Source organism: Photinus pyralis, unplaced genomic scaffold (genome assembly GCF_008802855.1).
Source record: "Photinus pyralis isolate 1611_PpyrPB1 unplaced genomic scaffold, Ppyr1.3 Ppyr1.4_LG6, whole genome shotgun sequence".
NCBI classification, from domain to species: Eukaryota; Metazoa; Arthropoda; class Insecta; order Coleoptera; family Lampyridae; genus Photinus; species Photinus pyralis.
Window position 1 is genome coordinate 44,513,800 of NW_022170663.1, and position 144,179 is coordinate 44,657,978.

General features: G+C 36.9%; 8 protein-coding genes and 2 long non-coding RNA genes across 11 annotated transcripts; 6 read left to right on the forward strand and 4 right to left on the reverse strand.

The window, feature by feature from the left end:
* Window positions 1-28,331: 28,331 nt before the first annotated feature.
* On the forward strand, window positions 28,332-30,221 carry LOC116174721. Its single transcript, XR_004146153.1, has 3 exons — window positions 28,332-28,399; window positions 28,820-28,921; window positions 29,235-30,221. It is a non-coding gene; the product is annotated as an uncharacterized LOC116174721 (long non-coding RNA).
* A 2,470-nt stretch (window positions 30,222-32,691) lies between these two features.
* On the forward strand, window positions 32,692-33,330 carry LOC116172975. The gene is made up of 2 exons (XM_031490257.1): window positions 32,692-32,836; window positions 32,890-33,330. Exons 1-2 carry the CDS (start codon window positions 32,780-32,782, stop codon window positions 33,247-33,249), a joined length of 417 nt encoding a protein of 138 aa, XP_031346117.1. The 5' UTR covers window positions 32,692-32,779; the 3' UTR covers window positions 33,250-33,330.
* Window positions 33,331-36,074: 2,744 nt separating this feature from the next.
* On the forward strand, window positions 36,075-36,728 carry LOC116173101. Its single transcript, XM_031490386.1, has 2 exons — window positions 36,075-36,249; window positions 36,299-36,728. The coding sequence occupies exons 1-2, from the start codon at window positions 36,190-36,192 to the stop codon at window positions 36,668-36,670; spliced, it is 432 nt and encodes a 143-aa protein (XP_031346246.1). The 5' UTR covers window positions 36,075-36,189; the 3' UTR covers window positions 36,671-36,728.
* A 2,642-nt stretch (window positions 36,729-39,370) lies between these two features.
* Window positions 39,371-41,933, reverse strand: LOC116174826. 2 transcript variants are annotated; one of them, XR_004146174.1, is made up of 4 exons: window positions 41,804-41,933; window positions 41,168-41,748; window positions 40,507-41,112; window positions 39,371-39,750 (listed from the first exon to the last, which is right to left on the reverse strand). It is a non-coding gene; the product is annotated as an uncharacterized LOC116174826 (long non-coding RNA). The 2 variants fall into 2 exon arrangements; XR_004146173.1 differs by having other exon boundaries at window positions 40,507-41,115.
* Window positions 41,934-45,753: 3,820 nt separating this feature from the next.
* Window positions 45,754-46,581, reverse strand: LOC116173163. The gene is made up of 2 exons (XM_031490469.1): window positions 46,356-46,581; window positions 45,754-46,305 (listed from the first exon to the last, which is right to left on the reverse strand). The coding sequence occupies exons 1-2, from the start codon at window positions 46,404-46,406 to the stop codon at window positions 45,898-45,900; spliced, it is 459 nt and encodes a 152-aa protein (XP_031346329.1). The 5' UTR covers window positions 46,407-46,581; the 3' UTR covers window positions 45,754-45,897.
* An 11,088-nt stretch (window positions 46,582-57,669) lies between these two features.
* LOC116174226 lies at window positions 57,670-58,552 on the forward strand. Its single transcript, XM_031492119.1, has 2 exons — window positions 57,670-57,837; window positions 57,898-58,552. Exons 1-2 carry the CDS (start codon window positions 57,781-57,783, stop codon window positions 58,267-58,269), a joined length of 429 nt encoding a protein of 142 aa, XP_031347979.1. The 5' UTR covers window positions 57,670-57,780; the 3' UTR covers window positions 58,270-58,552.
* A 4,655-nt stretch (window positions 58,553-63,207) lies between these two features.
* LOC116174667 (general odorant-binding protein 57c-like) lies at window positions 63,208-80,046 on the reverse strand. Its single transcript, XM_031492611.1, has 3 exons — window positions 79,967-80,046; window positions 63,625-63,809; window positions 63,208-63,573 (listed from the first exon to the last, which is right to left on the reverse strand). Exons 2-3 carry the CDS (start codon window positions 63,676-63,678, stop codon window positions 63,208-63,210), a joined length of 420 nt encoding a protein of 139 aa, XP_031348471.1. The 5' UTR covers window positions 63,679-63,809; window positions 79,967-80,046.
* A 22,308-nt stretch (window positions 80,047-102,354) lies between these two features.
* On the reverse strand, window positions 102,355-104,629 carry LOC116174668 (uncharacterized protein K02A2.6-like). The gene is made up of 2 exons (XM_031492612.1): window positions 104,468-104,629; window positions 102,355-103,746 (listed from the first exon to the last, which is right to left on the reverse strand). The coding sequence occupies exons 1-2, from the start codon at window positions 104,627-104,629 to the stop codon at window positions 102,355-102,357; spliced, it is 1,554 nt and encodes a 517-aa protein (XP_031348472.1).
* An 8,952-nt stretch (window positions 104,630-113,581) lies between these two features.
* LOC116174305 (chymotrypsin-1-like) lies at window positions 113,582-114,705 on the forward strand. Its single transcript, XM_031492202.1, has 3 exons — window positions 113,582-113,736; window positions 113,792-113,951; window positions 114,017-114,705. The coding sequence occupies exons 1-3, from the start codon at window positions 113,694-113,696 to the stop codon at window positions 114,570-114,572; spliced, it is 759 nt and encodes a 252-aa protein (XP_031348062.1). The 5' UTR covers window positions 113,582-113,693; the 3' UTR covers window positions 114,573-114,705.
* A 7,760-nt stretch (window positions 114,706-122,465) lies between these two features.
* Window positions 122,466-123,405, forward strand: LOC116174853 (chymotrypsin-1-like). The gene is made up of 3 exons (XM_031492870.1): window positions 122,466-122,508; window positions 122,562-122,721; window positions 122,787-123,405. Exons 1-3 carry the CDS (start codon window positions 122,466-122,468, stop codon window positions 123,340-123,342), a joined length of 759 nt encoding a protein of 252 aa, XP_031348730.1. The 3' UTR covers window positions 123,343-123,405.
* Window positions 123,406-144,179: the final 20,774 nt, after the last annotated feature.

Here is a 144,179-nt window from a genome sequence, read left to right on the forward strand (position 1 = left end):
TTGACTCTTGACGTTCCAGCATGAATTCGTTGTAACTTGCAACTACCCCCTGTCTACATTTCTACAACAATAGGCAGTTAAGATGGCGACATACTATGCGTGTCCCATATTGTTACAACAAAAATGATAAATTGGAAATAGATATGAATTTTATAAAGTACAATCCATCAAAATTTGTGTAAGTATTACGTTTTTTTTTTTGTTGCTGTTGACGTAGTAGATACAATAATGTGACACGAATAAAGTAAACCGAGAATTTTCCTTTGACATTTATGAATTTTCATTGTAAACCGCGAGAATTTAGAAACAAAATTTATGCGCATTATTAGAGCAAGCTTAAATCAGAAACTTTTGCGAATTTTCTTATTTGATAAAAGTATCAAAAAAGGAGCGTAGTAGGTCACGGCTAATATTTAGTAATGACTGCGTCTTGGAATTTTTCCAAAATTTTATTAAGTGGAAGATTGTATCATAAACAATTCATTTCGGTTTAACCAGCATGGTGGAAAATGGAGAAAAAAACTAGCGCGTCAACTTTAATAGCAAATGAATATTTCAATCGGTTTAAAGCTACAAATCATCGCTATACAGAATTACAATGTAATTTTGAATCAAACGGATACAATACATTCAATTAGGTTTTCATGCATTACTAAAATTTAATAAAACGCGCATAATACATTTTGATTTATCAGTACGTTGCGAATTTTGTTTGAAATTAATTGCTCTAGAATAAACATTATTGAATGAGTGCTACAGTAAAATTACAAAATGCAATATAACTAATTGCAGTCTCAAAACAATGCTCAGTTTTTAAGATTCACTTTTCACGCACTTATTAAGATGCTAGTGGGGTTGCAATCACTATTCGAATTTGGTGTGCACATTTCGCTGAACCACCAGTGTTATTGATGGTAGTGCCCAGAATTATTCAAATTACTCGAAGAAGTAAAGTCGAATTACAGGACGGTAGTACCATTCGAAGTACCAGTACTACTAGTGTAGCAGGTAAGTAACGGGAAATAATTTAATGTTTTTTATTTTCTTTAAAGGTTATCGATTTCGAAGTAATATTTCATCATCAGACCTTGCTGAAATATAAATAACTAGTTTTACATAGAAAATGGAATATAAAAGCTTATCGTCATTTAAAATATGGAATGAAAATATGGGTAGCTATCAGCACATACAAAAACAGAAGGAGGAAACAAGGGGGAACCGAAAAATATGTACCAATTACAGCATGGAAGAAGCTCCTGAAAGAGGAACAGGAAGCACAGGTCCAGCTAATGGAAGAGAACGATTACTGGTCACTGTCACAACAACCGGGAGGAAGATAACCATGAAGCACAAGATAAAATATCTGGAAACGTACATAAGTAGTAGGGACAGAGTGTTATCTACAGTACAATCGCTACTTTAACCAAAGGAATGTGGTATTTATGATCAGGTGGGCAACGATTCTAAGACTCTTTCTGGTTCGGTTTCTGTTTATATAGTGTTTGGAAGGAAGCGGGAATCTGTCACTAGGGATTCTGATGGAAAACAGCAACCTCACAATGAAGCAGATAAGAGAATTACTAGAAGGGAAGACGATCACCAGTAGACTGAAGATGAGGCAGCTGAAATATTAGGGGCATACAAAGAGGAGGAACAAAGATTATATACTCGTACTGCAGGTATACATGGAACACTACTATGGACCAAACTGTGGCGGCCTCGGGGATTCCCATGGAAAGATGGAAAGAGTGGAGTAGAGACAAACACAGAATGAAGAAAGAAAGCAGAAGAGTACTGGAGGTGGAGGGAGAGTCAGACATAATCACAAGCAGCCAGGAGAAGGACGAGGAGAAGGAGACATAAAGAGAGACAGAGAGAGTACAACAATAAGAAAGGGAGAGACAGGAAGGAAGGAAACGACACCAAAGAAGGGAGGCATCGGAAACTAATGGAACGCCCGGAGAACCGGACTTCCGTCTAATGCAGATATTCCAGCGGCGAAGCTGTGCCGCACCTTTTCGGGTCGGACAACACGCAGTTAGCCCCCCCCCTCACAACTTCCCAAATCTACCACACTGTTTGGCATACGTCGCGGCCCAGCGCAATGGCAACAAAAGTGTTTTGGTGGAGATGCCCCCCTGTTAGTTCCTACCAAGGACACATCCCCACGACAGTTGACTAACTTCTGGGAGAGGCGGCTACGACAGGCATATGCCCAAGTATCAAGTTCAATGATAGAGAGTTGGGCTATAAATCCGGAGGTCTCGTTGAGGTGAATTTTTCATCTGTGACAGAGGTAATTCCTTTAGGCCGAATTAGGTTTTCCTGTTTTCCTAATTGGTAAGGTAAATTACCAGAGTAGTATAGAACAACTTAAGACTTGCAGAGGCATTATGCGGGTCACTCTGTAATTCGGTGCAAGCCTGTTGAGGACGGGCCCAGAACAAGAGAGGGTAATAAATAAAAAATAATAAAAGAAAAAAAAGAAAATAAATGGAAATATTATGTAGTTGACTAGAAAAATAAATAGAATTGATTATAAGTATACCGTGAACTCTATTACTTTGTCCAAATGTATAATATGTGCCTATTTACGGTTAAAACAGCTTGGTGCGTATAGTAGGTATTAATAGATACAATGTTAAAAACCAAAGTGAGTTACCAGGGCTGTTAAAGTTTGGCCGCTGTTGGTTTCAACAGGATGGTGCACCCGCGCACAACGCCCTCTTCGTGCGAAAGACCTATCGCAGAAATCTTCTACGTTCCAGGAAGTTTTTCCGATCGGTATTTTCGCACGAAGAGGGCGTTGAAACCAACAGGTTCCAACTTGTGTGTTTTTTTTTTGTGTGCCGTATATCGTCTTCCTAATAAAAATGCTACTCAATACAGTGTACAATTTTCACGGGCTATATAAACAAATAATGATGATTTCTCCAAAAATGAACCGTTGTATTGAAAATCTCTCAACGGTGTCTTGTAGAGTTCAAAAAGTGGCAATGAAAAAGTGGTTGTACCTTTTCAAATAACATCAGAAAAAAATGAAAAGGAAATCGGCAATTTTCGGAAGTAATCGGAATTTTCTGCTTTTCTTTACAGCATGAGCGAATTACTCTTTAATTGCACAAGTTTATCCTAATTTGATCATCTTCGCATCTGCTATGGTTTCCGAGATCCCCATGATAGACGGACACAGTGTATATTACGTATTACCGGTACAGGACAATAACCCCCACTCCGGAACACAATTGCTGTGGCTAGCACAGATACCACTTCTTCTTTTTAGAGTCGTCTTCTGCTTCCGAAAACGGGTTCCCTTTCCCCCAAAATATCTTATCACTTACCTCATTCCGAAGGCGGTCCTCGTTTCCTGCAGGACATATGGACAGTCACTGCTGAGCTTCTTCCTTCCTTCCTTCTTGAAACACTCTTCGCAGTGTTTCTAAACCTTTCTTCATCTCCGTGATCATTCCTTCTGGTAATCTACTTTTGAAGAATACACTGCTCCATATTCACAAATTAATACACACTAGCGCAAACACTCCTGGTAATAGCACACGCTCACAAAAAACTGGAGGATTCGACACGAAACTCTGCGGGAACTGGTTAGCGAAAAGACAACGTCGATCGGCGATTTTACTCAATTTCGTAGGTGTTTTGGACGAATTATGATACCTTAGGTTACCTCTGCCAGCTGGATTACTAGTGCGAAGAGTTCAATACCAAACAATTTTTCGTCGTTAGATTTTATGAATTAATTTTTTATGGTGACAGCTATTTTTGAGGTAAAATTCCTGTACTATATGTGAAGCCTTTCCACTACCAGTTAAAGGGAGTTTTTTCATCCCCAAAGAACCAATTTTACATCAGTCATTACAACGAACCCAGTGTCGCCTAAATCGAGATCAATTGACGGACATTTTGGATGATTAACACTTAAAGGTAAGGTACGATTTGTTTATAAATCGATCGCTTGTAGCGTTGCATATTGTGTATTCTGACCCTGAGTGCCTATTTTTATTTCAGCCTTATGTGATAGATTTTGCGTAATAAATTTGTTGGTACATATGCGTCGGCGTGACAACCGTAAACACGGCTCCCCGCGTTGTTATAATTTTGAGCGATGTTAAAAGGGATTACAATCGAGTTAAAACCAAAAGTAGTGAAGTGAGAAAAAGTGCGGAAGTGTGACTTACAAAACCTTAAAATTAGTTAAATTTTAGTAAAATTTACAAGCACCTGCAGCTACGTTACAAAGTGTATAAACATCAACAACATAATAAAACCTTGACCAGTATCTACTGCATACAGCGCGCTAACGGTAAGTGGGTACTACAGCACACCTATCGTAATAACAGAACTATTTTTTCGCGAAAAATATTTATACTAGTTAGTAAATGAGTAAAAACGTAAAATCTGATGCAGCGAGAAAACTAAGTGTAGGCTCAATAGAAGAATTCTTATTCAAAAGGAAAAGAGAAGAAGAAGAAGGAAAAGGTCAGGTAGCAGAAAAATTTGACGCCTTCAAAAAGAGCAAGGTGATGCAAAGGACACCACCCACCGCAAGCAAAACAGAGAAACAAACAGATAATAAAGCAACAAGTATGGAAAGACTAGAGCAACTGATTACAGCGATGACCTTACAAATGCAAGAAGTTAAAGAAGAAATCAAAGAGGAGATCAAAAGCGCAAGAAGCGATATAAGAAGTACAAACGAACAAATGAAGAGATATGGTGAAGAAATAAGGATTTTAAATGAAGAGCTGAAGAAAAAAGAGGCAGAGTGGCAAAGCGAAAGGCAAGAATTACGACAAGAAATTAACCAACTCAAAAAGAGACTAGACACCCAAGACAAAAACACTAAGAAGAATAACATAGTAATTAAAGGATCAACATTGCAAGGAAATAATATGAAGGAGCAGGTCAAAGAGTTTATAGAAGAGCAAATTGGAATAAAGGTAGAGGTAGAATGTAGAAACAGCGTATAAGATAGGAAAACACGAGACTAAAGTAATAGTAGCAAAACTAAACAATTTTGAGCAAAAAGTTGAAGTGCTTAAGCATAAATACAAACTTAATGACCAAAATATATACATTGATAGCGATCTAACCCAGGAGGAGCAAAAAGTACAGGCCATGATAAGAAAAGTTTCTAAAGAAGAGAAGGCAAAGGGAAACAGCACTAAGGTAGGCTACAAAAAATTGGAGATAAACGGCGTGAAATATGTATGGGATGAAGAACATGGAAAACTTAAAGAGGCAAAAAACTAACGAAAATAAGACCAAACGGATATTTGACGACGAAAACGGCTACGAAAACGAAAATGAAGATGGAAAACAATATATTTTTGGCAACCTGGAACGTAAGAGGCACTTATGAGGAAGGGTTAATTAACGAGCTAACAAACCAACTAAAAAGATACAAAATAGATATAATAGCGTTGCAAGAAACTAAGCAGAAAGGAAACGAGGTTTATGATATTAATGGTTATACTTTCTTCAAGAGTGGTGGGAAAGACAGAAAATTAGGGACAGGTTTCATGGTAAGCAATAAACTAACGACAGCGGTGACACAGTTTACACCCATATCTGACAGAATATGCTGTTTACGACTTAAAGGAAAATATCAAAAAATAAGCCTCATCAACATTCATGCACCGACAGCAGAGAAGGAAATAGACGACAAAGAAAGATTTTACGAAGTATTGGACAATATATATGAAAAAATCCCCAGATACGATCTAAAAATAGTGTTAGGCGATTGCAATGCTAAAGTAGGAAACGAAAACATGTACAGGCCAACAATCGGAAAATTCAGTATGCATTTAGAGACAAACGAAAACGGAAGACTGCTGATAGATTTTGCGATGAGCAAAAATATGAAGATAAAGAGTACTTACTACCAACACAAAACGATCCACAAAGGCACTTGGAGAGCACCACATGGAAACACGATTAACCAGATCGACCATGTTTTAGTTGACATTAAAAATGAAAAACTTATTAAAGATGTAAGAAGCTACAGAAGGCCAAATCTAGACTCTGACCATTTTTTAGTTGGAATAAAGATGAAGCAAATGATACCAACTAATACAGCAATACATAATGCAAGGCAGAGGAAACAAGCAAGAATAGGTATACAGGAACACAATTCGCAAATAAAATTTGAAAAAGCAATGGAAGAAAAGTTAAAAAGGAAAGAACAACACAAAAGTATAGATGAAAGGGTGAAGTGGATAGAAGACAATCTAAACTCTGCAGCACGGACGTGCTTTACAAGGCCACACAGACCAAATAAGGAATGGTACGACGCTGAATGCCAACAAGAGGTACAGCAAAAAGAAAAAGCCAGGATGAAGATGTTGCAAGCAAATACAGAAGAAAACATACGCAACTACGATGAGCACCGGAAAAAGTGTAAAGCAATATGCAGAGCGAAGAAAAGAAAACACCAAGCTAAAATATTAGAAGATATAGAAGAAAAATATAAAAACAAGGAGATTAAAAACTTTTACCAGGGCACAAAAAAGGTCAAAAGAGGGTTCCAGCCGACAACAAAAATGTGTAAGGATAAAGATGGGAATTTAATAGGAAATCAAAAACAGATAATGGAAAGATGGGCGGAATATTTCGAGGATCTACTCAACAAAAGTCGAGAAAACGAGAAACCATTACAAACGAATCTATCAGCACAGGCAAGCAACGAGGCACATGTCGAAGCTCCGGAACTGGACGAAATAATAAACATAATACTCAAGTTAAAGAACAATCGAAGCCCAGGAGCAAACGGAATACAAACAGAAATGATGAAATATGGAGGAAGAAAGCTACATGTACAAATATTTGAACTGGTACAGGAAATATGGAAAAATGAAAAGATGCCAAAGTCTTGGAGCGAAGCATTAATCTGTCCACTTTACAAAAAAGGTGACAAACAAAACTGTGAAAACTATAGAGGAATAGCTCTGCTAGATACAATGTACAAAATCTTAGCCACTTGCATAAACAACAAATTAAAAACTTACTCAGAAGAAATACTAGGTGAATACCAATGCGGTTTTCGACAAGGACGATCAGTAGTAGACCAAATATTTGTACTAAAGGAAATACAGGCGAAAAGTTACCAGTACCAACTCCAAACGCACCTTCTGTTTATCGATTTTAAGCAAGCCTACGACAGCATTAAGAGAGAACAACTGTACATGGCGTTGAAGGACCTTGGAATACCGCATAAGCTGATCAGATTGATAAACATGACCTTACAAGACAGGACAAATATGGTGAGAGTGAACGGAGAATATTCAAGAAAGTTCGGAGTCAAGAACGGTTTGAGGCAAGGCGACCCACTGTCAACTACTTTATTTAACCTCGTGTTAGAAAAGATTTTGAGAGAAAGCAACGCCAATCGTCAAGGCACAATTTGTCACAACAGGCATCAAATCCTCGCATTCGCAGACGACTTAACAATCTTAACAAGGTCAAAAGACGAACTACAAAATACTGCAAAGAAGATTATAACAACTGCTAAAAAAATAGGATTAGAAATCAACGAAAACAAAAGCAAATATATGGTGTGGGACAATAAAAAATGTGACCAAGACAACCATTTAAAAATCACAATAGACCAAAACAGTGAGTACCGATTTTCAGAGGTAGGTGTGTTTGTGTATCTAGGGACAGTAATATCAAAAACACCCGGGAGTGCAGATGAAATTAGTGCTAGAGTAGCTGCAGGGACCAAGAGTGCTTTCGCGCTAAAATCAATAATAACGGGAAACGTGTTCTCTAGAGCAGTGAAACTCCGAGTGTACAAAACTATTATAAGGGCGGTAGTGACTTACGCATCTGAAGTGTGGACGATAAGAAAACAGGAACAGTTGTTACTCAGTATATGGGAAAGGAAAATTCTGAGAAAAATTTATGGAGGTAAAAGAGTGGGAGACACATGGGAACGGAGAACAAACAAAGAAATAAAGGAGCTGTATGACGATGCTGATATAGTAGGTGTAGTAAAGGCACAACGAATAAGGTGGATGGGGCATTTAATAAGGATGAACCAAGAAAGAGTTCCCAGTAAAATTTGGACAGCAGAAATGGGAGGTAGAAGACGAGTAGGAAGACCCAGAACCCAGTGGAAAAAGGAAGTCGAAGACGATCTAGCGCGACTACAGGTTCGGGAGTGGAGGGCAGCTGCTGAAAATAGGACAAAATGGGAATCAATTGTCCACCGAGCCAAGGGCCTACAAGGCCTATAGTGCTAATATATATATACATATGCTAGCTGTACAGCAGTTTGTTGGTGGTTTAGTGACCGTTTAGCAATAGATACTCTCCACGGCTACTAAAACTTCTTAGACGATCTATTATTACTATCTTATTTTCTTGAATTATCTACAACATCATAAAGATTTCGGAAAAAGAGAAGTTCACGGTATACAGTTGGTAAAATGAAGATCAAAATCAAATAACTGTCATCAGTAGTACTTATAGTGATTGAAAATTCAAGTGGCCTTCAGACCCTGATAACGATGACAGACTGATGGTACGTCGCCATAACAGTGTTGCGATTATCTGCAGTTTCCTGTTGTTTTCCCCAAAAGTGTTGTCGGTACCATAATTACTGCCAAGTATATGTCACCGTTGAATTTACTGTAGGTATATGCATCAGTAAGTTGAGTGCAAGTGGAAAAAAAAAGAAAAATCGGCAACTCGCCGAAAATCATAACTACCTAATGCTGTTTGGTTTACTGCAGGATCTTAGTATAAAGTTTTAGCGGCATAAACATTCACAAGCCCAAGATCGTTTCCTTTATCCGTACCACACCTTTCAGTAATGTGCCATTACATTAATTCTATTACGACACGCCAGGCGAAAACTACACTTGATTGCCGTATAAACGGGAATTCTCGACTATAAATGGCGCTCAATTGCCTCCTCTTACTTCACGTCGCTGAAAATCGAACCCACATATAATTTAACTTCCGCTTTAGAATCCAGTAAAAGGCGAAACAATTATTTCGTTACGTTAATGAGAGTTAAATTTTTATTGCCCTCCCCCCTCCCGCGCCCCATTTAACACGTCACAAGGTTCAAGCAGTGGATACTGTTAAAAGTTTGGTATTAGTAATCGCTCATTAAATTTTAATAAAGTGAAATTATTTCGAGGACGAAATTTTCCGCCAAGTGCACAATTAAAAAGTGAAGTAAATACAAAGAGAGTCGCAAGGCGTCGGGCAGTAAAATTCTTAAGACGTGAATGATGATGGGGGAATAATTTTTAAGTGCGACGCATGTAACATGTCAGCTTCATACTTTGTATTTTTATTATATTTCTGATAATCATTTATCACGGACGCTCAATAAAAATTGTATGTCGTCGTCTGTGGGTACCATTAAAAAGAATTCAGCCCTCGCTCGACATTTCCTCGACGTCATCTACCGCACGCTGTTCAAATCATTAATTTTATACAAAGAATGTCATCCGCACTTTCGCGAACGAACTGTGTCGTATTCATAATTAATGTGCCCAAAATTATGGTCCGTGCATTCTCGACGCCTCGAACAATATGAATTTCCAGCAAACTCGGGCGGAAACTCTTCAAGTATTTCCGATGTAACTGGAAAGCAGCCCGTCATGTTTTGTTGCCGCGAAACATGTTTCAAGAGGGGAAAGTACTTTATTTCCATTTATTACACTTTGCATTGTGTTTTTATTATGCACAAGTTTATTTCTTCTACCCAATTCTTAATACTACTAACAAAGGTAGGAACAAACTCCTCTCGCGTTGTAACGTTACAACTGCCACTATGTGATATGATTATAAAAGCACAATTCCCCCGATTCATCCGATAATAAACCCAGTTTCATGTAATTAAAATTTGAAATTCATTATAAGGTGCAACAAGTAGTACATGACTTGCTAAAATCTGACTGCGGGATATACGTGTACTCATTGGCCTAAATAAATATAATTTGAGTGCAACAATTGCTGGTAACTTAAATGCACATAAATTAATTTATTTAGTCTCTAATCTAATCTCCACACTAAACCCATACAAATGCTCACCACTTTGCAAAATTGCAAATAGGAAACTAATTCCCACTTATATCTCCTACTATCAGAAACATAACGATGGACGATGTTTTTTACATTTCAAAGATTTGGATCTACCCTAAGTACGTTCACTTTGAGCAAATGTAGCAAAACTGCTACACCGTATGCTCAGACAAAAGAGGTGGGCCGGGGTGAATAACGGGGTTCTCGTACACCGGTATGTAATCAAACAATACATTCAGTACTCGTCGAAAATAAAAATATTGCCTTTGAACTCTGGTCGTTACCTACGGCCGTCTGAATTCAGAAGGCCGCTTTCTGCCTTATCTAGAACAGATAAAAACACAAACAAAAAAGGGGGATAGTGAATAGAGCGGTATATAAATATTGCAATAGCAGTGTCTAACGTTTGACACTCGGGTACTCGTATCATACTACAAACTACAAATCGGTGGTACATATAACAGTGTAAACGTGACGGTAATCAAAATAACAAGAATAAATATTCGAAACTACACGTGTACAAGAACAGGTATTCTTCGTAATGACAAAGTAAATGCACTTTGGATTAAAAGAATCAAAGCAATTTACAAGAGCAATAATCTCCAAAAGGTTGCGTAATACTTGTAGTTAAACTGAAATACGAGGGTATTTCTTGCTTTGGAAAAATTGCAGAATTTTAGATTTATAATTTTGTACAACAAGAAAGTTAAAGTGGAAAATTCCACCGCTATTTTGTGAGAAATCACGTGATACACACATTACCCAAGATATACTTCAAAAAATTTGCATCTGGAGACGTATTTACGAGGGTTGTCCAGAAAGTAGCAGACGTTTTGAAATAAAAAAACTAAACTTGTAAAGAAAATGTATTATTGTATACATTTGGGGACTACACTCTTGGGTTATTTATCAACACACGCGCGATCCAAATTGAGGCACTTATGATAGCGTGGCACAAGTGTTTTGATTCCAACGTTTATAAATCCTTTCGTAAAGATTTCTCAAATCAACAAATGATTCTTTTACAATTGCTGGATATTCTAATATTTCGCGTATGTGATTATATACAATAAGTTTTTTTATTTTCAAACCTATCAACTAAACATTGCCAAGCAGTTCGGTAGTTACCCGCCGATACGTCAATTGATTTTATCGTCTCAACATCTTTTTCAACGGATGACCTTACATATAGCAATTTTTGTATACAGGGTGGCCATTTGAAAACGAAACAGAGCCTATTTTGGGAACCTCAAAACATTTACGAAAAAATCCTCGGACCCGTCAATTTTTGATTCAAGGGGGAACCATTTTTTTGCTAGTTTCGCCCCCCTAAAGGCAAAGCCCTAGCGGGGGTGACAAGTGCTCCCAAACTTTTAAATAATATGGGGGGTCGAGTGATACCTTATTTTGAAGGTATTTTTATGTGGATTATAACCCTTAAGTTTTAAATCGCTACTAATTTGCCTAGCCGATACAGGGGCTAATAAAAGTTAAAAACGTGTCAACATTTTCTTATGAAAAAAATGCTTGTAAATGAATTAGTTAAATAACAAAAATTAATACAACAGTAAATACAAAAAATGTTGTTCTCCTACATTCTGAACCGTACTTTTTGTTGTTGTTTTTTTTCTTTTTAATACCTGTAGGTGGCTATGCCAATTCTGCAACAGAAATCTTGGTTATTGTTGAGAGCGTTACTATAGCAACATTTTGAAGTTTAATAGTGCTTGTCAATTGTTGTTGTCAAATAATAGTAGTGACAAATACACACCTGTCGCTATTGGGCTGATTCAAATCCCAGAATATTTCGTGAGGTGCATACACAACGTCCCGAAAAATTGAATGTTTGGGCTGGCATTTTTGGTAACCATATCGTAGGCCCCTTCTTTTTACCTGGCAATCTAACAGGAGAGATGTACTTGAAGTTATTAGAAAATACGATTCATCCAGCATTAGTGGAGATACTAGAAAATAACGAGTACTTGGAAAATCGTATAGTATTTCAACAAGATGGTGCGCCACCCCATTATGCTGCAAGGGTTCGTCAATATTTGGACCAAACGTTTCCAGAACATTGGATTGGAAGAAGAGGAGCTATTGAATGGCCTCCTCGTTCCCCGTACTTAAGTCTGTTAGATTTTATGGGGACATTTAAAAACTAAAATTTATGCTAGTCAGCCAACGTCGCGTCGCTAGAGAACTTGCGACAAAGAATAATTGATGAATGTCGTCAAATCACCCCAGAAGTTTTGCAAAATGTACGGGAAAGGTTTGAACAAAACCTGTATTATTGTATGGAAGTCGAAGGCCAACATTTCCAACATTTACTTGATTGATTTTAGCTTTAAGCACTTAAAATAAAACTGATTTAAATCTTAAGAGTTATAATCTACATAAAAATACCTTCAAAATAAGGTATCACTCGGGTCCGTTAACTTGGCCCCCCACTGAGAGATTTGATAGTCGTATTATTTTGAAATGAATGCGCTCGTTATGCGCTCATATGCGCCACCGATAATAACTCTTGCGCCATTATCGTTTTTTAGAAATCCGAAAAAACATTTGGGGGGGGGGCCAAGTGAACGTAGCCCCCCCGTACGTATTTTGTCCCTTGTAACTAGGTCACCTGATACATTTGGTTATGCTCTCAATTGCGCTACTTGAATTAAAGCTAATGGCGCTAGCTTTAATTCAAGTGGCGCAATTGAGCGCATAACCAAATGTATCAGGTGACCTAGTTACAAGGGACAAAATACGTACTGGGGGGGGGGGCTACGTTCACTTGGCCCCCCCAAATGTTTTTTCGGATTTCTAAAAAACGATAATGGCGCAAGAGTTATTATCGGTGGCGCATATGAGCGCATAACGAGCGCATTCATTTCAAAATAATACGACTATCAAATCTCTCAGTGGGGGGGGCCAAGTTAACGGACCCGTATCACTCGACCCCCCATTCGATTTAAAATTTTAGGGGCACTTGTCACCCCCGCTATGGCTTTGCCCCCAGGGGGGCGAAACTAGCAACAAAATGGTTCCCCCTTGGATCAAAAATTGACGGGTCCGAGGATTTTTTCGTAAATGTTTTGAGGTCCCCAAAATAGGCTCTGTTTCGTTTTCAAATGACCACCCTGTATCAGTCAATTGTTCATTTTTATCTATTAGCACAATAAATGTGTCCTCAAATTCTAACCAATTAGGTACTATATTTACCGTCAAATGTTGGTAATCTGATATGAGGTAATCGTATTAAAGAATTAACACTACTACCATTATTATTACTAATTGAATTATCAGCAACCACAGAACCATTTTGTTGTGAGGATAAACTGTGTTTTTCTAACTTGCTAATTAAAGCTTTACCTTCGCTCATAATGTCAAAATAGTTATCCTCAAAACTATATCTTTCATCCTCATCAACTTCAGCACCCTCTGATAACTCTATCTCCGTTTGCAAATCATTAAATTTTTCCAAACAAGGATCTATATATTTTATCTAAGCGTAGTTTTAATTGAACCAATGTATTTTCGTCAAATCCTAAATCTTTAAGTGATTCAATATAATTTTTAAAACGAGTTAAATTAGCTTTGATCATTTTTTTGTTATTTTAGAAATTGAAACCACACAAAATTCTATAAAATGGTAAAGGTAAAATTCAGTGTCCCATGTAATTTTCTTAGCCCAAAGCTCTTGTAACCATAATTTTGGTTGTAAAGTTGTAGGACAAACGAATCCTATGAGATCAAACACTTTTTGTGCCATACTTAATAGTTTTCTCTTAGTCACAACCATATCTATTTCAGTTGTGCTCCTTGCTTACGTGATAAGAAAGAATCGGTATGTGGACACTTGCAGACTATCAGATTGACGCTCTTCGGACACCTGGATTGTTTTCTGATAGCTTCTTATCCGGCTCGAAGGACGAAAATGTTATATAATGAATAAAACACTTAACCTAAGTCGGTATAATTATATGTGGACTGTAACACTATCAAAATAATAATGTTAAAATTCTCAATCACTATCAACTAAACGCACTCACAACGAAAAGAGGGGATTTCGAGCGCCAAACAAAATAATTTAAAAAATTCTTGCAAACAGCATCCAATAAGTGTTTTCAACCTAACAGTGACATTTATGAACCGAAATTAAGTCAACGGCGACTGGTGGGATTTCTGTTGTAATCAAACTTGAAATGTTCAGAACCTAAATAGCCGCAAAATAATGTCGAATGTTACACCACCGTGTTCAAAATGATTTCGGGAATTTAATTACATCAATGTGTGAAAATGCCTATAACAGTACGAGCTAAAAAAATGCATAAAAATTAAAGGGAGTTAGTCATTCCACGAGCTGTTGATCAGTGATTTGCTAAAACCGTCGAACAAGAATTAACAATCAATTAAACTTGCGCCACGTTTAATCGGATTAAAAATGCATACTCAATGCTCTGGCAGCGTACGTAGAGCCTGACAAAAATATCGCCCTCCGCATTTTCCATTTACAAAAAAAATCTGCAAGCGAAAAGTAATTAAATTGATTAATGTGGGTTCAACAATCACGCTATTTATCGAGTAGTGGCGGGGTGTTAGAGATAACGAGGACTCATCTCGTGCGTAAGAATCAAAGTAGGCGCATTAAGGATCCGAGGCTTAGATTACACCCGTATATATCGAAATCTTCCAACTAGCTTCTTCTATCTCATCTTATTCCGTTGGTTTGCCAGAAATCGCAGCGCCTTCCGTTTATTTATTGCCAAGCTATAAAATTGACGACGTTTTTATGTAATTATAAAAGCTTTCAACGTTTTCAGCAAACAAGCCAAACCATTTTCGAACAATACGAATAAGAAACAAACAAAATTTCTCCTTTGAGTGCAAGATTGTATAATAACTGACATTTCTCTTTTACGTTTAAGTAGTTCAATTTCTTTTAATACTCACTTGAATTGTCTGTTATCGAGACCAAGAACCGAAGACAAAATGTCGAGACGTGTAAAATGGCGTCGTATTGCTCGTTCTGGACAATATCATAGCTGTTTATTTCAGGAAATGAAACTTGCGAGTGTGTTTGTTTTGTTATGTTTGTTGCTTCGATGAAGTTTCAGCGGTAGGTTCTTTATTTGAAAATGACGTATTCAGCGCGCTACGGCGAACGAGACTTTCATAATGCGAGAATTACAATGAAATAACGGAAATGGCGCGTTAAATGTTTGAGGATAAGAAATCCTTATCTACGTCGACATCATTTTTGGGCCACGTCCTTTTTAATCAAGTAACCACTGATGATCGCATCAGTCACTGTCGCGAGCGTACGATGGGTGCGAGACCTAATCCTTATCAGTCCTTCGCTTCATTGGACAGGTCAGCACGGCCACGTCTTCGTAGTAAATTACGACGGCATTCATAAATCAGCTGGTGTCCTCTTAATGCATTTGGGAGGCTCTAAAGTGCGTTCTCCTCCTCTCGAAATGTCATGAATATCAACCCTTATTCCATATGCAGGTGACTGACAACCACTTAACGGATACGAAAAATAACATTACACACTGAGTGCCGTCGACAACGCAAACGATACCCCATTATACGCTTCAATATTTACTGACCCCTCTTTCCACCCTTTATATAGATACGTATTTGCTTATCATTCATGCGTGCCAAAGATTCTATTATGGATTGATAAACAAATTTTCCCTCTTTGCGAGTGCAGCCGATCGCTTTTGTCGATACAAGTAGTACATTGATTAGATTTTGTATGGGCTCATAACAATCCCTGGTTCAGCACCAACCCAACCATCCAGTGATCGAAAACAATTTGTGTGAAATGGAAGCTTCGCCTTCTTTAACCTTCTTTTCTTCACAAATATCGATTTCTCTCTAAGCCATAAACATTATAAAACTGTGAAACCACGGTATTTGGAATATTTACCTTTGAAACGTATTAGTGACAACTGACTGGAGCGTCTGACTACCAGAATCGGTGCCTTTCTACTGCCCCTATTACAAAAGTTTGCGCGTATGCTTGTTCTTTGATGGTATACGTTTGTAAATATCCACAGTGAGGTGTATATTAAGAAGTAGACATAGGGATTTACGTGTATTGTTTTTGCCTTTCTTGTCCGTGGCAACGTTACATCTTACCATTCCTTGAATGAACATAGGAAAAACACGTAATATTGGTTTGTTTTGCACACAAATTAAAACTTCTAAATTTCACACGTACATAGCGTTGTGTAAACGACCTCAGCTGATCGTTTGATTTGGTCACCACCTATGGTATTGTGGGGTCACCCTGTATGTGTTTAATGTCATTTATCCTTAAACATGTAATATGGGCGTTGATTTAAGGTTGAACACAATTTTGAACATGGTATTTGAATTTGAAGTCAATGTGTTCAACTAATTGCGCATATTGATATTTTATTGTTATATCGATTAGGGACTTTTGAAAATAATGATTTGTTAAAGTTATCTCATTTAAATCCGGTCGCTGAGATAAGATATTTGTTATCGCTGCGTAAGATAAGCAGGTTTCAACGATAAGAAAACAAAGGTGTCTAATTTCGAAGACACAAATTCATATAGAGGAAACGCGGAAACTGAGAAAGTTAAGAATGTTTTAAACAGTAGAAGAAGACGTGAGTTGTGAGTTGTTTTGTGGTGAACGTTAAGCGTTTGCTTTTTTGGTGGTGAATGTTGAAACGTAGCAGCTTATTTTGTTCTGCTGATTAGCAGTTTTGTCCTATTTGAGCGTATTATTTCAGGACAGTCCGTCTTGCCAGTTGTAAAGTGTTACAGAATAATGCCAGTTGCGTGCTTTAAAACATTCAATACGCCGCCGTTCAAAGTGAACGTTGAAGTTGAGTTTAATTATGTCTATTGTGCTTTTATCACTTATTTGTAGCCTTTCCAGGTACCAGTTAAAGGGAATTTTGCTACCATCAAAGAACCAATTTTGTATTATAAGTACAACGAACCCAGTGTCGTCTAAATCGAAATTTAAGTGCAAGCATTGAATAAGTTCTCTAAAGGAGTATAACTCCCGTGTTAACTGATGAAATCAGAAGAGCTGCCCAGGATTCTGTCGTCCCTCTATTGTGGGGGAAAGTGAACCATAAATTTAAACTTATATACCGACTTTGTAGGCTTCTTTGTCTTTTTAACATTCTAGAGTTGCCAGATAATTCTATTTCAATGTTCAAAGCATAAAATATAATAAAGCTACTTTTCGATATAACAAAGAAAAGTCTCAACTTTGATAAATAAGAAAAACGAAGGGTCTGTAAGTAGAACAGGTTTCCTTGTTTAAAATAGTCATTACCAATCGCTCACGGCCAAATATCCTTGCATATTTGTGGTAATTAACCACTTTACAATGTATGCAACACACTTTACACCAATTTCAGGTTTTTCTATGTAGTTATACTTCTTTAAAGTGCTTATGAAATGTTGCAAGTAATGAAATGAAGTTCCAGAAGCAACATCAGTTGGGTTTTTGTGTTTGTGTTTGTGCTTCAGTTAAAAACAATTGCAATTGACCGGATTTTAGGGATTATTAACGCTTTAACTTAATTAAGATTTTTAAAAAATGTATTGTACCAATCGATCGCTTGTTGCGTAGTATTTGAACTTTGACCTTGAGTGCCTATTTTTCTTTCAGCTTCATTGATTGATTTTGTTGACTAATTTTTGTTTCATCTGTCAATGAGTTCAATCGAGCCCAAATTACGACCTAGATAAGAGTTCTCTCTATGTTGGCACTCAGGGTTTTGCGAGCTGTTTAAATAAAATAATATAATTGTTTGAAATTGTGGAGTTGACCAAAACTGCTGAATTCGTCAATCTCGAACAGATAAGGGCCATTTATTCCATTCTAGGAGATCGGACACCAGTGATTTTGTCCGAATATAGCGTGTAACGGGTTGCCACTTTGCAGTTTGAAAAATTGGTTTTTCGAATTTCAATTTCGTTCAACGTAAGGAAATTAACAGATGTACCGCTTCATAGTAACGTGAACGAAAGTATATCTGGAGATAAAAGCGATAACGGCGCGCGTTTCTAATAAAACACAGACTATGTTTAGCAGATAAAAGCTTGCTGGACTGTATTCCCAGTTCTTATTAATGTTACGACAGGGAGGCAGGGGAGATTCCGTGTGTATGAATGCCGTTTCGGGGTTTCAGGCGACAAGTGTGATAATGTGCGAATTTTTGGTTACTTTATTTTTTCCAAAAAGGGCGAGTATCTATACCGTTTCTAGTGTTCTGGAGAGACACCAGTTCCATAAATCGCGGGGCCAGATATGACTATTCGTGTGTTTTGTTTGGTGATTAAAATTTATGCGAGTAAACAATTCCGGATCGTCGCAACGCTTTATACACCAAAACGCGATTAAAACAATTAATACTAAAACTTTTCGTTATAAATAAAGAGCTTTTATCTAATCCCTGATTGTAACGGCTAGCTAAAGAAGCAAGTTTACCGACCTCGTTCTGAGGAGCACTGTGCCATAAATAAAGCTCGGTTAGCAGCAGTATGCGTTAAAAATAAAAGAATTAATTTGTGCAATTACTCGCAGTCAAACCACCTTTGGCGCCCCATTGACGAAAGATTGTTTCGTTTTACACGATAAAAAGAGGTCATATAATGTTTCATTTCTGACACTGCGAATTAAGTTTCCTGGGAAGGAGATGAGTAAATTTCTGTTGTATCAGTGTTTTTGTAGACAAGCTTGGAGTTGGCAAACCAATGAAAATTAACGAAAGATCTCCACCATTGCTTTCAACCATAAAATAGGGCATTTTAATAAGTCAGATTAGTATTCAGAGAGGGGATGATCTTTGCATGAAAACAAGAGAGTCTCGTTTTGGAATGCGAAGTGTCAATACGAGTGCTTAGCGTTTGGTAAAGTAAAGTAAAGCGGATTTTAGGGCCCAAATAATTCAATTTGGCGTTCGGAAAATCCGAGCTTCGAGGAAAAAGTTAATCCACATCAACGCGACAATCAGTGTCCATTTTATCCGGTAGTTTCTGGAATTTATCATTTTGCCCCAATGGAAAAAATTACGCGAAAAGGTGAAGTTCCCATTTTGGAATATAATAAAAAAAAGTGCATTTTAGTTTTCGCTACCCTTAGTGAAATTTAATTGGTTTACCACAAAAGTACCATCTCAGTAAGGATTAACGTGATATAGACATTACAGAAAGTTAAGTCAAGGAATATTTTTACATCACCGCGTAGAAGGTTAAATGTTCGTAAGCGTAAACCAGTGGTACATACTTATAATCAAAGTGCTCTACGCAGTGCCACACATTAGAAATAAAGATACTTTAATATCCCGTGTAAAAGTGAAATTGCGATAAAGAAAATTGTTGGTAAAGTCAGATAATATTTACTTTTTTTGTGCTGCTAAAGTTTAACAGAGGTTCGTTATAAAGCTGTATAGATTTTTATTGTAAGTTTAAATCAAGAGCTCCAAGATCCATTGAATAAAGAAAATCTTGAAGTATTACTATTACCGTTTAAATTCAGACGAAAGATCATAAAGCCGTTGAAAATTCATGTAAATTATTGTTGCGTTTATTTGTATTATTCTTGAAAAAACCCCTGAATTTGTGACCAGTCTTTTCAGACTATTTATTTTATGGAATCAGATTCGAATTCCATTTAAAGTTCATTATCAAAGGAACCAAGTTCAGCGGGATGTCCCAATTTATTTTGTTAATGTAAAACGAGCTAGGTTGCGGTTAAAGTGTAATTTGGTAACAACCCCAATTCAAATTATTGAACGAAGTACGATTAGTCAAAGAGATGGCCAACTCTACCTAAAATAGTGTAATTTATTCAGATCTATGCTAAATACATACATACATACCATAAAAAGTTATGTAATCTACGAAATATTTCACGTGCCGTATCATCGCAAGTAAAAGAAGTACACAAAGGAAACAGGGGAAGTGAAAAACCGTAGTGGCATTGTGGAAGTGAATTATTATTAACTTTGTAAGTACGGAAATTATCTTATACATTTTGTATAACATTCTGCATACACTGATTTGATGTATAAATTATTCTCGACCTTTCTAAGGGAATAGCTTATTAAGTCTACTGTCTACGTTTTAATATTAAAGAGTAAGTAGAAAGGACCATGGCAAGTGGAAAGTTTTTAATTTGTTTTTAACCTGACAAAGGCGATTGAATATTTTGAGAAATGAGAGATAATCAATACCGTAGTTGCCCACTAAATTATCCTGAACCATGGCATAAGGATGTTTTTGGTATTATGAAAGGTTAAAAATAAAGGAAAGGTTAATGTTTTATCGGTAGAGTGATTACATATGTATAACAAGTAGGTAATATAAAATTCCGTCTACGTACGGAAACAAACAAAAATCAAAGGAATAAATTCCGTTTGAATGGAGCCGGTTTCGGTGCAAACGTTTCAGGAGTTTCAACTAAAATAATAATCGCGACCGAGCGAAATGCAGTGTTCGCATAAAATCGCAAGACAGGAAGCCGAAGATTTTCCATGGTTTAAATGTAACCGGCCCGTTCCGTCCGCATAAATTATGGGAGGACTTCCTGGCAAAATAACGGAACTTAAATGTTGCATAAATAATTGTGTACGGCGAGATGCAGAACCAAATTAATGCAATATAAATACCACGTATAATTTCCCTAACCGCGCGCATACGAGAAGGGATGCGATAGTGGCGAAAAGAGTAAAGAAAATTCTGCGACTAAACCTTATCTTGTTTGTTCAACTACTTTCACAAAGCCCGATTAGTTGAAGCTTATATGATCGAGAGCTTGACATGTTTTTGCAATCGACAACCCCTTACCACCCTCGCCGTGATCCCTTTGATGGTGATATATCTGCGAATCACCCCTGCAGCTGACAGTTCCACCAGTGGAGCAAAGCAACAGAGTCTAACTCGGCCTAACTACCCTTCCTGCCACGTACATATCTCATAACTGAATTACTACTCAGTATTACAGCTTCCCCCGTCTGTCCCAGTCAACTTCGATGCAATAATTCATGGCACCTCCACTTCGGCCTCATGAAACATTTGTGTCTGCTAGGGACAGACCGAAACCTGTTTGCGTGCCTGCAAACCCCCCCCCCTTATTACTAGATCTATTAACTTCTTGTCACAATTTCATCCAAAAATTTCGAGCCTGAAAAAGCGATACGTCAAACTTTCGTCATGAGATCATTCCAACGAATTTATACGATTTCGAGATGAATAGTTTTCTAGTTTTTATTCCAGATATCAACTACAGATATTTCTCTCGCCTCGCGTTAAATCTTAATGATTTATTGTTGGCATTTATGTGGGTGTTCGTATATATCGACAGCCTTACATCCCTACAGACATGATGGGTTTCCGTTACTCATCTCTTCTATTCTTACAATAACATAAAAGTAATATTTTATATGAGATCGTGTCTTACTACATTCTACTTATGCGGATGTGCGATGCCGAAATTCATAATTCTCTGAATATTTCATGAGCGTACAGAAATTCGGTCGTTAGTATTTATACTTCAATGATTGTAATGTTAACCATACAATTCTGTTCAAACGATTCCTTTTGCTCTTGCTTTATCACATACGCCTCACCAACGCTTGCTTTCTGAGGCTTCGCTAAAATTTTCCAATTACTGTAGCATTTGACAATAAACTACTTTGGTACCGATATTAATAAGGGAAACTAGCAGAAGAAACAAAGAAAAATCTCCATAAATGAACCGCTTAAATATTTTTGTCTGCAAGTCGGTCCAATGACGTCAATTTGCTAGTCTTCAGGACGGGATACAGTGTTTTTTGTACTCAGACTTTCATGTATTAACATTGCAATATTCAATTTCAGACAATGCTAAATTTTAGTGCTAATTTTGTGCTATTTTTTATCGTATCATACAAATGTTGCATATATATAGTCATTATTTCTTAGTTATCGAAATTTCTAGAATGGGACTACGATTTCACCTACTACGATTTCACCTACCCTCGATTTGTAAATTCTTCTCAGATCTTAATTGTGTCCTATTTTTTACTGAAACACACATTTTGTACTTTTATAGTATTCCAGTTATTAAAATTTTTAGAATGGGACTCCAAATCACCCTTGCATTCGAAGAAATCAACACAAATTTTGTTGAACAAATGATTTATAAAAGCCTCACCACCTGGATCGCAAATGGATTCAAATAAACACGCAAATAATTGTTTGGTAATGACAAAGAATTTATCTTGGAGCTCAAACGCAATAAATATCCAAGAAAAAACATATAAAAAGGGACACAAGCCATTACATTCACTGTATACGCACGTGGCCAACACAAATAATTAAAGAAAATCTAAAAATTTCTTATACAAACAAGCAAAAAAACCAATTACTTCATAAAATTAGCGTACAAGGACGTACACGCTCTTTAACCCGTCGTGACTTGAGCAGCTCTATCCCTTCCTTATCCTCGCTACTTAAACAGAACACCATTTCCACTGCATCATCAGAATCCTCTCTCCATCAAATTAAATGTAACACGAATAAGGAGCGCTTGAAGTGCTCTCTTCCATAACATAATTGCGTGCAAAAGAAATTCATACCTGTAGCCTTCGTTATCAGCGCAAAACACGCTTGCGTCTCGAAAATCATTTCAATGAATGATAAAATTTAAACAAGAAATTAAGCAATTATTAGCAAAGCCAAACCAAAACATCAAATTTCGAGAGAATAAACCAATTCCAGGATTCCGTGCTTATTTTTTTTAAAATCCTCCAGATTTAAACTAAATTAAGAAACTTTTAAATTTGCACTTTTACGTTAGTTAAATTTATTAAGAGTTGGTAACACCGTTTAATGTAACTGTGCATATATATACATGGCGCTATTTCAAAACGTTCCACCCCCAATATATCTCGATATCCCCATATAAGTAAATCCGGAAACACGTGGACATTGGACAATTCTATAGAGGGGGACAACTTTTTATTAAAAAATTTGACCGAAAACTTTCCCCTAACCCTACTTTCAGGTTTAATGAATCCGGAAACAGGGTACATAGCACTGACAATTTCCTGCAGATGAATGCAACATTGCCAGTTTGGGGTTCCCCACTAAGGTCCGGCAAGGACGCTTTACGAATAGCTCTTACAGCAGAAACTTGCAAACATTTCGAAGAATCCGTAATCGAAGCAAGTGGTATTGTCGGCATTCACGGAGGACGCACGATAATCGTGTTCCAATCAGGTCGAATCGATCTAATTCGGGAACGGAAGAACGGTAAGCTAAACGGAAATAAATAACATGTCCCCCAGGATATAAATTAACGGTTCTGGAATACGGTTTTGGTCAATGACTAATCTGAGAAAGTCTCAGGAACAATGATAAATTACGAAATCCTGTTTTTATAGTGACGAGGAACGGTACAAAACAATTAGTGGGGAAATAAGAAGTGATTTAATTGCAAAGGATGGGGACGGCAACAGAGGAGTCATCTAACGGATACTTAGTCTTTAGTACATTTTAAAAGAGAGGAGATAGTACTTACCACAAGGGGGAAAGCAAGGCAGTCTACCTTGTTCTGCTCTTGATAAGCTAAAGACATAAAGTACTTGATGAGGGTAGAGCTTAAACAAGAACTGAGGTCAGAATCGAGGGTGATTTAACAAATGATTGCATCGATGTAAGTGAATGCGCATGCGCTCTCTCCATGCGATAGAAACAGACAGAATTATAATGAAATTAATTTTAATTAAGGGCACCCGATCTTATTCTTATAATGTATATAATTAGAAATGCGCTCGTTCCCTTACCCAATCAAATTTTTGTATCCATTAGACCTCATTGTGATCAATTGTTCTGCTCACACTTTGTGGTTTCAGAGATATTTCGAAAAATCTAATGGAAGATAAGTGGACGCTTAGCCCCCCCGCCCATAGACACATCCAAATTATGTGCTCTCTTCTGTAAGCACACGTTAAACTTACTAGTAGTAGTAGTAGTACTTACTACACTTTTAAAACGGCTAAAAAAGTAACGTTCACGAAAACATCAACAGTAAAAAATAACTATTTTCGCACCCTCAAGGGTCGCCTAAATGGCGATTCTGATGCAGGTATAATAAAAAAAATCATTATCCCAGTTTCTTGGGACCACTACAAAAAATCTTCTTCTGAATTGTTTCGCGAAGCAGTTCTCGCCCACTTCCTAAACGTTTCTCTCGCCATTCGTAACAAAAATTGTACGTGGCTTTCCGCTCGGTGGCTAAACGAAGCTTTACCTTGTAACTACCCGCTCAAAGAATATTTTCCCGAGCCAACAAAAAACTTTTGCTCGGTGGATAGTGCCCCTTGCCCATAGTTTCTCACCCCACTTCTCCCCATCTACTTTTATGCAAATCTATAGTTTTTTTCATGATGTATCTCTTTCTTTATCCTACACAAGAAGCATTCAGCTTCAATGTACTTTATTTATCTTGAACCCGAGCGAATCTGTGACAGATCAAGCTGGAACTTCCTTAACGGCTGTACAGGGTGAGCCAACGATTGCGTGGAATAACTTAATATCTTGATAAGATTTTTCGATAGAATACTTTTGTATTAGGTACGATATGGTTGAATATTCTCCATATTTTAAATATATTTGGAATTATACAGGGTGCGCTCACAAAGTAGGGCGCTAAAATGGTACATTTTTTTTAATGGAACCCCCTGTATTTGAAGGCATTTTTTAATTCTACGTGTAATTGTAGGTACGACTTTTTTTTATTATATGGTAAATATTCGAAAAACTAGTAGTTTTAAAGATACCTAATTCCATTTGTAAGAAAAATTTGGCATTTAGAAGCGACAGACTTTACATCATTAATATTTTGTTTGATATAAAATCTGAAAATATGCAAATCTGTATGACAAATACACTTTGTCAGTACTACGCTTTTGAGGAAGAATTTCTAATAAACGAAAATTGGTTACACTATCCAATTAGAATTATTTCTCCTTTTACCTCAAATAATAATTGCATAGGTAATCCTCATGTTGGTAGTAAATAGTACATGCAACCTTTTTTAACGATACCTCTGCGGTTTTATCATATTCCGCGTATCCACAGGCGGCGCGTTCTATATCTCGTTACAGGTAAGAAAAATAACAGAATCCCCAACTTTCTCGCAAAACAAAACCGAAGTGGTAAAATGTTATGGGATTTAAAATTTAATAGGGAAAAACTCGTAATACATAAGAAGATTTAGAGTAATATCCCCGGTGTCTATATATCTCAACAATAAAAATAAATTTCAAACAGGAATTTGCATCTATAGAGCCGCAAAAATCCTATAAACGAGTTTAAATTGAAAATTTATCGCAGCATTTCGTCATAAATACAAGGAATGCATGAGACCCTGATGTTCTATTTCCTGAAAACAATTTAGGAAACCAAGAAATTGCGCTACATGATAAATTAAGTTTTATTTTTCGATATATGCCCGGACATAGCTCTCCAAAACTAACGTTTCGCGTTATTGCCCGATGCAATTTCGAGATTACACATTCAAGCTGAGCGTCGAGCGAAAGTTTCAAAATTAGAGATTGGATTTGCGAAAACTGCCGTGTATCTTTTCCCTATTCGTGCAAATCTCGACAAAAAGTGATAGATGATCCCTCTGAAACACAAGAGATGTCCCTCATCTCCTTCTAGTCCTTTAAACGGAACGCATTTTTCTCTCCCGAAATTATTCCCGTCCTAAGCACACATTTCTTACAGAGTTTAGTATTCTGCGGCGCGAAGTTCGCACCGCTAAAGCCCGCATTTCTATTCTCGTTGCATTTCTACCAGCATTTGTTCGTGACGTGATTTGTGTGTCCCTCTGTTCCCAATGTCACTTGATATCATCTTCTTCGTTCTCACGACGCTTTAATGTGCGACAAGTACTTAAATAAATTGTGTCATCATGTTATGCCCGAGATTATTCCTGTATCCTGAATATACCATTGTTTCGTTTTTATTTCCTTTCTTACCAAGTATTTATTATTCTATTCGTTTATCCTAATGCTTGAGCTTTATTCTTGTTTACATCGGAGAATCCCTTTTTGTAAAGGAAAAGATATTTAATGTTAGCCCATATACATTGTCTTCAAATATATATCGTTATAAATATAAAGCTCCATTTGAGAAAGTTATCTTTATTTAACAACTTATCCACTGAGTTTTAGATACAAACCCTCTGCCCTAACCGACAAAACAAAACCCTCACCCTGAATTTCAGTTCTGAAACTTTTTCAGATATAGCCCAACACGGTAATCGAATAGAAAATAAATTAATTGAACGCAGCTGTAGGGGGCTTCAGAGGTTATTATTATGTTGCAGTAAGTAAGTATATGGTACAAGCTGCTCTTTTCTCACGAACATCACTAGAGTTTACATAAGTGATGTAATTATGATAGACTATCCAGGAAGCCTTACTCGAGTCATTAATTATAATTCCCTAATATTAGTAAAGACGATGAAAATCTAATAGGTATTAATGTTGGGGTTTTCGTTAACGTTTTCATTATTATTTGCCTGTTACACTATTAATCAGCGAGTTCTCTAGCGGGTGTAGTTGATTATTATAGCACATCATTTGGATAAACTGCATAGTGCACTTTGATCCGTAGGGAGCGAATAAAGCAACACGAGCGGACGAAAATTGATTGGATTGAATTGTTTGTTGTACTGGCAAATTCAATAGGAGATACAAACGATAGTACCTTCAATTTCTTATATACATGCGTATTGGCGTGTGGTATAAAAGTGGAGAACGCGCCCGGTGGTATGTTAAGGGTAGAACCAAAAACAATATTTGATTCAATTGAATAAAAACACTATTTTATTCAATGGTAAAACCATTACACAGCAAATTAACCCGAGGCCAAAATCCAAAAATTGACATAGATAGTACATCATTCTGTAAACTAAAGGAAAACACAGTTATCTGACACTGTGGACAAGTTGTAACATTACGGGTTTTTTTAATCTGTTCGACGATTTAATTAGAACCAAAAGTAATGACAAAATTAATGGAACTGAAGGTTGCCGAACTTCGTGTTAAACGTGTGGAAAGAACCCTTAATACGACAGGTGTTCTCCAAAACGACATAACGCTTCTCTTATTGAGGAAGGGATCAGTCCCTCGGAGTATTTCTTTCAATTGGAAAATCTCGGACAAATTTCTAGAAAAATGGAAGAGAATTATAGAAGAAAGGAAGAAGAAATTACCAGAAAATGGAAGAAAGTCTAAGAGGTGAATTTGTGGAAACTTTCAGACAGTTTTTGGAACCGATTAGTACTTAGAAATCGAAAATAATTTTTCCAGAAAATTCAAGAAATAGAAATTGGAGTAGAAAACATAGATCTAGAACCGACTAGTATCGATGGAATCAGTCACGGGAGCTCCCACGAGGTGTTACCACTTGAAGAAGTTACGATTGACCATTATAAATCAAAGCATATTACCAAACCGCCGCGCCGGTTTACGACGGAAAACTTCCTGAGAAAATTATTTTATCCAGTTTGAAGTGGCCCTGAATGCGAACGCATGGTGACAAAAAAACAGCGCCATTGTTGGAATTGCGAAGAAATTGGGCTTTTCTAGAATTAATGTCGAAAGCTCACCTGCCGAATGGAGTCAATAACAAAGCTGGAAAGCTAAACAAAGGTCGATGAAAAGGGGCACATCGACCTGCTACGTTAAGGCCCTAGAAGTAGTGATGTGGATTGTGAAATAATGATTTGTAAGTTACATAAAAACCGGTTATATTACGCGTAACTTACACGAGGTCGGTTTTTTTTTATGTAATGCATACCTACTATGCGATCAAAAATAAGTTACTTAACTTCTACTTGAACTTCTAAAGGCGACTCGACAGCAACTGATTTTTGATCGCCCATTAGCTTTTATGAAATTTACGTAACTTACGTTTTTTATTTAAAAAAAACCGTAATTTTTGTAAATTTACACGAATAAAATACCTATTTGATACATTTCGAAAGGTACCTACTATCAACGTAAACGATTCACCGTCCTCAACTTCCATGATTCACATTCCTTGTAAATTACGTAAAAAACATAAATCACTGGTAATTTTACTGTAATATTACGGTTTTTATTAAAAAATGTTAAGTTACATAAATTACATAAAATACCATAAAAAGCATAACAAATTGGTAATTTTACGCGTAATATTACGAATTTAAAAAAAACGTGTAATTTCACATCACTAAATGTAACGAAGCACCGGTTTTCGGAATGATCCCCATTGAGCTACCGAATTGGGAAATATTAATCCGGCCAATTAAGTGAGTACATATAATTAACCGTAGTTAATTAATTGTGTTGCGGCAAACTTTGTCTGATTACATTGGGCCTGGTGTCATTAGATGCGCTGATTTCAAGATAAGTGCCCGATTATTAGGACATCGGGGAGGGATCCTGGTAATTAAACAAAGAAGCCTATCAACCGTGTTCACTGGCCGTCCGAAATTTCCGACGTTCCCTTTCAGTATTTTGGGAAAAGGTAACGCTTAATTTGTGGGGAATCTTCCTTTCCGTATTGGTTGGTAAATTTTGCATTTGAACGTACCAATCAATCTGGATAGTATAAAAGTTCGTTCTCCTTGTTTCGTTTTTCCGTAGTGAGAATGTACCGTTAATTAATTTGTGCTTTCGTTCCGATTAGAGAAATTGCTACTGTTCCGTGTACCGTAATTTTGTTTTAGATTTTTGCCATGTTTGTGCGCGGACTATCGAAGCTTGTCCGAATAATGGTTACCGGAATCCATGTAAAAATATCGCAATGAAAGGATTCAAGCTCTTATAATGTGAGTTCTTTCACCTAGTTCTTTCTTTTGCCGTTAGAGGCCCTTCTTCTCTTACTTTGTCTTGTTGCTAAAGTGCACGCTTTGTGCCTTTCTACACTTAATGTTATCCCTTCTTTAATTCAGTATTCCGTGTAGTATTTTTCTTTGTTCCTTTCGCGCAGTAAAGATTTATAGTGTTTTGGCCTTACCATAATTACCTTTGCGATGGTTTTCTCTTTCTCTCTTTGATGTCTTGGTGGCTCCATTGAATCGTTTTACGGATTAGTATTTTCATTTAACCAATACGTGGTGTTGTATTATTACGGAGTTTTAGGGAACGAACGGACAAGCGTGCGGACTCGAGTTCCACCAAGGGTACGGACCTGCTTCTGGCCAAGGTCGATGGTAACAGCGGTTTGGCGGATCGGTCTCGGAAGCCTTGAGTAAACTCAAACGGAGTAAACGGCAATTTTAGGAATTCTAAAGGGCAAGCGTTGGATGGATACGGGTAAATGCTAAAAAAAAATTGAAAACGTACAGCAATTTACCTAAGCGGGAATAGTAAATCGGATTCGGTAATGGTATATACGGGAAAGCAAATGCAGGAAAGTAACAAAAAGCTTACCTTGCAATTAAACGGGGCAATAAAAGTTACTGTGCTAGAAAAAGCAATATAGACACGGTACAGTAATGAAAAAGCAACAATTAAACGGTATAAATGCAAAATAAATATACAGAAAGCTCAAAATTGCGGCACTTATGAAACGTAGCTTGCGAAAGTCAAACAGGCAGAAAAGATCCTCCTTAAACAACTGATTTGCCTTTTATAAAATTCGGATAAAATCATCCAAAAATTATTCCTTTTTGTAATGAATTGTTCGGCCTCCTGACGTCCTAAAAGTCTGTAATTGATCTCAAAATTTAAAGGAGAGTAAACCTGCATGACTTTTTTGTTTTTGTGCTCGTTTTAAATTAAGATAGGAAACCAAAATCATATAAATAATTACTTTAAGAAGCTGAAATTCGCCGTCGTCTTCTAAGTGGCAAGAGCTTTCGGATGCAACAAAGACGATTGAAATATCTTGACGGGAACGGGTGCAAACGGCGGATTATATACAGATTTTGATTCCTGTAGCGGAGGCTGTACCACAACTATAGAAATTAAATCAAACACCTTTACCTTCTATCTTCAATGCCTAGTACCAACACAAATTGATCACCATAACTGGTGACTTTCCGAAACAAGAGTAGAATTTCGAGAAATCCGACTCGAGCATGACTTGTTAAAGGTGATGAAGGGAACTCTATCGACACAAGTACTCAGGCTTGTGGGATGCCCCAGGGACTGACCACCCCTGCCCACTTAATAGGGTTGGACTGTGAGGGGCTGTAAAAGTGGGTGGATGGTAGGGAAAAGAAAATAATTTGTGCTCATTATTTTCCTTTGGGATTTTCATGGTTCAGCTGAATCAGCACTTGAAAGCTCGTCGCATCTATGAAAATACTACTACTACTGGTGACTTCCAGGCGGAAAACGAGTACTTCGTTACATTAGAAAATTTCGAGTTTAAAACTTTCGTAAAAAGGTATGCCAACGGCTAGCTCAATGTGACGAATCTTTAGTGAAATTACTTTAAAAAGGAATGCACCTTTTCTCTATATTTACCATGGTGAATTTTAAACTCGTCGTACTTCCGACCACTTGACAACAAGTATCAACACAATTAAATTTGCGAAATATTTACATATATCCATATCCATATTTAAATGAATCAAGTGGGCACTTTGCTGTTTAAAAAGCATTGAACTATATACTCTGTAACTGGAACGGCATCGCCCGTAATAAACCGTTGTCAGGGGCCGTGGCGAATTTTTGTGAGAGAGAGATGGGTAGAGGTAGGTATCCCTTACCTTGTTCCACTCATGTGGGCTTATGGGATGGTTTATACTACGTCTTACATTTTGCTTATTTTTGTCTAAAATAAGTTATTAAGAGATTTGCAAGAATGGTCATGAATTATGTTGCATATACGTGCAATCATTTTTATAATAAAAATTCAAATATTCAATTTCATGGGTACGTTTTGATAACATTTTTCAACCTCGACGCGCGCATTTAATATTTTTGCGCATGACGGCATTTGCACCGCTCAGATTTCTTTACTAATGTACCTCACACTCATTTATACTGTCCTTATGAATGATAATTATTCTTTCCCACTGTTTAATACTAATTCAATGATTCCACTCGCTAGAGAGCATCATATGAAGAAAAGCGTTAAAGCCACCAAAACCTATAAAGCCGTTTTGACTTACTAATTTGAATATGCTTTATTATTTAATTTTTTACTCAACATTATTATTGATACTGCTCACTAATGGGGCGAAAAATACCTTTAAGGATTGATTTTTTTATTTATTACCGATTCCTTCGGTCTACAATGAACGTACATTAAGAGGCGTCAAAGTGTAAAGATAAAATATAAAAGCATAGGTACACATATCACACAGGTAGGTATATCACAAAAGTTAGACTAGAAAATATCACGGTTTGCATTTTCTACATCCATATCCATCCACATATGCTTTAATGGTGTAGAAGCAGTTACATTTGAAAAACTTTTTTATTTCCCTACGAAATATTCCGAAGGATTTGCAGGTCTTGAGTTTTTTTGGAGCCAAGTTATAAAGGTGAGTTCCGGAAAATATGGGAGACCTTTTGTAGAAGGTGTAATTCTGACCTCATATAACTCGGCGTACATTTCATCTGGGAAGAAAACTGGGTTATATAAGTAGCGCAATTAACCCTCTGGTCCAATTACCACTACGAGTAAATTGAATTTTTGCTCTTAAAGTAACCAAGATTCTTTAATCTCATTTTATTCTGAAAAAAAGTGCTTTTTTAGATTTACTTTTACCTCGACGCCAATTGTAATATATTAGGTACCTCCTTGCTAATACTCGTATATTATGTAAAGTGTACGTTACAAACGAACACAACCAATGTTTATAACTTTATTTTACGTTAATAAGTAAATGGAATGCGTCGAGCCACCATGAATGACATTAATTGACATTACACTTGTAACTTCAAGAATCAAGTATGAGTGTGTGAGTGAGAAATGGCGCAGTTTACCACATTAGTAAGTATATATTTTAAGATATTCCATTAACAAATCGATATTGGCTCTTATAAAAGCATCGGCAAGCATTTATCTTTATCTTTCTAAGGCCCCAACCTCCCAGTTTATATACTTATCTGTATTTTTAACCAAATACGTGTGATCGGTCCTGCATATGCAATACAAAACAACGTGCCAGACAAGGATGAGAATACCTACGTTATGCTGGTTGCCTAAAATCATTGCGGCACGCGAGTTTGGCGCTCGATGCCGTTCCAGTTACAGAGTATATAGTTCAATGTTAAAAAGTAACCTTATCGCCCCCCTGATCAAACCTTTTACAAACACAATATAATTTAAAAATTATAATCGTAAAATTATAATGTCAAAAAGTTTTGAACTCAGCTGAAAGATTCTCGTTATTTAATATTTTATTCAAATGAAAAGAAAATTTTTCTTTCTTCTAGCCGGGCCTCGATAAAATAATTAATTTTTGTTCTAAAATAACCGGATGTTGTATAGGCAACGCGTTACGTCAATCGGCGACTAATTCGACACCTAAATCAATCATAATTTGATTTCCAACAATCCGTGCATGCCATGTAAGAGTAACCTGTTGATTAACCAACACGTACTAACTACCATAGATAGTGCATAATCTATAAGTATTTAATTTATGCATTGCTAATGAGGAACAGTTTTGATTGCTCACGTTCTTTCTATTGTAGAATTTGCATTTTTTAGAAACTGCTCAAAAATGAAAACAATTGGATTACTTTTGCTATATTTCGCTGTATATGCAACAGCTGTCAAGGTAGGCGCGATAATTTTGCCTTACACGTTATTTCTCACCTTTTTCTATTGTAGGTGGTGCCGAAATACATACGAGTTGCTTGGTACCGATCGGCGCTACCCTTCGCCGATGAGTGCATATGTCGAACGGGGGTCCTGGCGAGATACGCCACGAACGTGTTTTTGAACGCCGACTATCCGAGCGATTCATGTCTGAAGTGCTACGTAAGATGTATTTACATCCGTTTGCATTACATGAATTCTTCTAATGGCACTTGGAACGCTGACGAAATTTCACGAACGATGAAGGGAATGACGCCCAAAATTACGGAAAACTGTATAAAACGAACACGCAATATAGTCGACGACTGCGAGAAAGCGTTCCAGTTGTTCCTATGTGCTGTGTACGCCTTGCAGAAGGTAGTGAAGGGTTAGTGGTCCGTTTATTGCAGTAGGGTGGTTTCATATAGCAATGTCGCACCAAAACTATTAAGCAACCAATAAAAACTAAACAAATGGAAATTCTTGATTACTCTCCTAAATAAACTTGTCCCTCAATGGCGCGCGTCCTTTGAAGATCAAAATGTGTTCATCAATCGTTGTAGATTCCTTTTGAAGCACCACCCTCCGCTCTTTTAGTATTGAGTAACAAAAGGCATGTTTCAATGGATGCTTCGGAATGAGAAAACCCCCATAAAGCGCGATCGCTATCGGAAGCTAAAGGAGAAACCTAAGGAATGACTAGCTATTGGGTATTGTTGTGTAAAGGACAGCATGCCCTGTACGCTTTTCAATTATTTTTGACGTTACAATTTGAGATTGTTGTCCGAATTTGAAATAGGATTTTGTAATCGCTGATGTTTTGTTTATTTCACTGCAAAATTAAAAGTTTATTCTTTTTTAAATGTTATCTCCGGTCGTTGCGATAAGAAATTAGTTAACGTTGCGAAAGCTATTTAAATTTCAAGATCAGCACTAATTGTTATGGTTGGAAGTTTAACACCAGTCTTTATTTTACTCGATCACGCTCACAAATCAGGACCAATAAATGTTTTAAATAGCAGACGAAGCTGGTATTTGAGCGTATTGTAGCAAGACAGTCAGTCTTGTTGAATTGTAAAGTTGAAGAAAGTTGGAGTCTTTCAAGAATTTTCTTTACACCGTTTTTTGTGTTTTGTTGAAAATTTACGTCAATGTCGAGATTTTCATAATATCGGATGCGGTACGTTCACCGGAAAAATTATAATTACTTCGTAAAACGCTTTGTAAGTGCCTGAGATTAATTGAGCTAGCTGGTCAGGGGTTCATGTGGGTGGTTTAGTGCCATTTCACAACAAATTGTAAAAATCCAAGAAAAACTAAATATTTCTGCGTGCCATCCATGGTGGAATACGCTTTTGCTCACTATATTATGTAAATGGATTGTTCTGTTTTATCTGTAGTTTAGTGACTTTTGAGTAATGTCTTATACAAATATAATTTATGTGTGTGGTTTTGAAGTATTATCTGTGGAGTGTACTTTTAGTATGGTATGTGTTGGCTAATCCTTGATTCGTCATTTCAAGTACTTGATCGTGTCGATTTTTGCATTTTGTTTGTGCAAGTCGTGTACATGCTGATATTATGTGGGTTTTTTTCCATTTGCGTGTCTGGGAATTTAACAAAAATTTAATAATTAACAAGCAAAAATAAAAATTAATCCATGCCTATGTTCAAGATTTGGTCGCTAAATTCGAAGAACGAGATCTGTTACCAATAAAAAAAGAAAGCAACCAAAACTGCTTAATGAAGCAGCTCAGGTTGAAGTTCTTAGTTCTCTCCAGTTTGCCATAAATCCCTCAATGTCAACATTTAGTTTTTTTGTTAATTATTAAATTTTTGTTAAATTGTCTTAATAAATATTGACTTTATTGGTACCGCTGGAAAGCATTTTTCAGTAGCTTTCCAACGATGTGTCACAAGTATGGGTTTGCCATTTAGGATTTTTGAAGAGGGGGGGGGGGGGCTGTCACTCATAACGTCATTCTGGTTCCCGCTCGATACCCCCGAAACGGTTTTGCGCGATTTTCAATATATTCTTTAGTTTGGAAAATATGGCCGACTGCAAATACGGAAAGGGAACATCAATCTCCAGCCAGCCGTCGTACTCGGGTTATAATGTCCAAAACTAAAATTCCTTTAATTAATTACTCGATCTCCTATGCTAAAAATCTGGGGCAAACCTTAAAATTCAAGACAATTAGGCGCGCTTCATTTGACACCAGACGAGGTGTGCTGCAAAACAATCAATTAGCCACGGTTAATTATACTCAAGACACCGTACACACCGTACATTGATGGAAGTTACCCGCGTTAATGAACCCCCGGTACTTCGACGAACTGAAACGGGAGTTAAATTGTAGTTCCGGATCTATGAATTTCTTTTCTAGGAGTAAGAAATAGAAGGTAAAGGTAATGTTTCAATTTGTAGATCAGTTTTAACCACTGATAAGGAAAACAATAACAAGTCTCCCATATAACAATTTATTAACCCTTGGCCTAAGTCAATAGATAGATACAATTGGTACAAATGAATTTTTGGATTAAAATATTTTGGAACGTAGACAATATACGTATAGTAAATATTGTTCTTATGGAATTTCTGTGTCAGTGCCTCGGATGTGGCGAGTTACTCGGGACATTCAATTGTCGTCTATCCTGAGTTTAATTGTATTTCGTCTTTGGAGACGAGAGAAAGTGCCAAAACCATCATACGACGTATTGGAAATTGCGAACTTAGTAAAATTTGCATTTTCATTGTATCCATTTTTAGGCCTTGTTGGAGTCGTTCCTTATTTAGCCCACTCCACTAGCACTATATACCTACCAACGGTTTAGGAAAAATGAAAAAATTCAATACTAGGCTAGGGGAATTGCAGAGAGAAACATTTTTGTAAAGGGAAGCTATTAAGAAATAACGTGTATGAAATTTCCACAATTCTCATATATTATGCAAGGTGGTTCAAGAAACGTAGTATAGCTACGGGTTAGGATTCTGGTTGCCGAATCACTTGAGTAGTTGTACGTGATGCTGACACTGCACGTTTCGGTACATTTGGTATGCAGCGGAGTTGTCACGCTCATTGACAAGCGGTGGGCTATCAGTATTCTTAAGTGAAGGGTAATTAATTGAACAAACATTCACTGTGTGGTAATTTGAGAGGTTTTTTAAAATCTAATCTGCTCACTCTCGCCGTAATAGAGTAATTTGCTGCTGTGATAATAGTGTACAATGATACTCTTGCATAAAACCGACGATAACAACTAATACTGAAGCTACAGTCTTGTGTTTTATTAAGTGTAAGAGGCTTTGTTTCTAGCGCGTGACGTGCAATCATGAAGTTCTCGCTAATAGTAGGGCTAAGTCTTCTTACCTGTTCAGCGGCATTGCACATGGTATTAAAGGTACGTTTCGAACTGCCTCATCAATACCTTTTACCTACAGGTAGTGCCAATATACCTTCGAGAGGCATGGTACGCGATGATCTCTCCGTACATAAGCGAATGCGTTTGCGAAACGCGTGTCGATCCGAGCTTTGTCCGAAGAACTTTTTTGGAAACGGAGTTTCCCGACGATTCCTGTCTAAAATGTTTCATGAAGTGCGTTGGCTTTTTATTAAACGTAATGAATGCAGCTACCGGTGAATGGAATGAAAAAGAACTGGTACGACAGGTCGCAGGGGTAACCCCCGAAATTGCAAGCACTTGCAATAATCAAACTGCGGGCCTAGTGGACGTGTGCGAAAAAACGTTCAATTTCTACCAATGCTTGGTTTATAGCGTCATGGTCGAGGAATACTACGACCATAAGAACTAACCTGATCATATTCAAATATATCACAAATTTGATGTAGTCAATAAAGGATTTAAATTAAGAATTAGTCTCACTACTGTCCACCAAAAGCAACTATTTGGGGTAGGAATCTATAAGAAGTAGAGGTCAAAGATTTTTGTTCGAATATGGACTGTATTCAAATTAAATTAAGTAACTCATTTCTAAAAATTTATTAGTTAACGTAGGTATTTCATAGTCAAGGCAAATTAGACTTTTAACAAAAGAATATTGTGAATGGCGCTTTGTCAAGTGGATATGTTAAAATGGTCTATTATAACAAATACAAAAAAAATAAATACGTGAGCAGGGGAGTGGGACTAAGTTTTCGGGGAGGGTGTAAAGGGGGTGAAAATCGTATGACGGCAGTATTCAACGGAAAATTGGTAGATCGTGGAAACTCAACAACTTTCTTTTCAGTTACTTCCTCAAATTAACCGAAAAAATCGCGGAAAACCGTGTTTTTTGTTTTTTATTGTTCATTTGCGCAAAAATGAGGTTCTTTTATTTCCAAAATATTCGTTTTTTTTTTAAAAAAACTTTTCTTCGAATGAAAATTGCCCTTCAGAGATTTATCGTAGGGAATTCTATGTGGTGTCATTTTCTTCGTTTTTATCTATACTTTTTGAAGAAATAAAAAAAATATAGAGCCTTCGAGGGGTAGTTGACTTCGGGCGCCCACAAGTTACCTTTCGCTGCGAATTTTATCACGCGGTTTAAAGTTTCGTAATATTCGAATGGCGGTCTCTCTTTCTCGTGTCGCCAATATAGGAGCTCCAGCTATGAGAAGTGCTCCACAAATTTAATAGGTACTATCTTCTGGAGGGATTTTAACGAAATTCGCTAAGCTGGTGCATTTATGACTGGGGGCGTCAGAAGTGGGTACCGACAAAGGAATGTGGTAACCTCCGACAAGATCTTACTGATGGTGGAGTCAAAACTGTCAAATAGAATACTGATCTGCCACACAAACATTTGTTTACGAATTATTTTATTCACAATATTTACAAAATGGAATATCACTATAATCTTGCCTTTTGCGTCATTTGGAGAACTGAATCTTCATCATTCTCAAACTGTTCCTGTTTCTCAATCGGCTCTTCGTCATCACTGAATTCCTCAGGTAATTGATTTTCAACATCCCAAGAAAGACCAGGCTACTCCATTTCACAAGAAGTGTCTTCAGATTTATTTTTACCAAGGATACACCTGTATAATTTTAAATTTCCCACTCCTAATATTTAGTTTCACATCAATTGAGAGGTGGCGCTAAAAAGCTTCCCAATGACCCGTCTGCTCATCAAATATCTTAGCAATTTCTTCAGCAAACTTTTTCCCAGCCAATTCATTTTCCTCAGCAATTTTCGTAGTAATCTCGAGGTATTCATGAAAAACCAGAAAGTTTGTTTATTGTTTAAAGTTTAAAGCACGTTTTCTATTGAGCTGTTCCATCTTTATCAAAACTCACGAAAAATTCAATTCCAAATTATAGAACAAATTAGCACAAATTGCAACTCGTTTTCCGACGAACTCCTCATAAATCGCCTCAAACAACTAACTAACGATTTTGACTCGTCCTCTCTGCTCTCTCGTCCTTGGCTGCTTCTCCTATTTATTTTATGTGTGCAAGTTTCAATAAAATATCAAACATGTGCGACATCCACTTCTCAACCTCGTTATTAACTCTTAGGCACGAATGAAGTACTTGATTTTTAATTTCTTAAGTTATATACTTAAAATTTTCTTTCTAATAATTTTTCTATAAATTCTAATAATCTTTTTTTAATTTTTTTTATATATAATGCGCCTTACTTTTAGCTTTATTAGTAGATTGACCTGTAATTGGATGTAATTATATCGGTCGGTCAATAAACATTATTATTATTACTAGGAAATCTTGTGATTTTGTGCTCACCAATTTTTAATAGTTTTCTTAAAATTTTCCAGTCAATCCGACTCGATTCAGACCAAATGTTCGATTATGAACTGTATTAAAATTAAATCAAATGATGGGTATACAGGGTGGTGACTTGCGTAACGCATCATAGGGATTTCAATGTAAAATTCATAACATGCGATTATTGGTTCCCTAAATTATTTTAGAGCAAAAATGTATTAAGGTTTTTTGTAGAAAAAAATTTTTTACGTCAATCAACGGTGTTAGTTTTTGCATAATAAAGACGGGAAATTGGAAAAATAAAACCTCCATATTTCCAATAATCTGTGATGCCATGGAATTTTATAATACAAAAACTACCTACGCCAATATCCGTCATGCCATGGAATGTCCACTATAAAACAAATCAAATTCTATCAAAAAGTATTATATTTAGAACAGCGAATTCAACATAAAGAAAGACCAAATTACTAAAAACGGTTTCCTAATATAACAATTTACAATAATTGTTCGAATAAGTCACCATTAACTGCAAGACAGTAACCAAGTCGATCATAAAATCCATTTCGAACTGCTGCTAATTGATAACTGGATATCTTTTTGTTTTAGAAAATTCCATGGCATCGCAGATTGTTGAAAAAGATGGGGGTTGTATTTTTCCAATTTTCCGTCTTTATTCTGCAGAAAATTGAAAACTAATACGGTTGATTGGCGTAAAAAAATGTTGTCTACAAAAAACTTTAATACATTTTTGCTCTAAAATAATTTGGGGAGCCAATAATCGCATGTTATGAATTTTACATTGAAATCCCTATGGTGCGTTACGCAAATCACCACCCTGTATAGCGTTATACCAAAGAGTAGGTTGGTTATACGGACCCCGAGCTACGATCCACATCCACATCCGAGAGGGAAGGGCACCTCTCGTATCTTCCCTCGGCCGCCTTTTCTGTATCGAACGTTTTTTCCGTATCAACCGCCGATTAGGCTCGACCTCATTCCACATCCGAAGAGGAAGGACACTTCTCGCCACTTCTGTGGACCGCCTTTTTTGTATCGAACACTTTTTTCCTATGAACCGCCGATTAACCTCGACAGCCTTGCACATCCGAGAGGGGAAGGGGCATTCTTGCATCATCCATGGACTTTTTCGCACCGAGCTCTCGTTCTGTTGAGTTAATGAAACGATTTAAAATGTAGTTATGTCATGCGTTGAATTTATAAATATTTTAATTATGAAGCATGGATAAAATGCTGCTCTTCTGTAAATAATTTACACATGAATTATGTAAAACATGTAAATAACTGCTACTGTGATATAATTACACACACATGCATGGTATTCCATCAACATTGTCTAATATTTTAAACGAAATATCTGCAAAACATCGTCGAAAAATGTTAACATAACCTCTTAAGAGCTTGAAGTAAAGCACTCCCATAACATAAAAATAATCCTGATATGAAGTAACATAACTTCACATTTGACGAAATGAACTGAACTTCTTATTAAGATTGTAGAAAATTTCGGGCTTCTTCCGCAAATGTTGTTGTTGAAAACGCTCAATTAAGGTAAGTTCAAATTTCAAAATGTTTCAACCATATATTAAATTTCAATTACTATATGAACAAATTTTTATGCTTTAAAGTGCTTTTCCAAACAATTTTTCTTACCCTTTTTGAAGTGTTGAGCTGTACAAAAGGTTTTAGCAGTTTGACGCGAGCCATGCAACTATTTATTAACAAAAGGTCACAATGTAGCATAGTATTTTTTGGGCTTATCCTACAATTCAATTTTATTGCACACTATAACAGAAAAGACTAAACCATAAGCGTGTAGGAAATTAAGACCATTTCCCTAATGATGTGTCACTTGACCCAACGTTCAATTTAAAATTATTAAAGGGACCTCAACCCTGCTTACCACCAGGTGTGTAGATTTTTGAAGTAAAAGATGTTTTCCTTGCGAGTTATTGAGTCCGTTTCGTTTCTTGTGCCACCCCGTATAGAAGATTGTATTACTATCACTACCGAAAGTCCAAATGAGTGAATATTCTCACGAGGCTATCCTAAGAGCGTGATTTTATGTTAGTTTTTTGCTACCTTGATATCTCTGCGAAGGAAATTTTAAGGCAATTTCACAGTTTTAGAACCCTATGATATGATACGAGCAGAAAGTAAGTGTGATAATGAACGTCCCTCAGCGATTTTAATTCAACTTAAACCACATTTCGATATGAACATCTTGTTACAATGAGAGCAACCGCACTGGAAACATTTTTAGGTTGCATTACCTACACCTCCACCAGATTTCTACGAGTTGCAAACACGCTGATTATTCACTTCTTTTAGGCGGTATCGGAGAACATCCGCATCCGTATTAAAGTATTTTTCATTAAAGGATAGTTACGGCAAAATTCCTTTGGGCGATCCTTTTATATTGCTCGGAGCTCATGTAGATTCCGTTCGGCGATGGATCTAACTGAATGACGGAATAATGTTACTGCATGCTCAATCAAATAACCCCGTTCTTCTGGAACACAAACAGTGACGAATTGCGTATTTAGTTTGGTAATTTGTCTTACGGATTGTTAGAAAGAAGAAATTGCGATTGATACGTTTTAATTATTATAAGAAACTCTTTGTGGTGTAGTGTGCATTACTACTTAAGTAATTATAGTTGATGTTTGTAGATAGATCGTTACTATACTTGGGTACATTTGCAGTGAAAGCACGACTAAATATACTACTTGTATATATAACCAACTCCATCCAGATAAGGTGTACTGAGTCTATTGGCATATCAGTAATCTATTACTGGAACGGTAACACCGTAAACAATGCACATAAATATGTCAATAGATCTCTGACACCAATCTGATCCTCCTGCTGTCTGATTGATGCAATTACTTGCAAGCTTGTACGTGACACCTGCCATTTGTCGATTAATCTCCTTCGCGCTCCATTCGCCCGTGGCCATGTCGAGGAAATTCATACGACCCGCTGTACATCCCATGTAGCACTTCAAACGAGAGTTGTCGGGAAATTCGGTTTTCAAAATTATGCTTCGAGCAAATCTTAGGTCGACGCGCGTTTCACAAATGCAGGGGTTTTCGTGTGGTTCTACTATACCATACCATGCTACTCGAAGGTTCTCTGGAACTATCTGAACGGTTATTGGTTATAATCAGTCTGTTTGAAATATCATGGTGTATACATACATAATTTAATGCTATGCACGTGGTAATCAAACAGAGAAAAGTAGATAATACCTTTGCTGTTGCACCCATTGTGGCGTACTGAATGCAGGGAAAACACACAATCATCATAATGTGGTTTAGTGTATGGATGCGTTGGTTATCAAGTTTTTTCAGTAACACGTTCAATCGTTTTAAACGTTGCCAGATCAGGAGAATTGGTTCTAAATGGCGCGCACAATCTAGAAATAGCAAGGTGTGAGGAAAAGTTTTAACTTTCTCCCAACGGACGAAAGGTATAAAAATCAGAATTTCCGACACCCTGTTTTGGGGAGTAACTATTTACAATGCAATAGTCGTTCTACTCAAGACCATCTTGTGTTTTCAACGAGTCCCACTGAGCCCAATATGCTTTTATAGTGGGGCTAAACTTTGCCGCTTCTTTCCAGAAGGGTCTCTTGTCTGCAATTTTTCATTGCACTTTGTGTTGCAGATCGAGATCCCTGTCCTGAACGTGCCGAAATGCTTCGGGAACCCAATCGTCATCAATTGCCCCAATGTGCTCGGCTTCTTGTTGAGCACAATACCCGCAGTTGTTGGGACATGGTCTGTACTTTTCTTTCCATGGGTCGTGTGCCATTGCGTGTGACCTGAAGACCAAGAAACGGACTAATTGCTTTCCGAAACAACATTTGCTGGCGTTGATAATCTCTGTAGTGAACCAAGCGTTGGAACGGTTGCCTGAGGCGTGTTCGGCTTGTTCTGCGTCTTTCGAAGTCACTAGGATGTCATCGATGTACGCCTAACAAAAAAGTCGCGTAGCATGTTGTCCATGAAACATTGGAAGGTTTGTGCTGTGTTGCGTAATCTTAAACGTCATGATCGGAAACTCGAAGAGACCGAAGGGCGTGGGAATAGCTGTTTTCGGGATGTTCTTGTGAAAAGTCTTGCGAAACTGGGTATCGACCAGATACAGTTCTGGCGTTCTTTGTCCAGTAGTCTCTGCACGGTCTCCACTCGTTGGATTTCTTCGACACCAGGTGACGTGGCGATGCACAAGGTAGAGCTATTCCCAATTCTGGAACTCTTTTCTCACTTCCGTTAATTTCTCTGAACGCTTTCTGACAATCAATTATCTCTTTTTATCGTTCGTGTGAATATTTTGAGATAGCCCGGAGCTTGAACTGTATAAACTTAAACTTAAACGCGGAAATTCTTTCTAAAACACAAACAAGATCAACGGGAAAGCCCAGGCACGAGTTTGCACCAAAATCGAGGCCACTTAAGCTCTACGTCCCCTGGAAATACCCTTCACCAAAGCTTTCTCCACGGGAGAAATCCCAGAACACGACCTGCGTCACCACACAAGTTGACTCCTAAGTTACGTCAACCAGCCAACACACTTACGTTAAATAAACCGTTTTAAAGCGTTTTGAAAGGATAAATTCGGTATTGGTAGTATGGTATACGTTTTTTTGTAGACCAATGTTATTTCCCACGTTTAAAAAACGATTTTTGTTCCTATATGTAAGCCATAAAGTTCACGTTCTACGTTGATAATATGTATATAAATAAACGTTCTTTTAGCAATAATTGGATAAACGTATATAATACCACTTTGATTTACCATGCTGGAATATTGGCATATTTACTTCCTCCAAAATACGAATAAAAATTAGGCATATTCCACGTATCAAAATTGCGTATTATTTATGTCATAATCTAACGAAACTGGTATAAGAAACGTGGAAAATAGGTAGATAAATAAACGTTTTTTAGTGTTAATCTGACAAACGTATATAATACGTTTTTAATTTACCATATACCTACTGGAATATTGAGGTTGGTCTATATGGATACTGTGGACTGTTAACGGCGCTAATTACCGATGCAAAGGAAAGAAGAATGCCCAGGTTTACAAATAGGCAAAGAAGAAAATAGACCCTGAATGTTTGTGATGGACTTTGTAGGTAATTATTATGCGCTTTATTAATTCAGACCTTTGATTTGATTAAAAATATACAATCTACCAACCACATATATTGCATTTGTTATATACGTTTATTTTTTTAATCTAGGAATATTATATTTATGAATGCTGAATTAGCAGTACATTATCGACGAATGTAATACGATTAATGCGTACTCTGTATGCGAAATTTAAACGTATTCAGCAAACGCATATTATAAATCGTATATAAATGGGAATAATAAACGCAATAATATTCTACAAGATCTAGCAATATCCGCCGGACATTTATGCGTATTGTATATACGTAGGGTTTTAGTCTACAATAAACGCTTTTTATACGGAACTGTGTTGCTTGGGCACCGAGACCCTTTCACCAAGGCTCCGAACCTGGACCATGAAAATGTCTTCAATTTCCTGTTAGTATTCGGTTGTATACAGACGCGTTCACACGCCTTATTATCAGCTTAATCAACATCCATCATATCCTAGAGTTTATGCGATTATAGTGACATTCCGTGCGGTGAAGGCATCCATCGGACGCGTTCCCGAGTGACGGATAAAGAGACTCCCATACAGACACCTAAATAATCGTAAAGTGACTCGTGTTTCGGTGGGTAGTGACGATTGTAAGTGGCTCGCCGGGGTTAACACCCACACTGGTAGTGACGAATGTCGTTGCCATCAGAGTTGGACTGGGTCACTGGGTCAACTGGGTCACCTGGGTCACTGGGTCGCTGGGTCACGTCCTACTCTTTTCAGTTAGACCCAGTGACCCAGTTTGACCCAGTGACCCAGTTTGACCCAGTGACCCAACTTGACCCAGTTTGACCCAGTTTGACCCAGTGACCCAGTTTGACCCAGCGACCCAATTTCACCCGGGGATCCAATTCGACCCAGTCACCTATTTTGATCGAATAACGCAGTTAAGTCAGTGCCCTCGGTTCAAGTGTACAGATTATGCAATAAATGAAATGCTGGTTTGTTGAAAATAATACTCGATTGCTTGACAACTGCCATTTCTGTGATGTTTGCTTTAATACTGCCGTAAAAAACTTTCCATGTCCCGAATTGTATTAGAATAATGTTATTTCTTTGCTTCAGGGCTTACCAGTTTGCTTACAGGTGTTCATTCACATTTAATTTTTTTCTACTAGTTAGCTTAATCCAAATAAATCTTTTTCTAAATACTTTCATTGACTGCTTGACTACAAACTATAAACAAATGCATTTGATTTTTTTTAGGTATTAGTTCTCTTGAATGAAATTGGGCTACGTGCTTGTTGCCGAATATTATTGAGGAAGTTTTTTTTAAAATTAAAAGTTACTTGAAATTGTTTTGGATGATCTAACAATAATTTAATTACTGGGCCACCGGGTCAAAACGGGTCACTGAGTAAAGCTGGGTCAAGATGGGTCACTGGGTCAAGCTGGGTCACCGGGTCAAGCTGGGTCACCGGGTCAAACTGGGTCACCGGGTCAAGCTGGGTCACTGGGTCAAACTGGGTCACTGGGTCAAGCTGTCTCACCGGGTCAAGCTGGGTCACCGGGTCACTGGGTCACCGGGTCACTGGGTCAGTAAACTAACTGGGTCACCGGGTCACTGGGTCACTCTATGCTTGACCCAGTCCAACTCTGGTTGCCATCTTGATGTGGGCAACAGACTGATACCACAGACTACAATAAACCTATCCAGGTATACCAACATAATTTTGTTGGTGATATTGTATATAATAAATAAATAAGTTTCTTTATTCCCATTAATACAAAAAGATCTGGCCACGATAGGCATGCACGCCCACTAAATCACCTAATTTATTTAACCCCACACCTGACACCAATTGTAACGAACTAGTTAGAAACGATTATTTATTTAATAACTTATTTGTAATGAAAATTATAATTAACAATTAACAACATTAATTAAACCCTACCCCTTTCGAGGATATGACGGACTGTTCCTGTTAAAATAATATCCTTGTCGCATTGGCGACTGCAATTTCGGTACAATATAGTACTGTCGTAGTTTTCACTTTTGATTTAAATTAAATGGCTTATGCTTAGATATGATTTACAGATTACACCTCATGTAATTTTGAGAAAAGTGATTGTGTACAAATTTTGACAAAAGCTTCATACGCGGAACAATCTAAAGGCAGATCTTTCCCTCAAACTCCTTCCTGTCGCTTTGTCTTCTGTCCCACTTTTCGTCAACTGCCAACGTAACGGCAATACAAAGGAACATATTGTAGGCTTTTTGCGGCAAATCAACTTCCCCCTTCCCGTCCTCATTACACATCGCGATAATTTTGGCGGTGACTCCCCCGACCTGTCGAATAAACTCTTTTTCGTTCCAGGCACCTGTTGCCGCTTCCATCAAATTTAACTTCATTGAAATGCATTCAAGATATCTCTTTAGGCGACGATCATTCGGAAATTCGGTATACAAAAAAACGCGAGACGCGTAATCCTCTTTAACGTCGGATTTGCAAAGGCAATACGTGTAGTGCGGCGCTGCTAGCTTGACCCAAGATTTTCGCAAATTCATCGGGACGATCTACAAAGCTTATTAAACAGAATGGGATAGAGTGGGCCCATTGTACTTACCCTGACTGCAGTTACCAGAGTGATAAAGGATAACGTCACCAAAATTCTCATGGCTGAGGATGCAAAATATAGCGGAATAAAGCAGATTGTGTCTTATATGACATTGTTTAGATATTTACTGACAAGGGAGACTTATTGCACCGCTTCAAGTACATAATCTGTTTTGATCGTGCCACTCAATATAACTTTGTTTACTAATTCCAGCCACATTCACGTAGTAGCTGGATTCTCCTTGAACGTGATGTTTATTTATTCTTTTTTTCGTGGTGCAGATCGTGAGTGCTTGAAAACAATGTGAATTTTAAGAATTTTATTTCTTTATATTTATTCATTTAATTTCCATCATCACTACTTATCTCCCTTCTCTTTCCAATCCCCCTCCCAAAACTCATCATCTTCGACTTTTCTACGTTTAACTGCAACTTTCAAAATATCTCTCCATTCTTTCCTTCATTTCCTTCATTTGTTCTATTTCTGTTGCCATTATTATTGCCTCGTCCGCGTATACCAGTGATTATACCTTTCTTCTCCCCAATACCTTTCCATGTCTCTTATTCGGAGATTAGATAAGGTTGGGCATGTGCAAAACACTTCATTCTTCCATACTTACCGACAATCTGGTTTCGCTTAATATTTTGTCCTTTAACTTGTTGTTTATTCTCCCATTTTCCATCATATTCCATAATTCTTCCCTGGCCACTATATCTCCGCTTCCAGGTCCATGAAAAACACAAAATCTTTTCAGCCCTATTATCCAATTCCCTTTCCACCAATCTGTGTAATAGGTATAATCAGTCGATCGTTCCCCTCCATTTTCCGAAACCCATTTGATTCCAACCTCCTCTTTTCTGCCATTTCTCTTTCTAATCTTCCATTCCGTAGTCAATATGGTGATCCTCTTATAATTTTCTACGTAGTATTTGCAGCCTCTTTCGAAAATCGGCACTATTACCCCTTCCTGCCATTCTTTGGGTAAACCCCTACTTTCCATACCTTGTTTACTCAATTCCTCATCCTTTCCTTGATCCTATCTGTGGCGAAAATCCATGCCTCATTTCTTATCTCGTCTCTCTCTCTGTCGCTTTCCCTTCTTCAGCTTTTTTATTTGCTGCTCGATCTCTTCTCTTGTTATTTCATATCTTTCAACGTCCACCCTTCGTACCTCATCAATAGCCTCCTCCTCCCCCTCTTGATTTCCTTGTAGCATCTTGACTAAATGTTGTTTCTATTCCTCTAATTGCATTTCTCTCCCACATGATCTTTTTTCCTCTGTTTATCACCTTCGAAAAATCCTTCTCTGTTTTTATTTCCCTGGTTTGCTCTTCGTATTCTTTTTGCTTCTCTATCTTTTTCTTGTTACGTTTTCTTTTGTACTGTTTCTTTTATCTCGCCTCTGTTTCCTCTCTTCTTTCTCTCCCCATCATTTCTCTATATCTATTTATCTCTCCTTTACACCCTATGTACTCCCTCATACTTCTTCTCCCTGTTCCTCTGGTCTCCCTCTATACACCTTTACAGTATCCCTTGCCCATAACTGCATCTTCGTTCGTCTTTGCGTCTTTTCATTTTTTGGTTTCCTTATCTTCCCTTTTAAACTCAGTTCCATCGATTTATGATTCGATTCTACTCTTGTTCCTATTTTCATCTACTCCCTACAGCATTTTTCCATTTACTATTGTGCAGTCAATTACCGACCTCCCTCTTCCTCCCATGTATGTGAATTTCACGTCCCCATTTCCCTCCATATTCCCGTTGAAAATTCTCCAGCCTCTCTTTTCTGATGACTGTCGTAACATCGATCTGTCTATGTTGCACTGTTTATCTCTTGATTTTGTATCTCGTGTTCCCTCTTCCCGTCTCTACTCATTTTCCTTTGAGTCCTATTCTGGCATTAAAATCCCCTCCTCCCCTACTTTTATTTTTTTCGTTTCATCCCTCCATTCTCTTATTCCTTTTTTACCTTTGTTAATATTCTTCCTTTTGCTATTCCCTTTAAATTTCTTTTCAAAATTGATTCTTCCATATTATGTTCTTCATTTTCTCCCCATGATTCTACCATCCCCACGAACATCATATCCTTTTACAAACTCCCAGAATTGAGCTACCCCCTCTAAATTCCATAATATCATTTTCATGTTGCCCGTCTCCATGTTTATCTCGATTTTTTCTTTTCTTCCGTTGATTGTGTCTGTACCCCCTCCCCTCTCTCGCCATTTATCTCTTCTTTTACCGTTAGTTTCTCCCTCCAACCCCTGCCCTTCCCTCTCGCATTCTTTTCAAATCTGTTCTCACTCATCCTTTGTCTCCATTTGTATTATTCATCTTCTATAATAGTTACCCATATCTAATCACCATCTTACTCTCTTCCCCGTTCCTATTTCCCTTTGCGCAACCTGTCTAATTCCTCTTTGGACTCTTATTCTTTCTTCATATGTCATCTATGCATATCCCCTTTTCCTACCATAACCCTATTTCTCCTCTCTTAATTTCTTCTTCGAGTTTTTTATCCTTTCCTTTTTCCTTATACCATTACTCTTCCCATTTCTTTCCTTAATCCTCCTCTGGCATCTTCTCTTTCATTTCATATGTTTGCTTCTTTGTCTCATTAGCCGTTCTCATTTTCTCCTGTACTCCTTCCATCAATTTATCGATGAATAACGCAATGGTTTTCTTCTCCTTCCCTGAATTCGCGCTCTACCTCTTTTTCTTTCCGTCGCCGCTTTCCTTTGTTCCGGTGATTTTATAACCTTCTTCTTAAACACTTTGGACCACATACTTTTCGTCGTTTACTCCCTAGGCTCATCTCCGGCCGTGTTAGGCACATGTCCGTCTCAACAGCTAGGAGGCATTCGCCCCTTTCCGGTATTGGTATAAAGGGACGTCGATCGAAGAAATGCCGTTGGTTCCGTTTTTGGCTAAATATAAATAGGTAAGTGCTCCCTCTTGTAAACAACAGTTGCATTCTGCTCTTTATCTCTAGAGAATTCCCCCCCCCCCCCCCAGCAAGGTTTTTTATTTGAGTGATAAAATCGGAGAGCCGCTTTTCAAATACAAATCGAGATTAAATAAACTCAATGTGATAAACAATTGGTTCGGCTAATGGTAATGGCTAGTCAAAACAAGTTCCTTAAATCAGAGTGACGTCTTCGGACAGCACTTCCTGCAATAAATAAAATTTTATATACAACAGCATACGGCAGGGAATTTAAAGACAATTTTATTTTCGGCTTTACTTTTAAGTTAGTGGGGTTTCAGCCAAAGGCTGCTCTGCCAATCCAACCCACTATACATTTACAAAATCATGCCCGAACCCGGGGACTCTTTGTGCCGCAGTCGGGCTTCCTCGCCAGTGCGCCACACTGGCCAATCTGCGCGCAACAAATCTACTTTCGCGAAATTGAAGCTGACTTGCTTGAACTAGCGATACATACGAACTTTTTCTTCCGCAAAACGCTGCACTCATCACAAAAACAACATTACCAGGGTGCTGCAAAAAAATCAACTTTGCATAAGGAATTTTGTTTGAAGTAATTTTAATATTCCTAAAGAAATCGAACCGTGAGAATTATTTGCATGAAACAGATATTTACTAATACAAATCGAATTCAAACTGAATTTTTGGTTATTTTGTTTCATTGATTGAAAAATTGCATTTATTTTCAGTAATACCGTTCCCTTGGTTGAATATAATTTTTTTTGTAACATTCAGAGATGTATATATTTTTAACAGAAAAATGTCCAGTAATTCATTATGTGGTAAAGGTGAATTTTAGATAACCTGCACCACGACCTTTGGTGGTTTTGTCATTTTTGAACTTACAAGAACACTCTGTAAGAGTGCTTCCGTGCTGAGCTTTTAGTTAGTGGTGGAGAGAGGGGAGGCATGACTTTCCACTATTATGGTTGATTTTTGGAATCGGAAGTGGGATTTGTCTAAATCTTGGCATAAACGGAAATGTAATGCAGGGTGGGTCATCTAGAGATACTGAACTTTCATGGAACTTTCATGGAAAGCCAAAAGCTCAGAGATGGGGGAATTGCATCTGCGTCCGGTTCAGCAAGTGTTCGTGTAAGTGGCCATGCAAAATGTTTTCGTTTTTCCTCAAGATCATGAAATGACAGCAAAAGTGACTACAAACAAGCTATGGTATCTCGAGGTACTTGAAAATTGTGCTGTTCCTGTGAGGTGTGTTCTAAATTGGCTGAATTTATTAACATACTTTGTTTCATCCAGAGATTCCAAAACAAATTTGGTGTCCCTCAAAAAATATGGTCATGACCTTTTCCACAGCGGTAAACAAACCAATTTAAATTTTCAGTCACGTTCTCTAACAAAACATAACTCTCTTTGTGCTTCCAAGCGAATAGCTAATAAAATTTGTTCACGTCTTGTTATATTTACAGGACGTTGAAATAATAAATATCCCACGGTGAGTTATTATTTGTACAGTATGCGACTAATAACTCTAACATTATCACTGGTGACAATTTCAATTTCGGTAAAGGTGTGTGACTACCATTACCAAAACCATCACGATAACACCGATAATTTTAGGTAATTCCCGAAGGCATCAAAAATTCGTGGATCTTATCGACAGCACCGGTAATCAGTGAATGCATTTGTGCCACGGGCGTCGACGAAGGCGTCGGACGTAGGGTCTTCTCTTACACCGAGTATCCAGACGATTCTTGTCTCAAATGCTTCCTTAAGTGTGTGTTTGTTAAACTGGGGATGCTAGATCCTGGTAGCGGCGAGTGGACCGAGGCTGAGATTCTGCGACGGTTTGAAGGGGTAACGCCAACTATCTTCCGTTACTGCCAAAACCAAACCGTCGATGACATGGACTTTTGCCAAAAATCGTACAGGATGTCTTTATGTTTTGTTCATATGATTATGACTAATGTTACGTAGGTTAGATTTAATGACCGAATAAATCTACTGTGGCATTTTTCACCTGTTGTTTTCCAAGTTGCAACGCTACTTTCCCTTTTAATATGCTAGCTGTACAAATTATTTCTTTTGCTTTTGCTGTGTGTTCAAATGGCAATTATGCATGCTGACAATATTTAATATGGTTGGAAGATACCTTGTCCCTGATATTCTGCCCCTATGTTCCCTACCAAACCATATCTAAGTGCTCACGATCCTTCCAAGTAGAAGAGAAGCATTTTATGGCCTCTTTGACGGATTATTATTACCCGTGGAAGAGCTTCCCCACAATAGTTATGTCTTAGTCTCCATTCCATACCGATGTACCATGTCCTTTCTTATTGAGGATCAGTGCCAGTCTGCCAAATCCAAACCTTTCGTAGTACGTGGGAAGTTGGCACAGTCTTGCTTTGGCAATTAATGACTTAAACCCATTTTTCCAAATTTGAACGCTTGTAGCCGTTTTGTTTCTTTTCATACCTATTGTTTGTTGATAATTATCTATTCAATATAAACATTATTCGAAAAGCAGGGTCACGCATCAATGTGGTTATTTACAGTACGTTCGCAGAATGTGTACGTTCCTATCACGATCAGCAAGTTATTAAAGGCAATAGTTCAGAAGCAAGTTCCATATTTGCGCGGACAATGATGAGATTTGTTGCTGTTACATTATTACAATTCGTAATGGTTGCAGCTATTCAGGTGCAAAATCTATTTAGGTTGGATTCGTTTTTACACTTTGTTTTAGGAAGTTCCGACGGAAACCAGACTCGCATGGGAAAAAATGGGACAGGCTCACTTTAGCTACTGCGTTGCGGCGACCGGAGTAAATTCAATTACGGCGTACAGAGCCGTAAGACATTGTCGCGTGTCAAATGATTGCGCGCTAAAGTGCTACTTTAAGTGTATTCAAGAAAGGTTGAACTTCATGAGCGCAACGGGTGAATTTGTTGAGGAGGAGATCGTTCGAAATGGGGTCAATGCACAATTGGCCAAAAAATGCATTGCGCAAACAAAAAATGAAGCCGATCTATGTAAAAAGGCATTTGATTTATACATGTGCATAGTTTATGCTTTATCTCCACCTGTTTATTAAAGTGTATCATTAGACTGTCTTGTTTTGTGTTTGACTTGCCCATCTAAGTCTTGGAGATGTTAGCACCCCTAAATCGGGACCCCAATTTGACACACATCCAAAATTTTGTGCCAATCCAGCCTTTTGTTTCGAACAAAATCAAAATTGTAGAACACCATCATCCTCATACCGACGAATGCCTTGTACTGACATGACACAAAACTATAGTTTTGTGGTGGTTTTCTCCTGATTTGTGCGCCAATACTGAGGTTTTGTGCAGTTTTCGTTTTGAACTAAAGGGGCAAAAACTTAACACAGCACTTCTACTTTTTGTTAGCATGATCTCGCCCTCGAGATAGGTAACTTGTCGTTCGTGCCCACAGTTGAGAGTCGAGGGCAGTCCCGGCACTAGATGTCGTAACTAATGTAGTTAGAAAAAATTCGATAGCTTCCTCATATTTAAAAGAATGATCAAAATGTACATGAATATTACTTCTGGTCAGGACCATGTAATCAAAACATAAACCAAAAATGAAAAAAAATTGACAACAATAAAGGTTAACGGAAATCCGAACACGTGGTACATTAAGGTTTAATCATGTCAATTTCAAAAAGAAAAGTTGAACATTATAAACAGATATAAAATGTTGTATACAAAATACAAGAAATTATAAAGAAATCCAAAGATTAAACTGCACACTTTCGTGACGAATGTTAAAATGAAGAAGACCGCTTTTCTCTTTTAAAAATTGCGTGGTTGCCAGCTCTCAAAAATGTGTCCATCATCGCAGGGTATGAGTATGGGACCAATTTTGATTATTTGAACATTGTTTAAAACCCTTGTTATTGAATAAATTAGATAAAATAAACTAGGGTGATAATGCAGTCGATGAAGAACGATTTTTGTCCATTTCTGGTCATCTATAATAAACACAATAGAATTTAATTTGTGGCCAAGACGGAAGTGACTGAAAAATACTGTTTCAGACATTCAATTTGCCTTTGCCATCGTTGCACTTTTCAAATCTTTACATTCATATCTGCTATAGGCTTTTACAATGAGAGAGGTTGAACGCCCTTTTTTTTCTTTAACTGGTCTACACACCCTACTGCTCTTTTATTAAATGATGGTTTGATTCCGGGATAGATTTAAACGTTGACGTACTTATATCAAAGAGTAACCATAATGTAATCTTTGCTTATATGATGAACACGTCTTTCGCTAATGTCAGTACTTTGGATTCTCAATCTGAAAATAAACTAGTGAAATTCTACAGTGAACACTTACGGAAGGTTTTTTCTAAGTCTTTTTCGTTTGCTGAAGTTGACGAACGCACTGTGCTGCGACATATTTCTAGAGTAAAATCTAAATCTGCAGGGTCAGATGGAATCACTATAAAAATGCTAAACTTGTGCTGTCCATATATTTTACCATACCTAACGTACTTAATAAATGTTTGCTTAAAGACTGGTACTTATCCTGATGGCATATGTTACCCCACTACCAAAGATCAGTAAACCAAGCACCGTCAATGATTTGAGACCAACAAGTATTTTGCCGGTTTTGTCAAAAGTTTTGGAGAATGCAATGTCAACAAATAAATGAGTTTTTAAAAGTTGAATCCATTTTACCAAATACCCAATCCGCTTTCAGGGTTGGATATAGCTGCTCTACAGCATTATTGAATGTCACTAATGATATCATTTGTTCTGTCGATCAAGGCGCACTTTCAGCTTTAGTTTTGCTTGATTTATCCAAAGCTTTCGATACGATAAACCACAAAATACTTATAAGCATCCTCAATTACATTGGCTTCAATCCCAATGCGACTCGATTGGTCGCCAACAAGTTGTACTAAGGGAGCATATCTCATCGGTTATTAGAATAACGTCGGGAGTACCTCAGGGATCGGTGTTGGGACCACTTTTGTTCTCTATATATACCAGTAATTTTCATCACATCATGTCCATCATGTCAAATTTCATCAATAGGCTGATGATGTTCAATTACAATTCAGTTTCTCTGCATCAGATTCTGTCAAGGCAATAAGCCATATAAACTCAGATATTAAACATATAGTTCATACGTCTGAACTACATGGACTACGGATTAACCCTTTCAAATCGTCCTTCATTATTTTTGGTCCACGTAGAACCAGAACTGGTCATATTAATAATTTAGCAATTAAAATAAAAGACATGGTTCTAGTACCAAAGCAGTGTGTAAAAAACTTGGGTTTGTGGATGGACTGCGCTTTGCGCTTTAAACAGCACGTTACCGCCATTAGTCGTAGGGCGTTTGGCAATTTAAAGTTAATTTTTAACCATCGGCAGTCTTTAAGCTATCATCTAAAGGTGCTATTGTGCGAGTCCTTAGTTTTATCTAATTTTAATTACTGCGACTCTGTGTGTATGGTCCTTGCCTTGACAGAAGTGATACTGATAGAATACAAAAAAATTTCAAAATTCGTGCCTACGTTTAATTTTTGGTGTAAAAAAATATGAACGCATATCTCACAAGATAAAAGAAGTCGGCTGGCTAAACATGGCAAACAGGAGATACCTGCACTCTGCCACTCTATTTCATAGTATTATTACCAATTGTACGCCTAGGTATCTGTACGAGAAGATTCAATTTATCTCTAACATTAGATTACATAAACTAATTACTCGACCTCTCCATCGAACCAAGATTTTCGAACGATCGTATGTTTATAACGTTGCAAAAATACACAATCTTTTGCCTACTGATGTTAAAATGCTTGGGATGGTTTCATTTAAAACTAAATTATTTAAAATTACACTGGATAGACAAAACATGAGCTTTAATTAATTTTTTTTTATATATTAATGTCATTCTCTTTGATATAAATTGTACGACATCACATCTCCTGTTTGATTTCTCTTTGTACACATCCATCATTTATATCTGATTTCCTTATATTGATTTTTGGTTCATTTAGAGTAAGACATAATGTTTTTATTTTTTATTTAAATTTTAATTTTTTGTTTATTCATCCACCTACTATAACTATAATTTTCCACTATCGTTATCTTTAAGTAATGTAATCTAAAGGGGTTAAGTGGAAGAGCAGAAGCGCGGGTTCTTTGTACCAAAGCATCTGAACTTCGCCTCATTAGATTAACGGGTAAACTTGTTAATTACATGGTTATAATAATACCTAATTGCCACTCGTTATTCTAATAAAGACACATTATTATTATTATTACTTAAAGTAGAAAGGTTCGTAGTATGTACATAGAATATTTCTGTGTGCTATGGCAGGTGGTCACTATGCCCCCCACAAAACACCTTTCCAGCTAGCTCAAAACCAATCAACGTTGAAATTTAGAATTGTAATTAGTTTCCTCGTAGGAATCCGGCTCCTGTCAGAATGAAAAATGCCAATGTTATCTTTAAATTATTAACTTGAGAGACTTAGTAGCCTCGATCGGCTTCCGAAGATTCGAAAGAATCAACCACACAAATTTTCACACCTGGCACAAATAGAAAAATCTGACATAAAGCTATCCGGATCGCACAATAGATTCAATAAACACACAATTAATTGATCGACAAGGACAAAAATTTATTCCGAAACACTTGAAAAGCTTACAAAGCTCGGTCGACAATTAAAATAATAGATCTGAAAGTTACTTATAGTTTTTTTTCTTAATAATCCAAATAATTTGGGCGTAAATGGTTTGCGATACCAGCCACACTTAACTCGCACACAAAGTTGATAGCTTCAAAACATCACAGAATTAGATGAGAAACAAAACTGGCTTGTTGAATTTTATTAGAAATGCTGTAGCTGTTCGGACGGTAGAAACTTTGATCTATTATGAAGATTTATTATGAAGATACGCGTTAAACTTCTCAAGCCACATTGGTTAACTTGATTCTGCACACCCTATTTCGAAACCGAGGAATTGCGTTTTCTCATAAACAGGCTGACTGCCCGTAAAAGATTCGCGTAAACAAATGGACACGCCCATCCATCGTCGCGAAACCGACAACAGCCGTTTTTTCGTTGTCTCCAGAAAACACCATAACATAAACTTCTTCTATATGAATTTTCAAATAAATCGCCAATCACGATCCCGTCCCCACTTCTCCAATACAGAACGCGCAATTCTATGCGTCTTCCTTATCAGCACCAGATGTGCATTTCCTTCATATTACCTAACTTTTGCCTGATATATGGTCCTTATCGAAAACAAATAAATAAAAACCATCTTATGTAAATTGAATAATTTACAAAGGCGATAAAATTAAAATGAAAAAATTATGCATCTAACAAATTTCTAAGAGCAAAAATGAACACTGAGACACTGAAGTAAAATAAACCAACTTTGTAATCCCTCAGATTTACATAATAAACTTAAATATTCTTGCATACAAGATGTCCCGTAATTATTTCTAGTTTAGACCTAAATAACGTCTTTAATGACGTTGTGTCTACAACATAATACATAAGAGTATTAAAACCACAGTAGATATGCCATTTTATTTCAGTCACAGCCAACTTTCCTTTGAACAAAGTAACCAAATTTTTAAAAAGTCAATTTTGAAAAATTGACTTTTAGTTGTTTGTAGTTATCTCATTGCCCTTATATCTAATAAATAGCAAATGACAGGACAGAAATACTGTACCTATATGTTACTTTTTTAGTTGGTCACGAATTCACGATTTATGTCTTCAAAACGCAAAAAAAATAAATTTGGATAAATTGGGAATGTTGAAAAATGTCAGGTTGCAACATTTTCAAGTGTCCAAGTGAAAAGATTCTCCGCGATTTTTCATAACCACGTTTCCACACAAAAATGTGTCAAAAGTACGAGTATTCATACTGCAATTTTTGTCCGAAACTCTGACATTTTTTCCAGTCACCTAGGCATATTTGAATTTTCCTAAACTGGACGTTTACACCTTGAGCAGCGAGGATCTTTTTGCGAATGTACCGATTATCCTGTCCAACGAAAGGCTGCGAACGTACTTAACGTCATTTTTTTTGGTGCTATCACACAATTAATTATTATTTGTAACCGGATGTAGGAAACACTACCAAGTAATAGGAGCAGTTGGTGTGTAGTCATCTATTTTGGAAAATTCTCCACTATCAAGGACAAACTTTTGCGGTTGACGAGGGTGTTTAGAATTTTTCGTGCTAATTCGCCAGACGTATTTATATTTGTATGGAAAAACTTCCGTGATAAGCGTAATTGACTAATTAGTTCACGCATCACGTAACTATCGATTGCTGAGGTCAATGCTTTTAAAGTATTAGGAAATGATCGACTGTTTACATTTTCTAATGGCGTTTTTAGATTAGGGTTCATAACAATTGACTTTCAACTTACAATATAAAGGTGTCATTGCGCCATTGTACCTACTGTATTTGCCTAATTCGTCATGTTTAAGATTGTTTTGGTACTGGTTTCAGCATTAACAGTCAATGCAGTGGTTCAAGTATGGATATTAGCAGTTTAGTTAGGTAACACATTACAAACTTTGATTCCGTTTTTCCAGGTGGTCCCGCAAAGTACCCGAGTGCAATGGGTCGAAACGTTCACTCCTCTTTTCAGTAAGTGTGTGGCGTACTCAAAGGTGGACTCGATTCTTGCCTACAAATCGGTTTCCGAGACGCTGTATTCCAATAACGACAACCTAAAGGTGTACTTTAAATGCGTCTTTGAAGGCTTAAATATGATAGATGCGGGAACTGGAAATTTCCTCGAAAAGGAGTTGTGTAGGCAACTTAAGGGCGTCACGCCAGAGATTGCAAAGAAGTGTGTGGAGTTGTACAAACACGACAGAGATATAGCTGATAGGGCTTTTAACTTGTACAGATGCATCGTCCAATGTCTTGCGAAGAGCACAATTGATGTAAAGGACCATTAATGTAAAATAATCATCTGCGTTGTTACCAAAAACTAATTTAACTTATTAAAGGTATTATTGCAATTTCTTCCGTATAGGTACGCCTAACCGTCATACTTTAATTGAAAAGTTAAAATCCGGCTGCTGTCTTGAAGCAACAGTATTGTAAAAGAAGGAAATAGGGTATTATATACAGTGTGTCCAAGATATGAATGAGGAGCATGAGGAAATCGGAAACCATAAAAAATACACTGTCGCTTAAATTAGAAACAAGTTAAGAAAGTAATCGTAAACGATTTAAAAAAAGGGCATTTCCACTTGCCTTCACTTCCCATTTGATTTGTATGATGCAACTTCTGTTAAAACTTCGTAAAAATCCGACTACAAATAAAAAAGTTAGCGCTGCATATGTACAATCCATTTTTGACTTACTTCAATTTATTTCAGTTTATCAGAAAAATCCTTCCCTAAAATTTTAGAAGAGTTGGTTTACAAATAACGAATGTGGGTCTGGGCATGCGCAATAATTGGTTTACGTGCTTTTAGACGGAAAATACTTATTCGACATTAGTTTTATCGTTATTTGAGGTGCCTATAAACAAAATTTCATTTAAATATCTTAAAAAAGAAAATTGAATTGCACAAATATAAGTTATCGTGCACAACTGCTCACGGACAGACAGACAGATGGACGAACAGACAGACGGACGGACAGGCAACAATACAACGATTTCGCGGATCATTAATAAACGGAAAAAGTTTAATGGTACATGAAGACACATAGAATTTTTACCATAACTTTTTTCTTATGCGCCACAGAAAAAATTCCTTCCTTGGTGCAAGCGTCGACACCATAACAAACCAAATAGTGAAAAAAGTAGAACAATAGCTCTTAAGATAAAGATCTAGTAGCGGCCGGACGGACGAACAGAGGGACTGCCAGACCGACGGACAGACGGACGGACAAATGAACGGACAAACGGGCGGACAAAGTGGCCACAATAGCGCATTTTTTTAAATTTTTGTGGAAATGCACTAAAAAGTTTCGTATTTTAGGACTTGGTAAAATGATGTTTTAAAACTGTAACCCAAAAGTACCAATTAATTCTCCAGACTATGGATTTACCGATTTACGAAAGCAATTAAAAAACGAAGCCTCATAGAAAAGAATACGTAGAGCTAAATGCATGTTATTCCTTTATATTCTAACAAAAGCATTATCCAGCTGGAAAATAATTTTGAAATTTTGACAACCAGTTAATTTCGGTGATACGCAATGTTTAAAAAGGAGCTCAATAGTATATGGTTTTGAAAAGCTAACGGAATAAAAAAACTGGATAGGGAAAGAACAATAATCGAGGTCACAATCGAGGGTAATTTACCCAATGATTTCAAAAATATTACAAATAGGTCACTGTAATATTATACAGGGGGAGTCAACCATTGCGCGGAGTAACTTAATGCCTTGATGATAAGATTTTGTATTATGATATGGTTGAATATTATCCACATTTTAAAAATATTTGGAATTATACAGGGTGCGCTCAGAAAGTAGGGCGCCAAAATAGTACATTTTTTTAAATAAAACCCCCTGTAATTAGAATGCATTTTTGAATTCTACGTGTAATTGTACGTCTTTTTTATTATATGGTTAATATCCGAAAAACTAGTAGTTTTAAAGATAATTCGATTTGTAAAAAAATTAGGCATTTGCAAGTGTCAGTATATTGCAGGGTATTTTGTCAAAATTATACAGGTCGCAACAGCCTAGTTGAGCTCAGAAAGGGTGTGTTCTGCGAATCTGTAACAGACAACAACAAGGGGTAGTGAATAGCGCGGCACATAAAATATTACGTAAGCAATGCTAACGTCTAACACGGAGGCAAGCGGATGTAGAAACTGTAATAATAAATACTCACTACACTACACTACACAAATAAAACGGTTATCTTTACTGATGGCTCGAAAAACCAACAAGGGGCGGGATCCGCCATTGTAGTTGATGGTGTGGTCCACTCCTGGGCCCTAAACCCTATAACCTCGGTGTATACTGCGGAACAGTTTGCATTATGGAAGGCTCTGGTACACATTCCCGTAGAACCTACAAATAAAACATATTTGATAGTTAGAGACTCCTTAAATGCCATAAATGCTGTAAAAGATATATACACGAGAGATCCTCTGGCTCGTTTATGTTGTTTGGTGGACCTGAGTGAGCATAATGTCAGACCTGTTTTTGTTTGGGTACCTGGACATTCTGGCATTAATGGAAATGAAATGGCTGATAGAGCAGCGAAAATTGCAATAACAGGTCCACGAATTGATGAGGAGCATGTCAAAATGACGGACGTACAATGTCACCTTAAACAAAAAATAATAGGAATCTGGCAAGGTAAATGGGAAAGACAAAGTACATCCCTATCACATGTTAAACTATCGGTGAAGGAAAAACTATACCTGAAAGATTTTCGTAGAGATGAACAAATAAAGATACATCGGTTAAGAATAGGCCACACAAATGTCACGCACCAATATCTTTTGACGGGTGATCCCAGGCCGCGATGCAATGCGTGTAATGTTGATCTCTCTGTGAAGCATGTAATCTGTGATTGTGTTAAGTATGTAAATCAGCGTGATAGGTTTAACCTAAAGGAAGATGTTAGAAGCAACCTTAACGAAATACCAAACTTGAAGAATGTGCTAAAGTTCCTGAAAGCAATAGGGATATACAGCAATGTATAAAAATATAAAGTTCTAAAATACTTACTTTTTACTTGGAAGGTATGTGTATGAATGGCGAGAAGACCCAAGTAGTCGAAGCCATACCTAAAAAAAAAAAAAAAAAAATACTCAATAAGAATCATTAATTCGAATGCCTTTATACCAGCAAATTCAGAAGATCAATTTTTCTTACAATCTTCGGGGTATAAAAGCATAAATGTGACACGTTAAATTCAAGAAAAGTACTTCACACGATGCACAAATAATTAAATTTCTATTGGTCCAATCAATTCAAAACGTAACCAAGATAATATGGGCCGATTCTTGGGAGTAGAACAATTAACGTAACTAATCAACTTGTAGATACCGGCTTCGGACAGGGTCTCGGGAATTTCAATCAATTAATATAAAGGAAAAGAAACGTAGTTAAACTAATACAAATGAATTCTCGGAGCCACACAAAAGTAATCGTAGGTAATGTAGATCAAATCGGGTCTCGATAAGCAAATTCTTCAGCAACGACACAGGTAGTGTAAGTAAAATCAGAGTTATCAAAGCAATTTACACGAGTAAAGCTTTCCTAACCGTTCATTAATACAAGTCAAGCACAATTATCAAAGTGTAGGCCAACAAACTCCGTGTGTAAATAGGACATAGGTAATAGTTGGTAGAATTGAAGTGAAATTTGTGCAGCCGGTAACGTAGAAACTCATCTACGGCGTTATTGACTTGATAAAATGGCGGTGGACCTCCCCAAATGATTCTTCCTTGCGCAACATTTAGAAAATACAACATTCAGCGGTTTCCAGGGATGTCGTCGATGTAGAAACAACAATCCGGTAAGTAGGGAACATAGTAGACAACACAAATAAGAAGCCTAAAAATGATTATTCAAAGTGAAATGGTAAATGCGTAATTTTTGTTAACATACCCAAAAAGGCCTTAGAAAATATACCTGCAAATGTCTCAGCTAGGTACAGAAAGCAACATAACAAAAGAAAGCTTCACTAAACTTATACAACACCAATAAAAATCCCCAAAGGCTAAAAATTGTAGTTACAATTGTGTGGTGACATACCTCTACCGTTAGGAAACACACCTTACATTTGATACGAAACGCTCTGTGTATACGACATTCGTAATATCTTCGTCGTCGACTATTTTGCGCCAACGCCGAGGAACAGATCTTTATGAAGACTCTCAGAAAGTTAGCGTGGAACTAGTTGCGATGAATGGGGTAGCGTGTTGATTTTGATTTAAAAGTGTATTTACATGTATAATCAGTTTATTTTTTTTCCTACGAACCACCAGTCCGAATTTCATGTCGTAATTCGTTATTATTTACATTTCTCATAAAATGCTGATATTTGTTTATTGCAGCATGGCATGATCCAAGATTATTACCAGTGTGATATTGACTTGTATGTGTCGATTAAGAATTTATTTCCGTGAGGAAAGAACCTCATGCAGTTGTATTAAATTAATAGTCATGCCCTTTTGATGATGTTTTTATGCACATGCAATTTAGCATTTTACAGATATACAACCTGTTGGTCTAAATGAAGCGTAGATATGTTTAGTGTGATTCTGTATTAAAATTATTTCTCTTGTTTTCCATTTGCTTTTATGTTTTTTTTTATTTGTTGAACAGCACTTTACTTGATATGATACCCGATTTTATATGTGCAACTTGAGATGTATGAATTGTGTATTCCTTTTTTGCATTTTGTTGTCGTAGTTGATTCATTTCTTGTATTGTAGAGTGTTATACCAGGTGTTTCTTCCCAAAGAAAGTTTTTTCCTGGGTCTTTGTTGTGTGCATAATATATCACACTCTTCTTCTCTTTTCTTAAGCACAAAAACTCTTCATTCAATTATCCCAATGTGTCTCACGTCTCAACACATAAAAGAAACCTCCATTGTATACACAACCTAGGAGTTTTATTCGTACCGCCCAGTCCGAGCCGATTGCTACCGAGATTCGTAAGTGCGGTGAAACGTCCGTCGGCGTCGTTTAGGCATGAAGGTTAGATGGCTTTGCTAATTTTTCCCTAGAGTTGCCAACCGTTACGTCATGATAGGAGTGTCAGCCTGGAAGCCCATGTAGTAAGCGTACCGTCCCCCACTCCCAAAAATTAAAATTTTCCAAGAAATCTTTTGACTGTATCAAGATGTTTTTAGGTTACAAGGAATGGTGGTAAAACACCAACTACAATATGTAAACTGTTTATTAGTAAATCAATGCGTCAGAGGTGGGTACGGTTTACCTAACGCGTAAACCATACACAAAAACATCTCGAAACTCTTCTTGCAGATATCCGTTTCGTTTTGCGTCTGCGCTACACACTTCTTTGCAATAGCCGGCGTTACTCCTTTGAGTACCCTCACAAACTCGTCCTCGAGAAGTTCGCCAACGGAATTCATTAGATTGGCCCTCTGCTGTATACAATTGAGGAAACACTTTAGCGCACTATCGTTGGGAATTTCATTCTTAGCAATAGCATTGTAAGCCACTATCGAATCGACTCCTGACGACGCAACGCAAACACTGAAGTCAGGTTCCGCTGCTTTGAGCCATGCTTGTCTTATTTCCAAAGGCATTTTCTGAAAGGATAGTATTAAAAAACTTCAAAGGATTCTTTTACGGAACTATACCTGAACAGCTATTATAGCGGTGATGCAACAGATAAGAAGTAAAACAACTCTCATTGTAGTTTTCACCGAATGGACTTGTATCGGAACTGGCAACCGTGTTTTATTTATACAATTTTTTTGTTATTCCACAATTATCTTCCGTGACATTCTATTTCTTTTACTTGTACACACGTGCGTTTCTTTGGCTGTAATAAAAAAACATATTTTCTCACGTAATAACACAATGATCGTTGTAATGATAAAAATACATGTCTTATTCGTTCGAGAGTTCATGATTTATCAATTTATGGATACTACTACGATACATGACGTGTAAATGACATGAAACAAAGTTGAGTTTCATACATTTCTTAGTAAGGGCAAGTTTTAGGTGGCAGCTTGTAAGTTTTCATATTTACCTTCTAGTAAAGCGTTTTAAACTCTTCATATTCTACGGTGTTGAAAACGGTAACCTTGTCAAGTTGGGTGCCATTAACAATAAAACCAGTTTTGGATGGCTTTTTCAGAAATTAGAAATTGAATAGGAATTTTTCTGTACAAGTGAATCTTTAATTATTAGGTAAAGTCTATGCATTATGTATGTAGATGGTAAAAATAATGAGTTTATCTCGTTTGACAAATATGAAAATCTATGTAGTGAATGAGTATTTTCCAAAAATGTAGAAGAAACTCAAATACTTCAAGAACCGATCGATTTAGGCTTATGGTTCCTTATATCAAATCAAATTGACTCCAACAGTTTCTTTCAAAATTGCTGACCTTTGACTTTTTTCATTCGCTAGAAAGACTGACGGACAAGAATACACTTTCAAGAACCCGTCAGGCCCTTTATATCAAACATAGACCGTTACTTGTACGGTTCCGGCTCAGATGAGAATTCTCTTCACATACCTCGTTTTTAATGCATTCGCATTTGAAGCTTTGAGTCCACCGATGAATACATACCGTCCCTATTCTCAACTTTTTCTGTGTAGAGACTCTTCCGAATCCTTTTTCCGAAAATTCTCGGTCGAAGTGCTGAGCGCACCTACGGAAAGTAACAGGTGGTTACTTTGCCGTCTCAAAAATTTAGTTTTGAATTTGTATTTTGTTCAACATAGAGAAATTACACATATTCCGCTTCATAGTGAACGTGAACGAAAATCTGTCTGGCAATAACAAGCAAAAAACGTATTGGGGAAAGCGAAGATTGTAAGCAATCTAATGTTTCTGATTTTGGGTAATCATTTTTATGTAGCAAATGACAAAACTATGTTCTTTAAGTTACTGTCCCTTTCCTCTAAAATTTATATCCTAAATCCTCCAGTAGGTAACCATTCTGAAGCCACCGGCCGGCACTTGGTACCAGGTCTGTATCAGGAATGCCTGTTTGTATAATCCGTATCAAACCCCAGTCCTAGGGATTCCTGGCTGGTAGTTAGTAACGTTCAGAAATCCATATTATTACCCACCCTTATATTCCAGTCTGCCTGCCATTAATTAAAATCTGTTCAAATTTAATTCAGTTCCGTATTAATTAAGAACTGATTGATTTTGTTAAGAATTATTGCTTTTTTTTTGTTTTAAACGTTCAATTTCCACATTTCATTTTAATTCAAATAATCAATTAGAGGGAATTTACCTCGGATATGGCCATTATGTTCAGTAGCTATCTAATTAACCCCGCATAATATATTTGATTCTTGTTCTGATTATTAAAAGAGGTTAACGATCAACCCTAGGATCAACCACCAATAATTAACCAAACGTCACTAGCTGTATCATCCTGCCGCCAAATTCGTGATCAATTCAGGGAAGTGGGTACAGTCGACGGTGGCGTATACCAATTTAAAGTTGTTATTAAATTAAAATACCCTAAATCTACACCGACGGCAAATATATGCATTAAGCGGTTTCGGATTTTAACTTGTTTCACTACAGAATTCTCCCGCTACTTGAGTTACCGAAACCAGCACTTTGAGCTCTTAATTTTCCCACTCCGATTCCAGTAGCCGTGAAAATTTGGGTAGTAGTTTAACTTCTGGATTGAATTGCCTGAAATTTTATACGTGTAGGAATAGAAGAATTGCAGTAAAATAGCAAGGCCTTCTATTTACAGGTGATAAAATCTACGCAAAGGCACATTTTAGAATCAGAGAACCGATTTGAAAATAAATAACCGGGATTAAATAACCTGAACTTGAAACTCATCATGATAAACCAAGAATTTATTTGTTGGATTGCTAACCGTAACAGCTGGCTAAGATCAAGTTCCGTAAAGTTGAGTGACGTCTTTGGACAGCGTCTTGTGCGATAAATAAAATTTTGTATACAACGGCATACGGTAGGGAATTTAAAGGGTGCATTTTCCGGCAACAAAACGAATTAGACAAAATAAATATCAACACAGCGGAGAATTGGCATTTTATTCCTGTGCATATTGACGATCTCGAATTTTACCTTCGCGAAATTGAAGCCGGTTTGTTTGGATTGGCGATTCACATGAACTCTTCTCCCGACAAACTTTGCATTCATCACGAAGATAACGTAGATAATAAAGAAAACTTGCAAAGATTACTTGAATGACATTTAACTCTGTGGCTATCAACTGGAACGTGTTCTTGGCCCACGTGAAACATAACCCTGAAATCGGGTTTCGTTCAAAATAATAGGAAGGAGGTCTATACAAACGGTAAAATTATAATAGTAGGAGAAATGTAAAGTAAAAGTATTAGAAATGATTTAGGAATTTTGTACAATGCACATAAATCATAAATATAATACTAAAAAAAGAGAGAAATAATCCTTCTTAATGGAAGAAAACACCCTATAAAAACAAGATGGCCAAGAAACATATGAACATGAACATGATTTAGAGATTAAATTTCAAAAAAGTTAAAAACTGAGGGTGGGGGAGTATAAACCTTAAATTAAAGTAAATCTTCCTTTAAACTTCTCCCTATCTATCTAAATAGATGTGTTTTTGCAATTTTTATCAAAATTCAAATGACAACCGTTGGTTCCTTTTAAAATGAAAGCTCTGTATAATACTATTGATTTATTTATTTTTTTATTTATTATTATTCTGGGCCCTGAATTACTGCGCCCAATTACAGAGTGACCCGCATAATGGTGTTGAGAGCTGCCTCTGCAGAGGATCTTAAGTTGTTCTATACTACTCCGGTATTTACCTTACGAATTAGGGAAACTTCAGGAAAACCTAAATCGGAGTAACAAGCAGAATGCTCGAAACTGGTCTAAGGTAATTCCCATCTCTGCCAAAGATGAAAAATTCACCTCAACCCAGACCTCCGGATTTATAGACCAACGATCTACCAGTGAACCACAAAGTGGTAGGTTCTCAAAGAAAAAAGGCAAGGAACACAAACGTACCGGGTGACCCAATAAGACAGTTCCTCGGCCATATCTCGTTTGTCGTATGACTTAGGGGTAAACAAAATTATTGGGTAAATCGATTATGAAGAATCGCTGGAAAATATTTTCAAGTTCTAAAAATGACCACCAGAGGGCGTAACTGCCATCTTAAATTTTAAAATTTCATTTTCTTTAAATTTCTCATAATAAACTAAACATTCTTTTTTTCACATTTTTAGAGAGAAACAGTTTATCTATCATTTTCGTAAAAACAAAATCTCAGTTATTTCAAAAACAAAGATGGCGTGGGGCGTTCAATTGTTTTTGCAACAACCTGCTTTAACTTCTTAACCGTTTGACCGATTGTAACAATTTTGGTATCGTTGAAAAGAGCATTCAAGAGAGATTCAAATCTTCCGCTATTGTTGGTATTTAATGTAAAAGTTTTCTCTACAATTAACGAAATTAATCGCCAAAGAACTGAACAATTTTGAATTATGATAATGCGCTGGCGTTCATTTATTTTCAGAGATGTCAAAAAATAATTTTAAAAAACCCCTTAGTGATTTTTTCCTAGCTTCCTGTTGGTACTAAAATAAAAGTATTGTAGGTTTTGATTAAATCACACCAACCATCTAATTTCATATGGATGCCATATTGGATTTATACGTCACTCCAAATTATAAAAATTGCGATATCAAATATGTACTCAGTATTGCCTTTAGGAATGAATCTTCAATTTTTGCCAGTAATGTATTTCTTATGGCAATGATATCATGGCCGTGTTGATAGTCACTGTGCGAAACAAGTGAATACATTTGTTTTCAATCACAAATAATTTCAAAAAAGCTATGGCATTATTGGCGTAAGAAATATATTGTAAACCCCAAAGCAAACATTCAAGGTGGATTCCCTATGTATTTAGTATCAATGGTTTTGTAATATTTTTCTACTGAGTGACGCGACGTAGAAATCCAATATGTCGTCCATAAGAAATAAGAAAGTAGATGTGATTTACTCGAAACCCACAAAAACGGAAATTACCTAAGAAATTACCAAGGGTTTGTTAAAATTCCTCTTTGATATCTATGAAAATAAAGGGCAGCTCATTCTCGAAAATGACAGTTTTTTTGTTTTTTGACCATAACTTCCCTATTTGTAGAACTACAAAAATCTTTGAAGGGGAAAATTAATCACCATAAAATTCTGTATAACTTTTTCCATTTAAGCGACTTTGTGTCTCTTACGGTTTAAGAGATCTCCATTTCTGAAAATTAAAAAAAATACTCATCCTATATATCTCACAAGTATATCAAATTACCCAGCGGTAGTTTTGCAGGTACTTTACGAAAAGCGCGAATTATCTTGGTACAACTAAAACCACCTCGACGCGAATTTTGCACAAAAACAAAACCACCCTACGGTAATTTACAGGTGACCGATGTAACTGAACTCACAAACCTCCCACTATTTTACTATTTTTATTGACACCTATACCGTGACGTAAACCTTTTTACCAAAACCAATACATTGAATTCCTTGTCGGTCATAAATTAACTCAAGGTGGAGTAATTTTCCGCTTATTCCGGGCTTATTTAACGATTGCTCCATAACGACAAATGCAAAATAAACAAAATCTTTTTTGTAATCTGAACTAATCCCGCTGTATCCCATGACTAACCAGCGCATTAAGTTTTCATACGTATTTAAACAGTCAGGACCTTATTTCAGGACCACTTGCCCACGTAACAGGACCCCCCACAATCAGTAAAAAATAGAAATCAAAATCACTCCATAAACACCTTTTTAGCTTCCAACTCCAGCACGGGCGGGGGGAAAATCAAGTCAATCAATATGTTAACGGGGGGCTTAATTGTGAAATAGTTAATTAATTGCGATTGAGTTATTTGTGGAGTAATGCAGTAGCCAAGAATATTTTAGGCAGAGCCCTTTGTATAGGTATTTGTTTCATTAGGAACGACAATAAAATTCAACCCTATGGTAAAAAGAAAGTGTAAAGGATTTTTAATAACGGTCGGTTTTCCTAAGGTTGTTGTAAGCATATAAAGTTTAAACCTAACGAGTTTAAATGTATATAAACAAGGAATTTAAATGAAGTCAATTAAGCTTTATATAAGGGCAGGAAAGCGTTCTTCGCGTATTTTCGAAAGGCATTACGAAGTCGAATAACTGGCACGGTATAAAGTTATAATTTGTATTCTTTTAGCAAACCACCTAACAAATTAAGCTCTATAATTCTGTGTGTTCTGCAGTTGCTGAATTTGTTCTTTTTATTTGTTGCAGCAGGTAGAATGTTTCCTTTTCATTACGGTCGTTAAAAGTTTCCTTCTCTTTTATTCTGTATAGCAGAAGTATTTTATAGTTACGAGTGTCGTTTGTGTGTATGAAGTAAAGGAGACCGCGTTAAAAAGTTAGGTGTTAAAAATTTTTTTCAATTTATTTTCAAATAAGCGCAGTTTCCACAACTTTAAATATCCTTTAAGCAATGAAAATGTAAAAGAGCAACATTGTAGAAATAACAGTAGGAAGTCAAAATTCAATATAAACTTAGCCGTATTCGCCGAGAACCTGTTGCCATTTAGAATTCTTGTCGAGTTTCTCGTATGAGGATCACGTTTTGCTTTTATTAGAGCCATCTCTACTAGCAGAGAGCAACCAGTCGCTATGACTGCAATCTAGAAAATAAAGAACAATATAACAAGAAAAGAGTTGTAGAGTGGGTAGGGATATTTTGGGGCCTAGGACTTGATAGCGAGATAAAATACTAAAGGAAACAGCGTCGGCATTTCTAAACGTTCCTACAATAACTCATATCTTCAAGAAAATTGCGAGTTTTCCTTTGTCTGCAGCTTTAAAGATTCTAACTACTGGATAACATATTATAAGACATTTATTTTTTCGGGATTTATTTCTGTTGCGGTGCGGTATTAAAATTCCGAAGTTGCGTTAGACGTTTACCGCGTTTATTTTGGGTGAAAAAAATTGAGATTTGTCCTCGCACTTCCACTTCATATAATGAAAGTCACCGTTTGGAATAGACGTGATAAAAATATAATTTTTATTTACAATGACAATTCAACTCATGTATAAAAAATCGCATAAGCCGCAGTGCAATTGTCACTTTGACAGCGGCAAAAGTTACCTGCATCTTTTCCAGCGACAAATGCACTAGTGGTTTTTTCACTTATTCATTTTCGAACCAATTATCGCATTATCCTTTCCCATATGACTAGTTTGACGTCTGTCAGTAATTGATTAGTTATGTGAATTTCTTGTTCGTTAAATTGTCCTGCCGAATTACACTCGAGGTTTGTATTTAAACCGAGTAAATTTGTGTTGTTGCAATTCAAATCTGTTGCCTTTTAGCAATTGAACTCGAAAAACTGTCAACCTAAAAATGCTCCACCTGCGGTGTCGCATTTTTATTAGTTGACAGTTTTTTTCGTCTAATTGCTAGGCAACAGATTTTCATTACCTAAACAACCCAAATTTACTCGGTAAAATACAAACCTCTTGTGCAATTATAAGTGAAAGTTACAAATTGTACGTACAATGGAAAAACACGGTGCCGCATTTATGCCTTAAAAATCCTATTTCGCTACTTTTGGAAAGGATTTGGGTAATTATCCCTTGCAGAAAATATAAGGTGCTCAATAAACTGTATTCTGAAATGGTATATACTATTCTAAACAAAGGTAGCTTACCAGGATGGTTTGCTAAAATGGTTTCCCCTTATGCTTGATAAATCCGAGACATGGGTTAATTAAGGCACACAAGCTTGTCAACCTTGGGATCTAATGCAAAATGCCGAAAACATAATTGTTGCTTGCAATACGAAGACATCTCCTCAAAATTAATTGCTTTTAATGATTGCAAGAGATTAAAATTGACCACAAGGATCAGGATCACGTTATTCCAATTAAAGCCAATGCAGAGAATTAATGCAGCTAAGCTCTGAACCTACAATATAAAAGGTCTCCAATTTATTGTGAGACTTGAAAATCACTCGTCGATATAAATTATTGAACATGTCGGAGCATGTTGTGATAATTTTTCCGAAACTGATTAGGGGTGCATATTGCAGTTAATCCTGTATAAGGTCTAACATTCTTACCCTGATCCCTATATCAAATTTTTTAAAGCTTTCCCAGGGAGATCATCGAAGAATAATGGAGGGGAACAGAACAGAAGATCCTCATGCAGTCCGATTTTTCACTGTGTACGTTTCTTTTTTTCATCTCGCGCAGGCTGCAGACTTTACGTCTCGACGAAAAGGGGGACCCTAATCCCATCAAATTAATCTGTATTAAATTAATGATGGAAGATGCCGGAACCAAGTCATGCCCATTTTGAAGTTCTTTAGGTACATGCAATTTATCATTTTACGATTTGTCTAAACCGCACATGTGTTTTACACTCAAATGACTTATTTTGTTTACCATATGTAATTGTGTAATATCTTGTTGATTAGTTCTTATATCCACATTTGACCCTATTACCCACTTGATTTTCGTTGTACGATTTGAAATTTGTTTGATTTTCGTATTTCTGTTTGTACTTTGTTGCTGGAGTCGATTTATTTCCTGTATGTGATACGACAGGCTTTTTAATTGTTCCTGGATTTTCGGTTTTCAATTTGCTCCGCGGATCGAAGTCCCGTGCGTAATAAATTTAATTTTCTTATTCCCTTCAAACGCACAAAAATTCTGTCTTTTATTTAATTCCCTTCCCGACTGTGTCTCAGGTTCCAACACCGCCATAGTAAAACACAACGTAGGAGTCCCACTCGTGCCTCTCCGTCCCAGCTGAACCCTACAGAGATTTGAAGGTGGCGCGAAACGTACGACATCTTTAACAACGAAAGTTAGATGGCGTTGCTTGTAATTGTTCCTCCAGCGTTGCTAACTGTAAGTATAGGGTAAGTCAATATTTTCAGTTCCAGCTAAGGCACTCCTAAGAACATTATAAGTTCGTTCTGTGTGTGCAATCATTTAGTTTTCTTCTCTGTTATAATGTTAAGTTAGTTATTTGTGAGTTGTTATAAATCGTTTCATAATTGTAAATGATACCGAACAACCATTGGTGACCCCTACAAAACAGAGAACCCCGACGATAGAAAAATGCCGAACATCGAAATGGTCGCCCCCGTTGAAATTAATCGCATACAAATGAAACTTCCTCCATTTCAGTCTGCTGATCCGGAAATGTGGTCCGCAGAAGCAGAAAGTCAGCGGAATCACAAGCGAGAACACGCAGCCTCGAGGTAAAATACGCGTGTGAAGTAGGAGATGTTTTCACTAAGTCACCTAGGAGAATCAATACGAAACATTGCAAACTGAACCAATCAAGAAGTTGAGTACCACCCACGAACAGAAAATCAAACAGATGCTGGAACGAGAGGAGCTATGAGACAAGAAACCCTCGACATTTGTATGTCATCTCCTAGGCCTAGCAGCGTCCTCCGTACCAGTCGAATTTCTTCGGACAATTTGAGCAACGCAACTCCCACACAACATTCGGACACTCCTCGCGGTACAGAGAAAGGTTTCTAGCGGAGGCAGCAGTACTGGCAGTCGCAATAAACGCTAATGTTCAACCTGTCATTCAAGCCAAACAGCACAGCATTTTCGAAGGAACTGTTCGTAACCGAGTTTCGCAAACAGGACCGAGGACGAGACACTGGCCCGTCAAGCGCGAACACCAGAAGGAATTCCTAAAACCCAAGGAAAAACCGCACGCCTAACAGACTACGATATATGCTGGTACCACTACGTATTCGGCAAAAAATCCAGAAATTGTAAACTACCCTGCAAGGAGAAATCAAAAAGTTCCCAAGCTAGTCGTTAAACGACTCGCACTCGATGAGTTTACCAAGACTGAACTCCTGATCGACACAGGCACTTTTCAAACAAAAGTTATATTCATTGGAAAATTGGTCCTTCAGGTCAAGAAGTGTCAGTGTCAGTTGAAAATGTCGCAAATAACAAACAAGTATAAATTGTGCGCAACCCTTGTGCAGATAAAACGCATTTTTTTAACCGAAATAGCTTTTGATTTGACATCACCAATGGATATATTTCTTGCAGACGTCTCAATCGCCCTTTGGGAGTACCCTCTTCCGACAATCCGTTCATGAGGTATAAGGGAATATACCCGATCACGATAAGAGGTCGAGGAGGAGGGGTATGGTTGGTAGAAATTAATTCCTTTCGTTGAGACCTTTCATTAGAGTACCATGAAGGATAAAACTAGTTCCACTACTCCCCCCCCCTCCCCCTCCGCCCCGTACTTTGATAAGAGAACAGAAAGAAGGGCAATAGTTGGTAGAAAACGGTTCTTTTCGTTGAGACCTTTAATTAGAATACCATGAGGAGTGTGTTTAACCCCCCCCCCCCCCCCCCCATTTCCTAAAGTTTAACTTAGCACAACTAAAGGCCTGCGTATGGAAAATCTAAGACCAATTGGTTGTCGTATGTAAAAGCTATGCACGTTTTACTTTCAAAAACCATCTCAGGAAATAATTCGCGGAGGGGGGGGGGGTCTTTTAGACAGCGAAATTTGATGGCCGCGTGGCACACCTTCAAGGTATAGGCCACCTACTGCAAAAAAATCTAGGACTCTAGGACCATTCCCCTAGAAGTAGTCTAAACGGTAGAAGTGGGTCCTGACGTACGGACGAACGGACAGAGGCACGAACGGACAAAACGCAAACAACAGCACATTTTTTTTAATTCTTAAAAAATGCGCTAAAAATGAACGAATTATGTGTATGTTACTTTCGTAATACGTACGTGAATATGTCGGGTCATCGCATGATAAGTTTGTCAATCAAACTGTGCAACTGTCTTAATTGTAAACGGGGTGTTGTTAGATCTACATTAAACGGCAACCGGTAAAAAAGTTAAAGATAATTAATTCCTGCTTTTTTTGACTGTCTAAATCTAAATCTAACTTTGGACATTTAAAGTCATTCTAACATGCCTAAAGGAGTCGACCCACGGGAATTTATCCCGTAAAGAAATTTGTGTATTTTTTATCAATAATAAATGAACCAAATATATTGGTAATTTTTTTTGTGATTTAGCATCCAAAGATGCGTGAATTTATTTTGAGTAGAATTTTGTACCAGGTGTTTGATTAATTACGAATATTAAAGAAGTCTAGGTAATGAATTAGATTGGAAACGTGATCACGATATAAGAACTTAAACTTGATTTGTAAATGTGACTAAGCCGTTATACAACGTTTAATTGGCGATACCTGAGTGACAATCGTATCAAAGCGAGGGGCCACTACACACATAGTTAAAATGTGATCAGAATAACAAACTAGTTTTGAAATGTACACAATTAGTTTGTTATCGTCTTTTTTTTGTTATTAACTTTAACCAGTTCCGTAATACAGCAGAATAGTGTTTTAGATTTCCTTTACTAATGGAATATTAGATAAACTTCAATCGATCAATGCAACTTGTACCTTGAAATGTTCAGTACCTAATCTATTCCGCTTTGAATAATAAATCGCTTTAAATAAACGTATCCTATATTATATTGTGTTTGCTAAAGATTCCACATGTGGGTTCTCACGGAATGTCCATTCTAACAAACACTTATAACTTTACTATGATGCGTGGATTGTTATCAATACCGAATGCTCTTACTAGAAGTTCTTGAATTTTTAAAGTTAACTAGTTGGACCTCACATTGAAGATGGTACCGATAAATCACTTAAATGTCGCAGAAATATTCATTTGAATGCGGCTCATATAATATATTTATAAAATCGTTTATAATGATAATGAATTAGCTATTCCTCTTAGGGATAGTTACCTTAATATTTTATTGTTTTGAAATCTTTTTCATTTTTTGTGTAAATACTTGCTCAATTTTTGATTAGTTGGATTTATAAATTTCGATCTCTCTATTAAATACGTGGATGAACTTGTACGTAAACTAACAGTTTTCACCTTTCATGGGACGGTCACGTGGATATATACATAACTGTAACACCTTATGCCGCGACTGACGTCAAATCTCAACTGTAAGCTCGGATACACCGCACGAGGGGCGAGTTTCCTGGGTTGGAAATCTGTTAACAAGAATTCTTCGGTTTACAATCTGTGTACTGTGTGAGTTGCGATTCACTAATTTCCACATATTCTGTTAACGTAGAATTAACCTTTAAATGCCATGTAATTTTCCGTGTTTGTTTTATTTCAGAAAATGATGTCACCTGTTGCACATCCACCTTGTTTTGTTACCTGCTTGTAGCCCAACCAGTTACTTCTTTTGCAACTTGCCTTTAACCTGGTTTAAATACGGAAGGGGTTAATTCTTTGGCTTATTTTATGACCAAAAGTTTATAATATAAACATAGGTCGGCAAACGATTTGTTACCGATATACAGGGTGTTAAAATTTCAAATTTTTTTCTTTATATCTCCTGCATTTTTTTAGATATAAGTTAATCTGAAGGACTTACATCATTGGCCATGTCAATGTTAGTGAGCATCTACAGGGTGTTGATTTTTCATGAGTCGTGTTACATTTTCTAACCCTTGAACTTAGAATGTGAAAGAATAATTTCATTTTCTGGTTTGTTTAGAAAATTGTTAGTCTCTTGTAGTTCTTTCGTATTTGTGATCACTATTTAAAAAAATGAAAATCACTTTTCTGTAGATAGCTAAATGGAAGTATAATTTTTAAAATGGTCCAGTAGGCCCTGGTTTTAATTGGGTAATATCTTGTTTTTATTACTTTTAACAGTTGGCATTCAATTGTGTTTGCATATGTTTATAAATTAAAGGTTTAAATTGTAGAACTATAATAACCTGTAGATCGGTAATAAACCGTTTTAGGACATGAACTCTTCATCATAAAAAAAGCAAACGAATTAGCCCCTTTTGTACTTACACCATCTTTACGAACACCCGGTATAACTCTTTAATAATTAAATTGTATAAAGTAACTGGTGTTATCGATTGACATAGGTCCCGAATTATAATAATAAATATTACATAAGAAATTGTGTTTATTGTTCCATTTGGCGGCATAAATTATTGAAAGTTAAAGACAAAAATATATAGGGTGTTCCATTTAAAAAGTGGACACATACTAATATGAAATTTTGTAACTTGACACCCTATAAAGAAACAATTAAATTTTGGATAGAAATCATGTCCGTCTATCAGGATTTTTGGATTCTGGATTACGATAGGAGGGTGTGTCTCTATGCCTCCACGTGTTCACCTGACTATCTAAATTTGACATAAATAATATGAAACTTGAAATTGAAATTTAAGAAGTAATTTTAGCAATAGGTAAACGTTGCAAATGTGATTTTTTTAATTATAATTTTTGTACTTTCTTTGAAACTTTTACACTTACAGTATGTTTCATTTTTTATATTATCATTATTTATCAGAATTTGGAAGCACTGTGACCGTAACTTCAATAATTTTCGGTTCCGGTTCCAGTTCCAGTGTTTCGCCCGTCTCTGATAAAAAGAGATATAAAACGGCTAGAATCCAAAACAATTCGTACTTTTTCGATCAGACTTCTCAATCAAAAGTTATAGACTGGAAAATAGGGAATGCAATACCGGGATTGCGGGATCCCGAAATACCGGGATCCCGCAGCATCTTTGCGAGATTAATCCCGCACATAAATGGAGCGGGATCCCGCGGGATTTGCGGGACTGAGGGATTTGTCGACCAAGGAGACGACTCTGTTTACTTTGTTAATGAAACTGATAACGGCGAATTATTTTTTAAATAATTGTTAAACTTTTTTCGTTAAATATGTACTATGATTTTTGAGGCACTTTAGAAGACTTTTTGTGCTTTACAGGTAAGGTTTTTTTGAGTTCTAAGTTAGGCCGAAGGTACTTTTTTGTTAAATATTGTGATAATTAGCGATATATTTTAATACAGAAGTTAACCGCACAGAATTGCTTATTTGCCAATTTATTTAAAGTTTTGCGAGATCCCGCAAATACCGGGATCCCGCGGGATTAACATCTAACAATCCCGCAAATACCGGGATTGAGATTTTGCTGCGGGATTGCATTCCCTTATAGTTTCAGTAGAACACGTGTTTTTTTAATTCACTGCCCTATATTCAAATGGGCCATAATTTACAATAAAACTGTCAATTTTTACTTTTCAAATACCTAGTCACTGTGTCTGTTTCGATTGCAATTACTTTGGTGACGTATTCCTCATTTTATCTTTACGTTTATTGCATCCATCTAGTAATTACGTGATCCAGTTAGATTATTTGCTAAATTAACATTTCAGTGCAGCATGGGAATTGTCATTTATAGCGCATTAAAAATACAAATGGCTCTTTTATAATTACGCTGATCATGCTTTGAATTAAATGCATAAAGATACCCACGGCAAGATTCCATTATTTTTTATACGTAAATATGTTGTTTTTCAATTTACAGTATCCCTTTTGTTCCTAGCGCTGGTTTTACCTGCCATATTATATTTAGTTACAGTACGTTCTCTTAGGGTTGATGTTCAATTAGAGAATGCTGAATTTAAACGATCTAATAAATATTATAGCGATTCGTGGATGGTGCTGTATTTGGAAACATCGACACTACATTGATAATCTATAATTAAATGTATTGCAGCATATTTTCTGTCTTTTGCATGAACATGTTACTGTTTATTTACAGGGTGCTTCATCTGGAGGTGAGTGACGTGCGTTAGGTCATTGAATCGTACATATTGCTCTTGGCATTGAGAATTAATTACTTTATACTGATGTTTGCCACAACTTGTCCCTTTGTTTTGTTGTAATGTGATACTTAACGTTTTGCTCCTTTTATGTATTTGATTATTAATATTTGGCAGGGTGACTTGTAAATATAGCAAACGATAAGCTCCTGGGACACTGAACATTTAATCAGTTCCTTCTTGGGTGATGACAAACAAAATACTGAAAACAGAATTGAAAAATTCGAAACCGTTCGGGAGTTATCTTGTCCACAGGCGGACGGACGAACGGATGGACAGAAATCATGAACTCGCTAGGAGCTCGTTAATGATCGCTTTTTATACGGAACTGTGTTGTGGTAGATTTTTTCGCAGCGAAGAAAACTTGAAGGTTGAATTTAATTCTCTTGGAAATAAGTATTAATAAAATCAACCCCTTCGATCTCCACCAGATAAAGTATTGACTTCAAATAACAACCATACGTAATTCAAAAGTGCAAGCACTAATTTCTTCAGAAAACAAAATTACTCAACTAAACGAAGCGTAGATATAATCATTTCCTTTTACCGCCCTACAAATATATCTACTTTCGTATATAACAGGACACGCATAATATATAAGAAATGGGTGCGAATCTATATTTATTACATTACGTTATACTATGATTGTTTGGTGAACGAAATACCTATTCATTTAATATATTACGTCCAACAGTAAATATCCCCGATTCATAAGTTCTATTTATATCCATTTTTTTACGTTTACATCCACTTCGGAAAGACATTTTATTATCTATATTGCTCGCGTTTTTCGCAAATTTATAAGAAATCCATATTATAGTTTATGTGACAATTTGATTCGCACTTAACTTGGCACTCGACGCTAATTTATGCAAATGTGCAAACTTTAGAGTACTAAAGTGTGTTCAATACTAACAGTAAATTTGCGCCGATATGCAAAGTATTAACACACATCTTTTGCATTACAACTTTCAAGTTGTAAAATATAAACTTTTATGGAAACTTTACAATTCGCCGAAGTATCTCCTTAAATTTTTAACTTAGTTTGGTGGTGTGTTCTGACTCTAATTCACTACTGCACATTACGAAAATTGTATTCAATCGCGTTCGGGATTACGATCAACAGATTGAATTACGGTATAACACAAGTTCTATAATCTACATATGCGTATTTAAGCAGTACTAGACTAAGGGGTTGCGGAGCTAATTTACGTCTGCGGTAAATTACTGTCAATTGAAGTGTAATTAAACGTCATTTACGTAAATTGCCGGCGTAACTCTTTATTAGCTATCGCTACCCCAAAATTATAATCGAAATCATTTATGAGGAGAGAAAAAAGGTGCTTGTTACCTATGTATACTTCCTGTACAGTGCACAGAAAACAATACCGACAAATGTCGTTTCCTGTATCGAATAACAACAATAATCATGATCCAATAGGTATCAATTATACCAGTGTGTACTTTCCGGGAAATTAAGTATATTTTATTTAACACCATATGGAAGCTCGTTTGCTGGGAATACTGCACGGTTACGTGTTGATACCCGTTTAGTGGGACGCAAGGATAATGATACCTTGTAACAGAGTGACATTCAATTCGCTAAATTAGGTATGGGACGATGTCAGGTGTTTTTGTTACCGCAAATTGGTAAATGTCGTCGCCTGATGACTATGAAATCGAAAGCGGAATTGATCGCAGTCACACAGCAAGGTAACATAAAGCATTAAATCCCCAAGAAAAGCTGAATGGGGATTGCTTCGGTATTGCCTGATAAAGTCCGAACATAAACCTCGGGCTATTCAAAAGCAAAGATCAACACGGTGTGTATGCTGTGTTATATTGATGTGCAGATATTGGTAGGGTGAAGTTCCATAAAATATTAAGAAACTAAGCTTGATGCACATTTCCTGTTTCATTATATATTCAAATCGGCATAAAATATGATAATATTAATGCATGACGTCGTAAAAGTGTCATATGCTTTATTAAAGGGGGAACGTTTTTCCTTTTATTGGGAGAAATACTATGAGTTGGTTTACGAAATAACATTCCGAGATTAAAACGTATACTTAAGGTAATTTTGTATGCGTCATTTTTTTAAATAAACGCTACTATTTCCATTAGATACACTTAAATGCAGCGGATTCTGTAAACCCAAAAAAGTTACACTGAGAATAGCACGATATTAATATTCGTATAAACCAAACATATTATCTACCTGAAACTAAAACAAGTAGACTATCACGTCATATAAACACTGTCCAAAAAGGAATACTACTACATCATAGTGTGTTACACTATGACCACATATTGACTGAAATTGAATAAAAAATTATTAGATAAACATTTATTTAATTTGATACGTCATAGTTTTATCTATGTGATAAAATATGTGTTCTTAAAGTTTACCTCAAATTGTGCGGGTTTTATAAAAAGTGGAAGTGGTCGTGACAACGCTATAAAAGTCAGTTTTGGAAAAAAATGAGGGTTGGATAGTAAACAATTAATAAAATGGAATTGGCGAAGAAATGAAGAGTTGATTTTTATGCCAGATGTAATCGAACATTGGTGGATGAAAGAGAAATATGGCAACGCGAGGTGCAAAATGTACAGAAAGAGGCTGACAGTTATCGCTGTGCAAAAACCAGATTGGTTAGTGCGATTGGTGTCGTTTAGATGCACAGGATATGATTAATTAATTTAATTCGAGGTAACTAAAGCTTATGATGAAGTGAAAACATGATACACAGCAACTAATACAAGGTTGTGTGGAGAGATCTCATAAATATGACACGGAAATCGAGAAAGGGGTTCGCCCATGTATAAATTAGGATTTTTGCATTATGGTAGGGAAAGAGTACGCGGGAAAAGAAATGAACCCAACGATTTTCTTTAAGAATTTATAAGCGTTCGTTAGAAATAACAATAGGCGTATGTATGGGGCATAGTTTACAAAATATGAGGAGGTGAATTTGATTAGGGGTATAATGAATTAAAGGAGATGCTAAGATTTGGTACGACATGGTAGATGAGAAAATTAAAGATTTTGAAACTTTTGGGGAAAATGTTAGGAAACAATATCGAAGAGAAATGAGAACAAAAAGATTTCACTACCTTTTGGTTTTTCGGAAAAGTAACAAATGAATATCAGTTTATGCTGCACAAAGAGATTTGAACAAGAGAAGCATTTTTTATAGAGTCAAAAGATATAGAATAGAATAACGTTTATTACTGTCATTGTGACGAAAAAAACACATTAACAGAGGTCAAAATTATGAATTAATTTCTACATATTCCTAAAATTAAAGTATATGTATACGATATTCCATACTTTTCGAGCACTCTCTGTCTAATAAGGGTGTAGATAACAATTATGTATGTAAAAAATTGGGTGGTATAGAAAAAAAATTCTTCCCAATAATAATAATAAAATACAAAGTGAAAAATGCTTCAACTGCCGCAACAGTTTTCTATCTGCAAGTTTAATACATGCTATACAGGGCGTTACATTTGAGTTGTGCCAACAAAATCGGTCGATAAACGGTATTTTTTTTAATAACAAAAATGCAGGCAAAAATGTCTCGTTCCGAAGCCCCAATATTACACTTCATTTTATTCTTTCTCGAGAACCAGAGGAAGGATTGCATGTGTTTGATATTGGGTATGTGCTTTCCGGTTTAATACAAATTTTTGTTTAATTCCTACCCATCAGGGAAAAAAAATTTTGATTTCGACAAAGGAGGAGTGTGTTGGACATCGGCACCTGTAGTAATGATGGGTGACGCTGTATTTAAATTTCAAATTAAATTTTTTATTTCAAGGTTAAATGTGGTTATAAATTGAGATTAAGGATCATGTCACTCGATTCGAGGTATACTTTATTTTGTATTCAAGTTGTTTCAATGTGGTCACGCGAGGTATAAGTAATTAGCATTTACGACTTCTTAAAATTAACAAAAAAATATTTCAGAATTCATATAGTTATTTAGGCCCCAAAATTTACAACTGTCTTCCACAATATCTAAAAAATTGTAATAGAAGCCCACGTACATACAGACTACTTCAGAACTGGATATTAGAAAATACATCATCTCTCATAAAAATTATTAAATAATAACATTCTTCTGATTACACTTTGTCAAAAGGAAAATTTCCTGGAAATTTTAAACTTAAAAATAATCGAATTAATTCTTAACGCAACTGCAGCTGGACCATGTTTAGATTCATTTTCTTACAGACTGTAACTTTTAAACCAAATCTTATGTTGAATTTCTACTACCATCGAAGGGCAGCATAACTCGTTTATGCTGGGCCTTTTTCCCTAACCACAATGTTATTATACTACTTATCCAATTAGAAGTAAATTTTGTATGTTTTTGTTCTGTAGTATAGAATTTACAAACTTCTTTTATTAATGGGAATAAAAAAAACGTATTTATTTATTATATATGGGAATACTTAATGTTGTTAGCTTTGTTTAAACAATCACTTTTTTATTTTATTGTAAAGATTGATTTACGTGTTAAAATATTAAGTTTATTTTTATTGCAAAATTAATCCCTAATCGTTCACGGTAAGAGTTATCGCTGCGTAAGCTAATAAGTTTCAAGATAAGCACATGTTATTGCTGAATATGTTAATTCATTTGAAGAAGCAGTCTTTTCTTAAGGAAGGAGGAACAGAAGTGAGAAAACCAATTGTTTTAAAGAGAACGGGCTTCGGAGCTTCTTTGGTGTTGGACGTTTGAAAAGTGTTTTTTGCATATATCCGTATTTCAGGGTATTTTAAAAGACAGTCAGACAGAAGAAAGCTAGAGAGTGTTTAAAGAGTGTTCTTTACGTCGTAATAAAAGTGAAGGTTAGGTTGAGTTTAACGGAGGCGTGTTTTACGTTTACAAAGTAGTTTGTGACTTTTTTTTACTTTTGTAACACAAAATTTCACAGCAACTATTTGCTCGTTCAAGTCACTAATTCCAATATCCGTCAAAGAGAAAATAACACACTTCACAAACAACCACGTTGCTAATCAACGAGTAACCATATGTGCATTCGACAAACTGCCTTGTAATCTGTACGAAGATGGTGATGTCAAGCGGATTTCCATGGAACAAACTCGTCGCGCGCAATTCAAATAATACTTTTAGCGTAATTTTTAATAGAAAAAATGGGCTATTGTTTGCGTTTTGTTCGTCCATCCGTCCGGACCCACTTCTGTCGTTTCGAACTACTTCTAGGGGAATGGTCCTAGAGTCCTGGAATTTTTTGCACCTATACCTTGAAGGTGTGCCAGACGGTCATCAAATTTCGCTGTCTAAATGGGAGGCCCCCACGAATTGTTCGGATTTTGAAGACGGTACTCACAAAGGGCGATTGAGACGTCTGCAAGAAATATATCCATTGGTAATGTCAAAGCAAAAGCTACTTCGGTTTAAAAAAATGCGCTTTATCTGCACAAGAGTTGTGCACAATTTATATTTCTTTGAACTGGTTTCGTATTTCTTTTAAAGGTTTTGTCAGTACATGAATTTGAGTGAGTTAGTTGGACAGATATTTATGTGGGTGGTTTAGTGACAGTTTGCCAATGCACATAGCATTTTATTTGGCGCCCAACGTGGAACACATAGCATTTTTACTTGGCGCCCTTACAGTAGGAGCAATAGGATTCGGTGATTGCGTGTTCTTAATTTTGTTTCCTTTATTGGATATATGAGGGGGCACTCAAAAGTTTCCAGAAGTGTATTTGTGCTGTTGTATAAAATCTCCTTGAAGGTACTCTCCGTTAGCGGCAATACCATGAAAGTGGTTACAGACATGGCGGTGTGAGCTGGGGCATTGTCGTGGTGGAAAAACCAAACATCAGCCTGCCACATTTCGGGTCCTCTTCGCCTCACACTGTTGCGCAACCACTTAAAAACCTACAAGTAGAAAACCTGATTGACGGTCTGACCTGTTGGAATGAATTCCGATTCCATAATCCCTTTTGCATCGAAAAAACAAAGGAGCTCGTTCTCTTAATCAGTCAAGAGCCGCGACACAAACTTTGCAGTGACTCGTGACGTGCCCGAATCCTTCGACAAAATTCGCTGAACCGAGCCCCAACTCACTTCAAACAACTGTTCGAGTTTATCAACGGTTCGCCGCACGTACTCGTTCAAAAGTGAGAAAAATAAGCATATTTTAATAAGTGAGGGTCTAGCATGGTATGCTGTAGAGTCTTGTTTTGACTAGGTAGTTGTTCTTTAGGCTACCGTGTCCGACTGTCTAGGAGCAATCCTGGCCTCTAGAAAGGAAATCAGTTGCTAAACTGACCAAAATATAGTTACAACGGTTTTGTTTAGTGTTAAAAGGGGGTTTATGTAATTTTTGACTTTCTGAGGCAATTTACGGGGAGGAATGTTGTGTAAACTACACCATGCGTGCGTTTTATTATGTATCAACGCCTAAAATATCGATGGGTCATCCTGTATGTGAATTTTTGACGTTTTTGAGAAAAGTCGCTCAATTTGTTGAATTCGAGGTCAACGTTTTGTATCAGAATTATATATTTAATGAACTAATTTTGTTTAAATAATCGCATTTTGCTTTGTTTTAATTTTTGCTCAAAAATAAGAAACATCTGGATCATTGCGTAGGATGTGTAAAAGTTTATCACCGGTCGTAGATAAGAAGTTTTGTTATCACTGCGTAAGATAATTAATTTCAAGATTAGAAAACACAGGTGCAGTTTATCGTTCAACGAGGCATTAATTTGTTAAGGATGTTTAAATAGAAGAGACGGACGTAAATCGTTGCTTGTTTGGGGGTGGACGTTAATTTTTTTTACGTAGTCGTTTATTGCTTTATTGATTGACAGGCCGTCTTGTCAGTTAGAAAGTCGATTTTTATTTTGCAAATTATTCTGTAATGACATCTGCGTTTGCCGTCAGTTAATCCGACAGAAGCACATCCAAAAACTGATTGGCTACAGCGAGAAGTAAATGAGACTGGAAATTTCAATAATCTGCATCATTTTTTTTTGTTTTAACCCCTATTTAGTTGAACCAAAATTTCAAACGTATTCGCTTGAAATTGGTGATGTTTAAAACTCTAGTTTCAGTAATTAACAAAAATTATTTCGAAAACTGTGTCTGTGTGACGTATAAGTACACAGGTGGCAATAATTTAAGCTCGTTTTACGTGTCGGTATACATTTTTTAGCCGGTTAACCCATAAATAAAATTTTCGTATTCATAATATTGTTACATTACACCCCGAATAAGATTTTATCGTTTCGGCAACACTTGTATTTTATAACAGAATTGCATCATCCCTGTTGCTCGAGCTTCAATTTTGAATGGGTTTCGCTCTCATATTTCTCACTTTCTTGTCTAACTTAACTCAAGTTTATGTTTAAGTGGTTGTGTTATCAGAAGTTATCGCGTCTTACAGAAATGAGCAACTTCAACGTGAGAATATGCCCTAAAGCTACGAAATATATCCCGCTAATATAACGTATATCTTCAACTTTAATTGTACAAAACAGGAATAATATTAAATTGCACGTCAGTGCAGGGTTGCTTGTTTATCTCGTAGCAGAATACGAGACAAATGAGTGGGTAATTTCCATAAAGAATCCATAACTACGAAATTACTAATTTAAGGTTTCGGGTAATTCTGCTGCTGCCACGTATTTCAATTATTTAGAAGCTTTTGTCTTCGACTAACTAGATTTCAACGAATAAAGGATGCCTTTCGGAATTCTTTATTAAAAAGCCATGATTGCTATTAATTGAAACGTATACCTTTGGGTATTTAATTGCATTTAAGGCAGGCAATTGAGGTTTTGGAATATGTGGTATGCTATGCTAAAGTTTGCATAAGAATTGTTCTATTCTACATAATTGTAACTGGTAACTTTTGTTCGTTACATTAAAAGCACCTACTTATAGTGTATTCACTCCGAAATTGTTACTTACACCGTTGGTGCAAACTTCACCCCTGAAATTTATCTTTATCTTCATCCCGTTTGGAGTTTCAAGATGGAGTGTCCCCTCATAATCACCTCGAAATATGTTCGTCTATGGCATTCTTTAAATATAAATAATTGATCTGTGAATTTCTATCGTTTAAAACCTTTTCAATTTTATTTGTTTTCAATTATTGTGCTCCAAACTTCCTAATGCTGCATTAAAATTTGAAATTGTCGATTTAATTACTACAGTTTCGTCTTTTACTACGTTTGTTAATGACTTCTTCTTAGTTCTTATTACTACTAAGTTGTTTCATTTTGTCATTATATTACTCGGCATCATTATTATTTAAATTACCAAATAAAAATTCGACAATTTCACTTATGAAATCAATCAACATTTATTCCGAAACACATGAAAGACCAGGTGAAAGACATACAAGAAGATTCCTGAAAGAAAGAAAAGATTTCAAAGTTTGTTTGGGCATATTACCCCGCACGCAGGCTGTCGACAAATAAGAAATCTTAAAATTACTCACAGTTCTCTTTAAAATAATCTATTTAATCTGCGCATACATGATAATAAGTTGACAAATTTTCGGTGATCATTCGGACGGTAGAAAGTTTAACTTCTAATGACTGCACTACAACTACTTGCTTTTTAACTTCAAACAGCTTCTTCCGTAACATTTGTTAAACTTTTTACACCACTTTAGTTAACTTTTTTCTACACAAATTTAAAAAATGACGTACTGCGTCTTCAACAAAATAAATAAGGCTGACTGCCCGAGAATGTAGCGTAAACAAATGTAAACGCTCTTTAAACGTCGCGAAACTAGCAGCCTAGTTTTTACTCTACTCGGTACATATTTAAAGAAAATCACTTCCACAATAAAATTAACTCCTTTACTAAATCTCAAATAAATTGCCAATCACGTCCCTACTTTTTCAACATGAAACGCGCAATTCTTCGAAACGTGACCAGCACCAGAACACGTGCGTTAATTAGATTTCGCCTAACAACAATACTCCGTATCGCAAACGACAAAATATGGCCTTTATAAAGTACGTAAAATAACCAGCATCTTATCTTATCTTATGAATTTACAAACAAATCTAAAAGGAAGAACAAACATTAAAATACAAATTCAAATAAAACAAACCAACTCTTTGCTTATTTCGTAAACTTGTTTAATGAATTGTAATATTCTCATATGCAGGATATCCCGTCATTAAATGGGGTGTTTATACCGACATAACGCCTATCATACTTCTCAAATTTTCCCATTCTAATCTCTCTAAACCACATCCAATCCGTGGACTGGGTAATTTATAATATAGTATAAAGTAAGATGGAGATATAGGAAGTTAATGGTAGAAGATGAAGAATACACGTTATGGATTACCTAAGAAAAAGGATTAGTGAGAACAGAGACGAAAGAAAGTAACGGCAGAGGAAAGGGCGGAGTTTGGAGAGAGAAACTAACAGCAAAAGGGAAGATAGAGAAAAGGAGACAGGAGGGAGGAGGTAAGACATAAACAACAGAAGTAGAGAGAAAAACGAAGTAAAAATTGACAACATGAAAATGATATTCTAGAATGTAGTGAGGATGGCTGGTAAAGACACTCAACTCTGTAAGTTTTCAAGATCATATGATATCGTGAGGATGATGGAATCATGGATAGAGATAAGGCATTAAGTGAAAATAAAAGACTGTTCCGAATGAATACATGTGGAAGTTGGATAAATTAAAAGAAGAGCAAAAGTATGTGTATTAACAGGGGTAAAAAATAAATGAGGTTAAATGAGTAGAAGTGGAGGGAAATGAGAGTGATAACTATATACAACAGAGAAGGAATGACAGACTTAAGAAATAAAATAGAAAAAAATGGGTAGATATGGGATACAGGGTAGAAAATAAAAAGGTAAGGAGTGCAAAAAGAAAAGAGAGGTCGGTGAGTTTTAACGGAAATATGGGGGGCGACAGGGACGGACAAATCACATACATTGTAGGAAGGAGAAAGGCGGTAATTGATAACACAAGACTAAGTGAAAAAGTACGGCAGGGAATAGTTAATGTAGGAACAAAGATAGAATCGGATCACCAACCGATGGAATTAAGTGTAAAAAGAGAAGATAAGGAGATCAAGGAATGAAAAGACGCAAAGACGAAGAGAGATACAGTTATAGACAAGCGACACTGTGGAGATGTACAGATGGAGACTAGAAGAACAAGAAGAAGAAGTAGGAGGCAATGCTGAGGAGTGGATTAATATAAATGCGAACATTAAAAAGCAATAACGTGGACACAAACTGCGGGGGGGGGGGGGGGGGGAGAAAGGAGTGGTAGGACAAAGAGTTTACAGAAGAGAGAAAAGAATAGTAGTGGAATAAAAAAGAAAAGGCGAAATAGAGGAGAAAGAAGTGAAGGAACAGAAAAAATGTACAAAAGAAAATGTAAAGAAAAAAAGATAGAGAAACAGAAAGAGCCAGTGAGGGAAATACTCACAGAAAATGATTTTTAGAGAGTGATAAGTAGAGCGAAAATAAAAATAGAACAAGTGGGGAAGGAAGAAGGGGGGGGGGAGAATTCTTTGTCAAGTTACTGTAAGGAAATCAGGAGAAATAGGGGGCTATGAAAGAGGTAGGAAGAGAGGATGTTGAAGGAGATGAGATCGAGCAGTAATTAAAAAGGCTGAAGAAAGGGAAAGCGATAAAGAGAGACGAGGTAGGCAAGGAGGATAGGATTTTCGTCATAGATACGGTCAAGGAAAGAATGAGAAATCTAGTAAACAAAGTACGGAAAGGAGGAGAAGAATGGAATTTTCAAAAGAAGGAACAAAGATTGTGTGGGAAATTACAGAGGAATTAATAGTTGCTGGGAAAATTGACACTAAGTTAAAGGACAGAATAAAGGAAGAGGCAATATTGGGGGTAAGAATAGAAGAGACAGAGTCATGTAAATGACTGAGACCTGGATGTCCACTTAGCCCACCTTACTTAACCTCTACATAAGAGACATGGGAAACGTATTCAGACAGGACTAGTAGTGGAAAGAAGAAAGATATGGTCCCTGGTACACGCGGAATCATGACAACAGAGGTAGAACAGATGAAGGAAATGATCGAAAGAATGTAAACGTATTGGGAAAAAAATGGTATGGAGCTAAATGTAGAAAAGTAGAAGATTGTGAGATTTGGAAGGAGGTTGGAAGGAAAAGGGGATAGAATGGAAATGGAGAGGGCAAACTATCGAAAAGGTAATAGAAATGAAACATTTAGGGTACCACATGCAAAGAAACAATGGGGCTGGTGCGCAGTTAGTAGTTATTTACATATAGGTCAGGAAAATGATACAATGATACTGGCGAGGAAATATTGAAGTGCGAGGCCCCTTTGGGGCCGAGTACTTTAATTTCTGAGTCAGGTAATGACATTTTACTGACGCGTTTGTACTAAATTTTACCCGAAATGGTCTTTTAATACAAAATTTTAACTTTTATTATATAACTTTTGATTAATGTCAACCTGTCAGTGATGACAGGAGTCATTCTAGACATTTGGAAATGTCAAAAATGCGGCCGGTAAAGTGACGGTGCGGCCGGTAAAGTGCCAAGGGGCAGGAAACGTAGTCTGCTCTGCCTCTGTCATGCAAACTAAAATTTCCTGACAGAAAGTAGGCATGAAAATGAAGGTTTCAGGACGATTTTGGGTGAAAGAATTACAGAAAAAAGGGTGATGGCGATGAGATATGTGTGGGCAATTCGATGCAATGGCGAGAGGAGTGCTCATTATACGGAACGGAAATATGGGAGTGGAAGAAGTGGGAGGAACTGGAAGAAGGACAAAGAGATATTATAAATGGATACTAGGGTTAAACGGACACTAAATTGTATATTATTGGTAGAAACAAAAACGGAAAAGATAAAGATAGCGTCGGGGCGGGAGGCGGCAAGATTCGAAGAAAGGGCGATAGACAAACCGAATTGGTAAAAGAATGCTTAAAAACGAGGATGAACGCAAAAAAAATGTGGATAGAATTAATAGGAAAATATTACGAAAAATGTGGATACGGAAGGGCTGATGTCGAAAGGAGAGGAGTAGAAGGGAAGATGGAAAATTAGCTGGATAGAGAGCGCACGAGCAAGTATAGCAGTGAGTCTAAATCCGTGGTGGGAAGTTTTCAAATGAACACCTTGTATATTGTGGGACCCTGTATATGTTTGTAGTGTTTCAATCGTCAATCAATGAAGATCTCTAATAATGCTTCAAGTTAACAGTGTTCACATTTTTCCATTGGAGCAATATTGCCTTTTAACATTGCGACAATCTACAGAAAATATTTGTTCAGAATTTAAACATGTGTGTTCTGCTTGGGACATCCAAAACAAGTTAAAAAGTAATCGTAAACGATTTACATAAAGCGCATTTCCACTTGCATTCATTTCCCATTTGTAAGATGCAACTTCTGCTAAAATTGTAAAAATCCGGCCACAAATATGAAAGATAGCGTTGCACATGGGCTATCCATTTTTGACGTGCTACTTCAATTTCAGTTTATGAGAATAATTTCATTTCAATGATTTTCTAAATAAGAAAGTTGGAACTGCGCATGCGCAAACCTAAATATTAAAACTAATGTTAGATTTTCCTTTGTTCCAAGCGCCTAAGTATCAAATTTCACTTAAATAGTTCCATAGATAAAAAAGTTGGCACTGCGCATGCGCAAAGCCAAATTTTGAAACTGGCGTTTGATTTTCCTTTATCCCAAGTGCCTATGTATCAAATTTCCTTTAAATTCTTCCATAAATAAAAAAGTTGGCACTGCGCATGCGCAAAACCAAATTTTGAAACTGGCGTTTGATTTTCCTTTATTCCATGTGCCTATGTATCAAATTTCATTCAAATACTTTTATAAGTAAAAGAGTTTGCAATTCAGTTTATAAATGGTGAAGATGCGAAAAGGGCACTGTGAATTTTGAATCGATTCGATTCAACTTCTGGAATTGCGTATTATATGGCTAAAGCTATGCCCATATTGAATTTCATGCAATTCAGTTCATAACTAACGGAGATGTAAAAGCGATCGAACATTTCTAAACAAAGTTATAGGTCACACAGACAGATAGATGGACAGACAGACAAAGGAACAGACGGAGAGACCAACCGGCAGGTGACAGATAGCAATGCAAAATTATAAACGATCTCTAGGATCGTTAATAAACGGCAAAAGTATAAAATTATGGAACATGTAAAAAACGGTTTTTTGTTTTTTTTACAATAACTTTTTTTGTAAGCGGTACAGAAAAAATTTCTTCCTTGGTACAAGACTCGACACCATAACGAACCAAATAGCGAAAAAAGTAGAACAATAGCTCTTAAGATAAAAAACTAGTAGCGTCGCAAAGTTAGCGGACGGACGGACGGGCGGACGGACGGACGGACGGACAAAGTGGCCACAATAGCGCATTTTTTTTTTATTTTTGTGGAAATGCGCTAAAAAGTCAAATAAACAGCACGAGTTGGTTTCGTTAATGTAACTTATGCGAGATAGCAGTTGTTTGATTAAATTACATCATAATGTCGCAACATGTGCAAACTGTAACATTATATTTTATACGGCTTCACAAAAAGAGAGACGTCACGCACCATATAACTACTGAATCCTATTAAACGTGTAAGTTTACCCGATTCAATACCTTCAGCTCTCTCATTAGATATGCAATTTCGAAAACTTCAGCAATAAACTTTGCATAGGTACTTTGAATTCTAATTTCGTATTGTACGTTTATCGGCGAAATTAAATATTATTTTAAAGAGATTTGCAGACAAAAACGACGATGCAAATATTGTTCTTCGCACTAAGCAAGGAAATTTAATTTTACGTTAAAACGCTTCCGAGTTGATTAATTTCAAAATAAATACAAACTTTCGTCAAGGTAATGTATTTACCTGCTGCAACTTCCACTTCTGAGATATTTTGAAGCGTTCTCATTAATACAAAAGTTCCCCGCAAACTCAATAAGGGTAGGTAGATAGTTTTTATACCATTTTTTGGATTTAAAGCATTTTTTTTTAAATCCGACGAGGTTTCTGTAATAGTATTTACTGGTAGAAGTACATTGAGTTGCCACATGACCCTTGTACAGACAATTCAAACATAACTTCAATTCCTTAACCTTGCCAATTCTTTGTAATACAGAAAATTTTAGAAAATGGTCGCAAGAATACAGTGTGTTCACACCTGATTCGGATTTAACTTCATCAAACATATGCAGTTAGCTCCGCCAAACAATTTCCGGCACATTTAAATGAGTATTTTTTTATTGGTCGAATTTTCGAAACCTGTAACACACCCAACCATTTTCTTCAAATTGCAATTGCTGTCATTAAACCTGTCACTGCGTTTTGTAGGTATTTACCTTGTCTCAGTTTAGTGATAATTTCATTTATACGGACAACAGTCATTTTGAAATGTTATTGTGCTCTCTTAAATGCAGATCAGTTGACTCCGTCAGCCATAGTGTGAACGAATGCAAAGAATTAGACAATATTGTGCTTGTTTAAATTTAATTAGAATAACGGCGACCAACTACCTACTCACATATTGCGTGCAGAATTGTCCTATGTACTTACATTTTTGTTCCATTTTACGTACGTACGTCCATCGGACAAATATGTACGTTTGATGTACGTACACTTGTGCACGATCACAAACTATAAATCTATAACGTACAAAGTACGTACATGGTATGCCGGCAACTAATAATTTTGCATGTGATCACGACAGGCGCACGTGTTTTTCTCTTTCAGGTCTCAAGGCCGGCTTTTCTTACTTTAGTTTTCTAATTTGTCGTGATAGTAAAACATTGTGTGCCCTAGTTCGTTTATTGTGAAGTAATACATCAATTTGAAGGCAAGTGGAATTAGTCAGTTTATATTTTGTCCTTTATTTACGAATTTGAAGTGATATAATATTGTTGAAGTTCATTATTTTGGAGAACTGCTGCGCTCGGTGGCGGCCGGTGAGCATTTGACTGTAATCGTTAGAAATTGAAACTATTAATTTGACAAAGTAATGGAGAAATCCATAACCGTCATAAATCGTCTCGCAACGGTCCCATTTAGCATCGGCACAAGTACGTACATTGCAAATACATAGTACGTACACCCCTGGATTTACAGACGTACATTTCACGTATATGGTACGACCCGCGTGAAGTTAGCCCCCCAACATTAAAATAATGAAACGTCAAAATTCCTGCGCATTTAGGCACACTTCGATTTTTCGTTTGTACATTTCTCTAAAAAAAAGATATTAAAAAAATGAAGTTGAGGGGGGGAGGCAACTTACCCCCCAACATTAAATTGATGGAACGTCATTATTTACCTTGTTTGCACATTGATTGCACATGTAGGTACACTTCGATTTTTCCTTTGCACATTTCGCTGAAAAAACAAATTTGGGGAGCCAACTTCATGATTTTAGCCCGCCAACATTAAATTAATTGAACGCTACATACTTCATAAGTTTGCAATTTGTTTGCACATTTAGGCACACTTCGATTTTTCGTTTGCACATTTCTTTAAAAAAAGATTAGGAAAAAATAACAATTGGGGGGCTACCTCAAAGACGAGTACGCCCTCCTACGCCCCTCACGTCTTCCTAGGCCCCTCTCTTTCAGGCTCGTAGGGCTTTTTCCAACAGGTTCGTGAAGCGGTCCAACATATTTTAGAACCGGTGCCAGTCCACATATCTGTTAAACCGGGTGGAAAAGCTGTTGGACCAGTAGAAAAATCTCTTGGACCGCTTCACTAACCTGTTGCAACTCCTTACAAACCTGAAAGGGAGGGGCGTAGGAGTACCTACTCGTCTATGATTCGCTGTGACGTCACGTCTTCGTTTCTGATTGGTGTGACGTCTCTTTCTGGTCCAGAACATACATTGGTCATCTACTTCTATAAAAAATTACCGAAGTCCTCGTGTGAGATCAAAGCGCATTATTGTGTGGCAGATCAGTATTCTATTAGCCATTTTGACTCCACCACCACTAAGATCTTGTCGGGGGCAACTACATTCCCATTGTCGGTACCCACTTCCGACGTCCCGTTCACCCGCAATTCACACTTTGGTAGATTTCGCTAAAAACCCATCACAAAATGTACTCAATTTTTGGGGCACTTCCTATAGCTCGGGCTTCTATCGGTGGCACGAGAAAGAGAGACCGCGATTCGAGTTTTAAGAAACTTTAAGCCGCGTGACGAAATTCGCAGCGGAAAATACCTTTTGGGCGCCCGAAGACTGCTACCCCTCGAAAACGAGCGCCTTGCAAAAGGTTGTTAATTTCGCCCTTAGCAAAAAACAAAATTCCACCACACAGGGGTTGTGCACGTTTATAAGGTTTTTCCGATGACACCCATTTGAAAACAAATGGGACCAAAACTGTAGAAAAAAATAGGAAAAAACTGAAAAATGTTTAGGTTAGCACACCACGCTCAGGGATGGCGCCCAGATGTCGCCGACACCATGTGGCCCCGTTCCTACGAAAGTTGTTAATTACACGACCCCGGTAGGTACATGTACACTACTCGCTTTTCTACAAACGTTCTTCTACTGGCCTGCATTTGCCCCCAGCCAGCCAGCCAGTCAGCCGGCTAATGTGAGATTAAAAGCTACCTTTTTACAAATAAGTTTGCAAAAATGTAAAAATGACGCTAAATATGGTCATGAAGATTGCTTCATAAATTTCCATGTTAATACTTAAGACGACGTGCTAACGAAATAAATGGTCTAACAGAAATCAAACACCCCATTTCCGACATACGGTAAACTAAAATTTATCAGTGCACATTCATTTAGTGACGTTCTTTAAAGCCTCCCCCATTTATCTTCTTAATTTATTTTTAGGGAGGTCAAATCGAATATCGAAGTATAATAACAGTTCTGTTTTAAGGTTAGGGTCTAAAATCATGAATTAGGCCTCCTGAAATTAATTTTGTTTAGTAAAATGTGTAAAAGAAAAACTTAGGAAACGAAGTGAAGACGAATGAAATATGTAGCACTCCATTATTTTAATGTTGGAGACCAAAAATCGTAAATGTAGCCCCCCAAGTTTTATTTTTTCAGAATCTTTTTTTTAGGGAAATGCGCAAACAAAATATCGAGATGTGCCTACATGTCCAAACAAATCGCAAACGAATGAATTAATTTAATGTTGGGGGCTAAAATCGTGACGTCCCCCCCCCCCCCACTTGGTTTTTTTTATCTCTTTTTTAGAGAATTGTGAAAGTATGCCTAAATGTACAATCAATGTGCAAACGAAGGAAGTATTTGACGTTTCATTATTTTAATTTTGGGGGGCTAACTTCACGCGGACCATTATACATACATAACAGTACGTCTAATGTACATACGGCAGAGTACGTACCTAGCGTCTACCATAACGTACCGTGCACGTGAAATGTACGTACATGAACCGTAACGTAAGGGTACGTGAGATGTACGTCCGTAAATCCAGCACTGTTCTCACTATGTATTTGCTATGTACGTACTTTGGGTACAAGCAATAAACACTGTAACACAGGGCAATTGAAATCGTAGATCATTTAAAAAGGGACCTGATGGCAGCTCTAAGGGTAGGTATGTAAATTTGCTGAATATCAGCGTTCAAAGAAAATTTTTAAGAATTGTTACGAAATCTATACAGATAATTAAAATGTTGAGCACTATTGCGATCTCTAATAAAGTTCGACGAAAATTACATAAAGGAAATAAATGCAATTTTCCTGTGAAGGGATTGAGGTAACAGCAGCTACAGACGCGACCAAGTAGACGACTTGCATTTTTCGATCTTTTTCTTATAACTTGAACTTTACTTAATGCATGAAATACGCGATTTTTATTAACATACGCACACGCATATGTAAATCCGGCCCGAAGGACCAAAATTAGGTGTGGTAAATGCCTTTGCAGTGGGAATTTACTGCGAAGTAGTGGGGTCCATAATCTCATATGATGATTCGTGATATAGCAGATCTTTACGGCGTCTTAACTACTAATAAATAAAGTTTATGACATTTAATTGATAACAACTTAACGTTACATTGAATATACAAAAGGGGTTGAAGAAAAACACCCGCCCCTGGATCTTAGGTATACCGTTAGCTTTAGGTACCTAACATAAGAAATTCTTAACAGAAATAATCGGAAAAGAACGATAAAATGCCATCGTATACGTGAAATATAAAGAAAACCATAACAATGCAAAGGAAGTACAACAGCTCAACGTTGATGCCAAACATGCTCGCTACTGTTAAACCCTCAGAAGGAAATCAAATAAAAGCGAATATTTAAAAAGGACTATTTGTGTATGTTATTATTTTGGCAAGTTATCCTTATTCGTATATAAACCTGTTGATAGGGTTTAGCATTTTTACGATTCAAAACATCCTGCGCCCAACACGACTAAAAATTGTGAAAATATGAAAAGGGTCGCAAGTGCGTGTGTGTTTGTGTACTTAAAAATTTAACATCAACGCTTTAATTAATGCGGAACGTGATATTGTAAAACTGTTTCCATTTTACGTTACGCTTAATAAGATAATTTCTGTGTACCGCCCAATTTTACTGCAGATTTCCCGAAATTTGATCGTAAAATAAAACCATCCCGAACGCAACTATCGCTTCTATATTAAAATATGGGTTTGTATTTATGAAATTTTTTCATTTCTATAAACATATAAAAGATAATAAAGTAAGCAATATATTTTGCCTCGCTCCAGCGCAGAACAATATAAAATAATACGACAGGATGCCGCAGTTTCCCGTTTCGAATTCGAAATAGTAAAAATAAAGTTTAAGAAAGATTTTCCAGATCAAAGTTACAAGTGAATTGCATCGGAATAATAAAAGAAAAAGCTGAAAAGCGAGACGCGTTTGCATCGACGGCGCGCGGATTGTCCATCTTAGGAAAACTGCTTATAGGTAGCGCGCACGTCGGCGATCAACATTTTTATGTCTCCCTATATAAAACAAATATATGAGAATGACGAATGAACACAATTGGTCGAATCTAGCAGTTAAGCTGGTGGCGTCAAGATAATATCGACACTAGGGCTGTGTTTTATGGGAAAAGGACCCCGCTTGCTGACGATTGCTAAATAAACTAGGTAACAGTCCGCGACATTAAAACTATGAGAGGGGACCATGAGAAATGTAGAACCTGCAACCTTTTACAAACGCGACCTCTAATGCTTTACGTTGCCCTTAGGAATTAAAACGAGGGAAAAGTAGACGGTACCAAAAAAGACCGGGTTTGTTGCCCATTTTATGGTCGCTTTTAAAGCATGGATCACTCCATTAGATTTTTTAGTGTTCTAATGGATTTGGGCCTAGGAATACACTGTTACGAATTGTAGTCTGAAGTACGTTGGGGATTGGGACAATTCAACCCCAGCACTTTTCACATTTTCTATTTCGTTTTACCTTTATGCGAGTTGCTTTCTGTATAAACTCCACTGTTAATTTTTATTTCAGTTTTGAGGCATATCTGACTATTGTTGCAATGTATACAGGACAAAAGTTAGAAAGATAGAAAAGAGAAATGTACTAGCAGTTGATATCAAATGAAAATTCTTTTGGAGAACGTCAATTTTTCAGCGCAAAATATAAAATAGTGGTTTTTGTTGGGTTTCTCGCACTAGACCTAGCTTTAGAGCCTCATAAAATCATCTCGACCAAATGGAATAAAATTTTACCAAATAGTCAACTTGAACTGAAGTTTATTGCATAATTTTACGTGCGAATTGGTCGATGGGTAAAAACTAAAAAATATTCCAGAAATCCCAGTAGACATCGAGGCGCCATGAAAGATTAATAATCGGTGACAAAGAACGAAGGGAGATGTGACGCATTTTTTCCGGGAAATATGACGTATAGTGGTGTAGAACTTTTGATTGTGTTTTAAAGCGTTGTAAAAAACCGGCGTTTGAACTAAATAGAATTACGATTTAGTTAGTTCCAATTTTAACGCCGAAATGGATCGCGGTTATAAATTGTGCATATGTGAGTAATTAAATATTATAAATCAATTCATTTCTAGACTGTTCTAATTTATTATTAATTAATTGTAAATAAACAAACCACATTAACAAATTTACGTCACACTGGTGTCAGATGTAGGGTTGTGGAAGCTAAATTCAAATCTGGTCAAGCTGAAATGAAAGCAGGTCTGCATGGAAGCTTAAATAGAAGCATGCCAACAAGAAGTGAGAGACATGATTCAAGATTTAGATTATATACAGGATACAGTGTGTCCAAGATAAAATTTATATGATAGAAAACGAAATCGATGAACTACGAAATAGTATATTAAGATACAAGTGTATAATCAAGTCTTTAAAGCACGCGCAACGAGTTTAATGGCACGACGCAAAGCGGAGTGCCTTTAACGTTGCAAGTGCTTTAAAGACCAATTATACACGTGTATCTTATAGTATTTTTTATTATACCTGCAGTATAATTTAAAAAGAGGAAATACAATGAAATCATATTGACGTTATACTCGAATACATGTCTAATTAAGTGGGCTGGGTGTTCGTAATTTCATGATTGCCATGGAAATGTCACTTGACGTTTGCTTATAAAACTCATCGTCTTTGTGAATAAAACGATTTCCGTTGAAAATGATGATACACCGTCCATTAAATCGCTTGTTGTGAAATCTAAACAAACGTTGGTAGGTGTAAAATCCAAATCCAGTAAAGCCAAGGAATATGAAAAGTTGTTTCCATGGATGAATAGGAAGTTACTTACGAATAAAGTCTTAAATGCATCGATAACGCTGGCATATATGAAGGAAATGTCAAAGGTATTTAAATCTTCTATCTTTTGGTGCATTCATTCAAAACTTCCAACAATGCTGCGATTAAAAAGTGGAACAGATTTGGAAGCCAATACCCTAAATTACGCGCGTTTGTGAAAGTTTCAAGCAAAGGATATGTACAAGCCAAAGATGTTCTGCATTTACAGAAAGCGACCTAAGAGGATTTTCTATTTCACCCAGATGACAGTTTCAAAAGTCATACTTGAAGTATCGTTACTTAGCAACTTTAAAGCACGTGTGTTTTAATAGTTATTTATGCAATGAGTGTATAAATGAGGCGTTTTATTGGTGAGTGAGATGTTTAGTCCACGAGCGCAGCGAGTGGACTAAATTCGAACGAACCAATAATCGCCGATTTATACATGAATTGCATACAACGTTTTTTCGTCGACTTCACTGGGGTAGGTAATTTTAAATTCAACTACAAGAAATTACAAACGAAATTATGAGCTCCGACGATTTTTCACTAAATTACAGCTATTGTCGTTGCTATAGTAATGTGTTGTTTTATGCTGTACCGTCAGTCCTCGTAATCGCAGTGGAAGATTATGTTGCTTGCTCTGCTGCGGAGACGATTTTAACATTATATCCACTCAAATCAAAAGAAACTTATTGGAACGGTTTCGATCAGTTCGGCAATTGATGGAATACAATGAATTTGAAAGGAGATATTTCCGAAAATGTTACGTTGACATTTTACCTTGAAAAGGTATGTGAAATTAGAATGTAATTAATTGTTTTGCAACTGTATTAACAGTGAAAGATATGGAAATGTTCATCCCTGTGGTCGACGTACTCAATGTTGAAGGTAAAGTAACTGAATACCTTAACAATACCTTATCCGAGGTGCTACACATACATCCATCAGGATATGCTTTGCTGAGATCGTTTGGCGACCATACTGGCTGCTGATCTCACTACATTAAAACCGACATTAAAATGGTTAGGTGGATGGAAGTTTAAAGCTGTTGCCGAAAGTGAATTGTTATATAATTGTCATTTCCCTTTAATAAAATGGTTGTTATGTATAAGTGGTTGCTAACGATTAATGGTTGCTAACGATTAATGGTTGCTAACGTATAATGGTTGGTTGCTAACCATTAATGGTTGCTAACGATTAATAAGCTTCATCATTGTACTCGTCACTAAGGAGTAATTTATATTGTTATCGAGAGGTCGACGAAAATAGTTATTTGTATACTTAGGCCGCGAAGTCATTCTTTAACGTACCGAAAAGAAGATTGGCGCCGAGGCCGCTTGCGGCCGAGGCAAGGCAACTTTGAGGGCGTTAAAGAATGACGCGGCCGTGGTATACACAACATTTTTTGTGCAATTGTGTAAAATCGTCAATAAATAAAAATGAGATTTCAAAAATAATAATTTTCGTCGCAAATAGAAAGGCGGCCAGTTTTCATTTTACCATGGAAATGAGATAAACAATGAATAATTTTTCGTGAAAGAAAAGTCAAAATGTGTGACTCCGAAAGTGATTCTTCGATATCCGGAACTCCTCCGGAAATAAAACTTGTTGCGAATTCTGCTGTGTCGCAGTACCTGAAAAATCGAAGCGGCAGTACGAAAAATGCTACAAGGACTTTAAAGACTGGTGCAACAAGAAAAACGCCAAAACCTTGTCTGAAAATGTACTAGGTGTGGGAATATGAGGTAGACCGAATTAACATTTATTTATGTAACAAAGTAAACTGAACACTTCAACTAAAACTTAAGAACACAATGTATGTCTGTAAGTAATAAATGTCTGTTTGTATGTAGGTATTCAATATTTGTGTGTGTGTGTCTGATTTTACAAAGTTTGACAAGTGACAAGTGATCTCGCCACACAGCCGACTAATACTACATTTCTCCCCCACGGAAGAAAACAAAATAAAAGAAAATTAGTCCAGATATCGAGCAGGAAGCTTTCTGTTTCTCACAGGGTTCCTCCTTGGTGCATCATCATTTGAGTTACTACCTGGTATGTCTTCAGATAGGCTTTCCTGATGATTTTGGCTGTTCTGATCCGATGTTTGGTTCTGTGTTAGCACTTGTGAGGGTATTGAATATTCTGAGATTTCCTGTAAATCATTTGCTTCGTTATCAGAGACACCCACCGTCTTCTTCCTCATTTGGTCACAATGTTTTCTTTTGTTAGTACCATTTATATTAACTATATAGGATAGTGGACCCGTTTGACTTATTATTTCGCCAGGTGAGGAGCCCTTTTCGAAAGGATTATTTACCCATACTTTCTCCCCTTTTTCAAAATATTGTTCCGTGATGGCGGTATGGTCATGATTCTTTTTCTGAACGAATTTTTCGTACTCCATATTTTTGTCTATGTCTGGTTTTAGTAAATCAAAACGGGATCGAAGGTGACGTCCGAACATCATCTGACTTGGCGTTCTCTGTGTTGACCTCCTGACAGTATTTCGATAACAAAAAAGAAAACTCTGAAGTCTTTGGGATTGGTCTAATGTTCGGTCACTTGCGTACATTCTCTCTTTGAATGTTCGCACTGTACGTTCCGCTAGCCCATTTGATTTTGGATGGTAAGGTGTTATTTTTACATGTCTTATTCCATTTTCGTTACAGAAAAGTTCAAATTCGTTTGAAGTCAGTTGGGGTCCATTGTCTGTGACCAGAAATTTTGGCAGACCAAAACGTGCAAAGATGGCCCGCAAGGAGTTTATTGTGCTAGTAGATGTAATATTTTCCATGGGTATTATTTCTAACCAATGGGTATAGGAGTCTATTAGTATCATCCACATCTTTCTTTCAAAAGGTCCGGCGAAGTCCAAATGTAGACGACACCATGGTTCTGATGATATCCCCCAGGGAAAAAGAGGGGAGTTGTGCTCGTTTTGTCTGGATTGTTGGCAAAAATGGCATTTTGCCACAGCTTGTATAATGTCAGAGTTGATATTTGGCCAATAAACGTGGAGTTTTGCTAATGATTGCATCGCGGTTATTCCTGGGTGACCGTCATGTAGCATAGCCAGTACTTCAGGTTGGAGAGAAGATGGAATACAAACGCGGCCTTTCCATAATAAAATATCTTCCTCGAAAGATAGTTCATCCCGTTTTTCATAGAAAGTAAGTAAGGGTTTATCTAAGTATCTTTTATCGGGCCAGGATGCCTTTACATATGTAGTTATTTTGGATAAAACCTTGTCTTTGGCACTTTCTATCTTTAGTGTGCGTTTTGACATTGGTAGTTTTTTTATCCGTAGATGTAATAATCACATATGGCCAGATAGAGTCATTTGATTTTTACTATTTGTTAGTGGAAGTCTTGATAAAGAATCAGCTGGATAGTTTTCCTTTCCCGGACTATAGTACACATCAAAATTATAGCTGTTTAAAATCATGGCCCATCTTACCAATCGATTACTAGCAATTTTTGGTGTTTGGCGGCTTTCGCCAAAGATGTGCTCCAGGGGCTTATGGTCGGTGAGCAACGTGAAACGTCTGCCATATAGGTATTGATGAAATTTTGTGACTGCGTAGATCAATCCTAAGGCTTCTTTATCGATAGTAGAGTATCGCTTTTCTATGTCGTTAAAAGAACGGGAAGCAAAAGCGATAGGTTTTAGTGTACCATCGTAAAATTTGTGCGATAATACTGCTCCTGTTCCAACGTCACTGGCATCGCTTGAAACTATCAGAGTTTTAGATGGATCGTAATGAATTAGGGTGTCATTTGAAGTTAACACATTTTTCAGTTTATTAAAAATTTCTGTGTCTTCAGTAGTCCAGTTCCAGTTTGTATTTTTCTTCAAATGTCGATGGAGCGGAACACATATATTACATGAAAATTTTCTATGAATCGGCCATAATAGGTGATTGTTCCAAGAAACGATCTTAACTGTGTTGTATTTATGGGTAAAGGCATTTTCTTTATTGCTTCAATACGGTCTTCAGTGGGATGCAGGCCATTTTCATCTATTCGGTGGCCCAAATACGTAATACTGTTTTTCAACCAATCGCATTTTGATTTTTGGGTCTTTATTCCAGCTGCTTGTAATCGACGTAAAACCATTTTAAGCCGATCCATGTGCGTAGACACATTCGGAGCTGTTATCATAATGTCATCAAGGAAACATACAACTCCTTCTAAACCGGAAAGTATCTGGTCCATTGTACGTTGAAATAGAGATGGGGCAAAACTAATTCCGAATGGTAAACGCTTGTAAGCGAAGTACCCTTTTGGTTTGGAAATGACTAAATATTTCCGGCAGTCTGGATGAACTTCCATTTGCAAATAGGCATCCTTTAAATCAATTTTTGAAAAATATTTCCCTCTCGAAAGTTTTGAAGTGATGTCTTCGAAACGTGGTAAGGGGTAGTCATCAATTTGAACATGCTTGTTTATCGTAACTTTGAAATCTGCACATATTCTCAGCTTTCCATTCGATTTTAAGGCTACTACGATAGAAGAGGCCCATGAAATTGGAGTGACCGTTGTGTCCACTGGTTCTAGAACACCCTCCACCACCAGCCTATTTAGTTCTGCAGCCACTTGGTCCTGCAATGCTAAAGGAATATTTCTGGGACGAAAAGCTTTCGGTATAACATCACTTTTAATATGTATTCTGGCTTGATGCCCTTTTATAGCACCCAGACGATCTTCAAAAAGTAATGGAAATTCTTTTTGCAATTGATCGATTATAGAATTCGTTTCTCCCTCTTCAATATTGTTAGAGACACTCATTTGTTTCAGATGACAAATTTTTGCCCCCGGAGGTAGTGGTAATTTAAAAGCTAGACACCAATCTAAACCGAAAAGTGGAACATCATCTTGTTCGGTAACATAAAGCGGTAAATTTAGTTTATTATTAAAAGCTTTAACTGTTACCAAGGATTTTCCCAAAGTCTTTATTGGTTTCTCACCATACGCTATTAAATCTGAGGTTCGGAATAACTGTGGTTCACCAATTTGTTTCCATGTAGTCTTCCCGACAACAGCGTGAACTGAGCCTGAATCATATAACATTTCAATTTTTTCTTTGTTTATGTAGACCGGCAAAAGTACTTTTGTGGCAGGGCCGTCTTTTCTCACGTTACGTATCGCCTTGTTCTTCATTTCATCGTCCGATTCTGTTATACTTTCAGATTCAGATGAAGTTTGTTCACTATCGCTATCGTCACGAACATAGCGCGTAGAATGCTTTGAATGTCCCTCGTATGCGTTTGATTTAGTACTTTGTTTTATTACTGCACGTCCCGAAATTACACAAACACGAGCGAAATGATTTTTTTCTCCGCAACTGCTACACACTTTCCCATAGGCCGAACAATATTTTTGCCTATGTTTGGAATCACCGCAAAATAAACAGTCTGTTTGTGGATTTAAGTCAATAATTTTTTGTTTATTGTCATTTGGCAAATGTTTGTCACTTTTAAATTTTTGTTTTAAAGTTCCCGGTTTACTTACGCGGTTCACATAATTATTGTCTGAAATCTGATTGATTTGTAAACTGTTTAACTGCTTTGACTGAATGCACGCTTGTTCTAAAATGAGAGACGTCGCTTCGACTTCGTCGAAAGTAGTATCGTTTGTTGAATGTTTTTGAATAATCTTTTCTTGCCATTCGCGGTTGTTTATGCCGAAAATTAACTGATCACGCATTCGTTCGTTTAAGCCAGCCCCAAAACTACAGTCTCCAGCTGATGCACGCAATCGGTTTATATAAGTAGTGACACTTTCATTTTCATTCCTAAAACAGCCCGCAAAGTTTATTCTTTCAGCAAAAATGTAAACCTTTTTACCATAAATTTTATTTAGCACTGTTGTGAGTCTTTTCGATCAACTTTTCGGGTTTAAAGTGATCAAATAAGATTTTAAAAACGTCTGCACCTACCTTTGATAGCAGCAAATTTCGTCTTACCTCCGCCGAATCATTTCCCATTAGTCCACGTATTTCCAACTCCAATTCAAAACGCTGCAAGTAATAATCCCACTGCTCTTTTTTAGGTTGAAAATTTTCAAACCTAAACTTTTTGTACGTGTCCGCATCATTGTCATTAACGAATAGGTCTTCATTTGGCATTTCCACTTATTTTATTGAAAAGCACTATTTAAAACGTTTCCGCGATAGGTACACTAGGTATTTTAAAATTTTTAGTTCCCACTTACAAAATCGTCGCCAATGTGGGAATATGAGGTATGAAAAAATGACTATCGAAGAAATTCAGGACCGCGAAGATGTTTTAATAGTTACTGTTCCCGATACTAAAACGGACATAACGGACACTTTCACCATTACGAATCCAGAGTATATAAGACTGTATCGCAAGTATGCTGCCCTACGCCCGAAGCGTGTCACCAGTCGTAGATTCTTTTTAAGATACGAGCAAGGAAGGTGTCATGCTCAAGTCGTAGGGGTACACACGATTGCTAAAATTCCATGTTTGATCGCAAATTATTTGAAATTACCGGACAGTGAGAAATACACAGGTCACTGTTTTAGGAGGAGCTCTGCTACCCTCCTTGCGGACAGTGGCGCTAGTACATCAGTTCTTAAACGCCACGGTGGCTGGAGATCCAGCACCATTGCCGAATCGTATGTCGAAGATTCTATAGAAAATAAAAATAAAATTGCAAATTCAATTTCCGGTTTTACATCAGAGCATAACTTAAATCCAGGGCCAAGTGTACCTGTCAGTTTGAGTTCTAATGAAAATCAAAATGTTACAGTTTCAAAGTATAACGCTTCTAACACTTTAGACTTTATTTCAGGAGTAAGTATAAGTAACAATACGAACTGTACGATTAATATTAACATTTATCCAAAAGATTTGTAATTACATACTTTGATTGTCAAAATATATGTGACATTGTTTTACTTTAACGGCCGTCGCTATGGCAGCGGCCGCGAAAGTGAATTTCGCGGCCGCCATGGCGAACGCGAAGTTGTTGTTTCGCATCCAATTGCACAAAATAGTTATTTGTGTACCAAGGCCGTAAAAGTGATCTTTTTTGGCCGAAGCTGCTGTTTGTGGCCGAGGCGGTAGCCGAGGCCGCAATCCAGATGAGGCCTAACAAATCACTTTTGGCCAAGGTGCACACAACATTTTTTAGGCGATCATCAAAAAAGAATTCAAAAATTTGCTCATAAACATATTTTTTCTGAAAATCATAGTTATCTTAGACAATTAAAAACAAAGCATTGCGACCCTATGTCATATATGATATAAGAGCAGGCGTTTGAGAGTAAAAGTACAATCGCAACTTCCTCCGCTGCACAAGATTTTAATAATGTCAAATGCAATAGGTCCTTCGTAACTGTGGCTTCCAAGACCTTATAGTTAACATGCTGTACAATTATTAGAAACCTGATTTCCTACTTTGATGGTAGGTATAGGTAGCTACTTGTGTTTTCGGTTAATTGCTGGTGATTCTACGTATAATAATGTAAGCAACAACATCTTCCTCATGTTTTGGTTCTACACTTCAAAAAGGTCTGCAGGCAGCAAAGATTGAAACGTCACACTATAATTTTAAATGTGAACATTGTGATTATGCAAAATGGTGTGAAACATTCCTACAAGTCCGAAAATGAAAAAAACGCACGTGGATGGCCCAATCCTTGATGGGGCGAGACGAGATAGACGCTTTGTATCAAACAGATTACTGTTTCTCACACATCAGTTTCAAACAAGTACAGTTTGACAGATGTGTACAATAAAGTAATGTTTGACAGAAGCGTACAATAAAGTGAAACTTTATGGCCGCAAAAGCGACCATAAAATCAACGTTTTTGTGATGATAGCCTAAAAAGGCCTTTTTTCGCACGCATTTGAGTGTTTAAAACGGAGATTGTGATTCAGGTATCATAAATAGTATATTAAGATACAAGTGTATAATCAAGTCTTTAAAGCACGCGCAACGAGTTTAAGGGCACGACGCAAAGCGGAGTGCCTTTAACGTTGCAAGTGCTTTAAAGACCAATTATACACGTGTATCTTATAGTATTTTTTATTATACCTGCAGTATAATTTAAAAATAGGAAATACAATGAAGTCATATTGACGTTATACTCGAATACATGTCTAATTAAGTGGGCTGGGTGTTCGTAATTTCACGATTGGCATGGAAATGTCACTTGACGTTTGCTTATAAAAATCATCGTCTTTGTGAATTAAACTATTTCCGTTGAAAAAGATAATACACCGTCCATTAAATCGATTGTTGTAAAATATAAACAAACGTTGGTAGGTGTAAAATCCAACTCCAGTAAAGCCTATTATAAAGAATATGAAAAGTTGTTTCCATGGATGAATAGGAAGTTACTTACGAATACATTCTTAAATGCATCCATAATGCTGGCATATATGAAGGAAATGTCAAAGGTATTTAAATCTTCTATATTTTGGTGCATTCATTCAAAACTTTAAAGCAATGCTGCGATTAAAAAGTGGAACAGATTTGGAAGCATACCCTAAATTACGCGCGTTTGTGAAAGCTTCAACCAAGGGATAGGTACAAAAGCCAAAGAAATGTTCTGCATTTACAGAAAGCGACCTAAGAGGATTTTTTATTTCATCCAGATGACAGTTTCAGAAGTCATACTTGAAGTATCGTTACTTAGCAACTTTAAAGCACGTGTGTTTTAAAGGCCCTTTTTCGCACGCATTTGAGTGTTTCAAACGGAGATTGTGATTCAGGTATAATAAAAAACGATTTATGTTATTGAGTGATGCACGCGAAAAGAGCGATCTGTCATCTGTGATAAGACAAGATCTACTTGCTGTTCCGCAATCATCCCGCAAAGAAGCCTCCGAACCGTGTGAAAATATTGGTACAACAAAGGCTCAAGTTAAGCCATCGACATTCGATGGGAAATGTACGCTGTCCACCTACTTGAGACAGTTTGGCGCCGCCGATACAAATAAGTGGACAAAGGAAGAGAAGGCAATTTTCCCGAGAGTTGCTTTACGTGGAGATGCGTTGAATGTTTTGCGTACGATTCCACCACCAACTGCAGACTACAGTGCATCAAGTATTAGGAAAGGGGAAGTGTAGCGAGCATTCGAGACGCCATGAAAGATTAGTGATAAAGCGATAAACAAAGAAGGAGGATGTGACGCAATCTTTTCGGGTAATATGACGTGTTTTGTTTTAGAACATTCATGGCGGAGGCGTTCGCAAAAAAACCGGCCAATCGAATTGCGAATTAGTTAGTTCCAATTTCAACGCCGAGTAATAAAATAAATCAATTCATTTGAAGACTGTTACAAATTTATTGTTAATTTATTGTACCTAAATAAATAAATCACCTAATTAAATTTACGTTACAGCAGTTCTATTAGTTTTTTCAATCTACGTAAAATTTGAAGTAAATATGATTTCATAAAATAAATTGCCTTTTATACTAGGGATACAGAACAGATCCATCATTTTCAGTTTTTCATCAAATAGGACATACAGTGTGTCCCCGGATGGACTGAACAAGAGGGAAAAAATTGTTAATTTTAACTTTACGCAAAAATGTCATTCTTTATAAAAAATTTTGCTTTTTTTTGGAAGATACAATGATAGTCTGATTTAATCAAAAACATGCAACTTAGAAAAATTTCCGCTGTAGATTTTGCGTTTTTTGTAATTTTCTCAGCTGCTAAAAGGAATATCTAGATTTTTATTTCAGAATAGGTGGTTTTGAGGGAAGCAAAAATTTTTATAAAGAATGACATTTTTGCGTAAAGTTAAAATTAAAAATTGTTTCCCTCTTGTTCAGTCTATCCGGGGACACACTGTATGAAAATTGTCCACAAAATGGTATAAAATGAATTCATAAATAAATAAGACCCAAATAAATTTGACAATAAATATTTTTAGCTAAAAAGTGAATGCAAGAGAAAGGGGCGGTCTTTTACTTACTGAAATCTTATGCCGTTTTCTTACTAAAACCACGACCTTACTTCAAAACCGAACCGATACCGAAGGAGAAATTAGTGGTGAGTTAATTGTGGAGCACTGTACTTCTTCCAAAAGAGATAATGCTGCTTAGTAATTGCATTCAAGTTAAGTTTTGGGGCTGTGATGTGGATCAAGGGTTTGCTGTTTTTGGGGTTTCCTAACCTCTGTACGCAGAGGTCTTCAGTGTACCTACCAGCAGGGCCAGGGGAAGTGGAATCGGACACTAAAAATGGCCTCGTTTTGTGGAAAGTTTCCAATAGGCATGGAAGAGTTGGTCAGATAATGACACAGAGAAATATTCACCACCTTCGACGTAAGACTGAGATTCGCTGCTATCGGGATTGTTTGCATGCACCCCTGATATTTTAAAGATCTGATGTAATTATTTTCATTGTTTTGTTGCCTCGAATAGATTTTGTTTTTTATAAATCATCACAGACTACTGGATTAAAATATAAAAACCATTGATAAAATGGTATCTTATTCTCAATCTTATGCTATGATAGCTCTTTGAAAATGGAATCAAAAAACCTATAAAGTAATCTAAAAATTCAATATGACGCTTATTTAGCTTTATGAAGTTGGTAAATGTTCCTCAAAAGTAGCCATCTTGAATTTTTTTTTTACATCAGTTCTATATTACTTCTGCAGCAGATATATGATACAACTGTGGCAAAATTGGGCACCAAGTTAGGAACTGTAAGGAAGATGATTCATGTGTAATGAAATTGAGCTGGAATGAGAGGACGGGCATAGGGATTTTACTCGTGCGTGTAACTACAGAAAACTAAGGGAAGAAAATGCACAACGAACGTGATCTCACAGAGGAGCGGGAGGGATCGACGTAACTTCTGTTACAAATAAATACAAGGATCATGTGAAGAATTGGAAGGTTTTGGAGGACTAGTCCCTAAGGTGAGAAAGAGTTACATTTTCTGAGAGTTCGAGGAAGGCGAAGAAAGAAGAGGCTACAAGCTAGAACACTAAAAAGCTTGATATTGTGGCTCTTGACTTCACAAACGGCCGACATGTCGATGAGACATTTCCCTGAAGAAGAAGAGCGGATCACAGGGGTGTACTGGTGGCCCGACAAGATTGCACAGCAACGTAAGACCTGCAATGTGGCAAGGAGGAGTAAGGAGAAAATTACGCACCGAGACGAGTCTGGCAGAGAAGAAGGCGGCCCTGAAGAGAGAACGAGACCAGCTGTGTGACGAGCTAGACAAAGACATTTGGGGGAAGGCATACCAGATAGAACTTTTCCCTATCCACGACCGTTTGAGCCAAGGGTAAGAACCCAAGAAGTAGTGCAGGTTGAGGAAATAGTAGCTGCTGCCAACGAACTGCCGGCAAATAAAGTACCCGGCTCGGGTAACATCCCTGCGGTTGTGGTTAAAATCCTGTCTAAGACCCAATCTAGGTTTTGGGAAGCAGCACTAGACAAGGCACTGGATACAGCCAGAACATACAACCTAAGAAAATGGATAATCAAGTAAGCTGGCCCTGATTCCCAAGAATTATGCCCAGCTAGCTCATCGACAGGAGAATTACAGCCAACAAACCGGACGGTGAATAAATAATATTTGACGCCACAGCGGGGGTTCCACAGGCTTCAATCCTAGGGCCTGCCCTGTAAAATATACTGTATGACAAGTTGCTTGAGTCTATACAAGTGAGCTGCTTGGGGTCGAGATAATCACTTTTGCCGACGACCGAACGCGGATAGTTCGTGACAGAAAATTGGACTCGCCAATTACCAAGCTAGAGGAAGTGATTAACCGGGTAAATAGATTAATAATCAATCGCAGGCTGAGTCTGGTGCCGGGAAAGAAGAGTTTAGCAATCTTGAGGGGCAGAGGAGAATGACAAGAGGTAAATATCCAAATATTGGGCACCGCAATTATACAATTAATCCAAATTAATTCCAGTTCGCGCGTTTCCTTAACCAATGGGTTCTGAGTACCGCGACCAATCCAGGCGTTCACAGTTGAACGAAAGTTCAGGGTTAGTCGACGAAAAATAAGTGACTATTACCTCACCACATCCAACTTCACACTTACGGTGGCATACAAAGGTAATAAAATTAGACCCAAAAGATGAAGAGTCCGTAATCACGCGAGTCGTCGGTTTTTTTTTAAATTAAACTCGACCTTGAACCACGAGAGTGAGTGAGACTAAATTTGAAGGGAATCTAAAATCCAATGATTTTTTTGGGGTGTCAAATTGTAGAAAATCGCAAGCGCCCATTTTCCAGGTTGAGATCTACCAGCCTCCATGACCACCCGGTATATGAACGCACGGTATCAAAACGTGATATAAATTCGTTACGAAAAACTGTAGCTTCTAGACCTATGTAGTTTTTTTACTAGGAGAAGGTAAAAGTACCTGTTTTGATTTCCAGCGTCGTGATTTAGCCACCGATCCAGATGCTGTAACTGATTTGCCGTTTGTAACCGTTCCCGTGGGCATATATAAATTTCGGGATTTCAGCCCGTAGTTAATTAATTGTGTTGCAGAAAACCTCGTCAGATTAGATTGTGTATAGTATCACATGAAGCGCGCTTAATTGGTATGGACTTTAAGGCTAGTCTCAGATTTTTAGGACAACAGGGGATCGAGTAATTACTTAAAGAAGTTTTCGTTTTTCAATGCGTTCTTAAGACATTCACGGAAATGGTCAATTTTAGTTTTTTTTTTAATTTACGTCGAACCTATTCAACATTTTGAATTTCCACAAGGAAATTTTAACTAAACAGCTAAAACTGCAAAACATTGTCCATTTAACCAATTATCTATCTTTAATAATAAGAAAGTTACCCATGCAATCCCACGCAATCTGGAACACACTGTATACGTACGTGTTCTGAACCTAAAATACTATACGAAGTTGCAAAAATGAATGTTAATTAGCATGTGCCAGTATGAAGCGAAAATTCTCCCCTCCTATATAAGGTAACTATATTAGGAGTATGATTTGACGCGAACACTAAGCTTGATAGCTCATATACCAGATCTTGTGGCTGGGTACAGAAAGGGATTATAAATATAATAAGACGCCTCAGTGCGACTAATTAGGAGTACAGAAAATACGCTTCCCTTAGGCTTTACAGGACATTTGTAATGTTCATTTCATAATGGACTACTGCTGTGTTGTGCATTCCTTGGAAAATGTAGATGTGATGCTAGAATATCAAAATAGGACTATTATTCTCATTCGCGTATTGGCTATTTTTGGTTTCACGGTGACTGCTTTAATGGTTTGAGCTGCTCTGGCACACCGAAGTTGTAACTAACGCCATCTGGCTAGGTGGGCGTTACTGCTAAGAGATTTTAGGTATAAAATAGTTCATCGGTCGAGTAAAAGTATGCGGCACGTCGATTCTTTAAGCCGGAATCTGTTGCTGAGTATTATATAGTAAGTGAGCATGAAGGTGGGTTGATTACGCGTTTTAGAGGTGCATAAAGCAAGGACAATGAACTCCGTAAGATTATAAATGCCAGACCGATGAGTATGTAATTAGAAATAATATTTTGTATAAAGATTGCAAAGACGACCTGTTAACGGTAGTGCTGAATGCAGGCACCTACGCGGGGACACTTTGGCGCAACAAAAACAGACGCGCGAAGGCGGGGGATTGTTAAACAAGATGTATGGTTTAAGGGGCTGCGTGAGAAAGTCAAACAAGTGAAATTTAAGCAGGTAAGTAGAGGTAAATAATTTAGATTTTATGTTTTCTTACAGGTTATCGATTTCGAAACATAACCTCATTTTATCATCCACACACTATTTATTTCATAATTTTAATATAAGTCGACATAACACACATAGTGAACAATTTTATATATTTTTAGATCTCGTCCACAATAACTACTAAAATTTGTATTTCATTCACAACAACCATCAAAATATAAATGTAACTCATGGTCCTCCATACAGATGTACATACTCTATTTCATTCAATAATTTAAATGACGCAAGGTCTGATGATGAAAATAAAAATTTGAAATCGATAACCTGTAAGAAAACATAAAATCTAAATTATTTACCTCTACTTACCTGCTTAAATTTCATAAATAATTTCCATATGGAGCAATACATCAACAAAATCAAACAAGTGACTAGACTACATCTTAGCTTAGCGGAAATCAGGTAATCAAGATTGAATAACGGTGACACGCCGCTGAATACCTAAGTACCACATTGATCACGTTGGTCCGATGACTGCTGCATTGAAAAGTATGCGTACATGCTGGTAGTAGTAGACGTGTTTACTACGCAGTTTAAGGAGCGACGGTGTGAATTAAGAAGCAAAGAAAAGGATTATCGAGACGCAAGAGGCAAACAGGAAAAATCTTTATAAAAAGGACACAATTCAGTACAGGTTCAAAATCGATAGGGCCGTATCTAGGGGTGCGCCCATTGCGAAACGATCGGTACATCGTAGAAAAAATGGCTGACGGTGAGGGACGATAGCGAACTTAGACAAGGAAAGATATAGCGTAACGTCTGTGACGGCCAATTCCATGAAACTGACGATGACAATGAAGATAAGAACTGTTTAGAAGAAAACGAAAGAAAGAGAGAGTGGAAAAGTTGGTGCGAGGGTGGATTCAATTTTCGTATAGTTTCCTGACAGAAAGTAGGCATGAAAATGAAGGTTTTCAGGACAATTTTGAAACGTAATTTAAAACTGAACGACTATTTACTTTGCGGGGAAAAGATTTCTTAATAAACAACAAATATTACATAAACTTTCATTGTTTACAAGGGAGATAGCGCTGCTTAATAATTACGTGCAATTTAAGTGTTGGGGCTGTGATGTGGATCAAAAATTGACCGTTTTTTTCCTACCCTACGTACACAAGAATTTAGTGTACCTACCCTGGCGTAATGTAACAGAGGCAAAAGTGATACCCGTTCTCCAATTATGCTCTTTCCTAGAACTTCTTCAAATTTTCCATTGAAAACTTGGTATTCTACTTCCCCGTAAAGAGTGTGTAATATGACAATACATCGGTTTGTGGAGGAATTATGTAACATTAAGTACCGCCACGTAACAATGTAAAAAGGTGGAAATCTTATCACGAATGAGCAAATACTACCCGAGATAGTGTCTAACGAGTGTTATCCGGACGGGGTACTCACCATAGGTATAAATACAGCACAAATGCCAACTCCGGCCCTCAAATAAGAAATGTCGCGGTTTTTATTGCTACTTCTCTCAAGCAGTGTCTTCGGTAAGTGTTACTGTCTAAAATACAATTGGTCATTGGAACTAACCTGATGATGCAGGTGCCACCTTAAAGAAAGACAAGCGTATTGCTGACGGCCAACCAGCAGGGGAGGGTGCTTTTCCTTACCTGGTTTCTATACGTATCGATGGGCAACATGAATGTGCAGGATCCATACTTGATGCCACCACAATTCTCACTGCAGCTCACTGCTTATTTGGGTACCTAAGCAATTAAGCATAAAAAAATACAATGGGCCTAAATGACCCTATTTTCTGTGTTACAGATTCCAACAAATGTCTATGACTGTCACCGCAGGTTCTATTACACTGGACACAGGCGGCGATACGTATGAAGTCTCTGTTCGCCGTATGCACGAATTTTATGACCCGTACACGACACGAGGATTTAAGAACGATATTGGAATATTGAAATTAAAGACCGCGATCAAGTTCTCTGACAAGGTTCAACCTATACGATATCTAGCAGCTGGCGACGTAGGCGTCTCAGTTCGCTGTGTTTTGCCTGGGTGGGGAATGACGAAGGAAAACGGAGATAGAACCAACCAATTGCAGTTTGTGTATTTGCTAACCTTTCCTACTGAAACATGCAGTGAGACCTGGTTAGCTTCTGAATATAAGTTTAGCATTGACGATAGACAGCTTTGCACTTTTACACAAGATGGTCAAGGATCATGCAAAGGGGATTCTGGCGGTCCGTTAGTTGTTGGAACTGGATTCCAAATTGGTATTGTGTCAATGGGACTTGGATGCGGCATAGGGCCTGGTGTCTTCACTAAGGTTGCCTACTACAAAGACTGGATCGAGAGGAACAGAAAATAAATTCTTCTCTGTCAATGTGTTATAAAATTACAAAGTAGTAAAAGACATAATTACTGAAATTCACTTAACCAATTTTTTGTTATCGCTTTTGCTGCAAACGTTGGAAGATAATAATTAATAAAAATTAAAACGATGTAGCCAATTTATTAGCATCCAGATATCTATTGTGTCAGCATTTTGAAAAGTTTTTGAGAAGTGTTTAGTCATACGTTTGTCCCACCACCTTGAAGGTTTCCGTCTCAGCACGGCTTCCGAACAGGCGGATCTACCACTAGCGGCTCTACAGGGTGTAGCACCTAAGATGCCTCGGATCATAACTCCTTTACCATAAAAGATATCGAAAAAAGTGCAAAATTGTACACAATTACCACCGGCGTGTTTCTAAAATATTTTTGATTACCAGGGGCGTGCTGTATTCCAGTGGCGTATCAAACTTGCATTTTTTTAAATGGAACACCCCATATTTTATTACTGATTTGGAACGTTCTTCAAAAGTACTTATTTTTTTATGTAACATGTTATACCCCTAACTGTATCGATTTCGCCAAAAATGGGCAATTATTCGAAATTTTTTTGAGAGAAACTAAATCGCGCAGGCGGCTAATTCAGAGAAAACCAAGTCGAAACGACAATTTGTAAAAAAAAAGTTCTTTTCCGAACTCAAATGTGCCATGATAAAACAAAAGATGTTCAATTCTAACAATTTATTAACAGTAAAGTGTCCGTAGTGTATGATTGTTTTTTAATCAACGTTGCAAAAATGTTACAAACTCAAGCAGGAATGGATGATATAGTGTTTATTCTTAGAGACGTTACCGGAATTGCTTGCTGGCGTCACAAGTGTATGTTGGGAGATAACCTGGGAGCAAACATTCAGATCCACGAGTGTTTCAAAAGGTGTTGGATAGATTTACAGCTACAGGGAGTGTAAAACGACCAAGGAGAATTAAACGGAGTTTGAAAAAAGAAGAGAATTCAGTGTACATTTCCCTACAACTACCACAATATCGTCCTATTCTAGGAGGGGGGGGGGCATTCCAGACCCCCAGACCCCCCAGTGATGTGTTGAGCATGAAAACGTTCAGCTTTTAAAACCTTTTCCAAAAATTCTGCTGTAAGTGGTAAGAATCTCGAAGAATAGTAGACATTTTGGTGGGTTTGAGGGGTTAGGAATACTCCCCAAGAAAGACACATCATATAACCTTCGGCACTGGGGACATTTCGTACCCCCCGTTGTTGAGTTTTGTTAACAAAGTTCAGTCCTCTTCAAAAATTATGGTGTAAATGGTAACGGTACCACACATTTAGGTAAAAAATATAAACCGGACGGTCTGGGGGATATGGAATAGCCTCCAGGAAAGACATCTGATAATACCTTCTTCACATGGAGGTATTCTGTAGTCCCCGTTCATACGTTGGGGCTCAAAAAGTTCAGTCCTTAAAAATCTTTCCAAAAAGTACCTATTGGTATTGGTAAGGGTACCACACATTTTGGGAAAGAATATAAAGCGTCATAATATCGTTCTATACGGGGGGGGTATGAATTGAACCCCCGGTGATGCGTTCTGCTTCAAAACGTTCTGTCCTTAAGTTGCTATAAATATGACACGATACAGGGCACTGGGTAGAATTCTCGACTAACATTACTGTTGTAACAAGTGCAATAGCGGGAGGATGAACCAAGAACTTGAAAATGAAAGGTCGCGAAAGTGTCGAAAACCACGCAGTTATTGTCTGATGTCCCGGTGTGCGTACGGCACCAAGGCGCATGTTCTGAGACGCGCTAACGCATATGTGAGTAATTAATTTCAAGACTGTTCTAATTTATTGTTAATTAATTGTAAATAAACAAACCACATTAATAAATTTACGTCACACTGGTGTCCGATGTGGGGTTGTGTTTAAGTAGACAATTAATGGAACTTTATCTCAATAGTGACCAAATCTATGTCGGAAAAATCGAGCAACGTATGCAATTAATGCAAGAAGTGAAAGCGGGCCATGGAAGCTGGTCTGCATGGAAGCTTAAATCATGTGAAGACAAGAAGTGAGAGACATGATTCAAGATAAGATACAGGGTGTCCAAGATAAAATTCATACCATAGAGAACGAAATCAATGAACTACGAAAAAGATTTATGTTATTGAGTGAAAAGAGCGATGTGTCATCTGTGATAAAACAAGATCGACTTGCTGTTCCACAATCGTCCCGCAAAGAAGCATGTGAAAATATTAGTACAACAAAAGCTCAAGTTAATCCATCGACATTCGATGGAAAATCACCGCTGTCCACCTACTTGAGACAGTTTGGCGCCGCCACAGCCGATACAAATAATTGGACAATGGAAGAGGGGGCAATTTTTGTAAGAGTTGCTTTACGTGGAGATGCGTTGAATGTTTTTCGTGCGATTCCAGAACACCACCAACTGCAGACTACAGTGCATCAAGTTTTAGGAAAGGGGAAGTGTAGCGAGCATTCAAGGAATCCAGATTGGCATCGAAACGCCATGTAAGATTAGTGATAAAACGATAAAGAAAGGAGGAGGGTGTGACGCAATCTTTCCGGGTAATATGACGTGTTTTGTTTTAGAACATACAAGGCCAGCCAATCGAATTGCGAATTAGTTAGTTCCAATTTCAACGCCGAAGTAATGCATAGTTCGCGAAATTATAAATTGTGCATTATATGTGAGTAATCAAAAATATTTTAACTGTTATAAAATAATTCACTTGAAGACTGTTATAAATTTATTCTTTCAATCTACGTAAAATTTGAAGTGATTTCATAAAATAAATTGCCTTTTATAAGGAATACAGGACAGATCCATCATTTTCAGTATTTCATCGAATAAGACATTGTCCATAAAATGGTACAAAATGAATTCATAAATAAACAAGACCCAAATAAATTTGACGTTAAATATTTTTAGCTAAAAAGTGCATGCAACAGAAGGGGTCGTTACTTTTATTATTGAAATTTTACGCCATTTTCTTACTAAAACCACGACCTTACTTCAAACCCGAAGTGATACAGAAGGAGAAATTAGTGGTGAGTTAATTTTAGAGCACCTAACTTCTTTCAAAAGAGATAATGCTGCTTATAGTAATTGCATTCAAGTTTTGGGGCTGTGATGTGGATCAATGGTTTGCCGTTTTTGGGGTTTCCTAACCTATCTAGGTACGCAGAGGTTTTCAGTGTACCTACCAACCAGGGCCAGGAGAAGTGGAATCGGAGACTAAAAAGGACCCTGTTTTGTAGAAAGTTATCCAATGGGCATGAAAGAGTTGGCCAGATAATGACAGAGGAATATTCACCACCCTCGACGTATAAGACTCAGATTCGCTGCTATCAGGATTGATTGCATGCACCCCTGATATTTTAAAGATCTGATGTAATTATTTTCATTGTTTTGTTGCCTCGAATAGATTGTGTTTTGTTTTTTTAATTTATCACAGAACTTAATTAAAATGATTAAATATTAAAATACTGATAATGCACGATTCCATGCAATTCAAGGTGCACTATCAAGTAATCTAAAAATCCAATATGGCGCTTATTTAACTTTAGAAAGTTGGTAAATGTTCCTCTAATGTTTATTGAATTTTTTTTTACATCAATTCTAAATTAAGCGTATCAAACACAGTAACTTTTATATAACACTTTTTTTAAATATCTTTTATACTTTCGATGATATTGGCAATCGGACACATAGCCCACGACTGCAAGGAAAATGACTTCAGCAGCAGGTATATGTATATATACAACTGTGGCAAAATTGGGCACCAAGTTAGGAACTGCAAGGAAGAGGTAACTTGATTCATGTGTAATGAAATTGAGCATAGGGATTTTACTCGTGCGAAGTACAGAAAACTAAGGGAAGAAAAAGCACAACGAACGTGATCTCACAGAGGAGCGGGAGTTATCGACATAACTTTTGTTACAAATAGATACAAGGATCATGTGAAGAATTGGAAGGTTTTGGAGGAGTAGTAGAGGCTACAAGCTAGAACACTAAAAAGCTTGATACTGTGGCTCTTGATAAGCTAGCAAGGGATACAAGATGAGGAACTTCACAAACGGCCGACATGTCGATGAGACATTTCCCTGAAGAGGAAGAGCGGATCACAGGGGTGTACTGGTGGCCCGGCAAGATTGCCCAGCAACATAAGATCTGCAATATGGCAAGGAGGAGTAATGAGCAAGTTACGCACCGAGACGAGTCTGGCCGAGAAGAAGGCGGCCCTGAAAAGAGAACGAGACCAGCTGTGTGACGAGCTAGACAAAGGCATTTGGGGGAAGGCATATTAGATAGAACTTTTCCCTATCCACGACAGCTGCTGCCAACGAACTGCTGGCAAATAAAGTACCGGGCTCAGATAACATCCCTGCGGTGGTGGCTAAAATCCTGGCTAAGATCCAATCTAGGTTTTGGAAAGCAGCACTAGACAAGACTCTGGATGCGGCCAGAACATACAACCCAAGAAAATGGAGTAAGCTGGTCCTGATTCCCAAGAATTATGCACAGCTAGCTCATCGTCAGGAGAATTACAACCGACAAACCGGACGGTGAAGAAATAATATTTGATGCCACAGCGGGGGTTCCACAGGGTTCGATCTTAGGGCCTGCCCTGTAAAGTATACTGTATGACAAGTTGCTTGAGTATAAAAGTGAGCTGAATGAGGTCGAGATAATCACTTTTGCCGACCACCTTACGCGGATAGTTCGTGACAGGAAACTGGACTCGTCAATTACCAAGCTAGAGGAAGCGATTAACCGGGTAAATAGATTAATAATCAATCACAATCTTAGTCTGGTGCCGGGAAAGAAGAGTTTAGTAATCTTGAGGGGCAGAAGAGAATGACCAGAGGTAAATATCCAAATATTGGGCACGGCAATTATACAATTAATACAATTGTTCCAGTTCGCGCGTTTCCGTAACCAATCGGTTCTGAGTACCGCGACCAATCCAGACGTTCACAGTTGAACGAAAGTTCAGGGTCAGTCGACGAAAAATAAGTGACTATTACCTCACCACATCCAACTTCACGCTTACGGTGGCATACAAATGTAATAAAATTAAACCCAAAAGATGGAGAGTCCGTAATGACGCGAGCCGTTTGTTTTTTTTAAATTAAAATCGACCTTGAACCGCGAGAATAAATTTGAAGGGAATCTAAAATCCACGTGATTTTTTTGGGGTGTCAAATTTTAGAAAATCGCAAGCGCCCATTTTCCGTGTTGCGATCTACCATCCTCCGGTATATAAACGCACGGTATCAAAACATGATATGAATTCGTTAAGAAAAACTGTAGCTTCTGGACCTATGTATTTTTTTACTAGGAGAAGGTAAAAGTAACTGCTTTGATTTCCAGTTGTAACCGTTCCCGTGGGCATATGTAAATTTCGGGATTTCAGCCCGTAGTTAATTAATTGTGTTGCAGAGAACCTCGTCGGATTAGATTGTGTCTAGTATCACATGAAGCGCGCTTAATTGACACGGATTTTAAGGCTGGTCTCAGATTTTTAGGATAACAGGGGATCGAGTAATTACTTAAAGAAGTTTTCGTTTTTCAATGCGTTCTTGAGACATGCAAGAAAATGGCCAATTTTAGTTGTTTTTTTAATTTACGTCGAACATATTCGACATTTTGAATTTCCACGAGGAAATTTTAAATTAGCATCTAAAACTGCAAAACATTGTCCATGTAACCAATTCTCTATCTTTAATAATAAGAAAGACTGGAATCCCACGCAATCTGGGACACACTGTATACGTACGTGGTCTGAACCTAAAATACTGTATGGAAAACTTGCCAAAAATGAATGTTAATTAGTATGCGGAAGTATGAAGCGAAAATTCTCCCCTCCTATACAAGGTAACAATATTAGGAGTATGATTTGACGCGAACATTAAACTTGATGGCTCATATACCAGATCTCGTGGCTGGGTACAGAAAGAGAATTATAAACATAATAAGACGCCTCAGTGAGACTAATTAGGAGTTCAGAAAACACGCTTCCCTTGGGCTTTACAGGACATTTGTAATGTTCATTTCATAATGGACTCCTGCTGTGCTGTGCATTCCTCGGAAAATGTAGATGTGATTCTAGAAGATCAAAATAGGACTATCAGCAGTTCGTTTTCTCATTCGCGTATTGGCTATTTTTGGTTTCACGGTGGCTGCTTTAATGGTATGAGCTGCTCTGGCCTACCGAAATTGTAACTAACGCCATCTAGCTAGGATAGGCGTTATTGCTAAGAGATTTTAGGTATAAAATAGTTCATCGGTCGAGTAAAAGTATGCGGCACGTCGATGCTTTAAGCCGGAATCTGTTGCTGAGAATTATATAAGTAAGTGAGCATGAAGGGGGGCTGATTACGCGTTTAAGAGGTGCAAAAAGCCTCCGTAAGATTATAGATGCCGTAACGTGCAGCCAGACCGTTGATTATGTAATTAGAAATAATATTCTGTATAAAGATTGCCAAGACGCTCTGTTAACGGTAGTGCTGAATGCAAGCACCTACGCGGGGACACTTCGGGCCAACAAAAACAGAGGCGCGAAGGGGGTTTTGTTAAACAAGATGTTTGGTTTAAGGGGCTGCGTGAGAAAGTCAAACAAGTGACTAGACTACATCTTAGCTTAGCGGAAGTCAGGTAAACAAGCAGGATCTTTAAACCCTTTGAATGACGGTGTCACGCCGCTGAATACCTAGGTACCACATTGACCACGTTGGCTCTATGACTGCCACATTGGAAAGTATGCGTACATGCTGGTAGTAGTAGATGTGTTTACTACGCAGTTTAAGGAGAAACGGTGTGAATTACTTGAAGACGCAAAGAAATGGATTATCGAGAACGCAAGAAACAAACAGGAAAAATTACAGCAATGAAAGAAAGGAGGCGAGACGATAGGAGAGCGAAGATTTAATTGTTATAAAAAGGACACAATTCAGTACTGGTTCAAAATCGAAAGGGCCGTATCGAGTTGTGCGCCCATTGCGAAACGATCGGTACATCGTGGAAAAAATAGCTGAGCATGAGGGACCATATCAAACGTCTGTGACGGCCGATTCCATGAAACGATGACGATGACAATGAAGATAACTGTTTAGAAGAAAACGAGAGAGAGGGAGAGAGTGGAATAGTTGATGCGAGGGTGGATTCAATTTGTATAAATAAAACTTTTGATTAATGTCGATCTGTCAGTGAGGACAGGAATCATTATAGACATTTAGCAATGTCACAGATGCGGCCGGCAAAGTGACAAGTGGCAGGAACCGTAGTCTGGTCTGCCTCTGTCATGGAAACTAACATTTTCTGACAGAAAGTAGGCATGAAAATGAAGGTTTCAGGACGATTTTGAAACGTAATTTAAAACTGAACGACTATTTACTTTGCCGGGAAAAGATTTCTTAATAAACAACAAATATATACACTTCATTGTTTACAAGGGAGATATAGCGCTGCTTAATAATTGCGTTTAATTTTAAGTGTTGGGGCTGTAATGTGGATCAAAAATTGATCGTTTTTGAGATTTCCTACCCTACGTACATAGGAATCTATAGTGTACCTACCCTGGCGTAATGTGAAACAGAGGCAAAAGTGATACATGTTCTCCAATTATGCTCTTTCCAAGAACTTCTTCAAATTTTTCATTGAAAATTGGTATTCTACTTCCCCATAAAGAGTGTGTAAAATGACAATGCATCGGTTTGTGGAGGAATTATGTAACATGAAGTACCGAAACGTAACAGTATAAAAAAGGTGGAAATCTTATCACGAATTAGCAAATACTACCTGAGATAGCCTCTAAAGCATGTTATGCGGAAGGGGTACTCACTATAGGTATAAATACAACACAATTGCTAACTTCGGCACTCGAATCAGAAATGTCGCGGTTTTTATTGCTACTCCTCTCAAGCAGTGTTTTCGGTAAGTGTTACTGTCTAAAATACAATTCGAACTAATCTGATCAGATCATGCAGGTGCCACCTTAAAGAAAGACAAGCGTATTGCTGACGGCCAACCGGCAGGGGAGAGTGCTTTTCCTTACCTGGTTTCTATACGTATCGATGGGCAACATGAATGTGCAGGATCCATACTTGATGCCACCACAATTCTCACTGCAGCTCACTGCTTATTTGGGTACCTAAGCAATTAAGCATAAAAAAATAAAATGGGCTTAAGTGATCCTATTTTCTGTGTTATAGTTTCCAACAAATGTCGATGACTGTCACCGCAGGTTCTATTACACTGGACACAGGCGGCGATACGTATGAAGTCTCTGTTCGCCGTACGCACGAATTTTATGACCCGTACACGACACGAGGATTTAAGAACGATATTGGAATATTGAAATTAAAGACCGCGATCAAGTTCTCTGACAAGGTTCAACCTATACGATATCTAGCAGCTGGCGACGTAGGCGTCTCAGTTCACTGTATTTTGCCTGGGTGGGGAATAACGAAGGAAGACGGAGATAGATCCAACGAATTGCGGTTTGTGAATTTGCTCACCATTCCTACTGAAACATGCAGTGAGACCTGGCTAGCTTCTGAATATAAGTTTAGCATTGACGATAGACAGCTTTGCACTTTTACACAAGATGGTCAAGGAGCATGCAGAGGGGATTCTGGCGGTCCGTTAATTGTTGGAACTGGACTCCAAATTGGTATTGCGTCAATGGCACTTAGATGCGGCATAGGGCCTAATGTCTACACTAAGGTTGCCTACTATAGAGACTGGATCGAGAGGAACAGAAAATAATTTGTTCCCTGTTAATGTATTATAAAATTACAAAGTAGTAAAAGACATAATTACTGAAATTCACTTAACCAATTTTTTGTTATCGCTTTTGCTGCAAACGTTCGAAGATAATAATTAATAAAAATTAAAACAATGTAGCCAATTAGCTATCCATATATCTATTTGTGTCATCATTTTGAAAAGTTCTTGATAAATGTTTAGTCATACGTTTGTCCCACCACTTTTAAGATTTCCGTCTACTCGCCCCGTCTCAGCACGGCTTCCGAAGCGGCGGATCTACCACTAGCGGCATATTCGACCCGACCAACTGCATATTATTACACATATAAATCCCTTGATCAAAGCTGTACAGGGTGTAGCACCTAAAATGCCTCGGATCGTAACTCCTTTACCATAAGAGATACCGAAAAAAGTGTTAGAGCAAAATTGTACACAATTACCACCGGCGTGTTTCTAAAATATTTTTGATTACCACATTACATATAAAATTTCAGAGAAAAACCAAGTCGAAACGCCAATTTGTAAAAAAAGTTCTTTTCCGAAGTCAAATGTGCCATGATAAAACAAAAGATGTTCAATTCTAACAATTTATTAACAGTAAAGTGTCGGTAGTGCATGATTGTTTTTTAGTCAACGTTGCAAAAATGTTCCAAACTGAAGCAGGAATGGTTGATATAGTGTTTATTCTTAGAGACGTTACCGGAATTGCTTGCTGGCGTCACATGTGTACGTTGGGAGGTAACCTGGGAGCAAACTTTCAGATCCACGCGTGTTTCAAAAGGTGTCGGATAGATTTACAGCTACAGGGAGTGTAAAACGACCAAGGAGAATTAAACGGAGTTTGAAAAAAAAAGAGAGATTCAGTGTACATTTCCCTACAACTGCCACAATATCGTCCTATTCTGGAGGGGGGGGAGGCATTCCAGACCCCCACACCCCCCGGTGATGTGTTCAGCATGAAAACGTTCAGCCCTTAAAACCTTTTCCAAAAATTCTGGTGTAAGTGGTAAGAATACTAGACATTTTGGTGGGTTTGGGGGGTTAGGAATACTCCCCAAGAAAGACACATCATATAACCTTCGGCACTGGGGACATTCCGTACCCCCCGTTGTTGAGTTTTGTTAACAAAGTTCAGTCCTCTTCAAAAATTATGGTATAAATGGTAACGGTACCACACATTTAGGTAAAAAATATAAACCGGACGGTCTGTGGGATATGGAATAGCCTCCAGGAAAGACATCTGATAATACCTTTTGCACATGGAGGTATTCTGTAGTCCCCGTTCATACGTTGGGGCTCAAAAAGTTCAGTCCTTAAAAATCTTTCCAAAAATTATTGGTATTGGTAAGGGTACCAAACATTTTGGGTATGAAATGAACCCCCGGTGATGCGTTCTGCTTCAAAACGTTCTGTCCTTAAGTTGCTATAAATATGACACCACACAGGGCGCTGTGTAGAATTCTCGACTAACATGACTACTGTAACAAGTGCAATAGGGGAGAGGATGAACCAAGAAATTGTAAATGAAAGGTCGCGAAAGTGTCGAAAACCACGCAGTTATTCTCTGATGCCCCGGTGTGCGTACGGTACCAAGGCGCATGTTCTGAGACGCGTTAACGCCCTACCCATTCACCTTACATCAAAATACCATAAGATCATACTTTCCGAATTCCCAGATAGTGATTTTCTTTTCGAAAAAAACGATATTTTTCCTTTTTTTTCCAAATTTGGGGAGTTACGGGGGAGAATTTTTGGTGGGAAGTTGAAAATTCGAATTCATCGACACGCAAAACATAAAACCAACCTATGTCCAGAACTACAATGAATCTTACATCCTAAAATTATATATTTCCTGGACTATACGTGCACAATTACACTAGGTATTCTTCCATGTGTCCTGCTCATTGAAATAAAAGTATAGAAGTAGCATATATATTATTAGCTAGGGTGTTATTAGGCTTCTCAATATGGCGGACGTTCATACGCGCAGTGGCGTACACACATTTAATATTGCTGTTTTTTTCGTCTGGCAGAATGAAATTTTCGGACATTTTAATTAAGATGGACAAGGCAGGTCTCCTTTTTTATGTAATTAACCTTTGTAATTAAATTTTATTAATTTGTCGTTGGTCTATGTAACGACATGGGGATTATTTGTGTCATACGAAAAAGCGGCCAAGATTATTTTTGTTTACATTTTATTTAACGTAGAAATTTCTGGGAATTTTGTTTGGTCTTTATATGTTATCAAATGTAAATGCTTAATTTAATTGACAGGTGGATTTGATTTATCGCCTTTGCTGTGTAGTTAAGAAATAAATTTCTATTTTTTTCCTAGAATTTAAGTCTCTTAATGTCTGATAACAAATTGATTTATAAAAATCTACTTCAATTTTCCTTGGCCTACTAAAGTACGTTGAGCGGATAGTCTTTGTTGTCAACTGTGTATGATTGGTTGTCATAATTTTGATTTTCGGAAGAAGGGTTTTTGCCTTAAATAGGACGTGACGAAGGAAAGCGTCGCTTTAGCCGGAGTATACGCCGTACTACGTTTCGTTGAGATTTGAAATCAGCTTTTAGTCACGTTCAGCGCGGAACTACGTTCCTTTGAAGTTTTAAAAATCGGCTTTACGCGAAGTTAAGGGCCAAAGTGCGGCCAATTTAATTTGGCTTTTTGCTACGTGCAGCACCGAGTTACGTTTCGTGGAAGAATTTATTTGGCTTTTTGCGAGTTCGCGTTCGAGAAGATGCCGCGATTACCCGGTAGTTAGTGTAAAGTGTGTAGTGTAATAAGAAATCCAGCATATGAGGGTGAGAGACGCATACAATACACCTTTGCAGGAGGGCCGTGGTACAAACGTCAAGCATACAGAAACGTCAGAAAATTCTATGGCAGGCGAGAGTACCGTCATAAGCGGGAAGTTCCACTCTCTCTCCGCGCCCTCAAACTGCAGTGACTGAGGCAACCGTTTAGTATAGGGACCGTGCCCAAAACGAACATCACGTATCAGCTTTTTTGCAAACATGCATCTATTTTCAAAGGAACGACGAGGAACAGCTAAAGATATCAGAGTTCCTGAATACGGTCCTAATTTTTAAAATGCGTATGAAAGCTTAAAGCGCCGTGAGTCGTGGGACAGCCCGAAATTAGCTAGGATTACGTGACGACTTTGCAAGGGTCCTTAGTTATCAAACTTCTATGTTCTTGACTGGCATTGTAGGAATTATGTGTATGAAGAAATCCCATTGGTTAGAAAAAATGAGTTTTATTGGTGAAAAGGTTTGTACGTCCCAGAATGGGTCTGAATCAGAAAAGTAAAGTACTGGGAATTTGGTCGTTCATCCTAGGGGCACTGCGCGTTAAACCACGATCGTATTCGCGTCGAGCGGTTAGAAAGGTAAGTTCACACAAATGTCAATTACCACAGGATGGTTTTTATATTTTGTGTTAGTTACGCCGAACAGCGACAGAAAATTAGCGCGAAGCTATCAGAGAAGTGGGGTAAAACACTTGTCAAGGTGTGTTTGGGTTGTGATAGAACATTTCACGTGGCGCCGCGAGCGAACTTATACGTATATCATCCACCGGGAATGAACCAGCGAAGTTGGGTCTTTAAACATTACCTGCGGAGAAATTTCCAGTAGCAAAGTACGTTTACATTAAACGCGAAAAAGTTGCGAGTTAAACATTTAGTGACTTTCATTTAAAGGGGACATTTTTTTCAATTTTAGAATCCATTGCCGTAAAATATGAACACATCTTAACCCGTTTTTAACCAACTTTAACAAGACCTGTTATTATATAATTAGTTGATTGACGCACGGACATTTCGAACAAGCAAAAAGCGTCGAGATCTCAAATTCGGTTGGAAGGACCGACTTTCCACAAGCATTAGCAGTATTTTATATTTATAATACACTAAAAAAGCGAAATTAGTATGAATGGATCAAACCCGTGGCAAATCTATACGTATTTTGCACGCAAGGCATGTATAACAGCAATACTTGCTTACGCTGCACTTCCGCATTACAAATATCTGCAATTAAAATATAGTTGTGTTAATTTACGTAGTTTAGACGACGTTTAACTTTTGTTTATAAACGCATTGTAAATTGTTTACTTAATTGAAAAGAAATTATGTGCTATAGGATAAGGAACGTTTCGAATGCGTAATATTTGAAAAGTTTATCTCATGTTATTTTCTCGTCGTAGATAAGAGTTGCGCTTATCGATAAAAGTTAATTAATTTTGTAAACAGATGTGTGTGTTTAGATAAGAGAATTTTGTTTATTTTTAAGTAAAGACTTAGACAGTGGAATCTAAGATGAAACAAGAGACGCAAATGTGTTAAATAGAAGAGAAAGTGGGCCGTGTTGGAGCCATGATTCCTGCTTCTCGGTTTTCCGATTTACTAAAGACAGTCAGAAAGGACAACGCAAGCAACATGCCATAACAAATCGTGAAAGGAGTGACGTCACGCTTCATTGCGAGGTGTTTTTGGCAGGAACCATTGGAGGAAGTATTGTTATCTCTAGAACCGAAGGCTCAACTGATGTTGACACTGGGTGGAAGTGCTGATGTAATCCTCAGAAAGGATAAAGGTCGACGAGCTCGAGCTACAAAGGATTGTTATCCTGGATGCAGCTGTGAAGATAAACAAATGACACTTTAAGTCTGCATATACAACGAGCAGAGACATATACCTTGAAAGTAAAAACTAAGGGTCTAAATTACTTGCCAAACACACTCATATTTCTGATTTCAACGACTTTTTTTGCAAGGATATAAAGCTGACAGTAGCCTCTTTGGTCAGTGTACAATGAAATGTGTGCTCGGCCCAGGTCAATTAGAACCTTTTCACTTTCACAGATCCATCATCATTTTCTTTCGAGATGCCTCATAGACACGTACAAGTAAAGATTAAATATGATGAATTTTGGAAAAACAGTGAAATCAATTTCATTTTTGCTCAAGAGTGAAAAATGACCCATACACTGAAATAATTTTTGTTCTTTTAAATCTAATGTGTAATAAAGTTTTCTCTAATATACAGAGTGGCCCAACGAGAAGTATACAGAGGGCTTTTAGGGTATTAAATTTAGAAATTTCGAAAAATCCTCGAACACGTCAATTTTGTATTCGAGGGGGACAACTTTTGGAATACAAATCAGGAACCCAAGTCTTCACCCCTCTACGTAGGGAGCTTAACCCCTAAAATTTTAAATGGAATCCTATGGCAAATGGCACATTATTTGAAAGCCAATTTAATCGTGATTACTATTCTGCTTTGCTTTTTAAATTCTATTGATTCGTTTGCTTTTGTATTTTATACATCTTTGCCAAATTTCACTGAAATAACAATAAGTTATAAATTTTCTAATGGAAAATACTAAATTCATTCGACATCCTGGATTTTTTCTGGCTCAGAATTAATGGGGATTTTGAATATGTTACAATGGACACTTCATTGTCTTCCCCTTAAGTCATTCAATGCATATTCAAAAAATTAAGACAAGCTGGAAAAACGCCAAGAAGTGTACATATTTTTGCAAAAAGTATCTTAAAAGGGTGGAAAGATGTAAGGGACGTAGGTGTATCAATATAAAATTTAAAAAGCAGATGTCGCTAATTCAATTTTAGAGGTAGTCGGTTAAAAAGTAAAAATAAAAACCTAATTAAAACATACTCGCTCCCGTACCGATGTTAATGTCAACAGACGGAAGTTTGAAGAAAATTTAGATTAGCGAGAACTAATAGGAGAGTAAGTAACGTTTAATGGGAGTTTTTGGTGCGGAGGGCGACAAAGTACTTCACCAAAAATCCATTTGGGTCGCTAAGTTATTCTTAATTATAATAATGAAGGTGGAGGAACAAAGCTGCAATTACGTAAAGTAAATTTAACCGTGTCGGTTTAGAGATACATTCCAAAGAAAATGTAAAGGCTTGATGCATTACCTCCTCGTACGCAAACATAACGAATTGCAGAATCAGTTTCCCGGTTTAGTTCCAAAGTAATGAGTTTGCTTTAGAAGGAAGGTTGATGAATGCACGAGCTTCACGCGTGCTTCATTTAAAGCTTTAACCATTCATGCATTTAGAAACCGAACGTCGAGGTACAGAACGCAAAACAACGAGCTTTCGATCTTCCAAACTACATTGAAATTTATAAAGCTTGTTGCAGACTAATCCTTCCCGGTTAAAATTTAATTAATGCCGCAACAAACTGTTGCTGGTGCTTATGACGTTACCGAACTGTATAATTATACCAAGGATAGAGACGTTTAATTGGTTCTTACATAATATTATGTTTATCATGTTTTGTTAACAAATTCGGGTATCGTCGTCTTTATTAATAAGCGAGTACATTAATTTGTAACCACCATCTCCAAAATCCATAGACGCGCATATTGTCGCTTTGAAGGCAATTTGGAGATAGATCTCGTTATACTACGACAACTCCGGCACGAATCATATTGGCCAATCAGACATTCAGACGACTTCATTAGCCTTTATTTTCCTAAATTCTATTTACAGTCGAGGCTTAAATATTGAATAAGCACTTAACTACTGTTTGATTTGCAAACAAAGTTAATGTCTTCGAGCAACAATTGTTCTTTGTTCTCGTTCGTTCATAGAAAACCTGCGTAGGAAACAAACACGGCACGTTTCAATTTATGCCCCCTTTCTATTTACGTAATTTAAGTTTCCTTTTCACTTTTGCTACCTTATATTTCAGTACCGAGCGACAAAATTAGTCAAATGTCAAACGTCAAAGAGGTTCGTGTTTCCATTTAGGAATATTATCGACGTTTTACAGAGTACTATTCGGATCGCAGTTTGAATTGAATCAGTGGTGGGTATATTATTAATTACCCCATTTTAAAAGCTTTTAAAGATTGCTTTCTGTGCCCCACATATGTCAGATAAAATTTGTAACAGTTGTGTAGTGCAAGTCGTAAATTATAAGTTATCTGAAAGAAAGCGCGGGTGCCCAACAGTTACCAACATTTGTTTTTTGGGTGTGCCGTATATCGTTTTGTTCGTAATAAAAATTGTTACTCAATACAATGTGTAGTTTTTTAGGGGCCGCATAAAAAAGGAGGTTGATGATGGTTCCTCTGAAACGAAACGTTGTATTGAAGATCTCTCATCGGTGTCTTGTAGAGCACAAAAAGTGGCAATGAGCAAGCATTTTTAATTTTTTTATCTGTTCAAATAATACCAGAAAAAATATAAACAAGACCGGCAAATTTCGGTTTGCTGCCCTATTTTCGGAAGTATGTAGTTATCAACTCTTGTAGTGGTAACCCAAAATTAATATGCTTATTTTCTATGTCACGCTTCCTGTCTGTACTGTGAACCTACAGAGTTCAATGGAATAACATTGCATAGTTGCATACAGGAAGGTGGTATAGATTATTGCTTATGATTAGTTAGTTTTAGTAGCTCGAACCTGTTGGTATCATCGAAATGTAGCTTTAGTATGATATGTAAATAAAGTACCTACTTAAATAACACTCAAGATAAATCATTACATGGCGATCCTGCCATTCTGCAAAAAACTACCTTAACAATTTAAATATACGTGCAAAAAACTACCTTAAAAATTTTAATTTACGTGGAAGCCGAGTGAAAACATTACACAAATTTTAACATGAAAACTTTAGTTCGAAGGGTTAAGCGAGAACTAGAAAAGTAAGCAGGAGTAGTTAGCGGTGACTAGACTAGAAGCCAAGGAACGAGAAATTGACCATGGAAGATGGAAGCTGCATCATCATCTCGAGCGACAGCGTCATCGACTTCGAGTGAGATGTTGGGTTAGTGAAATAGTGAAAAGGAAAAAAATAAACTGCGTAATGTAAGAAAATTTGGTAAATGCTAGATACACAAGTTATTATTACGTAATAGGTACAGATTTGTTTTTCTACTTTATGTATAAGTATGACACAAGCAAGGCAATTCAATATTTAATGAGCTAAAGCAAATCAGAACGTATTTAATAAAGTAAAGTTAAAAAGTGTTTTCTTGCATTTCACAAACTAACACCCAATGGAACTGGGCAAGGTCAATCAATAAATTAACAGAGTAATTCGGCATGAACAGTAATTATATCTTATAAATATTTCAAAGAAAAGTCAGCATTGCAAGTGTGTGTTTTTATCTGTGTAATGAGTAGCTACTCTAAATCAGTAAATATCGTACGCCACTGGATCTACACAAATCTGTTTAATGCTTATAAAGTTGACCATTCAAATTATAAACATCTATGCGGTTGTAAACACTTCGCTCATTCATTGGGAGTCTAGAGGGTGGTTCCAACGGCCCGAATAATTACCAGTTTTATACCTATCTTTATTCAAAGCACAGCGACATTGAGATGAACAATAAACTTAGTGGGAGGTTACACTACTTTCTCCCGATTCCTTTTTTACGTGAGACGATTTATAGATAAATTCACGTCCTTTTATCATCGTAATGATTGACGAACTCCTCCACTGGTCCAGTTGACAGATTGAAAATGGTAGAGTTACGGGGAAGAGGGTCGGAAGTTAATGAAACTGTTGTTTATGGATGGTTATTTAACATTTTATCAAGTTTTCTCGAGGACCCTGTGCGCAAAGAGCAAACTCTTTGATCTTCCTCCGGTTTTTCCTCAATCACTTTTTCCTTTGCGTTCAGCTTTTATGAAGTCCTTCAGCAGTGTACACATTCGAAAATACTGGATCCATAGAGCAGCCGTTGGCTCTCTTTTTTTCAATGGTGGACAGCACGTTTGAATATCGCAGTCACAGGATGAAAGTCCTTAAGATAATTATATATCGAATTACCATTATAAATAAGTACTGATTGTAATTATGTCCTCAAGATTACGAACTTATCCGGAAGATGGAGCACTTGATCCAGCGCTATCGAGTCTGGTTCGGTTAAGACCATGAGCCCCAAAATTTGATCCGTCAAATCAGTATGTGCCCTGATGTAAGTATACCCCGTTGTCTTTCAACCCACTTCCATCCACGATTGTCCCCATCGCCGCTGACAATCACATACAATGCATTCCTTCTGTTTAAGGGGAGCGTCTAGGAACAGCGACATGAAGACGTATCGACATATTGTCCAACTATGAATTTAATTTTTCATGTAACGCCATCTTTGCTTGTATATCGGCATTATTCGGCATTTAATGTGGTCGTGTTCCGGAATAAAAATTCTTAAACGCCGCCAAGTCTGGTGCACATCCGCTGATTATTCTTATTTTGCTTCGAGTAAAAGAAAAGCGTTACTGCATTTTTATAAAGTACCTCTATTTTTATTTGAAGTGTCAACAGATAGGATTTACTTCCTGGCCAATTTGTTTTATTACCGTTGTGTACGGTGTACCTATTTATTTATCAATCGACCTTATTATTTTACAGAATCAACCAATATTTTGTAGGTAACGCAAACTGTCTATTTTGTAATAGCAATCCCTAACCAACGTAAACTTGTAGACACTATTCTTGAAAAATACAATGTAGGTGTTAATTTTTGGGAGGCGAGTTAGGTATTATGTTTTTATAATAAATAAGACATGCAACAGAATACGGCGTGGTGTCATTTTGCAGTGCGCTGCGAAGTGATACTGATAAGCTTTCCATTTTATGCAGGCTTGAATTTCTTCTCTATAAGCAGTTTCGTACTTCATTTGTAATAATTATATTCAAGTACCTAATCATAGAATCGTCTAGCCAGGATTTCCAGGATTAATTATTTTAGAAAAAAAATTGTTCCCGATCCTAACTGCGCTTTTTATGTACGTAAGTGATTCGAAATCGGGAAAAAATAATAATCAAAACATCTGAATTTTTCCGTGGGCGAAATCACGGTGGTTGAATGGGATGGAAAGTGATAATTTGCAATTTGTAGGGAATTAATACATGAACAACTTTTGTATCTACGCTTTTTTCACATAATCTCAAACTTTCCGAGAAAAACTAGAGAAACTAAAATATGGAAGAAACAATTTTTTAAGCCAAAAAAGAAGGCCATTTTTTGAGACCGTAAAAGTGGACCGTTTCTGAGAGATTTACACTTTTCGAAAAAAACATTCGGTGGGAATGTGGGATGAAAATTCTATTTTTTTATTTTTTTTCATTGTACAGGGTGAGTCAACGATTGCGCGGAGTAACTTAATGCCTTGAAGATAAGATTTTTCGATAGAGTGCTTTTGTATTATGATATGGTTGAATATTCTCCTCACTTAAAAAATATTTGGAATTATACAGGGTGCGCCCACAAAGTAGGGCCCCAAAATAGTACATTTTTTTAAATAGAACCTCTGTATTTGAATGCATTTTTGAATTCTACGTGTAATTGTACGTCTTTTTTATTATATGGTTAATATCCGAAAAACTAGTAGTTTTAAAGATAATTCGATTTGTAAGAAAAATTGGGCATTTGCAAGCGTCAGTATATTGTCAAAATTATTACTTAAATTTGGATTCCAGGTTTTCTATCTTTTATCCTGAAAAGTCAAATAAATACTTCTACTATGAAACAAACATTCAACATTTTATTTTCCTCGTCCAAAGCTAAAATAATATTTATTAATTCATTTTTCGAATAATTCATTTAACTCTAAAAACCGGAAAATAAATTTGATAAGCTTATTATATAATTATATTAAGATGGTACTAAAAATTTCAAACCTTACTTTCATTATTTTTTACTCTAAATTTTTCAAACAATCTGATAATTAAATATATTAAACAAATACCTACAGCAAACGGGCTCCTGGGTATAGCTATAGTATGGAAATTTTTAATTTCTTGCAAACTATGTCAAAAGGGCCTTTGTTATTTTTGTACTTACATTGTCAATTCACGAACTCCGATCTACAAATTTGATAATTTGGTGTTCATTTTTTTATTTCCGGCAACAATTTCGAAGATTTTCGCCTAAAATGAATACTTTGCCACAAATTGCAAAGTACCACTTTCCACCCCTTTCACCCCTTGGGATTTTGCCCACGGAAAAATTCATTCTACCCTGCCCTTTCGTAATTCATGGTCTATCTGAGTACCAATTTTGAGCTTTATACGTCTAGTCTAGGCGTTTTTGAGTGTATGTGCGAATATCGGGACGGACGACCGGCCGGACGTTCAGACTTTTTAATATTATGGACAAATTATGTACTCAGAGTACTCGTGCTACTATCAACAATAAGCACTCTGAAAATAGGGACACTATAGTTGTTCAACAAAGCAATATGTATACTGCCGAACTTGCAATGTCGATTTAATTTAAAATTAGGCGACATTCCCTTTCACCAAAATAAATTGTGTAAACATTCGGAATGTTACAAGAAAAAGATTTTTGAACAGTGCTCGTTGCCTAAAGTAAGTTTCATCATCGAATATAAGAATGTGTGTACCTACCACAGTTCGAAATGTAATTTTATTACAGAGATAAGGTGGTTTAAATTTAAACAATGAATGTACTATCCTTCTGTAGTATCATCTTACAACACCGAACTGTCCGAAGCTCCGAATCCGAACTCCAAACACAAACGGTTTAATGGTTGTAGAGCAATCCGATACGCATTTGACCTTGACGTGTGTCATAAAAAATCTTCTAAATAGAACAAATATCACGTTGATCTTGTGTTTGCCTCTCAAACCTGGGTTGACCACCGCAACTCATGTTTTCAAATGTATGATTTCGATACAATTCACTTCAATTTTTTAGGAAAATGATGGAAGGAAAAGTGTCACAAGAAATTTTTATTATAAGTTGCAAAAGATTCATGACAGCTTTTATAGCATTTTTTGTATTAGGCTTTGTTTGTAAAAGCAGTAGTTACCTCAGTATTTCCCGCATCGATACTTGCACAAAAATAAACCTGTATATTCTCGGCTGTAATTTATACGGTTTTTCTCAAATAACTAAAGAATTGGAATATACGGAATAGTAACCAATGATCCAAATGGGTTGCAAATTAGCTTATTAGCTTCTACATATTTTCCCCTTTCAAACGATATCTCATTTATTAAGATCGGTGCAGGCGTTCGTCAGATTTGCTCATTCCCGTGTGGATGCTTTTTCCCATATAAATGTACATACACAGAATCGCTCCGGTCGCTACTAGACGCCGCCCTTAAGCAATGTACAGTGTTTAAGAGCAGACACAAATAGATACAGGGTGAGCCAACGATTGTGCGGAGTACTGCCTTGAAGATAAGATTTTTTCGATAGAGTGCTTTTGTATTGTGCAGTTGAATGGATTTATCGATTTCTCCGTAGATTTTCGGAATAATGGGTCGATTGTATGCGATGAATAGTCCTGTGGAATCTGTGTCCGCCCGAAACAGTTCCCTGAATAATTGGTGTGCGGGTTTCTTGGGACCAAAAGTCTTCTCCAGTACGTTGTGGCCGCCTTCCATGTGGTTACCACCAGTTGATGATATTGTTTTTTTCTATTTCCAGAGTGAATTTTATATTCGATAGATTGTTTATATCGTTGTGGAATTTGTGAAGTTCTTCTGGGGTATTAGTCCAGAGGATCTCACCGATGTATCTGACACATAGGGCAAAGTTGTTGGATTTAGGAAGATTGGTAATGAGTTTTTCGAGGTTAGCAATGAAAATATTAGCTAGTAGACCACTGATGGAGGATCCCATAGGTAAACCGTCCTTCATGGTGTAATATTTTTTATTAAAACTGAAGAAAGTTTGATTGACTGTATTTTTGAATAGGTCGATGATATTTTCAATGTCCAAAGGGTTAAGTTTATACTTTTGGCGGAAGGAATCATTGTAGATTAATTCAGTTAGGATTTTAAAGATGCTATTGTTAGGGATGTTCGTATAGAGGTTGCCTAAGTCGAACGCTGTTAAAATGAAGTTTTTATTGTTATTATTTTGAAATTTGTTTAATATTTAAATTAGTTGTTGAGAGTTCGAAATAGAATGTGGTGAGGTATATTGGAATTTGTTAATGAGGAGTTGGTTTAAGAATTTGGCTATTTTTTGAGTGAGTGAGCTGATAGAGGAGCTAATGGGTCTAATGGGGCGATTAGTCTTATGTATTTTGGTAAGGCTGTATAACACAGGTGTTTTGGGGTTTTTAATTTTTAATTTATAAGTGTCTGTATTGAATTTCTGGAAGGTGGTTTTGCAGTAATTAAGTGTTTTCGTTGTGTGGTTGGTAAATTTGTTTACAGGGTTGTGTTTTATTTCGGTGATGTTGTTTTCTGTAAGAAAAGCTCTGTTTTTTTAATTTAATGTACCTATATATTGTTTTTTAATATGACAATCCCAGCATTCTTATCAGCGCATGTAACTGTTAAATTATGGTGTGATATTTTTTGTTTGAAGTTTTTAAGGGTGTTTTTATTGTAGTTTTTGTGAGAGGGGTGTTGTGTTTTGTGCGTGAGTTTACTGACCTATTTATTTTCAAAATTTAAGATGTTTTTGATTCTCTTTTATGGATTGGTATTGTTGATTATTGAAAATTTGCCTTTCTAACGGGTGTCCCAAAATTAACGCAAGATTTGAATTTGCCGCCATTTGTGCGGTGAAGTGTTGGCAACCCTGAAAAAAAAGCAATTTGACAGCTAACAGTATAGGGTTATTAAAAATGGAGCGTTACACGATAGAACAACGTGTCTTCATTATTAAAGAATATTTCAAAAATAGTGAAAGCTTGGCGGCTGCAGTTCGAAAATTTCATACAAAATATGGTCGGAATAGTGTTTTAACTTCGTCAACTGTGAAGAGATTAATTGAAAAATTCATGGAGACTGGATCCGTTGGAGACGCCAAACACACTGGTCGTCCAAAAACAAGCCGTTCGAATGTGAACACTATTCCGACCATATTTTGTATGAAATTTTCGAACTGCAGCCGCCAAGCTTTCACTATTTTTGAAATATTCTTTAATAATGAAGACACGTTGTTCTATCGTGTAACGCTCAATTTTTAATAACCCTATACTGTTAGCTGTCAAATTGCTTTTTTTTCAGGGTTGCCAACACTTCACCGCACAAATGGCGGCAAATTCAAATCTTGCGTTAATTTTGGGACACCCGTTATATCAATAGCAATAAGGTCAGGATGTAGAAAATTTTGTGGCGATGAATATTTATGGCCTATGTTTAGTAAGTCATTTCGTTTTGGTTGAATTTGATGTCGGTTAAGTTGGTAAGTCTTCTGTGAAAGTTGTGTGTCGAATTTTCTGTGCTGGGGTAGAACGAAATCTACCCTTGCCATAAAACCCCGAACAACTTTCTGATGTCAATTCCATACCATCCACGAATACACAACAAATTATCCACAACCCTTAAATCGTTTAACCTAAAATTAACTACTAAATCCCATCCCACACTAGCAAAATACTTGATAAATAATAAACCCCCACAACCATATTACGAAAAAGCTGGGATTTATGAAATCCACTGGAATGATTGCAATATCAATATATACATCGGACTCACTTCTCGCAATATCAAAACAAGATTCAAAGAACATAAAAACAATAGACCCAAATCTGCAATAGGCACCCACTCTCTGGAAGCAAATCATACTATCACACCCGAAAACACCATAATACTACACCAATCTAACAATATCAATAAATTAAAAATTTTCGAACATTTTGAAACTGATTCTGCTAAACTTGAAAATAACAAACAACTTATCAACGAATGTACAGATTTTCCATATCTATAAATCTCTCCATCCTTTCAATAACTATAAAAAATATAAAACCAACTCCAACCCCACCTAATAAAAATGTGATCCACGCCACTGACATGCACGATTATGACCTAACCTATATCCACATAACCTCACAAAAATACAACACACCAAGCTGTAATTACACTGGTAATTTTCTTTGTTTTAACTTATTTATGTACCAATTTTAATGTAATTGTTCTACAATTTTAAGTATATGCTCGTTCATGATGACCGACCTATATTACTTTTTTATCACATTAATTTCGTATCTTTTACAGATTGGATACGGTAGTTTCTTAAATAAAAATATATGCACTTCACAAACTTTGTACCATAGTCGTTTTTCAACATATTTCTGACGGTAACTATTTATTATATTTATACAATATGTACTGTAACCCATTTTTTCAGCACGGCCTGTTGATAGGCAATAACATGCCCGAAATCGATCGCCATGAAAAATTTATTATTTATTTTATTTAAATTCCCTACACCCCCTTAGAAATTATACCACGGGCAAAAAATGGATAACTGCATAAAAAATATAAGTAAAGAATTTTCTAATTTTCTCGAAAGCGAATCGACAGATTTTAAAAAATCAAACGTCAAAATAAAGGACTTCGAAATGGCAGAGGGTGAAAGGAGGTGAAGTAGTTTTTGGTTAAAAAGTTGCCCCCCTTGACATATCTTTTGACGTGTCTCGGCGTTTTTCCTTTAATCAGTGGTTTTCGATAATTCCGTGGAGGAAAGTTTTTAAATGAACACCCCGTATCTACACACCGATAATAATTAAATAAAAGTCTTTTAACCATCAACTTTGGTTTTTCTTACGGAAGTAATTTTTACTGTTTGTGTCATTTAATAGAGAATTTGTAATCAGAAAAAAATTCTCTATCAAATGACACAAACAGTAAAAATTACTTCCATAAGAAAAACCAAAGTTGATGGGTAAGCGGAGACGAAACGTCAAAATTAAAATTTAAAGATAGCATCTTGTAGAGGGAAAGAAGTGGCAATAATAATTTGTCATTTGTTTCGAACTATCTTTTTAAATTACTTCAGTAAAAAATAAAAACGATTTTGCAAAATTTCTCTTTTTTTTTCGGATATCTCAGAAAGCAGTTGGAATTTTTTCAGTTTCAAAACTGCATTTTGTTAAGCATCAAAATACGCAACTTTTTAAAGTACCTACCTATCTGCTAAAATTCCCGAGATCCCCATGGCGTTCCATTTGATCAATCTGGTATTGAGTGCATTTAAGATTTTTTGATTTTTCTTTATTGAGAACTTCAAGCAAGGCATTAATTCGGAACACGACGTAAATTTCAGGTAAAAAAGCACAGTCTGCCTCTCTAAAATGAGGGTAATTTTAATCCAAGCAATAACATAGCCAGCCCTAGGTACATTTTAAAAAAATAGTCAAAATTAATAATACGATCAAGCATTTTCAACACCAGAAATGTAGCCACTCTTACAATATCAATATCCCATATTTCAATGGATGGCCTAAGACGGCAGTGTTCCTGGTTCAGCATCGTAAACTGAATGAAATGCTTGGAAATAACCCTGCTGAACCCTTCGTAATTCCTTAAACTAACAAATACGAAAATTTGGTAGAATGGCCTAGACTAAAACAGCAACAGCCATACATCAGAATTTTCCATTAAGCATAAATCTGATGACAGCTCACAAATCACGAACTACGACGAAAATTAGTAAACACAATAATGTTAAACTCTGAAGCACTTTTAATTTGATCAAGTTGCAAATGAAATTAGTATTTGTAGTTCAGTGCAAACTTGGGGAATTTAAATTAAACACATTCTTCTAAAAACGTTGCATTTTAATTTCCGTTCGAATTATAAATTTATATATTTAGCTGTTCGTCAGGACCGTCATTAAATTACGAACCATTTGGTGCATTAGATTACTTTTTTTATTTCCAAGCGGAGGTCTTGTTTGCTATTTAACTAACTGTTCATGTTGGAAGTGCAATTCTGGTGTTTATTTAGATGTTACGAATGTGTATGGTACTTCTAGTGATCATGTTCAATACCTTGTATCGTTTGTAACTTAATGAAGATTCATTTGCTTTCTGTTAAATACATTATAGATTTGTAGTAACAAGCTAATTTATATCGAGCATTTAGAACCATACCCCTTTTCTCGTGTGCGTGTTATGTGTACTGCAATTAACAATCTTATTTTATAAGTTATTTACAAATCCGACACTTACGAATGATAATATTATTCACTTCGAATGAATAAGAGCAATTTAAAAATGTGTTGACTCACCCTTCACGCAGACCATTTTATTATTATTGAATAAACTCTTTCAAAATTCTACGAAAATGTGAATCAAATGCCTCGCAAAATTTATGCAACAAGTTTGTTATACCCTTATTCATTAAATCACGTTATTTGTTAGGTATATGTGTATAAAGCTGAACACGAGAAATAGCGGTTCGCCATTAGTAATTTAACTATTTGAGCAAAGTTGCTTGGCTCTTAAAAAAATATTTGTTTAGGTATTATTTATATTCCCTGGAAATCAGCAAGAATGTTGCTCCATTCAGGATTTCGAACTTTATTTCTCGAACCTCGAACGACATCTGAATTTTAAACATTCCATTCGTGTCGATTCGTGCTCTGAGAGAAGTCGACTAGTACCCCTGAAACAATCAAATTTTTACGAGAATCGATACGTCGAATGCATGTAAACCACGAAATAAATAAATCAGCTTTCTCGGTCTTGTAACGATTTGGGTATGATAAAATAGCCCCAAGACTTCGGTAAAGGGTGAAACCTGCAACTTCCGCTTTACATCACCGTTCAATAGAAGGGGAAGATTTTTCCGAGCTACAACAAGAAATTGCGACTAATGGATAAGGGACGATGTGACCGCCCCCCTTTAGCCTAGTACACGTACTCGTCCTTAGACGTGCTCGTTTAAGTTTTATCATGCTACTTAGTCAGCACAATTCTCGAGTACATTGCTATTGCTGTTCTTAGTGCACCCCATAAGTGGCCCCTGTTATGTACAGCAATTCTGCAACAGAATCATAAGTTGTACGTGCCAACGTCGACGCCCTCCATTCTCGATATTAGTTGAAACTATTCGTTATTACAGTTGAATCAGCAACAATTAGTCTTAAAACGCTGACGGTAGGCACAAAACAGAGCATCTGTGTAGTTAATTTTCAGAATCGCTTATTGGAATAATTAGGCAAATCTCGTTGAAACTGCTAAAACCATGTGACAGGACTCATATCGTTAATGATCGGTAAAAACAGATGCAACGGAGATTAGGGACGGTTCTTGAATATGAATTGATGTAATGGCAAGGATTACCGTCCGACTATGCTAATTGTGACCCCGATTGCTTAATTTTGATGTAACGTTCTTCAGGTCCCACGATATTAATGATATTCTCATGTCGTGTAATTTAATGGCGGTTAAATTGGCGAGGAAAGCGATCTTTTCAATTAATTAACCGTGCAGACTCTCATTAATTGACACGTTCGAAGCTTTTATCTTGAGACGTACCCAGTTACTGTATGCAAAGTGATCGCCCTCGAAATTTTGAGGGACAGTAAAAATGGGATCACTTTATTTTGTGATGTCGTGTTCGTCAATGTGGCTGTAATAAAGTATCACGTTTATACTTTCATTTTTTTTAATTGCCAGTCAATTGCCTTTAATCTGACGCAGCGTATTTTCGAAAGAGGATCAATACTCGCAAAGGGAGGGTGACTATGTCAAGGTAAACCTGTATGAATTAATATCCTAAATCATTCAAATTGTAATTTTCGAGTGCGTTTCAATGGTATCCGTTTGTGTGGTTTTCAGGTAGTTCATTGCAGCTACGGGCGCCATTAAAACGGATTAGTCAATTAGTTGAATGGTATGCAGGAATAATTATTATCAAGCGTTGTTGAGTGCTTTTCATTTTATACAGCTGGAACTACCAAACTAGATTGGAAGGAGATTAACCATCTCTCAACTGCTGGATATATTACGGGCTATCTTTGTTTGATAACTGACATAACTCTTCACTATTTTCTTTGGTTTTGTAGTTTGGTGCAAAAAGAAACATATAGTTACTTAGTGATCCATGAAAGTGTAAGCTTAGAACCTGAGATCTTATTTCAACGACCAATTACACATTTATTTCTTTAGATGCGCTCTGTTCAAAGTGTATAGACTAATTTCCGTTTAGAATCTCCTTCATCTCCGAGTCTCGTCACGAAAATTTACCCACCAATCACCTTCCTCTAATCTCCGTAATGCCATATTGTGATTCACGGGACGGCGAGTACATTTTTGGTCCTATACAATTTTTAGTTTCAATTTAGTTGAGATGTAAGTTGTTTCTATGGTACATTTTTTATTGCCTTAGTTTCTTTATTTTCGCCGCTAGAGGTCGTGCATGTGTTTCCTTAATTCCTTCTACGTGCGCATTCCTTATACAGGAACAGCTTCGATTATTACTTGTAAGAAGAACGTACACGTACGTTGCGTTTATTGTTACTCCGAAGATTCGTTCGTACGAGCTTAACTCCGTTACATATCCTTTATATTATCCGGTTAACCTATTTAGTGAATTGCTCTTACTTTATAAATTAGTTGTTGAAAGTACCAAAATCTACTCCGAAACCGATATCTACGATTTTTAGTTTCATTATTAGTCTCATTATCTGTTGTATAGAAATGTAGTTATGTGTGCATGTTAAAGTAGTTTTCTTGAATTAACGCCCCGTTTATGCTTTTATTTCACAGATTTGTACGGACAATTCGTTGCCGAATTAAAATTTTGCTTTTGTTTAGTTAAATTAAATTGAATTATTTTTATTGAGCATTAATTACGGTTTTAGTATTCGATTTACGCGAGTGTCACACGTTAATCATTGCTAACGCACTACCGCAATATTTATTTGCCGCGCATTTCTTTGCCTGGTTGTGTTTGTATCTGTTACAGATAAGGCAGAAAAGCGCCCTTTCTGAGCCCACAAACGTTGCGACCTGTGGTTCATGAAGTATTTTTTTAATTATTGTCAACTCCTAACGTTTGATAGTCATTTAACCATTGTAGTTCTGCCGAAACCTGTTTTTATGCTCATTTTTTAGACTACGAATTGTTCCTTTTTTTTTAAAAAAACTTGATTTAAATTTGCAAAACTAACATTTCAGATCTAGATATTACAGTGTCCTATTTGTACTATTTTGAGATCATTTACTAAATTACCCTCGATTGTGACAACAATTATTGTTTAGGTTCTTCCTCTTTTAATGGGCGAGATACGAAAAATTTGCCAAATATAATTTTGTCTGCGACATTCGATTGCATATTGAAACTTCCGGTATCACTTCCGGCTAGGCTGGAATTGGGGGAACTTTTGCTTTTCAAATGTTTCAATGTCTATATGTTTATAAAGTATTTGCAAAAAAACATCAATTTGCTGTACAACATAAAATATACATATGGTTGATATACATTCAATATTTAGAAAACGTATGAAACCTAGCTTTGCCTGTGCTATCAGGATGTGGGGTGTCTGTTGTGTAAGTGTTATATGGGAAGATCGTATCGCGCAAAAGTAAATCTTTAAATCGGAACATTGAGCAAGTTTTTCTCCATGTAACACCGCACATCCTGACAGCACAAAGAATGCTTGATTTCATAAGTTTTCTAAATATTGAATTATTTGTCCATTTTTTTATATATCCACCATATTATGTGTATTTCATGTTGTGCTGCAAATCGATTGCACTATAAAAAACATAGGCATTTTATTTGAAAAACAAAAGTTGCACCGATTTTCAGCTTAACCGGAAGTTATGGCGGAAATTTCAATATGCAATTGATGTCGCGTACAAAATTATATTTGACCATTCTTAGAATCTCGCCAACCAAAAGGGATTTTGAGGTGACTATTATTTGGAGGACACTATATATGAAGAATCGTAAGAACTCAAAAAAATATATATGGAAAGTTAGACAAAATGAAAACCGATGCGTCAGCAAAGTAAGTTACAGAAAATGTTTTATTTATTTATTTATTATTTATTATCCCTCTCTTGTTCTGGGCCTTGCGCCCAATTACAGAGTGACCCGCATAA

Bases quoted from the DNA above. Each gene is read 5' to 3' on its own strand.
- LOC116173163 (XM_031490469.1), bottom strand. From the start codon at position 46,406: ATGAGAATTTTGGTGACGTTATCCTTTATCACTCTGGTAACTGCAGTC. The intron at 46,306-46,355 runs GTAAGTACAATG...TAAGCTTTGTAG, and splicing joins CTCTGGTAACTGCAGTCAGG to ATCGTCCCGATGAATTTGCG.
- LOC116172975 (XM_031490257.1), top strand. From the start codon at position 32,780: ATGAAAACAATTGGATTACTTTTGCTATATTTCGCTGTATATGCAACA. The intron at 32,837-32,889 runs GTAGGCGCGATA...TTTCTATTGTAG, and splicing joins TATATGCAACAGCTGTCAAG to GTGGTGCCGAAATACATACG.
- LOC116174226 (XM_031492119.1), top strand. From the start codon at position 57,781: ATGTTTAAGATTGTTTTGGTACTGGTTTCAGCATTAACAGTCAATGCA. The intron at 57,838-57,897 runs GTATGGATATTA...CCGTTTTTCCAG, and splicing joins CAGTCAATGCAGTGGTTCAA to GTGGTCCCGCAAAGTACCCG.
- LOC116174668 (XM_031492612.1), bottom strand. From the start codon at position 104,629: ATGCCAAATGAAGACCTATTCGTTAATGACAATGATGCGGACACGTAC. The intron at 103,747-104,467 runs GTAAGACGAAAT...GGACATTCAAAG, and splicing joins TGGGAAATGATTCGGCGGAG to CATTCTACGCGCTATGTTCG.
- LOC116174667 (XM_031492611.1), bottom strand. From the start codon at position 63,678: ATGAGAGTTGTTTTACTTCTTATCTGTTGCATCACCGCTATAATAGCT. The intron at 63,574-63,624 runs GTATAGTTCCGT...CTATCCTTTCAG, and splicing joins CCGCTATAATAGCTGTTCAG to AAAATGCCTTTGGAAATAAG.
- LOC116173101 (XM_031490386.1), top strand. From the start codon at position 36,190: ATGAAGTTCTCGCTAATAGTAGGGCTAAGTCTTCTTACCTGTTCAGCG. The intron at 36,250-36,298 runs GTATTAAAGGTA...TTTTACCTACAG, and splicing joins GTTCAGCGGCATTGCACATG to GTAGTGCCAATATACCTTCG.
- LOC116174853 (XM_031492870.1), top strand. From the start codon at position 122,466: ATGTCGCGGTTTTTATTGCTACTCCTCTCAAGCAGTGTTTTCG. The intron at 122,509-122,561 runs GTAAGTGTTACT...CAGATCATGCAG, and splicing joins CCTCTCAAGCAGTGTTTTCG to GTGCCACCTTAAAGAAAGAC. The intron at 122,722-122,786 runs GTACCTAAGCAA...TCTGTGTTATAG, and splicing joins GCAGCTCACTGCTTATTTGG to TTTCCAACAAATGTCGATGA.
- LOC116174305 (XM_031492202.1), top strand. From the start codon at position 113,694: ATGTCGCGGTTTTTATTGCTACTTCTCTCAAGCAGTGTCTTCG. The intron at 113,737-113,791 runs GTAAGTGTTACT...CTGATGATGCAG, and splicing joins TCTCTCAAGCAGTGTCTTCG to GTGCCACCTTAAAGAAAGAC. The intron at 113,952-114,016 runs GTACCTAAGCAA...TCTGTGTTACAG, and splicing joins GCAGCTCACTGCTTATTTGG to ATTCCAACAAATGTCTATGA.